General features: G+C 44.2%; 1 protein-coding gene across 2 annotated transcripts; it reads right to left on the bottom strand.

Annotated features, from left to right (window-relative positions):
- Positions 1-25,495: 25,495 nt before the first annotated feature.
- On the bottom strand, positions 25,496-138,052 carry Cpped1 (calcineurin like phosphoesterase domain containing 1). Of its 2 annotated transcripts, none has more exons than XM_027424769.2 (4): positions 137,843-138,049; positions 117,774-117,992; positions 52,264-52,686; positions 25,496-27,555 (listed from the first exon to the last, which is right to left on the bottom strand). In XM_027424769.2, the coding sequence occupies exons 1-4, from the start codon at positions 137,910-137,912 to the stop codon at positions 27,329-27,331; spliced, it is 939 nt and encodes a 312-aa protein (XP_027280570.1). In that variant the 5' UTR covers positions 137,913-138,049; the 3' UTR covers positions 25,496-27,328. The 2 variants fall into 2 exon arrangements, with proteins under 2 accessions (XP_027280570.1, XP_035303555.1); XM_035447664.1 differs by lacking the exon at positions 25,496-27,555 and adding an exon at positions 51,340-51,444 and having other exon boundaries at positions 137,843-138,052.
- Between the last annotated feature and the right edge of the window lie 6,127 nt (positions 138,053-144,179).

The raw sequence follows: 144,179 nt of genomic DNA, 5'->3' as shown, positions 1-144,179 counted from the left end.
GTCAAGTACGGACAGCTGCTCAGTGGCATGCCCCAGAGCAAAAGAGGGAGGCAGTCAAGTGTTGGGATGAGATCTACATCTCTGGTCCTTCCCAGCCTGAACCAAATTAGAAAAGAGGAGGAGGATGAAGTGAAGGGAGGAAAGAAGGGAAAGGAAGGGAGGGGAGGGTGGGGAAAAGAGAAGAAAGGAAGAAGGAAAGGGAGAAGAAAGAAAGGAGGAAGGAATGAGGGGAGGGAGTGAGACAAAGGATGGGAAAGATGGGAGGGAGGGAAGCTCTAAAATCTTTTAAGAGCATCTATTTATTTTCTAACCATCAAGGTCTCTGGGCAGAAAAATACGGAAAACAAAGAAAATTCTCCCTCAAGAGTCTCTGTACCCAGTTCCCACTGCTGGGTTTTATCGCTTGCTCTTCCATCACACTGGGAGTCTAGGAGTTCCCCAATCTCATGGCTGCCTGATGCCTCCCAATGTCTTAGTTTTGTTTCTGTTGTAGAGAGCTAGTAGAAACAAGGGAAGAAACAAGGGCATTTTGGCTCATTTTTCCTTGGTTGGAGGTGGGTGTGGTGAAGGTGGTCCATTATACTAGACAGAAGTCATGGTGGGGCCATGGTGGTGGGAACATGTGATGGAAGCTAGCTTACTGAGTGTTAGACCAGGAAGCAGGGAGCAAGGAAGGAATTAGAGTGGGTTATAATCTTCAAAGGCCCACCCTACTTCTGCCAGGTAGGCCCACTTCCTAAAGGCCCCTTAGATATCAATGCCACTGAGAAACAAGAATGAAAAAACATGAGCTTGTGGAGACATTTTTTATTCAAATCATGAGATTTGGTGAGCCCACTAAAAATATAGAACGTGGGGCTGGGGAGATGGCTTAGACAGCAGAGTGCTTGCCTTGCAAGTGTGAGGACCTAAGCTTGAGGAAGAAGAAGAAGAGGATGAGGAGGAGGAGGAGGAGGAAGAGAAGAGAGAAGAAGAAGAAGAAGAAGAAGAAGAAGAAGAAGAAGAAGAAGAAGAAGAAGAAGAAGAAGAAGAAGAAGAAGAAGAAGAAGAAGAAGAAGAAACAATCAACAGTCAGGCAGGGCATTGTGACTTGCTGGCCAGCCAGCCTGGCTTAGTTGGTAAGTACCAGGCCAATGAGAAATTCTGCCTCAAAAAACAAGGTGGGGGCTGAGAAGATGGCTCAGTGAGTAGAAGTGCTTGCCATGAAAGCATAAGGCCTAAGTTCAAATCTCTAGCAACCCTGTAAAAGCTGGGCATGGTGGTTTGCACCTGTGACCTGGCACTGGGGTGGGTAGAGGGGCACCGACACAGGAGTATCACTATCACTCACTGACCACCACCAAGTCTAGCCCCAAATCCACAAGTTCCAGGGTTAGTGAGAGACTGTTTCTCAAGGGAATAAGATGGAGAATGATAGAAGGCACCTGGCATCCTTCTCTGGACTCTACATGGGGATGTGTACTGGACAGATATGCATATGACCATCCCACACTAAATAAAAAAGCAAGGTCCCCAGGAAACACTTATTTTGATTTCTGGTCTCCAAATACTTGTGCATGCATATGCACACATACTAGCATAGATCTGCACACACATACACACACATGCACCAACATATAAGCACCTGTACAAAGAAAAAAACAAAACCAAAAACAACCTCCCCCAAAACAACAAAACACAGAAATATAGTTTTGTTTGTGCATCCCACATTTATCACTTAATCTAATGCCATAAAAATTTCTCTTCATTTTTGGGCACTTGCTTCAATCACTTATATGAGCATGCATTATTCATATTATCCACATGATTTTTTTCTAAAAACGCTTTTGGCAGCCAGCCTCATAATGCTGATTTATAACTCATGGGTGGGGATCTGCCTGGAGGAGGGCACACCGCAGGAGCTAAAGGAATGTTCAGACTCTCAAAGACACAGCTGGATACCCCACGCCCAGAAACTGAGCAAGAGGGGACTATCCTAGTAATCCACATAATTTTGAATGTTGAGGAAGTGACATTTATTGAAATTAAAATTAAACTTAAAAATTGACCCAGCAATTCTACCGCCAGGATTTGGTTTTCTATGCAATTCCCTGCCCCTGAAGCAAAGTCAGATGACCTGAAGTACTCAGGCGGGCACAGTGTATAAGCATAAGTGGGTGGGCCCATCATCCTTCTGCGCAGTAACAAAACAATGTCACACAATCCTGGGATGCCACAGGAAGCACCTAACAGCTCTCCATTGAGTGACAATGGGAGGGTCCCAACATGTCTTATTAACTAGAGAAAAAAAAATGTGTGCCTGTGTTTTTAAAATAGATTCCTAGACTTGGGTATGCATAAAGTATTTCTGGAAGGCTAACAAGAGACTGAAAATGGTGACGACTTTCAGGGAGGTGGCCTTGGAGAGCTGGGATGCAAAAGGAGATTTGGGGATAGATCCGCATCTCTATCTGTCTATATCTTTTGCTGCAGTTTGAGAGTTTTGTCACGTGGAGGAATCATCTGCTTTAATTAAAACAACAGCAGTGAGTGAAGAGATGCCCCTGGAACCTCAGGTGGAGTGGGGGGCAGAGGTTGGAGCATGTGCGGGTGGAGTCTGCCCCGTGTGGCATCCGTCGGTGATTGTGATGGGCCTTGGCATCTCCACCTGATTAAACTGGGTGAGCAGGAGGTATCAGCATGTCCGTGGGAGGTTCCTGTCACCAGGCCTTGCTGCAAAGCAGGACTTGCATGCTAAGCAGGTGACATGTCCAGTTCCTGTCCTGTCCCTGGTTTCCACATCAGCTCCAGCTCCAGGGGCTTTCACGGAACAGATGTAGGGCAGGCAGAAGGCTCAGCCTGCTGCTCCCCAGCTGCCCAAATGCCCTGCCAAGAGCTTCAGCTTTGCCAATGCTTTCTAGATTCACAGAGCAGCTACTGAGCCCTGAAGCCTACATGTGGCCAGTCTGGTATAGTAACTGCTGTGGAAGCTTACAGGGTTGAGACAGCAGACTGCAAACCTGCTGCTACCACAAGCTGTGTGGCTTTGAGGGGCAAACCAACTCCTCTAAGCCTTGGTTTCCTCACAGGTTGGAGGAAATAGATGGAGTTGATAGTGAGATCTAGGCCGAGGAGACAGCTCAGTGGATACATTGCTTGCCATGTAACCATAGGGATCTGAGTCTGAATCACCAGAACCCATGTGAAAGCCAGACACAACAATGTATGTCTGCGATTTTGGTGTTCTTAAAGTGAGATGGAAGTGGAGACAGGAGAATCCCTGGCAGCTCATGGGTCATCTAGTCTGGTATAGGTACAGCTAACAACAAAAAGACACCGCCTCCAACAAGGTTGAAGGTGAGGAACCACACCTGAAGTTGTCCTCTGACCTCCATAAGCATGCTGTAGCATGTGTGCATCTGTGTTCACACATATAACACACATAATACACACACACACACATACACACACACACAAAAAAAAAATGTAACATCTATTGCTAGGAGCCTGAGGTATTAACCTCACCCATGGCAGGAACTCATCAAGTATCCACTATGTATCTCTCTAACACTCTAGTATATTATTTGCTCTTAAGTAATTTATAGTCTACCAAAAGAGGGGTAATACATAATACTTAATAGTTTTTCTCTGCTTCCAGAGTTTTATCTAACTTAACCCTGTGCAGCAGTTATTGCTGTTCATGTTTTATAGATGAGGAAATGGAAGTCCCAGGAGGCTAAGTGCTGACCACAGGGCTATGGAGGAGGCTCAAAACTGATGAGGAAGATAACCATCTGGGTTCTCCATTGCAAGCTGACAGTTTTAAGATGAAGGAAATTTGACATATGATGCAGGAGCTCCATGTGATAGAATGTGAGCAATATGTCTACCATGTGATTCTCTCAGGACACAGGAAGTAGAACCAGGAGTCTTGCCTGTTATGATAAATCTTTCTGCCAAAAGCCACCCGAGCCCTACCACCATGCGGGCGGTCTTTGCCAGCCGCCTGAGTTCTGCCCGCCTAGTTAGGGCTCCAATTAATGCACAGAGACTTATATTCGGTACAAATGCTGTTGGCCATTGGCTAGGATTCTCATCTATTAGCTCAGTTTTTTATTTTTTTTATGCAAACTGCATGAAGCTTTATTATAGTTGTTTAACGAGCTAACCCCATGTTAGCTCAGGCCTTCCATCCATCTACCATGGCAGATGGCTAGAAAAGACAGCTCGAAGAGTCTGCATAGAAATCTTATAGGGCAGCGTAAGGGGAGTGTCTAGGGGTACACACAGGCTCAGGATTGGTGTGCCTCCAGGCTTGGAGGTATTAGCTCAGTCTTAATTAACATAAATCTATATATTTTTATAAGACTTATCTTATTGGACACCTTCCATTGGCATCCTCCCTTGCCAGTGGATCACATGGCGAATCTGGAGGAAGAGAGGGCCCACTTCCTTCTTGCCCTTGTTTATGTATGAGTCTCCCTGCTATGTCATTTCCTGCCTGGATCATCACTTCTTTACTACATTTCCCAGAATCCTCTTTGACTCCTAGTCCCGTCTAACTTGCTGCCTCATTGGCCAAACAGTACTTTATTCAACAATCAATAAGATGAACATATACAGAAGTACATTCCCTATCACTTGCCTTTTAGCATTTCATCTTGGCTTCCCTCTGTCTTGTTCTTCTCCTTTTTCACAGCATGGGGCAATGGCTGTTCTCAGTCCCAGATAAATGCCATCTCCAGGAGAAGACCAGCCCAGTTAGGGACAGGATGGCCTGAAGGAGAAACTGATTGGTTCCATTTGGGCCATGTATGTAGTGGTGGACCAATAAGCTTTGGACAAGGAGCTAGGTGGTGCAGGTCTGAAGGGACTGGGTGGTCATGTCCTCCCTGGGGACTCAGAAAGAAATAAGAAATTCACGAGAGAGTGCTGAAGTGGTGTCCAGAAAAGAATTTCCTAAGGAAGATGAAGGTTTTTCTTTTCTAACCCTTGTCCTTTCTGCATTAAATTTGTAATCGCCAACATACTTGTGTGTTTTTATAAAGATTAACAAATGTTACCTTGAAAAACCAGAAAAATAAACATCAACCCTGGGCTGTTCCAATGCCTTTTCAGCTGAGAGCACAGTGAGCCAGCCTTAGCCCGGAGGAGGGAGCTGGGGCTAGAATGTGTGAGTGCTCAGGGCTTCCATAAAGAACACATTTTACCCCATGTCTATGTCTAAATGGGGGAGGGCATGAGCATGCTATGGTTCCCATATGGAGGTCAGAGGACAACTTTCAGGGGGTCAGCTCTCTCCTTCTCACCATGTGGGTCCCAGGGATCAAACTCATGTCCCCAGGCTTGGTTTCAGGTGGCTTTTCCCACTCTGAGCCACCTCACTGGCCCCCTAGTGTTTCTTAATATGTCTAAGTGTTGTATTCAAGTGCCTGTGAATGTGGCCTGACAGGGGAATAAAATGTTTGTAGATGAGATTAGATGAAGTGAAATGGGGGGAAACTGAGGCCAATTATATCTACCCAGTGTCCCTGTTAGGCGGGACTCCTCATCCTTAGCCAGGTCTCCTCATTCTCAGCCATCCTGAGCTGGATCGTTCCATATCATGGAGGTCTGTCCTGTGCATAGTCGAATTGCGGCCAATCTCTGGCCTCCACCCCTGGAGTATAATAACATTATCTCTCCCCCAGTTGTGACAAACATCTGGGATTACTATGTGTGAATGGTGGGTGAGGGGAAGTGCAGGGTGATTGGATGCAATTATCTTTTATCTCCCATGTGGGTTCTAAGCCCAATGACTGGTAGCTGGTGAGAAAGCTGGGGGGGGGGGGAGATCTAAGATACACAGGTGCTGGAAAGAAAGTGCAGTGAACACCCAGGTGGAGATGGAGGTGAGAGGTGATGGGTTCTAGGACAAAGACCACCAAGAATCAGGAGTCACTAAGGCTAGCAGAAGCTTCGAGGGAGGCACAAAACAGATTGTGCTCAGAGCCACCAGGAGCCCAGCTTGACCTCATGCTCATAACTATCGACAGTGTGTAACTTATCATGGCAGCTGTAGGACGGCACTGCACTTGTATAGTACCACACACTAACTAAGCTCAGTAGATATTTGCCAAAAGATCCTTTCTGGGTATTGACAGCCCAAATGAAACACTTCACTGGGGTAGGTTCTTGTCACTGGGATGGCAGCCCCACAGACCTTAGGCCCTACTGCTACCTGTCCTGCCTTACCCACAGCCAGTTGGTCTGAAGTGGCACAGGGCCCAAGCAAACCAGAGATTTCCATTCAGAAATCTTTTTATTTTAGGCAACAGAAATTGTGAGATGTAAACCCAAGCTTTGTTAGTAGCTCTGTCTCCAAGTACAGCCACACTGAGGGCAAGGTTTTCAACACATGAAATGAGTAGGTGTGGCTGTGATAAAAATCCTTTTGCCCTGTATTTGTGATTGCCATAGCTGCTGTGGCTAAATACCAGATACAGAGCAACAAGGCAAGAAGGATTTATTTTGCCTTCTCCTTTGAAGGGATAATGTTCACCATGACAAGGGAAGTATGGAGGTTGGAGCTTGTCTCATTGAATCCACACTCAGGAAACAGAGATAACAGGACATGGAGCCAGGCTATAAAAGCTCAACCCCTTCCTGCTGGGATCCACTTGCTTCAGGGAGGCTCCACCTCTCAATGGCCCAACGGCTCAATGGCCTTCCAAAACCAGCTGGGGATGCAGAGTTCAAACCATGGCTACCAGGGTCCATTTCACATTTACACACAACACATCAGTGGCTTACATAACAGTTCCACAAAAATGTCAGGGAAGGTTCCAGACTCCTCCTGTCTGTGGCTCTGCACAACTCTTCCTTTATCCCATCAGAGCCTGCCCTGCTTATCTAGTGGATGGGAACATGAATGAAGCATTGTGGGGGGGAAGTGTTTGCATGACAGGTCCGGTAGCATTCTAGCCCTAAGCCTTTTCTGTTGAAATTGTTATCACAGGGCTGAACTGGACTGTGTGGGAGATGAGCAAGTGTCCAAGCACCTGACTGCTGGCTAGTTGGGGCTGCCTAGCTGGACAAGGCTTTGCAATGAAACAGATTATGGAGGCTCGTGTTAATAAAAGTGTTAGACAGGGTTTCTCACTGCAGGACATCTCTGGGTCTTTAATGAAGTCTTGGTATTGTAAGTGGCTGAGACAGCAGAGTTTCTCACTCTATCAAACCTCATTGTCTTCTGAGAGCTTCTTGTGATAAGGACAGCAGTGCAGAGGGGGTAGGAGAGCGGACGGGAGATAGACTAGCTACGGAAGTGTGGATTCTGTGCAGTAAGCTAAGCTTGGGCTGCGCACTGGGAGAGATGGCCTCACTACACAGCAGCCGTGCTCTGCCCACTCTGGTCTCTCAATGAGCTCATGAAGAGAGTGGTGGGGCTCATGGTAGCGGGTCAGGTCAATGCACCACAGGTAGAGGCATGGGAATAATTTCAAAACAAATTGCATCTGCTGTGGTTCAGAAGCTGGGCCTCCCCTGGCACCACGGTCACCCTCTGGATGGAGGAGGGGTAGTGGCATTGTTGAACAGAGTCCTTGGTCCTCACTTGTGCCATCAGTCTGGTCTTATGTATTGGCAGATTAGATGTGTATTTCAATGTAGAAAAGCTCTTTTCTGACTGTGGGCCCTTCGGAGGTTGGCCTAGTCAACTGATTCTTCAGCAGCTAGGACTGCTGCTGAAGCTGTGACAGGCGGGTGGCCCAGCTGACTCACCAGGACATGGGCTCTGGATACACTCAGAAGTCTGCCTATAGCTGGCATGGCCTTGGTTTCCTCCCTGCATGGGCTGCTTTTCTCATTGCTGTAGCCATGTACTTGACTTTGGACGAAGAAGGGTTTACCCTGGCTCACAGTTTCAGGGGATCACAGTTCACCATGGCAGAGAAGGTGTGGTAGGGAGTGTGGGTTAGCTCATGGCCTGGGAGCTTGAAGCATGGCTTACTTATGTCTTGGTGGGCCAGGAGCAGAGTGCTCAAACTGGAAGCAGTTCTGGGCCTCTAGTGACCTATGTCCACTAGCCAGGCCCACTCCTCAAGGCTCCACAGCCTCCCCAGACAGCACATGTTCAAACATGTCACGTGAGCCTATGGAGCACCTTTCCCATTCAGATCTAGCACTCATCTAACAGGGATAGACCCCACCACAAGCACGTATACAGATGGGGGAATAGCTGAACATTTCCTGTGCTCACAAAGCTACTCACTTCACATGAGTCACCAATCCTCAGGCCAGTGCATCTTAACTAAGGTGAATCCTCTGCCCTGACCCTGAGTGATCACAGACACATTTGGGTGTCACAAATAGTAGAACCACTGGACTCCACATGTACAGTTCAGAGCTTATGACATGGAATGAGCCAACTCAAAGTGTCAACAGAGCTGAGGATGAGGAGCCCAGATATACAGGAATATGTATGGGATATAATTTTCCTCACCTTTCTCCTATGTCACCAGAAAAATTATCTAGTTAAAGAGAACCAAGCACAGCTGAACATCACCCTTCTGTTCCATGGGTCTCTGCAAAATGTGTTTGAGGATTTCCCAACCAATGTCTTCTGTAACTGTATGCAACTCTTCCTCCCCCACTTCCTTGTACCTCTTCTTGCCTCTCCTTTTTCTTTTGACTTGGGAATGCTCGGCAAGTACTCTACCTCTGAAATAACTCCTTAGCCCCTGGCCCTTTGTCTTTTCAAACACTTTTTTCTTTTTATTTAATTCTTCTCACATATATTACATCCTGGCCATAGTTTCTCCTCCCTCTACTCCTTCCAGCCCTCCCTCCACACACACCTGCCCTCTCCTCCAGATTGACTGCCCCTCCATTTCTCTTCAGAAAAGAGCAGGCCTCCCAGAGATATCAACCAAATACTGCAAAACTACTTTTGACTCAGGGGGTTCCTAAGTTGCCCAAGCTAGCCTTGAACTTAAGATCCTCCTGGCTCAGCTTCCTGAGGAACAGGGAGTATAGACCCACCCTACATGGACTATCTCTATACTTCTGAATCAACAAATAGAGCTGCTGATGCTAGCCATAGTCAACTGATTTTCATAGTAATGGTAGAAAAGCTGGGGTCGAGCAACAACAATCATTCTGTGTCCCTGCCTCCAGGAGCCCAGGCCCCTTTTAGTGTCCAGGACCTCATTCTACACTCTAACAGTAAATGCCAATGACAGCAACGACTATCACTTCCCTATTGCATCATGACTGTTGTCCTTATAGATATGACATATGTTAAAGGCTTGCTCCCCATGGTGGTTCTCTTGGAAGATGGCAGGACCTTGGGTGATGAAATCTAGTGGAAGATCTTCCAGACATTAAAAATGTGATCTTTAAAGAAATATCAAGACTACAGTGTCTTCTCTTCTCCCTTTTCTTTACCGTCTCCAGGTGAAGGATTTTGTTCTACCCCAGGCTCCCATGGTGCTCTACCTCACCACAGAACAAAATGCAATGGGGCCATTGGGTCAGGAACTGAAACCTCCAAAGCTATGCGCCAATATAACCCTTTTCTATTTATTAGTTAATCATCTTATGTGTTTATTACATTCACAGGAATGACACATCTTCATAAATACTCTACAAGCCAGGACTCTCCTGGAATGAAAAAAAAGGCAGAGTAAAAGTAACTTGACTAACATCATAGAGGAACTGAGGTGGGACTGAAAGCCAGGGCTGGGCTGGTACCAAGTCTCCACTATTATCCTGGATACTACTTCTAGGAGCAAGAAGAAGCCACCATGAGCTTTAAGTTGAGTAACAGGACCAGCTATGCACAATTCTGTCAAGAGAGAACACACATGCTGATCCCTTTCTATTTGTGGTGCCCTTGAGAGTATCTCCAAATCTTTGAAAGTCTCCATCAACTTTTACTTCTTCTAATTAACTCCATTTTTTTTCCTTAGGCAAAGCATCCAAGATATAGTTTAAGAATCACATTCAATTTAATCTCCATTTGCTTCTTTGCTACCATGTCAGCTATGGTAGTTTGAATAGGTATGGCTCCCATAGAATCATGTGTTTGAATATTTGGCCCATAGGGACTTCTAAGGGGTGTGGCCTTGTGGGAGTTAGGTGTGTCACTGTGGGGGCAGACTTTGAGGTCTCATATGCTCAAGCTATGCTCAGTGTCAACACAGTTTACTTCCTGTTGCCTGAAGATCAAGATGTATAACTCTCAGCTACCTCTGCAGCATGTCTGCCTACATGATACCTTGCTTCCTGCCATGACAATAATGGACTAAATATCTGAAACTGTAAACCAGCTTTAATTAAATGTTTTCCTTTATAAGAGTTTCTGTGGTCATGGTGTCCCTTCACAGCAATACAAACCCTAAATAAGACAAAGTTGATACCACTGACTGAGTTATTGCTGTGATAGACCAGATCATGTTTTTGTTTGGAGGAATATGGACTTTGGGACCATGGATTAGAAGAGTAGTTAAATGTTTGAAGTGGGCTTAATGGGTTGTCCTAGTAGAAACTTGGAAAACAGTGGTGCTAAGAGTTGTTTGATTTGTGGAGGTCTGACTCGAGTTTCAGAAGAGAAGAATGTGGCCTAGAGATCATTCTTGTGATATTTTGGTGAAGATGTGGCTGCTTTTTGCCCTTGTCTGATAAGTTTGCCTAAGGCTAAAGTGGAGAGTTTTGAATTAATTGAATTGGCAGAGGAAATCTCAGCTCAGCCTAGTACAGACTGTGTTGTGTGGTTATTAGTGTTGGCTTTTATGAAGATTTATAATGAGGAGCAAGCTGAACAAGTAAAAATACAAAATGTACAATTTAAGGAGGAAAGGGGTACCAGGAAGTGGGATGGAGCTGCTAACAGGGAGGAGAACCTGACCAAGAGAAAGAAGTGTGTTGTAGTCAACAAAGCTGAACAGAGATGCAGATCTGAAGAGCATTTTGACATCGGACATGGGAAGGGAGGATAGTTAGGAAATGGAAATACTGGATCAAAGCAAGACCAAAAACCATCCAAACTTTGCATCTCCATGACTGATGTCCAGTATTTCCTCACTCTCTTCCCTTCTCTAAGCTTTGGAATGGTAATGCATATCCTGTACATTATATGATGGAAGTATGTGATCTTCTTTTTGATTTTGTTTTTATAGGGGATTACAGTTAAGAGAATTCATGAGTCTCAGAAGAGACTTCAAACTTTAGATTTTTAAACATTGTTGAGACTGTGATAAACTATGGGGACTTTTGAAGTTGGATTAAATGTATTTTACATTATATTATTTTTATAAGCCTATGGGGACCAGGGAGTGGAATGCGGTAGTTTGAATAGGTATGGCACCCATAGACTAATGTGTTTGAATGCTTGCCTATAGTGAGTGGCACTAATTAGGAGGTGTGACATTATTGGAGGAAGTGTGTCACTGTGGGGGTAGACACTGAGGTCTCATATGCTCAAGATATGCCCAGTGTGGGACACAGTTCACTTCCTGTTACCTGTGGATCAAGATACAGAACCCTCAGCTACCTCTCCAGCATCATGTCTGCTTGCATGCTACCATACTTCTCACCATGATGATAATGGAATAAACCTCTGAACTGCAAACCAGACCCAATTAAATGTTGTCCTTTATAAGAGTTGCTGTGGTCATGGTGTCTCTTCACAGCAGTAGAAACCCTAAGTAAGGCATCAGCCTTAGGATAGCCCTCATAGTGGCAAATGCACATGGGTTGGCTTGTGCCATGGGCAAGGCAGGCTTTAAGGGCAAACTTGTTAAGAGGTACTGCTCCAACAGTCCATCCCGTGGGCAACAAACAGCAGTGATGGCCTAGGGAACCAAGCCCCTGGTCACCTGTCTAGAAGATGCTGGGATCACAGACATGCAGAGCCCTGTGAGACTGATCCCTCTCCAACCCTGGAGCAAGTTCTGGGTAGCAGCTCTCCTGAGCAGCTGTGTTTCTGGAGCTGTGGTCCATGTAGCAGGCATCCAGGGGTCTTCTTTTCCTTCCACACCCATCAATGCCCTTCTGTCAAAAAGGTACCATAGTTCTGGGCTACAAGTAACAGAATACCTGACTAAAATTGCCCAAACCAGGACATCTGCCCTGGGGTTTGATGAATGGATTGGATGTAGGGAGCTCCCAGAATGATGTCAACATGGACTTTGGGACAGCATCTTTACAATGTTTTGTTCTGGTTTATTTTCTTTTTAAACATGGCATAAACAACCAGATCACACTCAAAACAGGAAACCAGTGTCCCAAGGACACATTACTCTTTAACCCAGGGAGAGAAGGTGCAGCCTGAAGCCCTTAGATCTCATTTGCCCCAAAGCTGGGTTACACACCTGTGCATGGGCCACATATGATCCAGAGAGCTCTGCATGGCATGAGTATTGCTGTCCCCTGAAGTCCCCCCCCCCCACCTCAGGACCTTTCAAAGGACTTCGTTGTCCCAAGCTGTCTTCATTTGTAGTTATTTACCTGCCTTAGTACCACACTTACCTTAGTAGGATGCGTTAACATCACCTCCTGTCTGTGGGTGCACTGTGCTCAACTAGAGATATCTGTCCAGTGTGACACCACTGTTGTCAGACTGCAATTGTGATGGTTGTGACTAAGATGGCTTCACTTCCGGGGCCTTCGAAGGAGCTTCTGAAAGGCAGGACCCCTTTCCCTCCATCTTTGGTCTTTCCCTATGACTCAGACATGGGAGATGCCAGCTCTTCTTCAGACAGAATCCAGCATGCTTCTACAACTGTGTCCTTGTGGCCGAGATGATACTCCAGAATGGGGGCTGTTCAGTGTGCGAATACTGAGAGCCGTGGTTCTTGGGGAGCAAGCTGTGAAGGCTAGTTGTATCATCTTAAAAGAAACCAGCAGCTTCCAAAACAGATGAACTATAAGCCTTTGGATTCACTGACATAAGACATACCCAGCTGATAAGTGCCAAGTCCACATTCCTCTTCTGCCAGACAATGATCTATTCTTGAAAACCTGGTTTTGTGTTGAGAGCTGAAAGAATCATATATGCTTTTCTTTACAAGGAATCTCCAAGGAATGGAGTTTTCTTTTATTCATTAGTTTTTGAATCTTGAGTCAGTAATGCCAAGGTAGGAGCACTTGAATGTGAGCCAGTACATTTATTGATTTTTATTTTTATTTATGTGTATATTTTTCAGGGGCAGGGTGGGTATCTGTGCACATGAGTGCAGGTGTCTGGAGGCTAGAAGAGGGCATCAGAGCCCCCCAGAACTGGAGGTGTAGACACTTGTACACACTGGGAACCAAGCTGTGGTTCTCTGTGAGATCAGTGTGTGCTCTTGGCTGTGTTGCCATCTCTGTAGCCCAAGGGTCAAGACCCTGACACTGTGATCCTGACTTGGCAACAAGTAGCAAACATTTAGACAAATCCCTTCTGGTGGGAATCTTCTCACCTGGAAAATTCTCAGGCAGGACTAGATAGGAAATACAAATGATTTCCTCTGCAGGGCATGGTGGTGCATGCCTTTCATTTCAGTGCTGAGAAGGCAGAAGCAGGAAACTTCCATCCCATGTAGGCCAGCCAGGTCGACACTGTAAGACCTCGTCTCAAAAAAAGAACATGTTTTCCTCTTGGGAAAAATCTCCCTTGGTACAGCATTTACACAACAGGAAATGAAGTAATTCCTCATGACATTGATGAGTCATGCCATGTCATCTCAGGTGGAAAAGCACACCTGTAAGGCTTAAATCACATTGAGTCTCGCAGTGGGAAAGTTACCTCATTTCAAATTCTTTTTCAATCTTTTTAATTCTATCAAGGACAAACCTCAGTTGGCTTTTGGTATGTGCAACACCTCAGCACTTGGTGGAATAGTTAGAATAAATGAGGTTAGCTGCTAAAACAAGTCCAAAAAATGTCAGTGGCTCAATTCAGTAAGGGTTTGACCTCAGCAAGAACTCTTGTATGGCTTCCTGCAGTCAGGCATCCAAGCTCCATTTGTCTTGTAGCTACAAAACACCCCAGTCACAGGATCTTGTAGCATTGCTGACAGGCAAAGGAAGGGGGATTTCTATTGGAGATTGCTTGAGGAGGAACATAGCAGGTTCCGAAATGGTCTACGTCACTTGCCTCCACATTTTGCGGATTGAATGTGCCATGGGCCATTTGGAGAAAAAAGGGGGGTAGAAGTGAGATCTGTAGTGTCTCCAAGACAGCACAGACATCAGTATTGGGGGTCAGTGTTTAGGTTCAGAACATATAGGAAGCAATGGTATCTTTCCAGGGTTGTCCAGTCTCTAGAGTGACTATGTCTGTATTCCCATGGCATTAGAATAGCTAATGCTGGCCCTCCACTCCTCATCCATGGTTTTACTTTCCATGGCTAACTGCGGCCTGGCATATTAAAGAGAAAATTCCAGAAAGAATTAATAAATTTTAAAGAACCATCCTTTAGTGTTCTAATTATTTTATTACTAGTGATTACTAATCTCACTGTGCCTGATTTATAGGCTAAACTTGATCACAGTTTTATAAGAAGGGAAGGCACCACACATCATCATTCACTGTCACCTGCAGTTTGGGGAGTCTGTGGGGGGTAGGGGGCTGGGTTGCATCTGTTACAAACACAGGAGACTGAAGTAACATGAAATACTCAGTAAATCTCTTTTAAAGCTGGCTGTGGGCTGTGGATGTAGGGCAGAGGGTAGCATACAGGAAGCCCTGGGTATGTTGGTGCACACCTATAATCCCAGTAGTTGGGAGGTAAAGATAGGAGGATCTGGAGTTCAAGGTCATCCTCAGCTACCTAGTAGTTGTGGAATACTTTGGGCTAAATAAGACCCTGCACCTTAAAAATAAAGGTGACCAATGTGGCAAAATAAAATGACAATGACAGACGAATGAGTGACATTTGGGGAAAATGTTTCTAGGCTAATTATGTTGATAAATCTGTCTGAATGAAAGGAATGTTCTATTCTGTGTGAATACATCTGGCCACACGGGACTTCTGTGCTCCTAAAATACAGGCAGTATGAGAAACTGAATTCTAATATAGTTTTACTCTACAACAAAATGCAGATCTTGGAAGATAACTACAATTAATAATAGTTGCCTAGAGTTCGGCCCTGAGGAAGACTCAGAGGTAAGCAATGCTGAGATAGGTTTTCTTTTTTTGTTTTGAGGTTTTACGTGTTTTTATTTTGTGTGTCTGGGTGTTTGCCTTAAAGTGTGTCTGTGTATCATCTGCATGAAGGCCAGAAGTGGTATTGGATCCCTGGGACTGATGCTACAGACAGTTGTGAGATACTATGTAGGTGCTGGGAATTAAACCCTGATCCTCTGGAAGATCCATCAGTACTCTGAACCTCCTAGCTGTATCTTGCTTTCACCCCCACCAGGTAGGTTTTTAATGTCTGGTATGGGTATAAGGTAGAGGAGATGGTGAGAATACATCTAATTGGCCATGACTAAAGTAGATTTTTGTAGAAGGTCTCAGTAGTTCTAACTTTTATGTTCTCTGCCAAGGCTATAGTGGAATATAATGCCCAGTTAACGATCTTCTAATGTGGAAATACTAGCTTCTGGCTTCTGTGCTCCTGGTTAAATCCTGTGCCATCTGTTCATTTCTTAACAAGCACAGGGTACCAATGGTGAGACTAACAGTAGGTTATTTACCCATATCTGCATGCATTTGCCCCAATACTAATGACTGCAGCCTGCTGAGCTGTGACTCACAGAGAAGTCACCTATTGGGAGGCAGGGGATCATTACTGACAGAAAAGGAAGGATCCCCTCTGCTTAATGTGGGACCAAAAGTGGGAGGCGGGAAATAACCTTTCTCCATGTCACTGCAGAGGTGGGGCAAGCTGTCAATGGCACGGGTTATCTTGAAGAGGAATTCACAGGTTCTGCTGGGGATAAAAGAGTCTAAGCATGGCCTGGAGTATCCCACTCTCCTACACATATAGAATCTGAATGTCAGGAGGCTGGCAGAGTTCCTGCAGATGCCCCCTTCTGTCCTAGCATCCCTGGCAGACATGGAGGGACAGGTCACTGTGCTGGCCCTGGCTGGCATTTAAGACAGCTTTATAATTACACTGACTTCAACTGCCAGTGACCTTTTGGTCTTCTCATCTGGGAGCATGAGGCTTTCACATGTGGCTTTTATCTTAGTCCAATACTCTAATCAGCACTTCCTTGTCCCTTTCTCTGTCCTTGCTTAGAGTTAGACTACAGCTCTGGGCCATCGGGACAACTTGTTGTCTCCTTCAACTTCCTTGAAAATCCCTAATGTTCAGACTTCACTGATGGCCACCTAGAGCCTCTGAGGGGCAGTCTTGGCAACTGTGGGCAAAGCTGTGAGCCAAGGGCCCAGGGTTCTCTCTTCCCTTTCCTCATCTGCCTGGATAATTTATACCCTAGGTACCTCCAAGTGCTGTCCTAATCTACTGTCTCCCACAACCATGATCTGCACTTGAAGGGCACAGACCTCAGGTTGTGTGTTCTTGCATGAGGCAGTTGACTAATCATGTCTTCCACTCTGCTGAGTAGCCAGCCTTCAAGATGGCTCTGGATGCTCTCTAGCTCCTGATATTTACATCCTGTGTGGTCTCCCATATCATTTCAGAGTTGGTTTCTGTGACAGAGGTGATGGTGTGTCACCCTAAGGTTAGGTTTGAAAGACTATGACTCCATTATGGAAATTCTCTGTTGGATCATTTATTTGGAGAATACCCAGCCATCACGTCCAAGCCATTCAAGCACCCTGGAGGAAGATCCACATGGCAAGGACACCTGCCAAGAGCCATGTGGGTTACCTTGATAGTAGATTCTTTAAGCCTTCAGATGACCAAAACTTCATGAGAGAGCCTGAGCCAGAACTACTCAGTTGCTGCTCTCAGATCTTTCTCCTTCAGAAGTGTGCAAGATACTTGTAAATGTTGGTGTAATGTTACACGGCGGTGTATAATAATGCATCTTTCACACAGGATGCTCTTAGAGTAAAAACCATGACCACTACTGTTCTCCAAATCATACCTCCAGACATCTAGGGTATGGGATCACTCAACACCCCCCCCCCCATACAATGTATTTATATATACATATACATGTAGACATGTACATAATAAACATATTTCGACTTTGTCAACCAACAAACACTTCCTTGTGTGTGTATTTGTTTTTGTGAATGTTGCTATGTTACACAGGTGCACATGTGTATGTGTGTGTATGCTGGTGTGTGGGCATGTGTATAGAGGCCACATGCCTTAGTACTGCATATATATATCAACACAGGCTCTCTCACTTTCATCTGGTGGACTAAGCTATGCTGACTGGCCAATAAGCCTCAGGGACAACGTCTCTGCCTGGTCATGCAATCAACTTCTTTACATGGGTTTTGAGTCTTAACACTTGTATGGCAGTCATTTTACTGACTGAGCTACCTTTTCAGCTCAACAAATAATTCTTGAGCACCTGTGAAGTTGGAGCAGCAGTGTGTGACAGAGTGCTGTTCTCTAAGAAGGATTTGATGAGCAAGAGGGGAGAGTCCTGTAGGAGGTGGGCCCAGCTGGAGTAAAGGACCAGACAGATGGAGGTGGGTGGAGGCAGGTCATTAATGACACAGGGGCCTCAGTTCATGAGGTCCATGGCTGAACCTCAGGAAGACCCTGACCCCACCAGATTTTTGTGCCAGGTGGTATGCACAGGAACCCTCTGAGGAGGCACGGTGGCAAATATCACCTGACTCTGGCTGTGGGGAAGTCAGGAGAAGCTGCCTTCATTGGGGGTGTCTCCAGCATAGGCCCTCCCACCTTTGTCATGGGCAGTGTGATGGGGTAGGGAGGAAGTGACTGTGGCTTCTGAATACTTGCTACTGCTCCTGTAGCTGGATGAGCTGTCACTGTCAACTTCAGGCTCCACGCCTGCAAATACAGGGCAGAAGAAACAAGTACGCAGGATTCTTGTGCAAATTAAACGGCTATGGATGTAAAGTTCAGAGTCCAATGCCTGTCACTTGGCAAATGCCACTGATGGTGTCATGCTTCTTCACCAGGGAAACAGACTTCTGAGTTCAGGTGCCCTTTTCCTTATTACTTTTAAATGAAACTTCAAGCATGCTGACACGCAGAAAAGCTTTCCAGTGATTAAACAGGACAACGTCTACCTCCACCTCCACTCTACTGAGGATCCAAGTCTATTCAGCCACACCTTCCTTCATCCTTCATCCTGTCACTCATGATGGGGTATGCTTTGGCAATGCACTCTGAGTAATTTCTGCGCCTGTAACCTCTCACCCATATCCCTGTAAATGATTGCAATAAAACTCACTGACTGGCCAAATTGGACGTTGGTGATATCTGTACTTCGACGTGTTGCTAATTTCCCATCTGGAGTGAGTAGGCCTTGCTCCCCTTTCTCTGATAATAGTGTCCCACAACAGAGCTCTGCATGTGAATCTGAGAGTCCTAGTTATTGAGTAGCTCACTGTGGATTTTTCATATCCACATATAGACATCTCTGCAGAACCCATTGCTAGATCAATAAAACAGGAACATTGTGTGGACAGCTCAAAACCCCAGGCATTAACTCACAAGCCACAACTGGCCCCAGTTTTGAAAAACAGAACAGGGTAGATTCTGTTTGACAGAATAAAAGCCACTTAACAAGCAATCTCCCCTGACACAATAAACATGGGATGGGCCCCATTTTTTAAACATTCGGGTAGGAATGGCAGACTCCGTGCTCTGATCAGACATATACACTGTAGGCTCTCACAGATGTCACAGGAAGCCCATCTCTACTGCTTGTTGCCATATCCCGAGATCTGGGAGATGGCCACAGCAGTGTAAGTGTGCTTCTGTGAAGTTCCACATCTATGAAGCTGGGCAGTCCTTGACTTTGGCCATCTTTTCTGGGAGTCTGTGCTGTCTTGATTGGTGGCATTGCTCCCATCCCAAGTTTACAGTCTCCTCAACCAGCCATACCTGCAAATAAATAGTGCCACTCCCTATAAGCTTATGTGGGCCATTTTCATTCAAACCATCACATTCCATTCCCTGCCCCTGATAGGCTTGTAGCCATATGATAATGCAGAAATGCATTTATTCCAACTTCAAAAGGCCCCATAGTCTTTAACAGTTTCAAACTTGTTTAAAAGTTTGAAGTTTGAACTCTCTTCTGAGATTCATGCTATCTCTTAACTGTAACTCTTGTAAAATTAAAATCAAAAAGCACTTCACATCCTTCCAACATACAATGGTAGAGAATATACATTACCATTCCAAAAGGGAGGAAAGGGAGCATATGAGGCCTTCAATAGTGGATGGGATTAAAGCAGAACAGGTTGAGCAAGTCACCCAACAGGACCCGGATTCTTCCTGCCAGCAAATTTGCCTTCTAAAGTTATGTCCCTAACATCCAGGGTAAGTCTATTTAATGATTCAATTCAGTTAAGTATTTTTTTTCCTCTCCAAGGAATTTTAAGTACAAAGTCACAAGCTCCCTGAAAGATCTCCAGCAGAGGGGTTTCTGGGCCAGCCTCTCACCTGCAGGGACCCCACACAGATGAAAAGTAAGTGCCAGGAGTTTATTTATTTCTCCCAACATAGTCAGCCAGACCAGGATGAATACTGATGTCATTTCTAATTAGCAGAGGCCCCTGGCCGCCTGGTCCTAGTGCGGACTGTGGGCAGGGACAGTCTCTGAACTGGCTCTCCTGCAGAGATGCTCTAATTACCAGTTAGGAAAACAAGCTTTTACCAGTTAGGAAAACAAGCTTTTGATTGTTGTCAACATCTCCCCAACAGGGCAGATAATTGTTAACACACTTTCAGTCAGGGAGGGGCTTCCACTGGCAATAGCACCAGGTCCTGGGGAAGTAGAATTAGAGTTCATCTTTGTTTCCTAACTGTCTTGTCCTTGGAGTCCCTGGACACTGCCCATGTTGTGGAATCAAACCCACCCCAAGAAAGAGGTTCAATATCTCATGGCTTACAGATGATAAATTTCACAATGCACTGTTTAAAGGGTGGGGAAATAAGGCATAGCTTAAATCCCCTGCCACAGGAGATTCGAGTTTCAACTTTCCCCTCTTAGTGTGCAGTCCTGATGCTGTCTTCTATGTTATGGCCCCTATATCTGCTGCTCCCTTTGGGGCACCCCTTCCTCATTCTCCTGGTTAATCCTGACATCTTGACATTCTCAGCTCAAACTCAGATACTACCATCTTTCAAAAGTCCCCATAACACCCTCCCTCCATGTTTTTCTGGCTCCTGCTATCAAACAATGCTACCAGCATCTTCCCTGAACCAGATCTGGTGACAGAACAAGCAGAGCATCTGGCAAATAAGGTCACGGAATGGGCAAGATCCAGAGGCAGGCAGAACATTTAGGAGGCTGCAACAGAGGCTCAGTGTGGTTTAGCCTCTGTGGCTATTTGGATGACATTTGTTGATATACCAAGTTATCGCTTTAACACAGACTGTTTCACGTCACCTCCCGCAGGCAGGTACCACCATACCCCCACTTTACAGAAGAGGAAGTCAAGATTTGTAGAGGTTAATTGGCAGGAATGGAGTTGAGAGCCCAGCTCATGAGCCCTGGCTGCTTATTACAGTGTAGAGGGATGGGAGCTGGGAGTGCTGGAGGTGAGACATTCCAGAGATAGGTCCAAGTTTCTGATTTGAGGCACACAGAAGATAAAGCCACTTGTCAAGGGGGGAAAAAAACAAAAGGGGATGTGCTTTGGGGAGGGAGGCAAATGGCAGTTTGGAAAGTGTGAGCTGTCTTAGGACATTGTCACGCTGTGTGTTCGCAAGAGGCTCATCTTGTCCTCAAAGAGACAGTTGATATGTCAGTCACCATCGTAAGCTATGAGGGCTCTCAGTGTGGAGAAGTTTCCCAGGGACAGAAGAGGGACATGGGGCTGCATAGGACACGAAGACATCAATATTTGAGTAGTTCCCTGGAGTTAGAGATGTGCTTGGCACAGGGCCCAACACCTGCTTGACACATATCTTTGGGGATAGTTCACTGTGTGGGAGGACTGTTCACTCAAGTGTCTGCACAGGAAACCAACAGATCTTCAGGAACACAGTGGCTGCTGCTGTTCCCACCTCAAGGGTTCACACTTTTCCCCCAGAAGAACACAGGAGTAATCCCACCAATGGGCATTTCAGCAAACATGGTTCACAAGGGTTAGGGGTTTGATGTTTCAGTTTGCTCTCTCTCTCTCTCTCTCTCTCTCTCTCTCTCTTCTCTCTCTCTCTCTCTCTCTTTCTCTGCCCTGCTCTCACCCCCTCCCCGCCCCGTGTGTGTGTGTGTGTGTGTGTGTGTGTGTGTGTGTGTGTGTGGAGGACAACTTTCTGAAGTTGGTTCTTTCCTTCCATATGGGGTCCAGGAATTGAACTTAGTTGGCTAGGCTAGGCAGCAAGTGCCTTTAACCACTAAATGATTTCGCCAGCATAAATATGCTAGTTTTTTAAAAAGTAAATACATCCTTTTAAAGTATGTTGAGATGGGATATCTATTATTTCTAAGGGCTTGAAGGACAGCCTGGGGGACCAAGGACTTTAGGTGGTATAGGCCGTGCTGTTCCCTTCTCCAGTGCTAAAGCAGTCAGAGGCTCTTGGAGGAGGTGAAGATGTAGAGAACGCCACATATGGTCAGTTCTGTGCATGTGGTGGCCGCTGTCTGGTGACAGAGGGAATTGTGCATAGCATTCCTGCTTCCTCAGGGAGCAGAGTGGGGGATGCACCTGCATGGGCTGTTGCCAAATTGCTGCAACATCTAGCCCACCTCTCCATCCACTCAGTCCCATTCGCCCCCTACCCTCCTTGTCTATTTTCAAAATTCTTCTCCAAGTGACCCTATTCTGCAAATGAACATGTCCTAGAACATCCTAGATCTACCGTGAGTCTTTTTTTTCCACCGTGAGTCTTAAAAATTCAGGTGTCTTATTTTTCAGTTACAAAATTTTCATTTCTATTCCTCAGAAGAGCTTCCCCATTTTGAGCATATACTCTTTACAGTAGGTATTCTAGTGCCTAGAGTAAGAGTTCCAACATCTCAGGCACCTGGGGCTGATTGACTTTCCCTTTGAGTCTTTTGACTTGAGTGTCTCCTCTCCTTTCTTCTCCTCTCTCCCCCTGTCTTCTCTTCCCCTACCTTTTTTCTCCTCCCCTCCCATTCTCTCCCCCCTTCCCTCCCCTCCTCTCCTCTCTCTCTCTACCCCCCCATGTCAAGCACTCTGGAGTTGTGTCTTGGGCATTGTGATGCTATTCTCTGTAGCATCGGGGTTCTGTTATGTTCCTCTGAAGACTGCTGAGCTTTTTGCCTTAGCAGGAGAACAGATTAGACTCCCTGTTGCTTGTTCTGAACAATGGTCAAATCTTGTCCCGATCTTTGCAGCTTTTACAATTTTGCCTGTTTGGCTCACACATGCCATGCATGCATTTGGGGCAAAGCAGAGATTTGTGTGAAGTCTTCGTATATGATCAGGCTTTCCATCCCCAGTCCTCTTCCCTCTGGGATTTTTCACCTACTCTCCAGTGACCTGGGTTCCTTTGTCTGGTTTCTTTGGTCTAAGCAACAGCATATATTTGCAAAAGTATTATTTATTCCTAACTCATGGCTTAACAACAGTGGTTTGTCCTCAGGGCAACATCTTGGTGAGAGAAAAGGGATACAATTCATTCCCATGCCAGTTCTTCTCTAAGTTTGATTTAAAAACATTTTGTTTCAAAATAAAATCAATTGCAGTACTTGAGGATACACAACAGGATATTGTAAGGTACATATCTTGCTGTGGCTGGAAGATGAAGCACTCCCCAGCCAGCAACACTGTTTGGGGAGGTTATATAACCCTGAGGAGGTGGGCCCAGGTGAGGTGACTGCCAGCTTTTGAGGGTTGTCTTGTCCTCTGTCCTCTCTGTTTTCTGTCTGCATGAAGTGAGCAGCCTCTGCCACATGCGCCCACCACTGTGAAGTTCTGCCTCACGGTGGGCACAGACCTGACACTGCAAAACTATGGATCTCATAACACTGTCGTCAGCTAAAAAAAAATGTTGCCTCTTTTTGAAAAGTTGGTGCTCTGTCCCTCTTACAGGTGTGCTTACTAAGGTGGACGACAGGAACTAGCCCATCATTTTAGGGGCCCATTTTCTTCCTGGAGGTTAAGAGTGGCTGTGTGATCTACTCCGATGTTCTTGTGTTTTACCTGAGGTTCCAATTTGTTCATTTTGCTCATTAGCGACTCTGTGCCCTCTGGCCACACCTCCCCCATCCTCTCCACCCTTAGAACCACTGCTTTGTACCATATTCATGTATTTCCCTTTGTGTTTCTGTGTGTGGTGTACATGCATGCATGTGCCTGTGTGTATGTGCAGGCATGTGGAGGTCCAAGGATGATGAAGGGACTTTCCTTCAATTGTTCTGCACTTTTTATGTTGAGGTGGGCTCTCTCAATTGAACTTAGAGCTCACTCAAACAGCTCCCCAGCTGCCCCATCCACTCAATCTCCGCTCTCTGAGCACTGGATTACAGACAGGCTACTATGCTCGCTTGAACTTGAACTGTTTCTGGGGATCCAAGCTCCAGTTCTCATCCTTGCTGCTTGTGTGGCAAACACCTCAAGCGCTAAGCCATCTCTCCAGCCATTTTACTTTTTAAATATTTACATTTCACACATTTGTGACATCATGTAACATCCCATTGGACAATGTACTCCAGTCCATTATACAGGGAACTCATCCTTTGAAAGGCTGAAATACACACACATACATACTACATACATACATACATACATACATACACACTGCACTTAACTGCTGACTCATCTTTCCATCTCTTCATGCACACCTGGATGGTCACAGCCTCTTGATGACATCTGCACTTTCATATTCACAGCAGCATTGTCCCCTAGGTTTTGAGTGCTCTGAATATGTCCATTTCCCAAACCTCAGGTATGCTTTAGGGCTTGCTTGGAGGCAGTTGGTCCATGGAGACTCACCCTATGAATCTCCAGGTGGCACAAGTTGCTCTCCTTCCTGCTCAGGTGCAGTGTGACATTCTGTTTCTCATTTTCACTCAAACACGGGGGCTGCTGTTGGTCTACCAGCTTCTGAGCTTTCGCTGGGTCTCTGCAGAGCTGCTTATCTCTGGAGGCTCGCTGGGCAGTACCTGCATCTAATATAGATTGCCCTTCTCTTTAGTTGCTGCCTCTTCAGTTCATGGCTATCAGGCTGGGGTCAGCCCATTCTCTGGCTCTTCTGCTTTGGTTACTGCTCTATACCCACTCAGGAAACCAGGATCAGAAGAGCTGGGGGCTGAGACACTTTTGTTACTCCTTCCAATGTCTTCACTGTGCTCCAGGACCAAGGATAAAGGTGGGGTGCTGGTTATTCTCTGTCTTCCTGATGACATCTAGCTTGGGTGACAATTTGGAAGAATTGGCACGCCAAAGTGGTTTTTAGCCTGTGCAGCCTAGTTGCTATGGGTGTGTGAGAAGAACACCTCTCACTCGATGTCTACTGTGGGAAGCATCCACAGAACCTGCTCCTGGCTCAGAGCACTACCATGCTTACTCTGACTGCAGAGCTGTGGCAGAGACTGGTTAGAGGGTAAGTATGGAGAGCTGGAGTCTAGGCCAATCAAGTTCCTGCTGCCTCTTCTTCAAAGACTCTGCTCTAGAACCATGTCATGTGTGTGACATCTACAATTGTGAGACAAATGATCCTAGGCATTTGTTTGGGCTTAGAACTAGTCTTTGACCTTATAGTTCTCTATCTGCAGCTGACACTCTCCTAAGACAGATGTTTAAGATATATGGTGTGTTTTGTTTGGTAGACACACAGTTAGTTCACTCCCTCCTCACCTGTAGCCCCCACAACCTGTAAAAAAAATGCAGTTAAGATGGTCATCATCAAGCCAACCTCCTCCACAAACAATTTGAGACCACTTTAAATAACTTTTCCTCTTTAGTGGCCCCTTGACTTTCTAATTAAAGTGACTAATGGGAAGGGAGCAAAAACTAACATTTCTGAATCTGTGGAGATGCAACTATAAGCAAAGAGTGTATTAGTCTGTTTCTATAATGAGATATATGATGTTAGGTGCTTCATAAAGCAAAGAGGTTTATGTCATTGTTCTGGGCCTTCAAGGGCAGGTATGGTGACTCTGTTAAAGGCTTCTTGGTAGATGATATTACAGTGGCCAGAGATCACTCTGTAAGGTAGGAAGCCACAGAGAAACTGGGGCCCAAGAATGACCTAAGAGCCACCCACTAAGACCTTGTCACAACTACATGAGGACCAAACTTCTAAGTGCAGAGTCATCTGAAGACAAGCCACACCCAAATCAAAACCACAGCAGAAGCAAAGAATAATGCCCCATCTGATGCTTGAGGTCGGAACTGCCTGAATCTCTGTCCTTCCATGCCCATGGATGGGCTGCTGCCTTGGAATCAGCCTGGGCCTTCCAGAGCTAAAACATCAGAGACACCCCAAGAACATTCAAAAACACAGCGTGTGCACGTAGGAGTTCTTTATTATTTTTTCTTTTAATGAGATTCTTTTTTTTTTAAAAAAAGGCATATGAGTGAATGGAATAGTGACATGCCGTCTTAGTTGGAGGGATATGCATTTGTTCCCCATAGCAGCAAGCCCCACCTTGATATAGCTGCTCCACTGAAGACTGGAAATGCCATTCCTTTCTTTAGTATATTCTCGGGGTTCTAAATCAGCTTTTAATTTCTGTGTTTTGAGGACAAGGGCTTACTTCATTTCCATTGCTTATCTTGTCCCCATTCTGGGGCTGCTGCATTTTTCATATGGAACTTGGACAAAGGGCATGCCTTCAGCCCACTGTAATTAAACTTTCTTCCACCATGGAGTCAAGCCCACATGTTTTGGGTTCAGGGGTTGCAGTACTCAGTCTGGAACAATTGGACTATCAGTTATGCCCCCCCACCCAATCCCACTCCTCTCCTGACCTCTTTACATTCTGCTCCAAAGAAGAAGGAAAACAAACAGGAACATAGCCCAAGCACTTCAAGATCATTCTGGTTTGAAAAATTTAATTTTCTTGTGCTACCTAACAATGAGCTCTGGTGTGTCACCAATCTGTAACGTAATTAACTTCTTGTATCTTTTGTTCCATATAAATTTACATATCCAATTATCTTTTGATTTAATTTCTCATGGTTTTGCTACATTGACTAAAACTTTTTAACAAGAAAGTTTTTTTCTTTTTTCTTTTTTTTTTTTTAATTTAATGGGCTTTGCTGTTCATTTATAACCTGTGAGTTTTTAAAGTTGGTTCAGGATTCCCCTGAGCCACTGCAGGGCACTATAAACTTCTGCAGCAGGATATAGAGCCCTGGTTACTGAGCATCATTGAGCATCAGGCCAGAAGATTCATGGAGGAAGAGCCCATAGATGTCAGGGCTCCCAGAGGAGGCAGCAGAGCACATTCCATAGCGAAGAGGATTTTAAGTAACACACACTGCTTGTTTGTTTGTCAGGGGCTTTGTATGTCAGTGGCAATTAACACAGTGCAGTTAGCCCAGTGACAGTTCTCAGGAGAAGTCTGCAGCAAGTCCAGTTTCCCCACCAGGTTCACTGTGATCTGATAATGCTGTGGGCTGCCTGCAGCAGAAGGATATAGACAGGGCAGACACATGTCCAGGGCCTTCTGCTGCAGCCTCTGTTCTGGTCATCTGGAACACAGGGTCTATGCATGAAGGTGACATATGTCATCAGAAAGGCAAACACACCTTCACATGGACCACCTGTGATTACAGCATCAGCAGTAACAGAGGTCTTGACGTTCCCACCAGTGGTGGCTATGAAGCTCCCTGTTGTGAGGAATCTGTGGCTATGGGAGGGAGTGATACGATTTGGTCTGCCAGGAGGGGAGGAGGAACCTTTGTTTTCACAGCGTTCTGGGAGTCATGACCACAATTTAACAAAAGCAGATGTAGTTTGTTTGAGGAATTACTAAAGATCACACATGAGCACTGAGCTGGATGGAGGGCAGGAGGTGGGTATTGACTGTCAACATCAGAAACAGTGGGATTCAAGGGCAGAGTGAGAGCCGCACAGCAGGAGAGTTTACCCACACATGTGGAGGGTCTCACACCATAATTAGACATATCCACAGCCTTTTTTTTTTTTGGCTTCTTAAAGGGAAGACAGCCCCTTCTGAATATAATTGAGGATAGGACCCAGCACTTTGATTTATATAAAACGACATCCATTCACAAACCCGCCTGTCTACTCAAATATTGCTATGAAGGGCTGTAAACATTATGGCAAGATAAAAGGTCCTGGGCATGAAAACTGGATGGATTATGTGGGGGAATCACTCCTTCATCAGCTCCTTCAGGTCGTCGTCAATTCCTCTCTTGTTCAGCTCATCTAAGCTGTAGTAACGGTGAATGATTTTCTCAGCAGTGATGACCACCACGCGGAGCCCATGGGTGTCTTTGCCTAGCTGGCACCCGATAGCAGATGAAACCACCATGTCAAGATCCTGGTAGGTTCCCCCAGCATTCCTGTGGTAGTGGCCCGAGAACACAGCTTTGATACCTGCAGGGAAGGGAAAGACATTAGAGGGGCCTAGGACATCCATGTAGGTTACCTGTGGGCACCAGAGTTTGATTCTGTGAATGATATTAACATTAATGCTAACTGTTGGAGAATGCATTAATTGAACTTTTCATAGTAGCTCATTAACAATGAGTTCACAAAGTTCCTTTAAGTGTAGCAGTCATGCAGCTGGGAGTGTAGCTCAGCAGTAGAGTGCGTAAGTCAATTCATGAGCACATGGGAGCACCGAGTACAATTCTCATTGCAGGCATGCACATGAGCACATGCACCTAGGAGTTCTCCAGAATACCTCTGAGCTTGAGTATCACAACCTAAGGTTCTAGAAAGGACAGCAGATTCAGGCTCCGGTCCCAGATTTTATAGTGGATCTCTAAACGGTGATGAAGAAGTCAGGTGTGGATGAGGGTATGTGTGTGTGTTTGTGCTGGGGTGGGGTGGGGGGAGGGTAACCACCACCAGACAGGGAGCATGAGGCCAGAACAAAACCAGAAAGTCCTGATGACTCACACTGAATCGGAAGGAAGGAAGGATGGAAGGAAGGAAGGATGAAAGGAAGGAAGGAAGGAAAGAAGGAAGGAAGGAAGGAAGGAAGGAAACATCTTCCAGCCCCTGAAGACATTTCTTGCTAAGTAAGTTAGTCTAGACAGCTCAGTCAGGGCAGGAGTTCACTCCAGGGGTGATTAATTACAAAAAGGGCCTGACAAGGATTAAAGTAAATAAGTTTTGTAGATCAGAGTTCTTAAGAAAGACTAATGGCCATAAAAATAAGACCCATTAATGGAAAGAGACAAAAAACTGAATAACCGGAAACTGTGAAAGCTCAGAAATGGTGTATTAAGATACACACTGAAAGTGATACTAAAAACCCACAATGAAACAAATGGAGTAAATTCTACTAGGTAACAATCAAAATGAGCAAACAGAAGAAAAGCATCAAGGAAATAAATCAGGAGACACATCAGATACAAACTGAACATGGAACCCAGAGAACTAAGGGATTTTTGGGAGATTAGGAACAGAAACTGGAAAAAGAGAAAGGAGAAATAATACAGAAAAGAATGAGAATGTTAGCTGACACTTTTCTAGAAAGGATGAAGACAAGGTTCCTTAGAGAAAGACTGTCGAGAAGGAAACACCGATTTCCACACTGATATATAGCTCAGTAAAACTGTGGGACATCAAAGAGGAGGGGAATAAAATACCCACAGAATATGGTGACACTATTATAGTAGACAACAATTAGGCCAAAGGACTGGCATCTTCAAAACACTGAGAGCAGGAGCCAGAGGCTCAAATTCTACACCTAAGCTCATCTGACACTTGAAGGTAAAATAAAAGACATGCCTAGAATGTGGGGGAAAATGGGATTTCACATTTCCAAAATCTTTACTTATGAATCATCAAGAGAAATAGTTCAGCAAGGGATGAGATGAAAAACAAAAGAGGAACACAGATGGGTGAATTCTGATAAACCATTTAGGTAATTTCTACTGTTTGTTGATTTTTTTTTAAAATAGAAACTATAGTTTTTACCATTAAAAGAGAAACCAAGCAATGTCACATGCAGTAGGATGTCCACATGAAATAGTCAGAATGCAACGAGCATTCACACACCTCTCCAGATATGAGAACTCTCATGCAGTGCTGCTGTGAAACATTGGTAATTCCTCAAAAATGTCAGACATACAGCTAGCACAAGCCAGAGACTTCAGTCTAGATAAAGACCCAAGAGAAAGGAAAACACACATGTATGCCGATGGCCTAGCATGTAGGAATGAACTAAATGTCTATACAACAATATTCAGCCATAGAAGGAACAAGGCATGGGTTCTGACTACAATGTTAATGAAAACATGAAGCTAGGTGACAGAAGACAGACAACAGGCCATAAAAACACAAGACCCCGTGAATACAAATGTGCAGAGTAAGCAGAGTTAGAGCCCAACAGTAGATTCCTGACAGAGGCTGACAGGAAGGGCTGGTGCTTTGAGAACAGGGATTCTCTGTGAAATGCTAAATAAAAATGGCCAGCTCCTAGATATTGGTGATGGAGCATAACCTCTTGAAAATATTTAAACCACTGAATTTTACTTTGAAAGGGAGGATTTTATAATGTGGATTACAGTTTTCTTTTAAAGCAATTTATGGGATCAAAGCAGTGTACTGTGTGTGTATGGATATGGGACAATGCTGACTGAAGCTGTCTGTAATGCTCATTACAGGTAAAGGTTACATTGTACTAAGATGCCCCCTCTTAACCATGAACAAGACAGCCATAACATAACCCCAGTGAACACCTGAAACTGACTGTACCAACCCCAGGAACTCTGTGCTTTCCTTGTGTATACAGATGGCATGAACACCATGTTTCCCCCATGTATACATATCCCATTAATACCATGTTTCCCCTGTGTATACAGATGACATGAACAACACCATGCTTCCCCATGTATGCATATCCCACCATGTACACACATGCCACGATCACCATGCTTTCCCTGTGTATACTGACCCCATGAACTCTATGCTTTTCCAAGCCCCCCAGAGGTGTTGCCACACAGCAATGGAGTCTGTCTTTCTGCTCTGCCAGTCTTGCACTTTGGGGCTGTTAAGCAAAAGCATGGTTACCTGAAACAAGCTGTGATACTGTGGCAGCCAGTGTGACACCTGAGATGGCTGCTACATGACTAAATGGGTGGGCAGCACATACAGTGTGGAAACTGAATCAAAGGACAACCCAGAGTAGAGTAACACTAGGTGACACTTTAGCATGCTATTCAGAACAGCACAGCATTTACAATTCATAGACTGTTTATTCCTGGAACTTTCCAGTTAATATTTTTAGATGGGAGGTACACGTGGATAGCAAACCTCTAGATAGAGCAGAGTATCGAATTTGTATTTTAAAAGGAGGTACTTTTAATCTTCTGGTATTGTAAGGGGCTTCTTAGCAAGGGGATATCTCTCCTTTTCTCGTAACTGTAGATCAGCTGTTCTCAACCTGTGGGTCATGACCCCTTTGACAAACCTTTATATCCCAAAGTATCTACAATATGATTCATAAAAGTAGCAAAACTACAGTTATGAAGTTGCAACAAAAATAGTTTTATGGTTGAGGTCACCACAACATGAGGAACTGTATTAAAGGGTTGCAGCATTAGGAAGGTCAAGAGCTACAGTGCTGTAGGTCAATGCTCACAGTGACCATGACTTGATCTGTTGGTCAGGAGCAGCACATGAAGGGGATGTGAACGGGATAGCAAGGGCAGTAGGCTGCTGGTACTGTCACACCAGTGTGAACCACACAGAGCTGTAGAGGGGGCCCCTAGGCTAGGCACCTGAGGAATCGTCACTAGACACAGAGAACCAAAAGCCGGGCCTGAGTCTGAAGGCTGTTGTCATCCAAGGCCTAATCAAGAGCTTGTGAAGTTCCAAGAACACAATTCACAGTATTCTTTGTGTATAGTAAATATTAATGAAATATGATCCTATGTCTAACTTACAGTTGTAGACAGTACTATTTTTTTTTTTTTTTGAGAGGAAATGTGTGGTAATTTTGAGAAGGACTCACAATAGCAGCAGTTAGCTAGACTCATTCTTGCTGAGGTTTCAGGCTATGTTCCTCAGCACTCATTGAGATGGGAACAGGGGCCTTGACAGGTCAAGGGGCCTGTGGGACTTTCAGAGCAGAACTTACTGGACCCAGTTATCTGCTCTGCAACATGTATGTCCCCTTTCCGCCCCCTCCAACATCCTTAGGGTTTACCCTTTACTATTAGTGTCCAAAGACAAAGACAATGACCAAATGTGGCTCCTTAGAAGGCAAAGATACCCAAGGAGGACTGGAAATTATAGTCAGTAAGCAAAGAGAGTCCCCTGTGATAACCAGAACTAACACAAAATTTTGGGGTCCAAGTGAGAAATCAAGCAATGGCAATATGATGTTTATAAAGGAAGGGTCTAGAAGAGGGTTACCGTCTGTCTAAACAGCAGACTGAATCATTCCTTCCTGGACTCTAATGGTGCTCCCAGAAGCTCTGGGTCTCCTGGCTGGTGGAGAAAACACAGAAACAGGAAGGAGAGGCTGTCGACAATGGCGGAGCTTCTGAGGACCAGAACTGGATCTGCAGGAAGCCTGGTGAGGTGAGGCAGTGGGAAATTCTGGGTCTCTCTGACTCTAAGCCAAGCCTGGGTATTCTGAATCTGAACATGCCTTCTGTGCCTGGCCTTGTTAAGGATGGGAGGGATAGAAAGGAGAGGTCCTATTTGTTCTTCATCCCGGTGCTTCCTCCAACGGCCCTGGGGTCTCACACCATTTCCATAGTCTAAATGAGAAAAGAGAGGTCCAGATAGCTTTAGAAACCAACAAAGTGCCAGATCTTAGATACTTGCAGACTCAGGTTCAACTTTATTTGGGGCCTGGGCACATTTCTGACCTTATGGCTGACTCCTTACCTAAGGTGAATGCTAACAATAGCGCCCCCATGGGTAGGACAGACATCTGGAGAGAGAAGCCTGGTCTTGCCTCCCAACAGCCTTTCTCCAGTGCAGGCCCAGCTGCTCATTGCTGGCCTGGGGCCCAGCTCTGTGCTGGCATCTGAACTCTGCAATATGCAAGCTGTGTCCAAGTGGTGATCCCATGGCCTTCACACCTATAGGCTGTGAAGCCTCCTCAGAAGTTTTACTGCCTTGGTGGAGCAGTTTCTTAGTATTGATCCATATTCCACAGTGGAAAGGAACACACTGATACATCATGGTTTCCCTAGTGTGGCATTGATGGTCTTGGAGTTTCCAGGAATGAGACAGAATTGTCATTTTGACTGTTCTTTAGGCATCTGTGGTTGACATGTTTCTGTGGTGCCTTAATTGAGAATTATGGATAAACCGATTTTGAGTTATGGACTGCTCTCTTAAAATTACTGCCACAGAAAGGATTCCTAGCGAAAGACAGCCCCTGCATCTGTCAGGACCTTGTGTGTGGCTGTCACTGCACATTTATTTCTCCATGGTATTAAGTCATAAAGAGACAAAAAAGTTACTTTTCAAGATTCTGTGACTCAAATTCACTTGGAATCAATCAGGGGATTGGGACACAATCTCCATATAATTTAATATCCTAATATTGGAAACCTGCCATAAATCACAGAAGTGAGATGCAGCCAGCATGATTCTGGTTTGAAAGGTGGGTGCCCTAAAAGCTGGGGCACTTCCAATTTAGGTCTGAAATGTGCTGAGTTCTGATTGGACAGCTTTCACTTTTATTCTATGTTGAGTATATATGTATGAAAATGCTATGCCACTTTATACTGCTAGTTGTAACAGCGAAATCTTCGTAACTCTCCAAGCACACCTGATTTAGTCTTCCTTAATAGTGAGGAAAACTAAAACTCACAAATGGGGAGGGGCTATGGAAGGAAGGTGTGTGTGTGTGTGTGTGTGTGTGTGTGTGTGTGTGTGTGTGTGTGTGTGTGTGTGTGTGCTGTGATCCTGCAGAAAACAGGTACACACACACACACACACACACACACACACACACACACACCCTCTCAAGGAGTGGGGTTTCCTCAGCAGGCAGCCAAGATGCCAGTGTACAGAGCCATGATTGATGAACCCACTCTGGGGTCTTAAAGTGAGGGCTCCATGGGCTTCCAGTCTGGGAAGTCTATACTCATTCTCATCTTTTGTGTTGGGGCATGTGGGGATGGGTGGTGGCAGCTAATACTAGGCTCCCGGGGAAGGTAGGAAGCAGTTTCTTCAGTCTGAGGCAGTGACATGTGCCAATCGGCTGCTTGAAGCCACATGTTGGTAATGTATAACAGGACACTGGATGACCTTCCCAACGATTGCTCAAGGTTCCCACATGGCCAGGTAGCAGTGGAGGGCACTACTCATAGGAGAGTGGCGGAGTGACAGAGGCTGAGTAGGCTCCATCTGCTGACTTCTGAGTGGGGCACTTGGCACACACACTATCTCTCACACCATTAGTACCCCACAGGGAAGAAATTACCCAGCATGCAAAGGATGGATGACACACAGTAAGTCAGGTGGCTTGCTTGGGGGCACACAGCTCAGACACGGATCTGGTTCAGGCTGGCTTAGGGTATGCTCAAGAGGCCTTTAGCCAAATGTAATCCCCATGAAGCTTCCTGGAGACTGTGGGTTTGGCCAGAACACATCTCCACCTCTAGCTCTCTGACCTTGAGCTGGCATCTGCAGGAAGACACTGATGATGAGTTTATGAGCTACCAGACACTGCTGTAGGCATGCAGCATGCTTTTATTTTATATACCCCACCTGTCCCTAAGAAGGAGGGAAGGACATGGGGTCTTACAGACATGAAAAGGGATGAGTTTATGAGCTACCAGACACTGCTGTAGGCATGCAGCATGCTTTTATTTTATATACCCCACCTGTCCCTAAGAAGGAGGGAAGGACATGGGGTCTTACAGACATGAAAAGGGAAATCTTAAAACATCCAGAATTCGGCTAACTCAGGTTAACCAAATTGTGATTGGCAGGATGTGGCCCAGAGCCAGGCTCTTAACTGGCAACAATGGGGCCTGAAAGTTAAAGAAAGAGGGTCAAGGTGGGCTTCAGGAGCCACAGGACCATGACAAAGGCTCACTGGTCTCCTGGGAGAATTCTGAATGTATTTCCTGCTCTTTAACCCTGCTTGGGTAAACCCTCTTTAACTGCACTTGGGAAAGAAGCTCTTCCCAGGATATTCCAGGAGGGCTGGGAGTGGGAGTGGAATTCTGTATTCGGGATACAGCAGCAGGCTCAACAGGGGTCAGCTATGCTGGAGGACAGGCACTGAAGAGCAGGGCAAGGGCAAGCTGGATCAGGCCTGGGGAAAGGTGGAAATGACATAAGCCAAGTGCCAATCCCACAACCATTTCTTGCCAGAAACATGGAAGAGGCATGTGGACACTCAGCCTTTCACTGGATGAACCTCCTGGACACTCTGGAGCTGGTGTCCATTCATATGGGATTTCCACAGAGCTTCTGAGGATGTCTCCTAAGTCCACTGACCTACACCTTCCAGAATGCATCAGGGACTTCAGCTTTTGTGGACCCCGTGGACCATGCAATTCTTTTTGTAGTGTGAAAGCAGAGAGAGGAAGGATATGAGCTCGGGTGCATGGCTGTAAGCCAATTAAACAAGCAGGGAGGAGGGCAACCAGGGCAACTGTGGCAAGGCAGGAAGAGACACTATTAAAAAAAATACACAGTCTACTGAAGTTCAGCCAAGATCTCAAGATTCTGCAAAACCTGCAAGTTTCTGTGCTTCTCAAGATGAACAGAAACGATACACGTGATATTGAATATAGCTTACGAAAACGTGGGTGCTGTTCATTATCAGGGGTGCCAGCATATGAAGCTCACAGAGAACACCCCTTCAGTGAACGGGAGCACCTGTGCAAGGACGGACATCCGGGAGGCTCAGTATGGAGACTCAGCAAGCTGGAGGTTCTGGGTTTGACCCCAGAACTGAAAAACAGACAAAAAATCCTCTTTCTCCCCATGAATTCATCTCTTGGCTGTTAGAGAAATAAAGCAATATTACACAGAATCAGCCTCAAAATTTTTTATAAAACATAAAGCTGGCTGAGCTTGGTGGCACACACCTCTAATCCCAGCATTGAGAGCGCAGGCAGATCTCTGTGAGTTTGAGGCTAGTCTTCTAAACATAGCCAAGTTCAAGGCTAGTCAGGGCTACCTAGTGAGATCCTGTCTTAGGAACATCGCTAGGATTTTGACTGAATCCATGGATCAGTTTTGGGAAAGTGTCATATTGCCTGCCTGCAGAGCCATGGGCTTGCCTCACCTTCCCACTTCCTAAGCCTTCTTTGCTTTCACGGGGTTTCTGCTCTCCTCTTGGACACTGTGCTACTCTCAGGGGTTTTTGATTTCCTCTTGGTGGTGCTGGAGATTAAGTGGTCCTCACAATTGTTTGCTAAGAGTATGTAAGAGCACAATTGATTTTTTTCCCTATTATTAGTTAGGCTTATGGTCTTGGGACCATACTAAATAGCTTACTAGTAACTGTTTTTGTGGATTTCTGGGGTTTGCCAAATTAAAAACAATAACCACCTGCCAACAGGTTCTGCTTTGATTTTGATGTGGTGATAAATTGTTTACGATCTAATAAAGCCACTGAAGATCAGAACACAAAGCCAGCCACATTAATCAGCCATAGAAGCTGGGCAGTGGTGGCACATGCCTTTAATCCCAGGACTCAGGAGACAGAGGCAGATGGATCTCTGAGTGTCTGTGGCCATCCAGGGCTACACGAGAGTGAATCATTCTAAAAGAGAAACAGAGCTCACACCTTTAATCCCAGCACTAGAGAGGTATATAAGGAAGAAACAAAGGGTCTCATGTGACATTCAGTTTCCAATCACAGGGAAGACAGGATCTCCATTTCAGTGTTGGTAGAGGTAAGAGCTACTGGCTGGCTGCTTAGCTTTTCTGATCTTCAGCTTGAACCCCAATATCTGTCTCTGGGTTTTTATTATTCGTGCTACACTTTGATCTCTATGTCTTTCCTTTTTCTTACCCTTTTTACAAGGGAAAAGGTGTCCAATAAAATTTAAAGTGGTGTGTGTGGGTAAGAACCACAGCATCTGTCCTTGATGGGAATTTAGCCTTTTTATTGTTATTTTTTCAGACTTGACACAATTCAACTTATTCTTCAGAAAAATTTAACTTTATAAAATTCTCATCAAGGTTGTTAAGTGGGCCATATAGATTTCTCCAGTGGCAATCTCACCAGGAAGGGATTTGAAGCATGACACACAGTAGGTCCCTATGAGCCTGGACATCCAGGGGCTGTGGCCTGACTGCCACTCTTGTATCATCGTGCTGTCAGTTGGTGTCTAACTCTTGACAGAGTCCCACCACTCACTATGGTGGACACCATGATACATTGTAGCTCCTGGACAGGCGATGTGTCCATTCTCTGCTGCGGGAGGGTGGGCTGCTCAGAATGCAAAGCAACATCTTTCTCAGGAGGTTCCCTTCCTTTGAAGGGCCTGAAGGAATCGTAGCCACTCAAGTTGCAGCCACTCAAGCACCTTGGAGTCATTCAAATGAACTGTTCAGAACAGAAAAACCCCATGGCTGAGATTTCTAGAGCTGGGGTGAGGTGGGAGGAAATGCAGGGGTAACTGCAAGGTCACAAGGGTGCCTTACAGGGAAAAGAGTACAGAGGAGACCGTGGTGTGCGCAAACTCTCGATAAACTGAATTAATTGTATGATGTATCTCAAAGTATGAAGTATCTCCATTGTATGAAGTGTCTCAAACTGTTATCAGAGAAAGGGAATCAATAGTGACTGGAGTTACAATAATAGTAACCCCAACAGTAACTGGAGGCCTACTTTAGTCCAGGCACTGTAAACAAGCTTTAGAACACATTATTTAATGTTATTTAAAATTCCTTAACATTCTTTTTCTCCTGTTAATAGTGTTAAAATGCATGGCTACATGTGGGTTGGGTGCCTGCCCTGGCCTCAGGATGGGACTCCCAAGGATCCGGCCAAATCAGGTGATTGGGTGAGACCATATATTTCTTGGCTTTGCTGGAGTCCCACTTCCTCATTCCACTGTCCCCAAGAGCCAGCTCTAATCCTTGCTCCAAAATGTCCTCCTATGGACTGCACCTAACAGTTACCGGCTAGACTTCATGAGATGGCACTGCTGTGACTGTGGGGTGTCCATACAGCCTATAGGAAGTAAGTGACAATCCCAAGGGCTCTGTGGCCACCCAGCATCTCCCCAGGTAGGCCCAAGTTAAATGCAACAAAAACCTGCTATCATTTCAGCTTGCTCTCTTCACTACTGTTTTTACCATCCACAAAAGCAAATCAGGCCTCAAGGGAAATGAATAAACTGTGCCTTGCACACACACATACACAAACACATATGCCTGCACACACATTGTCAAACAGAAAGAAGAGCATCTCCATGAGTTGACAATGGAGTGACTGCTAAGAAAAGTGCCTAAGTTAACAAACAGAAGAAAGTGGACACAGCAGATAGGCTGTCTTTTGTGTGATGCATGCAGCTTGCCCTCAAGTAGATCAGCAATATATGTATTTCACATGCACATGCAATAGCTCTCAAAAACAACCAAAATAAACCAGTGAGGAAAATGTTAGGGTAAAATCCCAAGAAAGGGTAAAGGCATTGCATTCACTATCATATTCTAGCAACTTTAATGTAAGCCAAAGAGTATTTCTGGATAGAAAGATAAAAAGAACAATAGAATACCTCTGGAAATGAAAGAAAATATTGTAAAAAGTGTAGACTGTCAAGGCAAAAACAACAACAACAACAAGGAAACAGAAGGAAGACATCTCTTAACCCCGTCTTCCTACTTTAGGGGTTCAGTACATTCCTTTTAGATCGTTTGAATACATTTGGGATGACAGGACCATATACGAATGCATACAGATTTCACAAAGCGGGGTATGCTACATGGCCATGTGGGAACATGCAGCTGCACGTCAGAGCTACCCTCTAAAATACGAAAACTGTATTTTTCCGTATATAAAACCTAAGGAGTTAAGATGCCTTTTTTTTTGGTATTTTAATAAAAACTCTGTCATCATGGAAAGCAGGTGGTTTAAGGAACTTTCAGACCCCATGGAAATGCTCAGACACAGGAACTTGGGAAGCTGGTGCCAACTCTCAGGGAACCCAGGGCCCTTAGGTAGAAGTTACTCTTCGGGGGTTAGGGTGGGGGTGAGTATTGGGAGGAGCTCTTGCTGCAATTCACTGATCATCATTAGCACAGGGCTCTCTTAGTTTTGGGAGGTACACACCACCCATTGTTCTACTTTCGCATGACTGAGGGCACAGCAGAGTTGTGGGGGCACTATGTACTTTAGAGGCTGGAAGTCTGTTTTTACGGCTGGTGTCCTGTGTACCCAAATGTTTATACTGGTCACATCAGGCAACCTCTGTGATGTAAAATACTTGGCTTTTCTGGGACTCACAGCCTCCTCTTAGTGGCTTCCTCATTCCTCAACCCCACTCCTTCTCTTCCTTTATCATTCTCCTCCTCACTCTCTGGCTCTCCTCTAGATAGGAAGAAATGACTCAACTGTTGCAATGACCTTCACCCAAGGCCACCACATTTTGTATAATCTACAGGTGTTCCTTTTTTTTCTTTCAACGGTTTCCCACCTTTTTTTTCTTGGTCTAAGAATTAGCTATGGAAATTATACTTATCTTGCCTCATCTAAATATTAATGAAGCTATATTTTAATGGCAACCAGCAGAGGATGGCACATGCTTCTTGGTGACAGAGAAGCAGCTAAGAGAAAGTGAGACCAGTGTATGTACAACTTACCCAGGACATAGTAGGCTCTTCTGTAAAAGTTTCCAGAAAAGAGTAGACAAAAGATGCTCAGGTTAGCACCATCACAGTAACCCCTAGGGTGGGTGCTAGGGGCCAGTGCTCCTGTTTGTACCAAGGCATTTCCCATGCCAGGCCTCAACACACACTTTATGATGCAGAACACTCTGCTCTACTCTGTAGCTGGGAACAGTGGTGCTGGGAAATAATCACTCTTAGAGCCCAGAGGTGCCTGGCAGCTTCCAGGAACCCACTGCCCAGGAGGTGTGATTAGCACCCATCACCACTCCTTGGCCTGGACATCATGGTTTACTACAGTCCTGCAGCCTTGCTGCCCTGCCCCGGAATCCTCTTCTTTACAGCACAAGATACTCAACTTTTAAGTTGACTTCCTTTTGGGTGAGCTGGGCATTCAAAATCCATGGAGAATTACAAGAGGTTTCTTTTTTATTCAAGTCAGTATTTAGTTGCCAGACAAGCAGTGCCAGGAAGGCTTGTTCTATGCTTCCTTCTGTGGGGTTAAGCTGAGTGATGGGGCACATGCTTCAACATCTCCAGGCCTTGCTTTTCTCATTTGGAAGGCGGGCTCAGCATGAACCACCCAGGGTCACTGAGGAAATCAAGTGAGAAGTGAAGGACACGTGGCTGCGGGTCAGGGGGATGTGTTGCATGGCAGGAAGCTGCGAGTCACATATTTAATCCTTACTTGATAATTATATTTTTCATCTTCTTCCAACTATCTGATCAGGAGATCTTTTTTCCTTCATTTGCATAAATTACATCTTTCTGGCTATTCATAACATCCTCTGTATTTTTTTAAAAGAAGAGAGCAGGCTTGGGAAAGAGATGGAGGGTGGGGCAGGCATGAAGGCTTCAATACACCGACAATTTTCTACACTTCCATTACGCTTCCCATGCCCCGTCTTAAACACAGCTGTCAGGACAAGAGGCTCATTAAAAAGATTGTTTTGACTGATGGAATGTTCGTGTATCAAATTGGAAACCCATCCAAAAATATTAGAGGGAGGTAGACAGAGGTGGCTGTGAGCCATGAAGGGAACAGTACTGCAGAATGTGAAAAGTACATGTGCCAGGAGCAAGTGCCTCTGCCTGGAGCCAGGAAAGACGAACCATCAAATATGAGCACCTTGGCTAAGTTCACCTTTGTTTTAAAACCTGTGGAAAGACAAACTCCTACCAGGGGTCACTTAAAGAACACATTGGTGGCCTATGCACTGAAATGCCCATCACATAATGGCTTGAAAGAGGGATGAGGGTCACCCTAATGCCCCCTTCCTGGTTCATTAATTCCTCTTCACTCCCAGAGTGCTCTTTATGAACTGCTATAGACCACAGAATTATGAAGTGAGAATGTAGCTGACAAATCATGGAGCTAACCCACTGGGATCATTTTCCAATGGAGGGGGCCCACACACAGGGCAGTGGGAGCATTTGCTTTATGAATAGACACTGTCCTTACTGTAAATTCCCTGTGAAGCCTTGACACTTTCTATGGTGGGATTCATCCCCCAAACTCCAGCAGTGTATTAATCATTTACTGGCACAACTTCCCCTATGCATTGGTATATTGGATGACTCCACCCAGCAATGTGTGATTCTGACAAGAAAGTAATCACGATCATTAGCCCTATTATCTCAACCGAATCTTTGTATAAACTTAGAAGTCTGCCCCTCTGCAGTTATCTTCCTTGGCAGGCAGTTGGACAGTGTTAGTGTCCAGGCAAAGAGAACTCATCTGAGACATTCACAGATGCCTAAGGACAAGAATTATGGCATGTGTAAAGTTGTTGAGAGAGATAGAGAACAAGAGTGTCCAGGATTCTCTCTGCCAGCAGATAGGAAAGCGGTGTCCCAAGCTAATCTCACATTAACCTTCAAGCATGCCTATTCTTCACTTTCCAGTCTACTAACAATAGATCCGTGTCCTAAAGTTGTCATTGTGTACTGGGCCCTCTCTTTCTGGTCTCAGTTTTGCTACTATGTTGTCGTGACTATGGCTCTGCCTTTATCGCTTAGCCTAGGAATGTGCTCCTGACCAATGAAAAGCTAACTCTGTAAATCTTGTCCTTTGCTTCAAACCTCTGGGGCAAGAGAGTTTGTTTTGGAAAGAAGAGAAGTAAGAAAGGCTGCAGGGAGAAGCTGGCAGAAAGTAGCAGAAATGTAAAAGGATAAGAATGCAGGAAAAAATAAGTGTGTAGCAAAATGAAGAAGAAAAAGAAACATGGAGAAGTTAGAAGCAGGGCAGGATTATCGGAGTAGAAACAGGACAATAAAGAGCACATGAATAGAATGAGGGTGGTGTGAGAAGCTTCCTGTGCTACAGCCCTCAGACTTAGAGCCTATGCTTATTGTGGTGTCTCATTTTGGACCCTGAGTGAAAACCTTGAGGCTGGACCTTTAGGTTTTCGATAGTGAACGCCTGCCTGCTGTCCTCTTTGACTCTACATGTGTTACGATGATAGTCAGCTGTTAGTGGCCAGAGTGTCTTAACCAAAGTGTGTGTCTATGTTTAGCTGTCGATGCCCTAAGAGAGGTGGATGGGTCATCCAGGTTATGTGCATGCGACCGCTTGAAAGTTTCATTAAGGTTCAGGTTCTTTTTATCTTTTGGTACCCTGGGATTGTAGCTTCTGTCTTCAATAACATAAAAGATGTATGAGGCTTCTGGATATTGCATCTAAGTTCTAATCGGGAAGATGAAATGACCAACAAACAAAGTCTTCATGAAAGCTTTACTTGCTAAATTCCAGACCTGGGTCATGAGGCCACAGTTGGGTTTATGGAAAGTGTTTTAGCCTGAGTAGCAGCCTCAACAAACCAGGCACAAAATGGGGCTCTGTGAATTAAGGACAAGACTGAACAGGGCCACCTCCCCAGATACAAATATCCCACCATATCAATTCTAGGAAAGCATTCAGGGCACCCCACGTCAGGATCCTTATCTGGCTCCTGTTCTGTGACATCACACAGTGTCTCCTTGTGTTGCAGTCACCGGTATCTCAGTGCTGGCCCCCACGCAGTAGGGCTATCCTGCAGTTCTGGCCTTTGCCTGCCCTGTGCCCTCTTTCTGATGCTTCTTTCCTTTCCAAATGCTTGACAAACTTAAAAACATATTTTTAATTAAAAAATTTTTTGTATATGGGTGTTTTGTCCGCATGTGTACCTGTGTATTATGTGGATGTCCAGTGCCCACAGAGGCCAGAAGAAGATTTTGGATCCCCTGGGACTGGAGTTACAAATGGTTGTGAGCCACTAGGTAGGTGCTGGGGATATTTTGCAAGAGCAGAGAGTGCTCTTGAGGACCCTGAGGACCCTGCTCAGTCTCTGTATGTGGGGATGAATCTTCTCCTCTAGACCAGGCAATGTGGAGTTTCCTGTTTCATAGAAAACTAAGGAACTCAGGACTCTGTACTTGTTAGAACAGCAACTCTCATTTTGGGGCTACAAGTTGTAAACATCATTTAGGATTGTCTTTGTCTTAGGTTGTCTGCTTGTAAATGAGCAGATTCTGCCTGATACCTATGAGCTCCAGAAGTTTCCTGGTTGGGTTGAAGTTTTATGACTCAGGATCTGCCAATGACTATGAGGTTACTAGAACTGCATCCCCAGGTGCCTTATTTCAGCAGAACCCAGACTTTAGTCCAATGCAGTTCCATGTTGTTCCTTACTGGAGTAGGAAAGACATAGACACAATGGCTGTCATCTCTAGCCACATTCAAGAAGTGAGGAACAGACAGTACATGTACACTCTTATACATGAAATCTGGGGGAGGAGATGAAAGCAAAACAAACCAAAAAACAAAAAACAAAAACAAAAACAGGGACTATTATGGGGACCTGGAAGCATAAGAGGGGGGCAAGAAGACAGCTGTCTTCTGCTCACTCTGAGATGATGTTGTTACACTATCAGGGACAGCTGTCCTCTGTTCACTCTGAGATGGTACATTGCAGGAACATCTTACCAAAGACAATCTGATGGTTAGTGTTCTCAACCTGACGTATGCCTGAGTCACCTCGGAGAACCCTATGGACTGCTGTGGGGGATTAACTTGATTGTAAGACCTGCTCACTGTGGGTGGTGCAAGTCCCTGACTGAGACACTAGACTGTATGAATGTAGAATTGGAGCCAAGTAATATTCGCTCATCTCTCTGCTTCCTGACCATGGACTGGATGTGGCCAGCTGTCTCAAGTGCCTGTTGCCTTGGGTCCCACACCATGATGAACCTTCCCCTTAACCCAGACAGTCAGTTGAGTCCATGGCCATCATGGCAGGGAACACAGCAACAGGCAGGCAGTCATAGTGCTAGAGCAATAGCTAAGAGCTTAACAAGCAGGAGGCACAGAGAACTAACTGGGAAAGGAGTGGGCTTCTGAAATTCAAAGCCTGCCTCTGGTGACACACCTCCTGTAACAAAGACACAGTTCTCAATCTTCCCTAAACAGTTCCACCAACTGGGGTGCAAGCATTCAAATATATGAGCTTATGGAGGCCAATATTCTCATTCAAAACACCACACAGACTAGGACTGTGTTGAGCCAAAGGGATATTGCCGACTGTTTTCTTACTTCCAAGGCCATCATCAATATGCAAACACTTCAACATTTTATATACATTTATTTATTTGCCATGTGTTCAGACACGATGGCATATGTGTGGAGGTCAGAGGGCAACTTGGAGGATTCAATGTGTTCCTTCCATCACATGGGTTCCCAGGATTGAACACGCCATCAGGCTTGGTGATGAATGCCACTACCCACTGAGCCATCTCATCGATCCACAAATACATAAGTAAAACAAATGAAAAGCAGCAACATTCAAGCAATTCTAGGTGATTCTGCAGAGTGAGGTCCCAGACCTGGACTGTGCTACTGGGAAGTGGAGATGAATCCAGAAATGGAGGAGAATTTGAACTGGAGAGGAAGTTAGGGTGTTCTTTTCAAACAGGGCAAATGTCTCCACAAAGGAGACATGTATGGTTTCATACTCATTGTGAGGTATCAAGAGAATGAGCACATAAGGGTGGGCCCTATCTAGTGGGTTTGTGGGTTTATAAGAGACCTGGGACAGGATGCTGGTCTCATCATGTGACATCCTACACTGCTTTAGGACTACAGGAAATCCTCACTAGTAAAAATGACTAGAATTGGTCTTGAACTTTCTAGCTTTCAGAACTATGAGCCAAAAGAACCTTTATTGCTTATAAATGACAGCCTGTGGTGTTCGGTTACAGCACAGAAAATGGACTAGGACACTAGGATAGCCAGATTTTGCAGGATCGCTGAGCATTTCAGAAGCATACTAACAGCTATTTAAAAACACGATCTGCAAGAGCAGAATCTGCAAGAATATCCTTCCTTCACAAACCCAGTCTGCTTCTTTCTGCGCTTAGAAGCTCCATTCTGAAATGTTGCAATGAGATTTTCACCAACACTTTTAACTTGCTCTCTAAGAATGATCTGAAAGCTGGGGGTATGGCTCAGTTAGTCAAGTGCTTGCTATACAAGAATGAGAAACTGAGTTCAACCGTCAGAACACACATTTAAAAAGAAATCCAGATGTGGTGGTACGCCTTTGTAATTCCAGAACTGGGGGGTGGAGACAGGCAGATCCCTAGGGCTTTCTGGTCAGCAGACATCCAGGCCAAGGGGGATAGTGCCTGAGTAACAACCCTCAGAGTTGATCTCTGGTCTACACACACACACACACACACACACACACACACACACACACACACACACACACACTCACACTCACATACACACACACACACACTCACATACATCTGGAACTCTGGAGAAGGAACCTCTACCTGTTTTGTTCATTCCTCTGGGCTGGGTGTTATTGAGGAACCTGCACTGTTTGCTGAATGAATACAGGCTGACTTAACTTTTGGAATCAGTAGAACACATTCACACGCCAGATTCTCAATTTATAAATATTTACCATCAGGACTTGATTTTAACTTTAATTAGCCCAACTGTTAAGGATACCTCCAAAGTGAGAAATGAAATCCACCACTTCACACCAGATGTAGCTTCAGCAGTTGGTCTTTTTATCTTTCATGGTGAGAGAGATGCAGGCATCCAATGTCTATAAAGTATGATGTTTTACAGTGAATGGATCAAAACATAAAGCTGACCAGAAAAATGAATGGATGACTACATGCTAGAAGACAAATTAAAGAGAGTGAAATTCACCAAGTCCATCTGGCCCCAGAAGCTTGGGGTCCTATGGATGCTTCAGATGGGGACACTTGTCTGGTCTTTTACAAAGTTGGCTGAAAAGAAAAGCCAAGATAAGTTTCTTAAAAATGCACTTCAGGCCAGGCATTGGTGGCACATGCCTTTAATCCCAACACTCGGGAGGCAGAGGCAGGCGGATCTCTGTGAGTTCGAGGCCAGCCTGGTCTCCAGAGCGAGTGCCAGGGTAGGCTCCAAAGCTACACAGAGAAACCCTGTCTCTAAAAATCAAAAAAAAAAAATGCACTTCAGACAGAGTGGGGTGATCCTTGGGGTGATCTCTTTATTTGGAAATTCTGACTATAGAATTATGTGCCCAAAGGTTGTTTTCCAGAACAATGGTGAAGTGTGTGCTTTAACAAATAATTAATTGCTAAATTAACTATTTAACTACTAAATTAATTAACTATTTGTTAGCTTCCAAAGGCATTTGTCATCTAGTTTTGTTGCTCTCCCCCTTCTAAACTAGTGATCCTTTTTTTTTTTAATAAAATTAAAAATACCACACGTTCCTTGTTTATTCTAAAGAATATCAGGCTCAAAGCAGTCTAATTTCCCTCACACCCCAGGAGCCAAAAGGCTTTGGTCTAACCTCCATCCCTAGCAGACTTCACCAGTGCTCGGAGCACACCTGGCTCTGTCTGGAGAGTTTCAGGTGATCCCTTAAAGAAGGAAGCCAGTGTGCTTGGCTTAGGAAACACCCTTCTGGTCAACGGGAAGCTAAGGAATCACCTCAGTTCAAGGTTGCACATGGCCAACAGCTCTTTACAGAGCACTCACTATGTACAGGCACGCTGCCCAGTACTTCTAGGACATGCCACCTTTTATCTGATGCATCACCTCTGAGGTCAGGATGAGAACCTGTTTCACAAAGACAATGTAAGGCAGAAAGAGATGTCTCCTGGCTAAGCGGCCACCAGAGGATGAGGCTGAAGGTCTGTCCTAACCCATGGCCTAGGGCTTACCTGCCCTGTCACACTCCTGTCCCATCTGCCCCCACATAAGTCACCCTGGACCATTTTTGTAACTTCCCTTATTGACATCCTAGCTATACTATTTCTTCCTTAGTATCTGTGTTTAAGTTATTAAATTGCTTATGTTTTTCTAGAACGTGTTAAAATAAACACCAACCATCAGACATTTAAGTGTCACTGTGGGCCTTCCCATCCCATTGATACTCTAAACTACATCACAGGCCCAAGGAATAATATTTGGCTTATCCAGGCATACAATCTACTGAGAACCAGAGGAGGCTCTCTGTGGGCAGACCCCACAGTGAGCCAGCCACATTACCACAGCAGGTTTCAGGAAGCACACTGGGATTAGACATGCACACTGTCTACCCAAGGACTTAGGCAGCAAAAGTGCCGGCTGCAAGGGAACATGTCTTGCAGACAGCGGCAGGCCCCCACCTATTGTTTCAAAATAGTTGGAAGATGATTATAACCGGTTGTATACATGTCATGTTTTGCCAATTACATATTACAGAAACATTGCTGAATAGCCCTACAGAGATCTCAGGTCAGTAAAACCTGAAATATTTACAGATTAATGTTTTTCAAGAAAAAAAATCTATGAATATCTACTCTAGGCTAGGGCTTCTTTTCTATTTATGACACCATTTCACTTGAGAAATTTTTATACAACCCTGAAATATAAAATAGGTATGCAAATAAAATCACTGACAACAAATCACAAAGTTATTTTATCATGATCTTTTGATATATGCATAATTTTGTCATTTATTAAAGATGAGAGCAAATCTACATTTGCTTGCTTATCTTTACCTGAAGAGTTAAATCTTGGGGAGGGGAGCTGAAGAAATGGCTCAGCAGTTAAGAACACTGACTGCTCTTCCCAGTGGACCTGGGTTCAATTCCTAGCACCTACAGAATGGCTCAAAACCATCTATAATCCTAGTTCCAGCAGATCTGACAGCATTCTGGCCTCCGTGGGTACCAGGCATACACATGATACATAGACACACATGCAGGCAAAACACCTGTACACATAAAATAAAAACTAAAATTTTAGAAAGAAAATTAAATATTGGCTGAATATTTGATACTACAGGGCATTTTGCAGAGTGGATATTTTGATTTTGTAACTACAATGCTGAGAATGTCAACTCACAGAAATATGTGGAATGAAAAGGCAGAAGCACACTTTTATGGACATTTTTAGAAATTGTTGTAAATTCTGTTCTAATAGAAATCAAAACCATTAACATATTTTAAAGGAAACTCAAACAACAGCTTTTAAAACATGCTTACATAACGCCACCCAAAGATACACTAATTTGCTTCTTACATGCTAAGGAATGGACGTAGGAAATAATCATCTTTGCTTTCTGCAATTAAGCTATTAAGTTTCTACAAGAGCAGAACACTTTGTGTGTACATTTAAAAACGCCCTGCAATTTGTAACATATAATAATCTCGAATCTGAGCAAAGACACTTCAGGTAGCAGCATTTGCGGGTTTTGCATGATGTGATGGTATGTATGTAGTGCTAAATGCACACATCAAGTGTTCAGTTATTCTTTTTTGTCTTTGATTTTTTTTGAGACAGGGCTTCTCTGCATAGCCCTGGATGTCCTGGAACTCACTCTGTAGATTAAAGACACGCTCCACTACTGCCTGGCTAAGTGTTCAGAACCAAGGCTGCAATGATACTGTGTACTCCAATGCAACACAACACCAATGCTGCAAGAAGCACTTTGAGTTGTAATGGGCTTGATTTTTGTGTTAAATTTTGATCAGTGTGAGTTCAGAAATGTTTTCCTTTTTGCCCAACCCTGAATTTAGTTGCATGACCCTATCAGTATATGGGCATGACCCAGTTTAAGCAGCAGTGCTCTTGGCAGTGTGTTTCCCACCCAGAACTCAGCTGACCATTACAGATGCTGTGGGCACTACCAGTGGTGCAGCTGCTAGGGAGACATGAATCAAGCTAGGCTCTGTCCCTGTTAACCAATATCCTGTCTTTTATCAAGGGGCGACTACTGTGTGACAGGCCCAGGGCTGGATTTCCACCTGTGAACACAGCAGGGACCTTACTTCCTGGTGGTATCAGGATATCCACAGCTTCAGTACAATGGTGAGACAGAGGAGGCCTGACATTCTCTCATCTTCCTATAGTTCGGCCCTGGAAATCTGGCCTCTTCGTCCTTTAAAAATTCGAAATCCTAAAACTAAAACCAAAGGCTAAGAGCTCACCTTTTCTTTCTGTTTCTTTGTTAAAAAGCACACAAATGCTAGAGATGAAACTAGCCTGTGAAATTACCCCATTAACTTTTGCAGGAAAGATCAACTTGCTGGAATTTGTCATAATTGCCAAATGTGCTCCAGGCTCTTTATTACACAGTCCTTAAGCTCTGTGCTGAGAACCAAGGGAAAGAAAAGCTATGGAGACATTTAAAGGGAAGCATGGGCTGCTAAAGAGCCAGACTTCTGTTTTTGTTTGTTTGTTTGAAGATTGAATTTTTAAACTGCATCCACATTAACTGGGTCACATATTAACCTTCTGTGAAGAGAAGCCTGGGGAACGAGACGATGTCCAGCTTCCGCCCAGATTTCATTATCTAAGATCTGTCTTTGCAACTCCAACGAGGTAGCAGGTGAATTAAGGGGAAAAGCAATTTCTATATCCCCTGGATGAGATGAAATTGATTATCCCCAGGCAGAGCAAAAGAAGACTGGAAATAATCAGTGCTGCTTCTCATTTGTGCATCTGTCCTGCCCTGATATCTGTTTATTTCTAGCAGTTATTGACAATGTTTTTGTACCACACAAAGAAGACCCCCCCCCCTTATTGATTTCAAAAGTAGAAATAGGAAGCATCCGTTTCTAGGGAAACCTGAGGTTGGAAGCTCTTGGTTTTGGGATCACAGAGCACATTCCTACACAAATGGTGGTCTATTGTATGGTGACAGCCCTTCCTCCTCATTTACCTCATCCCATTTACAAAAATTAATGCAACAATGGGAGATGATTGTTGATGCTCATTATTAAATCATTTATTCATCCCACACAATGATTCAGAATTATTCATTAAACTTGCTGGAAGGAAGCAGGGTTTTATCTCCACAGTGGCTTGGGGAGGGATGTGTTCTTTAAAAGGATATTTTATAACAACACAATTATCGTAATTAAAAGCTACCCTGATCATCTGATGAGCTTCTGACATATTTTTGAGCACTGGCATTTTAGCACCAGGAGAAAAATGAGACTGAAATAGTATTAGGAAATAATATTGCTGTGGGGGACAAAAGCTAGAGGCAACATTAAATACTACCTGCCACCATCACCCCAGCTTTATCAAGGTCTTTAAGTTAATGAATTTTACCAAATATCACTGAACTTTTGGCTTTTCAAAATGAGCTCAAGTTCTATTGCTGTGGCTTTAGCCACTGCCTACAATCAGAATCGGTCAGTGGCATCCCCCTCCCCCCCATCACCCCTGCAACAATCTATTACCCAAGCTTCCCAACCCAGCAGCCATGGAACTTTTGTCCACACAGGAAACTACAACTTCAGATGTTGCCTGTGTTTGTTCTCTGTCTGACAGAGCCTGGCTTAGCACGTTATGGAATCCCACAGGTGAGCCGGAAGGGCTCCCATCTCTCTAGGCTTCCCTGGTGAAGTAGGCTCCCTTAGGCAAAGATCCTAAGGCCAACAAGAGGTACCTCCTTATCCCAGAAGGTGCCATGGGCAAAGCAGGGTTCCGGGAGAACAGACTGCTGAGTGATCCTTGAAGACAGGTGAGTGAATGAAGGCAGAGAGACAAAGGCATGGCCCTGTGCTATGGAGGGCACACGATGTGGGCAGACAATTGGAGATGGTGTGTGTCCTGGACACCCACTGTGCTTTGTGAGTTGGCCACTGAGGGTTGGATATGAGTTGAAGACTTTACTTTCTGCACTCTCTTCATACCTCTGACACCTCACTGTGAGATGACACCTGAGCCAGACCTCCTGAAGGCAGAGATACATGGACACCATCTCTACCTCCAAGGAGCCAACAGTCTAGTGAGAGACTCAGACATGTCAATACTTGCAAACCCACTTTACAAGCTTTGGGATCAAGGAAACACCAACAAAGAACTTGTGGGAAAGGAGCTTTATACCTAAAAGGTGAACACTGAGTGTGTTTTGCCATGTGACATGGAGGCAGCCAGGGCAAAAGGCAAGGACTTCTGGGAAGGGCAAGCTGAGGAGTTGGATCTGTACTGGAGTAGGAGAGGGTACTGAGGGCTTGGCTATGTAGCTGCTTCAATATGAAGGAGACAGAAAAAGGGGCCCACAAATGAACACAGTCTTGCCGAAGTCTTGGATTCAGAGCTCTCAGGATGCCAGGGTCTGATACCCACCAAGAATAGAAAAAGAAGGTGAACTCTTGCTCTGCCTCATGCTTACAAAGCAACTTTAAAATTGTAATTGGGCTTCCCATTTAGCTCTGCCTATGGGAAGGGCTGCATGGCCAGGGCTTGTCTTGCTCAAAGGTATCAACCAGCCTCATGGCTGTAGATATCAACCTTTGCAAGATGGGGCCATGAGATTCACCACAAAGGCATACAACATCCCTGGGTGGATGTGCTGACAGGAAACCTGGTTCTAGAGCCCATTAGAGCTGCTGTACCCCACATGCAAGGCCCTGGGAGCTCTTGGTGGCCGGTTACCACATTTTCCCCAAGGGTGCCCTATTAACTCTGTGGGTCCTCAGCATCAGGGCATTCTCACACATGGCATGTGTGCCAGACCCACATGGCACTTGAGAATGTTGACAAAATGAAGAACAGAGAGCAGGATGGGGGCAGCGTTTGCATCATTAGTCAGTCATTTGCTGTGAAAGGACTGGTTTTGGTGGCACTGGTTTGATTCACTGTTGCAAAACAGTCTCCATGGTGGAGCGGATGCCATCCCGACACCATGCTTCCTTGGCATCAAAAACAGTTTCCACACTAACTCAAGCATGCCATAAAATTTCAAAGGCCTTTACTAGAAGTTTCCCAACCTCATCTCCATGGAACAGTTGGAAAATGTCTCTCATTATGCAAGCTTTTTGTAAAATGTCTCAGAAGCACAGAAGGGCCTATTGGACTTTCACAAGTAAATGAAAACACACTGAACATTGGAGGATGAATAAAAGAGTAGTGGTCTTTATTGTTTTTGTTTTTGTTTCATCTAATAAGTTTTGGCTCGTGGGTGAGATACCTCCTTCCTTGCTTCTTTCCCGTAACAACTAAATGAAAGAATTCACGTATTACAAATGTTTTATACAAATAAGCTGTGGAACAGTCTAAGAGGGGGAACTGGGGACAGGACACATGCAGCTGTCACAGCTGGAGTCCTGACAACCACTGATTACTTAGGTGAGCCACTTAGGACACTCTATTTCTTTAGAGGCTCCTGGGAGGGGAATCTAAGGAGTGGGGGGTGGTGGCATGGGCTAGCACGAGGGAGTTATGACATCAGCAGCTAAGATTTACCTTTAAAAACAGGGCATCTTCATTTTGTGATTGCATACTTGTAGATCATACAAATAAGTTGCAAATCTACATCAGAGAGATCCTGTGCTAACTCAGGAATGAACCATAATGTACTTTAGTCCAGTGAACCCATGAAAGTCCCGGGGCCGATGTTCTCGAGGACAGTTGGTAGAATGCCTGCTTCTTAAGGCTTGTCTGTCTTTGAGCCAGCTCATGCTTCCAACAGAAATGAAGGAAGCTACCTCCAGCTCTTCACACCTCCCAGGGTACATGTGACCACATTCCAGGCTCTTCTGCTAGGACCCCTGACCTCCAAGTCGCCCATCCTCAAATGTGGGCATTTACCTCAGGTTGGTGCTCGGCAGGTCAGGGGCCATCCTAATATTTCCTAGGATTACTATTCACTACCATCCTATGATACCTGTGGGAACTGGGGCAGGAAGATTTGTCTACAGCCATGCCACTAGTGAGTGATGAGCTGGGATGCGAACCACTCCTATCCAAAGCTCTGTTCCCAATTCACTTTGCCAGGTGACAGAAGGCAGTGGACGCACCAAGACCCCAGACATTACCTGCTCTAGTGAACTTGTCTGCCAGCTCCTTCCGCACAGCCTTGGTGAGGTTGAAGTAGTCATCTTCTTCGTCTATGCTCTGCAGGAACAGCGGGATGTGCTGGAAGACAATGGCATGCTGGCACCTCTGCTGCCCTGCGATGCTCAGTTGTTGGTCCAGCCAGCGGTCCTGGGCCTGCTTCAGTGCAGGGCACTTGGAGGCATCGTAGAAGAACTGGGAATTGAGTACCAGGAACAGGACGCCTCCCACCCAGAAGCTGAAGTAGTCATCTCCCCACGTCTGGCAGAAGTCCTTCACGGTCTCAGCTGTGGGGACGTTGCCTAAGTCATGGTTGCCACTGACGAACACCAGTGGAATGTCTTTGTGAACCGCCTTTAGTACTTGCTGCAGGTCCTTGGTCTGTTCTTTCTGCCAGGGAGTTCCTAGAAAATGAAGGGTGATCATGTGAGAGGGCTGTAAGCCTTTTACCCATTTATTCACATGAAATAGACTGCCATAGAACTGCTAAAAAGTAGGCTTCTGCTGAAAGCAAGAGGATGAAGCAGGTACCTGTCTACTCCTTATAGTGGGACACTTCTGCTGCCTGAGAAGTTCAGTGTCTCTGTGGTCGCCTGTGAGACCACATAGCACAGAAGCAACTTCGGGGCTGCCTCAGGGTGCATCTGGCCATCCCTGTGCTGTGTCTATGTGGACCAGTTTTGAAAAAGGGCTTCACACAGGTATCTATCTGGCCTCGCAGAATCATCAGAACCTTGAGGGGAGAAATCCTTGGTTCCAGTGATCAGTGTGCCAACTGTCCCAGCACGGAAGAGGCGTTTTGTATTCCTTCAGCAGCTCAACAAGGCATACAGAGGCCCAGCATCTAAACGCGCTCAGCACATCCTCCCTCCCACTCTGGCCTGCAGGACTCAAAATGGACTCAGAATGGAAATGATTATTTGGATAGAGAGTTGGAAAATGTGTGGGCAAGCACCCTCCTTCTTCAGATTGCTGGCTTCCGCACTTCCTGTAATAATGTATTAAAGCTTTAATAAATGGATTTTGAAATGACCAATTCAATTCCACATCTGTTCCTCAGAGTCTCTCTATGTGAATTTATTCAACACATATTTACTAAGTGTTCACTCTGTGTGAAGCACCAGTTTAGTGACAGGGATAAGCATGAGCCCTTCCCTCTAAATTGGGGCACTGAGTCGTGGGTTAGGTAAATCTGTGCACTCCACCTGCCTGTGATGTCATGAGGCGTTTAATGAGAAAAGGAAAGCAGAGTGAGGACATAACATCAGACAGCTGCTACAGAGAGTGTAGACAGTGGTCCTCGACCCTCCTAACGCTGTGATCCTTCAATACAGTTCCTCATGCTGCTGTAACCCCCAACCATAAAATTATGTTCGCTGCTACTTCATAACCGCAATTCTACTACTATTGTGAATTGTAATGTAAATACCTGTGTTCTCCCACGATCTTAGCAACCCCATGTGAAAGGGTCATTAGACCCCCAGAGAGGTAGCAACCCACAGGCATAAGAAGAATGATGGAAAAGAGCAGGCCCACTTCCTAAATATGATGAGACCCAGAGCAGATGGCTTTGGGAGTCCCTGCCAAATGACAGGTGAACACTGGAGTTGATGCTGTGCCCACGACACCGTGCTGGGCATTGCACATGAGTCCAAATATCTGCACAGCCCAAAAAAAATCTCACACTTAGAAAAGCCCCAGGAAGCACCTGAGCAAAGGCTAAAATGCAGAGATGAAGGGATTCAGTCACAAAGCAGCAGGTATGAAGTGGAGACAGGGAGAGCTCACGGCAGAAGCTGAGGAAACAGAGTTGCAGAAATGACAGCTGCGGAGGCTGCAGTTTTCAAGGGCATGCCTCCTTGCTGCTCTAGAGGGCCCAGGTGAGCTCCCCAACCTGGATGCTGTGAGGCACAGCGTCTACGCCTACTCTTTGCTCCTGGCCTGATGATGTTTATTAGATCTGAGGGGCTCACTTAAGAGGCCACAGTGATGGTAGGTATCGATGTGCTTCTCTTTGTGTCTCTGCTTTCGTGCCAGTCACTGTTAGCTGCATTGTTAGTGTGTAAGGACAGAATTGCAGGGTCACTGGAATGCTTTCTTCATGTATGACCCCAATGAAATAAGTAAGAGAAAAAGTGCAACTCTGCTGATAAGATGTTGTCTTATTCACTGTTCTGCTGCTGCGAAGAGACACCATGACCACAGCAACTCTTATAGAAAACATTTAACTGGGGCTGGCTTACAGTTTGGAGGTCTAGCCCATTATCATCATGGCAGATGTGGTGCTGGAGGCTGAGAGTTCTGCTTCCCGATCTGCAGGCAGCAGGCAGAGAGAGACTCTGGGGCTGGCTGAAGTATTTGAATCTCCAAAGTGTATCCCCAGTGACACACTTCCTGCAACAAGGCCACACCTCCTAATGGTGGAACCCCCTAGGGACCAAGCATTCAAATCTAGGAGCCTATGGGAGCCATTCTTATTCAAACAACCACAGGCGCTTAGCATGCATTGGGTTGAAAACACAGGGCACAAAGAGTAGAGTCACACATAAAAATGCCGTGTTTTATAGATAAAATGCCCCTAAGGATCCATGGAGTCTAATTCTGATTAATTATGAGAAACAGGTTCGAGGGGTTGGGAAACTCTGTGTCTTCTCCTTTCCTCCTCTCTTCTTTCAGAAAGGGGGATGGTAAGGGGGAGAGGGAGGGGGATTAAAAGTGAAGAAGGGAAAAGCTGGAGCAGGGAAGTATGGGATAGGTGAAGGCAAGAGAGGACGGAGCTGAGAAGAGGGGGAGTGGAAGAGGGGAAGAGAATGGGGTAGGGAGGAAGGAAGAGGGAAAGGGGGAGACAGGAGAGAGGAGGGAGGGGAGGAGGGAGAGAGAGAGACCGGGGAAGGTAGAGGGGAAAAGAGAGGGGGGAGGGAGAAAAAGGGAGAGGATAAGAGGGAGGGGAGGAAGGAGGAGGGAGAGGGAAGGATCAGAGAGAGACAGAGAGGAGTGTTTTTTGCTAGAAGACCCTAGGGCTTATTATAGAAGCTTCAGAGGTCACTGAGGAGGCAGCTGTATCCAGCACTTCATCTTTAGTGGAACTTGCCTGGGGGAGGCTGGAGGACCCCACACAGCAGAGTTGAGGCTTCAGTCTATGTGCACGGCTAACTGGCCTCAGAAGGAGAAACAGCAGGTACTGCCAGGCACAGGAGGCGCTGGGATTTCGCTTATCATGAATGGTCTGGTTTAACTAGTTTTGAATCCATGTTGGCAAGTACTGTGGACTTGCAAGTGACTTCTTCCACTGAACCCAGATAATGTGCACCAGTGTTTTGGATCCCCTCCAAGACTCTGTTGGTTCTTTTTTCTTTCTTTCTTTTTTTTTTTTTTAATGTGACTAACTTGCTAGCTCAGACCTTGAACATGGCCGACTACCTCACAGGTGTTCCACTGATCAAGGCTCCTTACGAACACTTGTGGAACACTGCCAGCCTGGCTACACCTCCTCCTGTTACTCTGACAGAGAATGCTACAATGCTCAGGGATGGCCACCAAAAATCCCCACAAGTCTGGCACTGTTTCAAGACTGACCCAAGGCAGACAAGGCAGCTCAACCAGAGGGCCATCGGGGTTTGAAGCAGGCTGACCAGCAGCCTGTCTTGGTCATGAACAAAGGTCCTAGGACTCAAGTGAGGGTGCTCAGCCAGCCTGAGCCATGGCCTTAAACTTTATGACCCTGTGATGTACAGAATACCTCCATTCACTTTTAAATTTATTTGTATTTTTTCTAGAAAACATTAAGGCATTTTCATTTTCTTTATTGAAATTTTTTTTCATAAAATACATTCTTTTGGGCTGGAAAGATGGCTCAGAGGTTAAGAACACTGGCTGGTCTTCCAGAGGCCCTGAGTTCAATTCCCAGAAACCACATAGTGGCTCACAACCATCTATAATGAGATTTGATTCCCCTTTCTGGACTGTAGGGATCCATGCAGGCAGAACACTGTATACATAATAAATAAATAAATCTTTAGAATATATTCCCTTATCTCCCCTCCCTTATCTCCTCACAGAAACTTCCCACCTTCCCACCATCTACTCCATGCTTTCTTTCTCTGGGTATGTAAAAATTTAAAAAGGCAAATAAAAACAAACAAACAAACAAAAACCAGAATAAAAAAGGCACAAGAAACACAGCGCATGCATGTGCACGCACACACACACACACACATACACACACACACACACAGAGTGGGGAATTAATTCTGTAAGTTCTGTTACTCTAGAGAACTCGAATAAAACCACTGAATTTGTTTTATGTTGGCCATCTACTGCTGGGCATGGGCCTGCCTTTAAGTGTGGCTTATATGCCCAATGAAACTCCACTAGAGAAAACTAATTTTTCTTCTGCAAGTGGTTATCAACTGGGGATAGTTCTTGGTTAGGGATGGGGGCTTGTGTCTACCCTTCCCTCTCTCAGGACTAGGACGAGATCTGGCTTGAACCATGCAGGCCCTGTGCATGCTGCTGGTCTTTGTCAGTTCACACGCACATCTGTCCTGTCGGGTCTGAAAGCCAGTTTCCTTATCCATCTCCTCTGGCTCTTAACATCTTTCTGTCTCCTCTTCCACATAGTTCCCTGAACCCCGAGGAGAAGGGACTGATGAAGATAGCCCACTTAGGATCCAGTGTTCCAAAGTCTCTCACTCTCAGCACATTGTCCAGTTGTGGGTTTCTATATCAGTTCCCATCTGCAGCAGGAGGGAGCTTCTAAGACGGTGGCTGAGAGAGACTCTGGTCTATGGCTATGGAAGAATGTAACCAGGAGTCATTTTTTACAATGTTCCTTCAGTAGAACAATAGTATTTGGTTTTCTTCTAGGCTCATGGCCTATCTTTTCTCAGCTTCTTAGCCACTTGAAGAGTGTTAGTCATGGGCTCAATCTTGTGGAATGGGCCTTAAATCCTGCAATGCTGGTGCCACTATTACATCAGTATTTCATACAGGCAAGTCATCAATGATTATTGGAGAGTTTGGAGCTGGGTTGATGCTTTCTTTTCTCCTGTGTTAGTGTGCAGAGTACCTTCCATGAACACTAGCCAGTAGGGGTGAAGGCACTATTTAAGCACTCACTTGACTTCTCTGTGTTCAGTGAGATGTGTAATTGTCTTCAGGAAGAGAGCATTATCAGTTTGTGAACAGCAAACAGTAGCCTTGGCAACAGCTGTGGTGGTTTGAATAGGAATGGCCTCCAATGGCTCATTGGTTTGAATGCTTGGTCTGTATGGTCATGGCATCCTATCACAGCAACAGAAACCCTAACTGAGGCAGAAGTTGATACCAAGGACTGGGGTATTGCAGTGAAAGGCCTGACTATGCATTTGTTTGGAGGAATATGGGACACATTGAGACTGTGGGTTGGAAAAGCAGGTGAGTACTCTAAGTGGGGCTTGATGGGCCATCCTCATAGGAAGGGGCATGGAAGACAGTGCTTCGGAGGGAGGTTTAAACTGTGGGAGCCCTGCTCAAGAGGGGTCAGAGTCTAAGAATTTTAGAATGTGCCCTAGAGATGGCTCTTGTGATATATTGGTGAAGAATGTTGCTGCTTTCTGCTCTTGTCCAAAAATTCTGCCTGAAGCTAAATTTAACATCTTTGGCAGAGGAGATCAAAGCAGCCTAGTATTGACTGTGCTGTGTGCTTTGTAGTGGCTAGTTCTATGCAGACCTCTAATGAAAAGGAGAAAACTGAGCAAGGAAAAATATATAATGTACAGTTTGTGGAGAAAAGAGGGTAAGGACGTATAAACAGGAGTGGTGACCTCAGAGCAAATTTCTACCCAGTTAAGCTTCCAACTTGTGAAAAGGAATTGAAGAAAAGCTTAGGGCTGGGCATGGTGAGGCACTTCTTTAATCCCAGAACTCAGAAGGCAAATACAAGCAAAACAAACAAACAAACAAACAACAACAAAACCAGCTTGCCAGGGCAGGAACATGGCCCCCTTATTCAAATACATTTTCTCTAGCTTTGTGTTTTTGGTGGTTTCCTTCACAGCCTAAGCTTAACTATCCTAGAACTCATTCTGTAGACCAGGCTGGCCTCAAACCCAGAGATCTACCTGCCTCTGCCTCCTGAGTGCTGGGATTAAAGGCATGCACAACCTTTGGCCACATAATTCTGGCTCTAGAGTCAAGAATACAAGAAAGAGGTTATGGAATCTCCCTTCATGACAAAGGAAAACTGTTGAGGTCAGACCATGTATCAGGGGTGTCCCTGCATGGAGGCCCAAAGAGGCCATTGCATGAAGCTGTGAAGCTGAAACCTGGATTGCCTTGAAAACTCCAAGATGTTAAAGATGCCAGAGTCATAATGTACATGATTAGGAAAGCTACTAATAGGGAGTGAACCAGCCCAAGAGAGAGAAGTGTGTTATAGTCAACAAAGCTGAATGGAGTTGGAGATCTGAAGAGCGCTTTTGACATGAAGACGTGAAGATGCAAAGTTTGCCGAGTCTGCAGAGCTGGCTTTTGGTCTTGCTTTGGTCCAGTACATCCTCATTATGCCCCCTTTCCTTCCTTTTGGAATGGTAGCGTATATCTTGTGCCATCATCATATGTTGAAAGTATGTGATCTTATAATTTTGATTTAATAGGTGATAACAGTTAAGAGACTTTGGACTTTTAAACAGGGTCAAGACTGTTATAGACTATGGGGACTTTTGAAGTTGGACTAAACACATTTTGCATTATGATATGACTATAAGCCTATGGGATCCAGGGAGTAGAATGTGGTGATTTGAATGAAAGTGGCCCCCATAGTAGCATTATTGGAGGTGCGGTCTTGTTGGAGGAAGCATATCACTGGGAGTGGGCTTTAAAGTTTCAGAAACTCAAGCCAGGCGCAGTATCACTCCCTTTTCCTGCTGCCTGATGATCCAGATGCAGAACTCTTGGCTATTTCTCCAGCGCCACATCTGCCTGCATTCTGACGTGCTTCCGGCCACAATGGTAATGAACTAAACATCTGAAACTGTAAGCCAGCCCCAAATAAATCTTTTCCTCATTAAGAGTTGCCATGGTCATGGTGTCTTTGTACAGCAATCCTAACAAAGACAATAGCCTAAGTTGCTGTGGGGTTTCCATGGGTTCCCCTTTGGCCAACAACTCAATTAGATACAACCCATTCCTGGAATTGGATATTTTATTTGATGGCAAAAGATGTCTAGTAGGGGTATTGTCTTCTTTGTTATTTGGTGACTTCATTTAAATTTCTTTCATATATCCATACAGTTTAAGAAGCTTCTACTGTAGTAAGTTTCCATATGACCCCTCAAATAAATGGTCCACGGTGTTAGCTGTCCCATATTCTCTCACTTGCATCCCTCTCTACTTAATCTTCCTCTTCCAGTCTCCCCAACCCCCCATGTCTCTCTACCTATATATTCTGTTTCTCCTTCCTTAGGAGATCCTCCTTACTCCTAGTTATTTACTGTATGTACAGCCCAATGATTATTCAGATAATAACATTCCCCTGAAGGCTAATGGGAGAATTAAAACCTTAATTTCTTTTTAGATTGGGTTACTCCATCCAGTATAATTTTTTTTTCTAGCTCCAGCCATTTACCTGCAAATTTCATGATTTTTTTAAACAGCTGAATAATATCCCATTGTGTAAATGTACCACATTTTCATTAGTCATTCATTAGGTGATGGACATCCAATTTCTGGCTATTATGAATAGAAAAGCAATGAATATGGATGAGCAAGTGTCTCTGTAGTAGGATGTAGAGTCCTATGGGTATATGATCAAGAGTGATATAGCAGGATCTTGAGGTAGATGGATTCCCATCTTTCTGGTTAACCACCACACTGATTTCCATAGTGGCTGTACAAGTTTGCCCTCCCACCAGCAATGGAGGAGTGTTCCCCTTACTCCACATCCTCACCAGCATGAGCTGCCACTTTTTTTTTTTTTTTTTGATCTTGGCTATTCTTACTGATGTAAGATAAAATCTCAAAGCAGTTTTGATTTGTATTTCCCGATGACTAAGGATGTTGAACATTGCTTTAGTTATTTCTCAGCCATTTGATTTTCCTTTTTTGTACTCCATTTTTTAATAGCATTGTCTTCTTGATGCCTAGATTTTTTAGTTTTTATATATTTTAGATATCAACCTTCTATTGGATACATAATTAGTAAAGATCTTTTCCCACTTTGTAGGCTGCTGGTTTGTCCAAGTGACAGTGTCCTTTGTCAGACAGCTGCTTTTCAGTTCCATGAAGTATTTATTAGTTGTTGGTCTGAGTGTCTATTCTATCAATGTCCTTTTAAGAAAGTCTTCTCCTGTGCCAATGAGTTCCAGACTGTTCTCCACTTTCTCTTCTATCAGATTCAGGGCATCTAGCCTTATATTGAAGCCCTTGATCCTTTTGGAGTTGAGTTTTGTGCAAGGTGATAGGTATGAATCTGTAAGCATTCTTGAAATGTACCCATCTAATGTGACCAATACCATTTGTAGAAGATGTCTTTTTTCCAGTGTGTATTTCTGGCTCCTTTGTCAAAAATCAGGTGTCCATACATGTGTGAATTTATGTCTGGGTCTTCAATTCAACTCCAGTGATCAATGTGTCTGTTTTTATGCCAATACCAGTTTATATTACTATAGCACAGTAGTACAACTTAAAATCATGGGTAGTGATACCTCCAACAGTTTTTTTTAATTATTCAGGATTGTTTTAGCTATTCTAGTCTTTTTGTGTGTGTGTTTCTATATGATCCTGGAAATTGTCCTTCCAAATTCTGTAAAGAATGTGTTGGAATTTTGATGGTGATTGTGTTGAATTTGCAGATTGCTTTAGGTAGGATGGCCATTTTAACTATATTTAACACTAGCAATCCATGAGTATGGGAAATCTTTCCATTTTCTTCAAGTCTTTCATTTGTTTGGTTAGAGTTATCCCAAGATATATATGTATTTTGAGGCTATTGTGAAAGGTATTGTTTCCCTTATTTCTTTCTCAGTCTGTCATTTGTATACAGAGAAGCTACTTATTTTTTTTTTGTGTGTGTTAATTTGTATCCTGCTACTTTGCTGAAAATATTTATCAGCTGTAGAAGTTTCCTGTTGGAGTTTTTAGGGTCATAAAATGTATAAATTATAAAATCATATTATCTGCAAATAGATACTTTAACTCCTTTCTTCCTCATTTGTATTCCCTTTATTCGGTTGTCTTATTGCTCTAGCTAAGACTTCAAGTACCATATTGAATAGATATGGAGGGAGAGGACATTCTTGATGTTCAGGTGCATTCATCATGGCCATCAACAAAGTTACTCCAGCAGACACAGGGGATGCTGGAGTGTGAGTTAACAGCCACACAGGACAGTTAAGGAGCATTCCAATAGAAGGTATAATCAAAGCTCTGGACAGACAGCTACAGCAAAGAGCTGTTATAGGGAGTCTGCTCCCAAAACGCATAAGGATGCAGCTTCGAGGAAACAATACGTGTCTCCTAATCTCTAATAACGAGGCCCATCTTCCCTAAACATCTTCCGTTACAGACAGACCTTGCCAAGCTTTTCCGTACTGTGCACACCTCTTCTATGGTGTTTCAGACATTGGAGGAAGACTCAGTGAGATAAGTCCTTCTGAGCCTTGGGCTGCCTGAATGTTAGGTGAGGAGATGATTTTGAAAGCTTGGCACAGCCATAAGGATTCACACCTAGGTAACTATGTCTAGGGTCTGGCACAAACATGGCTTGCAAAACATTAGCTATGCTCCCTCCACCTCACCAACCCAAATATAATTAATTCTTCCTTTTTCAAGGGTGATCCACTCACTGTATGCACATAAGAAGCAATACACCACTTCTGAAGGCATAGAAGCATTCCCTAAGGACATATACAATGTTTAGTTGAGTTTAAAAATAAAGGAGTAAATTATAGATTATGAAAGTTAACTTGAATGAAAATATTTCTTCTATGTTTCACAAGTGCTTACCATGTGTTCTAGAATCTCTCTTGGGTCAGGACCAGTCTCAGCAGGGCCATCTAGACTGGCCCCATTGCAGCAACAATGCAAGACAGCAAAGCTGGAGCCAGATGCTAACAGAACAAATGGAAACCTGGCTATGGCTATGGGTGTCCTATGCTGCAAGCAGGGTCTACACTTCATAGAAAAGATAAGGAGAGAAGCAGGGAAGAAGGGGAAAGACTGAAAAGGATAAAAAAATTTACTCAGAAGAGAGTTAGGGGTGGTCTTCAAGGCAGACAGATGTGATATGTAGGCTGTGGATAGGAACTCCAATGCCTGTTGCCAGATTTTAGAGTAGGGCTGAGTGAGACAGATAAGCAATGTGCAAAGCTGAAAGACATACAAAACAGTAAAACCAAAACTTCGTCATTAGATAAGATAAAATGCATTACAGTAATTATTATAGAATATTAAAAAATGTATTTTTACAAAATAATACCAAATGAAAATACCATGCAACTATTCACTGATTGATACCATGTGATGTAACAAGAAATCTACAATTTATTTTTGTCACTATTCATTAAGAGATATTAAGGTTATTCTTACTTTAGCTGTGTTCAAAATAGCCTTAAAATATTACATAATAAGATCCAGCAATTCCACACTTAGGTATATACCCAAAGGATGTACATTCATACAATAAGGACATCTGTTCAACTATGTTCATAGGAGCATTATTTGTAATAGCCAGAACCTGGAAGCAACCTAGATACCCCTCAATTGAAGACTAGATACAGAAAATATGGTACATTTACATAATGGAGTACTACTCAGTGGGAAAAAATGGAATCTTGAAATTTGCAGGCAAATGGATGGAACTAGAAGAAACCATCCTGAGTGAGGTAACCCAGTCACAGAAAGACAAACATGGTATGCACTCACTCATATATGGATATTAGACATAGAGCAAAGGATAACCAGTCTACAATCTATACCTCCAGAGAAGCAAGGAAACAAGGAGGACCATCAGAGAGACATACACTGTCCCCAGTGAAAAGGAAAAGAAAAATTGGGAGCATGGGGGGAAGGAAGAGGGAGGTAGGAGAAAGAGGAGGGGAGATGAGGAGGGGAGAGGAGAACATGAGGGATCAGGAAGATTGAGTGGGGAGAGGAATAGAGGAGAAGAATAAAAGAGACGCATCAATAGAGGGAGCCACTATAGATTTAAAGAGAAGTCTGGCACTAGCGAATTGCACAGAGATCCACAAGGATGACCCTAACTAAGAACCTAAGCAATAGTGGAGAGGCTGCCTTAAATGCCCTTCCCCTATAATGAGATTGATGACTACCCTAAATGCCATCTTAGAGCCTTCATCCAGTAGCTGATGGAAGCAGAAGCAGATACCCACAACTAAGCACTGGGCCCAACTCCTGGAATCCAGTTTCAGAGAGGGAGGAGTGACCAACAAAGGGGTCAAGACGGGAAAAACTGCAGAAACAGCTGACCTAAGAAGTGGGAACTCATGGACCCCAGTCTGACAGCTGGGGAACCAACACAGGACCAAACCAGGCCCCATGAAGAGCCTTCGTCCAGTAGCTGATTGAAGCAGAAGCAGGTACCCACAGCTAGGCACTGAGCCATACTCCTGGAATCCAGTTGTAGAGAGGGAGGAGGGATGAGCAAAGCAGTCAAGACCTTGCTGGAGAAACCCACAGAACCAGCTGACCTGACCTAGTGAGAATACACGGACCCCACTCATAAAGCTAGGGAAGCAGCATTGGACCCAAACCCTCTGAATGTGGGTGCTAAGCAAGAGGCCTGGGCAGGCTATGGGACCTCTAACAGTAGAACCAGTATTTATCCCTAGTGCACAAATGGACTTTGGGAGCCCATTCCCTATGGAGGAATACTATTTCAGCCCAGATACACAGAGGAGAGCCTAGGCCCTTCCCCAAATGATGTGGCAGACTTTGATGATTCTCCCATGGGAGGCCTCACTGTCCTTGGATAGTGGGTCGGGGGTGGTTGGGGGGAGCTGGAAGGGGGCATGGGAGGATGGGATGGAGAGGGAACGGGGGGATTGATATGTAAAATGATTGTTTCTCAATTAAAAGGAAAAATGTTACATAATACAAGTTCTTAGCAAGGTAGGAAAAGAAACACATCCTTAGCCTACTAGGGACTTCTGTAAGAGACACATGGATGGTGCACTCAATAGTCAGAATGGCCACTTTCTCCTAACAAAGGGAGAGGACAGGGAGAACTGCTCTTAGTGCTCCATGGAACCTAAGTGGAAACCTAGCCATGCAGTTCAGCAGGAAGAGGGAGCAGCATACAGACAGTGAGATATAACCATGGGACCTACAAGACCCTGAACAGAACCAGGAGTTACTGTGATACAAGATCAATATATAAAAATGGACTGGAGTTCTTTTTTAGATTTATTTTATTTTATTTGTATGAGTATTTTGCCTATGTGTATGTTCACCACTTGCAAACCTAGTGCCATGGAGGCCAGAAGAGGGCATTGGATCCCCTGGAACTGCAGCAATTGATTGTTCTCAGCTGCCACATGGATGCTGTGAACTGAACCCAGACTTCTATGTGCAACAAGTGCTCTTTTGTATCTTGTTTTTTTTTTGTGTGTGTGTGTGTCTGTTTTTGAGACAGAATCTTTCTATGTAGTCCTGGCTACCACACAACTTGCTATGTAGACCAGGCTAACCTTGAACTCACAGAGCTCCTCCTGCCTACCTCTGCTTACCAAGTGCTGGGGTTAAAGGCACCATCACTATTAACCACAATGCCATGCTCCTAGTAGTCTCTCCAGTCCTGCCTGCCTTTCTATTTCTCAGAAATGAAACAGAATACAACTAGAAGGGGCTGAGAAACATTCAGGTAGTAAAATTAGTCATGTACTAATTTTAGGTAGTAAGGAAGAACTCAAAAAGAATTCTCAGGCATTTGACCAGCTGGGGAGGTTGGTTAGATGTTTAACTGAGGAAAAAACACAGAGAAACTAGTTAAAAGTAGGCTAGATGTTTCTCTTTATTTACTTAGCTATCTATTCTGTAAGGTGGGTAAAACACATTTTTTATGAAATGTTTTCATATATTTTGATAATGTTTTCCCCTTCCCTCAGCTCCTCCCAGATCCTCCCCACCTCCCCAACTACTTTCTCTGGAACACAAACAAACCAAGAAACACCCCTCCACACACAAAAACAACAAAAAAATAGAAATAAAAATATATAAGCAAACCACCAGTAAGAAAAAAGCAAAGGGCAAAATGAGACAAAAAGTCTGCAAAAACACCACTCAGTTCATTTCATGTTGGCCAGTTACTCCTAGACACAGCCCCACCATTGGGTAAGGTTGATACACCTAGTGAGACTCCACTAGAAAAAGCTATTTTCTCTTTGCCAAAGGGTATCAGTTGCTTCTTGGTAGCTTCTTGGTTAGGGATGAGAGCTTGTGTCCATTTCCCCCTTTCAGCAAGGGGACCCTGCCTGCTTGAACCTGTGCAGACCTTGTGCATGCTGCCACAGTCTCTGTTAGTTCATATGTCACCTGCCTTGTGTCTGAAAGACACTCTTTCCTTGGAGTCATCTGTCCCCTCTTGTGCTTACGATCTTTCTGCCTCCTCTTCTGCTTATATCCCTGAGACTAAGGGGGAGGGCTTTGATCAAGACATCTCACTTAGGACAATGAAATCAGGCAAATGGATGGAACTAGAAGAAAGCATCCTGAGTGAGGTAACACAGACACAGAAAGACAAACATGGTATTTACTCACTCATAAGTGGATATTAGACATAGAGCAAAGGATAACCAGCTGAAAATCCACAACCCCAGAGATGCTAGGAAACAAGGAGGACCATAAGAGGGACATACATGGTTCCCCGGGAGAAGGAAAGATCTCCTGAGCAAGTTGGGAGCATGGGAGGAGGGAGCAAGTAAGAGAAAGAGGAGGGGAAAAGGGGAGGAGGGAGGAGAACATGAGGGATCAGGAAGATCAAGTTGGGGGAAGAATAGAGAAGAGCAAGAAAAGAGATACCACAATAAAGGGAGCCATTATAGGTTTTAAGAGAAATCTGGCACTAGGGAAAGGCCCAGGGATCCACAAGGATGACCCCATCTAAGAATCTAAGCATTAGTGGAGAGGCTACCTTAAATGCCCTTTCCCTATAATAAGATTGATGACTACCTTAAATGCCACCCTAGAGCCTTCATCCAGTAGCTGATGGAAGCAGAAGCAGAAACAGAAGCAGAGATTCGCAGATAAGCACTGAGCTGAAAAACTCCTGGGATCCAGTTGTAGAGAGGGAGGAGAGATGAACAAACGGGTCAAGACCATACTGGGGAAACCCACAGAAACAGCTGACCTGAGCAAGGGGGAGCTCAATGACCCCAGTCTGATAGCTGGGGAACCAGCACAGGATAGAACCGGTCCTCCTGAACGTGAGTGTCAGTTGGGAGGCCTGGGCAGTCTATGGGGCCTCTGGCAGTGGAACCAGTATTTATCCCTAGTGCATGAATAGGCTTTGGGAGCCCATTCCCTTTGGAGGGATACTCTCTCAGCCTAGATATATGGGGAAAGGCCTAGGCCCTGCCCCAAATGATGTGACAGACTTTGATGATCCCCAATGGGAGGCCTCACCCTCCCTGGGAGTGGATGGGGGTGGGATGGGGAGTTGGTTGGGAGGCATGGGAGAATAGAAGGGAGAGGGAACTGGGATTGGTATGTAAAATAAGATTGTTTTTATTTAAATAAAAATTCATTTTAAAAAAGACATCTCATTTAGGACTGTGATCCATAGTCTCTTCATCTCTGCACATTGTCCAGTTGTGTGTCTGTGTTAGTTCCCATCTGCTGAGAGAAAAAGCTTCTTGATAGAGGGCTGAGCAAGGCACCAAATGCAGCCTAGTGTGGTCACTAGGGTCCTTGGTGGAAAGTGTTTCTGAGGATTAATGGCTGACACAAAGGGTTGGAGATGAGTTTGAAAAGAAGGCTCTGAGGGTTGGTGGGTGTGGTAGTTTGAATGTAATTGGCCCCCATAATCTCATAGGGAGTGGTACTTTTAGGAGGTGTGGCTTTGTTGGAGTGGGTATCATCTTGTGGAGGAAGTGTGTCACTGTGGGGGTGGGCTTTGAGGTCTACTTCGCTTAAGCTACCCTCAGCATGACACTCAGACTCCTTCCTGTGGCCTACAGACCCAGATGTGGAACTCTCAGCTGCTTCTCCAGCACCATGTCTGCCTGCTTGCTGCAATGCTCCACCAGGGTGATAATGGACTAAGCCCCTGAAACTATAAGCCAGCCCAATTCAGTGCTTTTCTTTATAAGAGTTGCTGTGATTATGGTGTCTCTTCACAGCAATAGAAACCCTAACTAAGACCTTGGGAAATGATAATTCTTTTGAAATATTGGCGCAGAGAACAAAAGAAAAATGGACAAACGGTGTCATGAAAATTTTAACTTTTCAGATCTCAAAAGATTATCAACAGAGGGGGAAAAGGCAACCATGGAATGGCAGAATGTATTTTAATGGGATAAAATATTTGCTAATCATATGTTTGATAAGGGAAATATACAATATAGATAGAATATATATAGAACTGAAAGTTCAACTTTCTTTGAAAGAGAACAAAGGACCAAAGAGACATTTCTCCAAAGGAGATATAAAACAGCCAAGAAGCACATGAAAGGATGCCTAACCAGTCACTGGAGATATGTAACCTGAACCCACAAAGAAATACAACTTCACTCCTATGAGGAAAACAACAGAGACAGAAACTGGGGATCACGTGAACTGTCCAGGGAATGTAAAATGGTAGCAATGACCGGTGGTCAATGATGGTTCCTCATGCTAAAAACAGATGACTGGCAAGTGGAAGGCAGTCATAGGCCTGCCCAGTGCCCCATGCCACAGGCAGATGGGTGCCACTGGGACAAACAGGTTTGTGGTAGAGAAATGGGAGAGAAGGAGAAGCCTAGTGGTTCATGTGCTGTGGAGATAAGTGGGACTGGAGACGAAAAGGTGGTGAGGAACAGGCTGATATGGGTAGCCTACACTGTCACCTGGGGCCATGTGTGTCCCAGCCTGTACTGCCACTGAGGGCCCCATGTCTGGGACTGTAGCTCTACCACAGATGGGGGTCTATGTTGATGTCCATAACCCATGTTACTACCGAGGGCCATATGGATGCACTAGGGAGAGCTGGCCCTGACCCTCACCTGAAGTGGGTGGTCCCAGTGAAGGTCCATATTGACCAACACAGCTACCACCCAGGCGTATATCCAGGGCTTTGAGTTGGCCTACCCCAACATCTACCTAATCTATAACTTGTTGGAGCATGTGAAGGGTCTGGTCCTGTGGAAATAGCCTCGGGATTTCTATGACTCGGGGAAAATAGCAGGATATCTGAGAGGATTTTTGGTGAGGGTCCAGTAATGATGGTGTAGCAGAATCCAGAAGCTGGAGCCTTGAGCCAGACAAACAACTCACTGCAATGAACATTGGAAAGTAAAGCTGTTTGGACAAAAGGGTACACTGCATGATACACCACAGCTCCCAAGGCTGCTACTGACAAAGGAATATGTGACGGAGTGGCAGGAAAGATGGAGAAGTGAAATGTTCTCTTTTTTCTTCCTTTCTTTTAATTTTCTTTTTGGTGGGGAGGCTACAAGGATGGAGTGCGGGCATGGAAGGACCGGGAATGAGTGGGATTATGGTGCATGATGTGAAACTCCCAAGGAATCCTTAAAAAGAATTATGTTAATAAATCAGGATGACTACATGATCCAACAATAATTCCCTTTATGATTATGTACTCAAAAGAAATGAAAACAGGGTCTTAAGATTTATTTACACACTTGTAATCATAGCACCATTGTTCAAAATAGCTAAAACATGTAACACAGACATCCAATGACATGCAGAAGCATGTGTGTGTGTGTGTGTGTGTGTGTGTGTGTGTGTGTGTGTGTGTAAAATAGAATACTCACCCTTGAAAAGGAAGGGCATTCTGGTATGCTATGACATGGTTGAAGGTCTAGGACATGATGCTGTGTGAAATGAGTCAGTCAGAAAAGGCAGATGTTGCATGGCTGTTCTTAAGAGTTGACTTAGTTGTGGTTTCTATTGCTGCGACAAAACACTACGACCAAAAGGCAAGTTGGGGAGGAAAGGGTTTATTAGGCTCACACTTCAGCATTGCTGTTCATCACTGGATGAAGTCAGGACAGGAACTCAAACAGGGCAGGATCCCAGAAACAGGAGCTGATGCAGAGGCTATGGAGGGGAGCTGCTTACTGGCTCGCATCCCCTGCCTTGCTCAGCTCACCTTCTTATAGAACCTAGGACCAGCATCCCAGGGATGGTACCACTATCATGGGTTGGGCCCTCATGCATTGATCACTAATTGATAAAATGCCTTACAGCTGTATCTCATGGAGGCATTTCCTGTTGACTCTAGCTTGTGTCAAGTTGATCCACAAAACCAGGCAGTACAAGAATACAGAGGGGTCAGATTCAGGGACAGAAGCTAGGATGGTGGCTGCTGCAGCCATAGGCAGGAAAGAATGAGAAATATAGGAAAAAGTTTCAGTTTTCCCAGATAAAAGGACTTAAGAAATGGGGTTATGGGTGCACAACGATGTGCATGTACTTGGTACCAATGAGCAGAGCACACTACACCTCTGAGCTGGATGCTGACAGTGGTGGGTGCAGAAGCTTGGGGTTCAGAGATGGGGGTGCTAGATGCAGTCACAGTTAACATCAGACTGCAGTGCTGACAGCTTCACATCACTGCCCTTTGGGCTAGCTTTTCAGGAAAAAGCAGGCGAGGTCCCTGGACTCAGAGAGCTTGAGCTACATTTTGAGGGACAATAGATCCTCTGAACTTTGGCCCTAGCACTCCATTATGGAAACAAGGAGAGGAATGAGATCTCACGCATAAGCATTCAACATGTGGTACATGGTCAGCCTCCTTCCTCTCTCCACTGAGAAGGCAGGTCCTGTGTCACCTGACATCTCCTTGGCATTTCCCTCATGCTCAGGGAGCTTGATTTCAATGCTGCCACACTGAGCCAAGTGGGGAAAGTATAGCACAGGAATGGATAATACACCAGAGACAGAAACTTCTAGCACAACCCCTAAGAGGTGGGACTGGGGCCGGCAATGCCCCTTCTTCAGTGTAGGCTGGACACAGAACAGTCAGGTGGGGCATCAATTACACAGTAAAAATCACAGCGTGACTTTAAAACTTTCCTCACAGGGCCATTAGGAAATATCAACTCAAACTTTCAATAAGGGACCATAATGACACTGGCCTGAAGAAGCACACACAAGAGCCCACAGCACACCTGTTCCCTGTGGCATTAGCTGGGACCTCAGCTGTGATTGGTGGTGTGTCCCAACTGGGAATGGTAGTGTGTCCCAACTGGGAATGGTGGTAGGTCCTTAAGCAGTGATAAAAACAGAGAAAGCCTGCATCAAGCAAAAAACAACATACTCAAGCTCCAGTCTGACAGTTTGGGGGAACTTGACCTTGGGCAGGGCCACGACAAACAGAAAATGGCTGGTGCTGTTAGAAATGATACAATTTTGTTGCAAATAATTCACAGAGAGTATCAAGAGATAAAACATCTAGAAAAAGATAAGACAAAGCTGTTAGTGCTAACTATCTATGGGGTGGGAGAGAGGGCAGACACCCTCCAGTTTCCTGTACACCCGGAATGTTGCATAAGCACAAATTAACTTTAAAATAAGAAAATAAGAAAAATATCTAAAAACTAACAAATGTGCTGAAATTAGCTCTTGTTAGGTAAACAAGTATAAATATAATTTTAACAGGAACAGACAAATTAAATGCCAAGGCCGACATGCAATTCTAGCTCTTTATTCTTAGAGAAACAGAAATGGGAGAGGCGGAAGTGACAGAAAGGTGCTTCAGAAACTTCAAGAAACAATACAACACCACCAGTAATATCAATTAAAAATGTGTAACAAGACTGCGCTCAGAACAAATTGTGTTCTTTCTAAACAATTGTATTTCCATAAATAGCACTCAGTTCTAGGACAGATGACTTCCGACGTCAACATCTAGGGGCTGATGATGTGGCTTAGTGGTACAATAGGGCTCAGATGCCCTCTGCCAGGGGCTCTGTTCAGCACCCAGGCATCTGAAGGGAAAACGGCACCAAGGAGGGGACTGCTCACTGTGGTTTCAAATATCTAGTTTAGTTCTCTTGTCCCATATGAGATGGCTGTTACTCCACTTTTATGATTATTAATTCAATTATAACCACTATGTTCCCTAAGGAGCCTAAAAGTTCACACGGCCTTTTCTAACCCTCTGTGGTGTGTTATGACTGACTTTCCTCTGTGAACAACATTTCCAAGTTTCATCTGCTGAGTGAAACTTTGTTTATAACTCAACACAATGACAGGTTACACCTCAGTTAGGCTATATGCCCCATCTGCTACATTTGTCCCCAGTTAAGAGTCTGCAGGGCATGCCACATGAAAAGGATCAACACAGGAATGGTCAGAATAGCTCTTCACAGACTACTGCCATGGTCATTCAGAAACAATGATAAGGCTCTGTATGGAAAAACCTGGAGATGAACTCTGGGCTTCCTGGGGATTCTAAGGTAACACTAATTATGGTTTACTGAGAACCAGGTGGCTTGTTTCATTTCCAAGAACACAGTATCCATATTGCAGCCATTTCCCCCATTCTTCAGATAAGGGCTGATTTTCTGAAGGGAAAAAAATCACTGTGCTTTACTTACAGTGTACTCAGCAAGAGGTACAGGCTGATACTACACAAATGCTTATACCTACCAAGTATAAAACATAAAATCATAACACACTGTCTTCCCTCTGAGTGTAAAGAGTAAAGAAGCAGCTGAGAATGACTGAAGACTATAACCCGCTTACAGAAAAGACAGAGCAAGAAACGAGCGGCCAGTCCCTGAACCTCTCTTCTCTTAGGACAGCCCAACTCTAAGCAGTAGCCTGCAGACAGGACAAAAATTCCACTAGCAAACTGCTATTTAAGTTATCAGGGGCTGGGAATACAATATAGTGAGCAAAGCAAGCACCAGGATTCAAGCCTGATCCCCAGAACCCATGTAAGGAAGCCCAGCATACTGGCTTGTGCTTGTAATCCCAGCACTAGGGAGACAGGAAGATCCCTGGGACTCCCTGGCTGGCCAGCTTATCATACTTGGAGAGCTCTGGGCCAACGAGTAGACTGTCTTAAGAAAACATGTGCCTTCTGAGAACAACACCCGGGTTTGCCCTCTGGCCTCTATATGCATGCACAGACATGTACAACCATCCACATATGCACCTACACACATGCACATGTATACACACATACACACACACACACACACACACACACACACACACACACACACACACACACACACACACACGAAAGCCATCCATTTCCCAGACCTTCAAAATATCTACTCTTCTCTATGGAGGTTGTTTATATAATACACTGCAAACAGGTTCAGGCGAGTTATGAATCCATTTACTGTTTCACTAACAAGAACAAGCAAACTAATGTTCTCTGTAGCAAACAGACAAGACAAGATGTCACTTAGTCAAAGAAAATAAGACCTTTAAAAATCCCTACTCCCTGTAGGCACAAGTACTCAAGAGAACTGATCATGATATACTCAACTATTGCTGGAAAAGATTTTAATTAAATAACGGGACACCCTCAGCAAGCTGAGGAACATGATTCAGGGGGCAGCAGGGTGAGTCTCCTCATACAGTACAAGCTACAGTGAGAACAGAGGAGCTGAGGAAGCCTTCAAGTAAGCAGACTCAAAGCAGTAACTTGCAAACTCAGTGATCTTGCCAGCTGGGCCAAATTCAGGACAGGAAGAGCAGTGGTTTGTCACAGGGCAGAATTTCCATGTGGTATCGCAGCTGTTGCCCTTTGTCTAGTCCTGTCCCACACACCCAGTGTCTTTGGTGCCCCAGCTTTCAGGAACTTCTTTTTGGGTGTGATTTTAGACGCCTGGGTAGTGGTGTGCAGGAAGAACTTACCCCAGTATCACCTTTCTTTGCACAATGAAGGTGCTCAGGAGATATGTGTGGATTTGGTCTGCTTTGCAATGCACTGTGTACAGAAATTAAGAGGCAAACAGTGGAATACAGACAAAACACCCCATCTGTTGTCTTTCTTCAGCAATATTTCAGTGCTGGGATGTCAACTGGGCAGCCTGAGTGTCCTTCCCACTGCTCAGGCCTTCCAATGAAAACAGCAGAGTCCAGCCCAACCAGCCCAACCCAACTCTGATATGTGTACATACAGGCATGGATCCTGTGCACACACGGCTTCACCCTATTTTGGAGAGGTTCTTTCCCCAAAAGCAACAGCCAAGCCTTAGACTGACAAAGTCAATTTACCTCCTGGCTTACTGCAATCTGGGAGGTCACCAAGGGTAGGACATCCTCATTACTGACTGAACTGGGTCCCCCCAATTCTTAAATTGAAGCCCAACTCCCAGAACTTTAGGATGCAATGCATTTGAGCTGGGTCTTGAGGGAGGCAATTAAATTAAACAAACCCATTGTAGTGGGCCCCAACTCACAAAACCCTCATTCTTCTAAGGAGTTTAGGACACAGGGACACAGGGAGAAGACACCATCTGCAAGCCAAGAAGTGAGGACATGCAGGAACCGAGCCTGCTGAGAACAAGTGGTCTGAAGACCCTGTTAACAAAGCATTATGGGTTACTAACACATTTCCTGTGGGGCAGGACAGCAGGGTGTGGACTCAACAGCTGAGCTTTCCTGGCCTAAGCCTGAGACTTTAGAAGGAACATGTGGAAAATCTAGCCAGCAAAACAGCATGGGCTATATAATTGAACAGGCTTCAATTCCCCTCAATAGTTTCTGCTCATGCCTCATCCACCACAATCAGCCCTTCTGCAAAAGCAACTCCACCCACATAGCTGCCAAGAGAGGTCTATGAGTGTGCTCTGAACACTTGCTCCTTCCTCTAGTTCCTGTATCCAGCCACCAACAGACCCAAGACAGTTGTCTTCTCCTAAGCATCTCTCAATCTACACACTGAGCATTGTCTCCCTACAATGAGACAATACATACAGCATCTTGCATCCTGACCTCAGCACACCATGAGCATCACTTCCCCACAGTAGTATCCTGCATCCTGACCTAAGCATGGACTGAGCATCACCTCCCTACATCAGCATCCTGCATCCTGACCCGAGCATGCATTGAGTATCACCTCCCTACAACAGCCTCCTGCATCCTCACCTGAGCATGCATTGAGTATCACCTCCCTACAACAGCATCCTGCATCCTGACCTGAGCATGGACTGAGTATCACCTCCCTACATCAGCATCCTGCTTCCTGACCTGAGCATGCATTGAGTATCACCTCCCTACAACAGCATCCTGCATCCTGACCTGAGCATGGACTGAGTATCACCTCCCTACATCAGCATCCTGCATCCTGACCTGAGCATGCATTGAGTATCACCTCCCTACAACAGCCTCCTGCATCCTCACCTGAGCATGCATTGAGTATCACCTCCCTACAACAGCATCCTGCATCCTGACCTGAGCACACACTGAATATTGCCTCCACACAGCAGCAGTTCTCTGCACTGGTTTATCTGAACTTGACTCCTTCCTCATGTACCACAGAATCCTCAGGACCATATAGTTCCCTGATCCCAGACCACTGCTTGAAGACAGCAATAACATCTATCTGGCCCCTTCCTCCCATGAGTGTCCTATTAGAGTCTTATGCTATCTAAATTTCTTTATCTATAAAATAGAGAATTTGTGTATTTTCAAATAATAGAGGAAAAACAAATCATGATTTGTTATATTTAAAGCTAGGTGCCTTGAGGATCCTGAGAGCAATAGGATGGTCTCTCCCCCCATGCTACACTCAGAACACAGAGTATACATCCAAGGTTTCTGCCAGAGCTGGGGGTGGTGGATGCTTCTACTCCACTTCCAGCACTGTTCACATACCACCTGTCAAGCGAATACACAGGATAAAGGACCTGCCCAGGCATTCTGTCATACACAACTGACTTCTGGGCATACCAAGCATGCAACACAAGCCTGATATAGTGGAATTTCAGATGCTACTGAGAGGTACCTGGCTAATCATCCATATAGTGTTCCAATGACGGAAAGGCAACAACACAGCATTCAAGCTCTGTGAAGCTTTCCAAAGCTGTACTGTTTGCTTTCCTGGAAAAAAAATACTTGACAACTCCAATAATGTTGCAAGATTTTGTGTCATTTCTCCTTGTCACAACTGCTCTGGCCCAGAAGCCCAACCACTATGCATTTTCAGAGATGGCAATGACATAAGGATAAGGAAGGCAGACATGTTAGGTAGAGTAATAATATTGAGTTAAAATAATTAGGTTGTTATTTATATCTAGAAATAGTTTGTTATCTTAACCAAAGGAAAATATATTAAACTGCTAGATTTAGAGTAATCTGACCTTGTTATATTGTGAGATAAGGAGACAAAAGAATCTTCAGGTTAATAGTATTCTTGAGACACTCCTGCCTCTCTAAGCTCTAGAAGGCCTGATATGAGTCAGCTGTGATTTGGTTTTGGCCAAGTGATGCAAAGGATCCTTCTAGGATCCTTCTAGGGTGCTCAGAAACACAAGGCCAAACGCCAGTCATACAATCCCATCTGTAATTGTGGTGGGTCCTGCAGCCTGAACAGGATGTTCTGTGGAAGATGCTGCATTCTTGGAGAGAACCACAGCTTTGCTGGTAGTTCTGCAGCACAGGAGGGACAGACAGGCTGACTGCAAAAGGAACCGAAGCAGAGAGCAAGCGAGAGGTCACAGGAGAGTTGGCCATCTCTAGGGCATCTAGGCATTGAGCATGCCCATGTCTTGTCTGTCTGCTGGCAAAGGCCCACAGCTCTGAACAGAGAAGGAGCCATGACTTCTTGTCATCCCTGCTTGGCCTCCCAGCACCTCTGCAAGGGAGGAAACACCAGAAGGTGGTCTGGGGGCCAAGGGCACAGGGCTTTAACTACAGGTACTTTTTAGAGAAACCTATCCTGACTGCTAATTCCAGGTACCCAGGTATTTATTCAACTGTGTCTGCTAGCCCAGATATACTCAAGCCAACATGGTAGAGACAGCTCCAGAGTGAACCCCAGGGACCAATTTTGGAGCATGACAAGGTTATACATTGACACACTACAATGCTAAACACATTCAAATTTGTGAGACTTGAACTAGGTCAGCTTATCCATAATCCAAACTTGGGGAGAAGTGTGTCAGAAAAACAATATCACAGACTCTGCTTTTGAATCATGATGCTTTTGAATCATATCTGGCAAAGATGCAAAGTTGGAATTATCTTGGTATTTTGTTGATGATGTAGAGCACAACGAATGATCTCTGGAATGGCAGTGAAAGGCTGAGAGTATTAGATCCTTGTTTCTACAAAGCCATTAAGCAAAAGCGACTCAGAGGAAATACCAGGGTAATTATGGCCCCTGAAACAAGGAATGTGGAGAGTCACTGTACACTCCTAGCAGAGGTTTCCAGCTGAAGATGGTGATCTTGAAAACAACCTTCCCTCTATTCCTCCTACATGTCCCATTACAAAGACAGTCCACTCAAAGACAGAGATAAAATAGCAGAGAATTTAGCCATAGACTCTGCACTACAGAAAGCATTTGGACAGGTGGCAATGGTCTTAGCTGACTGAGTCTGTATAACCGGACAACTAGAAAAAGCACAAAACCTCTGGCATAGTACAACCACTCTCTATTTCTTGTTTATTCAAGAATATTCTTCCTTTGAAACATCCCAACAATCGGTTGGGTAGGTTGACTATACAGGTCTAGTAAGTGACACAGACATAAGTGTCCAAAACAGACTTACTCATAAGGGTCCTGGAGTAGAATCAATCCATGTCCAGTGGCTCTGGACACCCATTCAGGGGACTGATACCACGGGCAGTGGTAAAGGACTACCTGTTGCCATGCACTGTGACAGGAAGGGCTCTCAGCATGTGCTGCATGACTCCGCCTCTACCAATTTCAAGAACAGGAAAAACCAACTAACAGGAACAGGAAGATTTAGCAACAGAGAAGGACACAAGAAAGTGGTTTCTTGTGTACGTCCCTTCTCGGGATTTACATGGCGCCAAAGTGAGTCTTCACTTCAGACAAACTAGTTAATCACTTCACATTAAATCTGAACTTTAAAAAACAAGTTTTTAAAAAATAGCCAATAAGAATATGTAAACACACACACACACACACACACACACACACACACACACACACACACACGTCGAATTAGTGTCATCACAAAGGCTTGGGAGGTTATAGCACAGGTGTTCCTGTGACGGGTTCAGAGGAGAGATGAAGCCAAAGGATAGATGGCTGCAAACCCTGGAAGCTTTACCTCAGAGCTTCTGTATGGAGGAAACAAAGGGATCCTAAAGGGAAAGGCTTGACGTTGACCTTAGGCAGGCAACCTTTCTTCTTCACAGGTTTTCTTCAGCCCTTAGAATGGAAGCAAATGGGTCCAGCTTCCCATCTAGCTGGCACCACTCCGAGAGCCTTAAGTAGCCTGGAGTGGTGGTACGTGCCTGTAATCTTGGCACTCAAGAGTCTAAGGCAAAAGGGCTGACAGCCGCAAGCTACTGCCCTGTGAGCTACTAGTGAGTTCAAGGCTACTAGTGAGTTCAAGGTGACCTAAAGACACTGGTGTTAGGGAATAAGAGCTGTTGTCACCCAGGTAAAGCTCATAGGCATTTAGCCTCTGTTACATTAGTCAACATTCACATTCCTTTTACATGCTTTAAGCACTGGGCTCTCAAACTGGAGCAAGCAAGAGAAGACTGACAGACATTGAAAGACAAAACAGACCCAACAAGATGGTGAGTAGAGGACGATTACACTATGAGGGAAAATATTGCATGCTCAAGAAAGTAGACAAAGCACCATATCCGTTAAACTACAGAATGCTACTTTTAAAAGGAATAAAGTCCAAGGGAGAACTTGGAAATTAGCATTATGGTAGCAGAGGAACTGGGGAGATATGCCAGTGGCTAAGAATGCAAGCTGCTCTTGCATAGGACCAGAGTTCAAACCCCAGGACACCAGGCAGGCAGGTTACAACCTATAACTCCAATTCCAGGGTATCTGATGCCCTCTTCTGGCCTAGGTGGGCACACAGCCACAGAAGTAGATATACACATACATATACATAAATAAAAATAAAGTCGTATTTTAAAATGTTTACAGAAAGAAAAATGACAGAAGGTTTAAGGCTAAGGAATAATCTTAAGAAGCAGAACGAACAAGAAAAGGGAGGCTAGGAAAGGGGGGAGACCTTCAGACCAGACAGGATCATCAGAAACACAGAGGAAACTAAGGAATCAACTTTAGAAGACTTTCTAGAACAGACGCCAAGAGTCTACAGGTCACAGACAGTTCTTTGAGCACTGTGGTTGCAATGCGAAGGCACTACGCATTCCCAATTTCAATTAAAGGGTCAAGAGCAGAAATGGAATTGAATGACTTAAAATCCACACCAAGGGGCAAAGATGAGGAAGCAAAGCCTTCAAAATTAAGAGGAAGCCACATGGTACTCCTGTGCTTCAGTTTCAGAACCCAGAGAGTAGAGGCAGGAGGATGTCTGTGAGTTGGTAAGAAGTAATCAGCACTGAATGTCATTTCACTCAAATGAGGACTTAATGACCTGGGGATGGAGGGGTGGAAGAAGGGCAGGGTGCATCTTTATCGCTCATCAAATTCTTTAGTAACACTGAGCAGAGGGAGAAACAGCAATGCAAGCACGCCATTTAGATTATGGAACAAACTGGGAAGCTCACTTCGGTGAGTGAAAAGTGTTGCACAGGGAGGGGCTAGTGTTTTTCATAATTGTGACAATGTTTAACTCATTGGTCTCCAGGCACAGGGCAGACAGGGAAGCAAAAGAGGAAATGTAAATCACAGTCCTGCTTTTGTCTACTACAAAACAGTAACTATGTCCCCAACAGAAACCACTATGTGGTTGTGTTTGTGTCAAGGCACAGGCCTCACAAATGCCAGGCACATGCTCTAAAACTGAGACATACACCCAGGTCAAAGGGTAATTCCTATAATTACAAGACAACCTTTTCTGTCCTCAAAGGCATTTACATCAGCCCGGCTACCCGAAGAGTCTGAGAGTCCTCCTGACACTGCTCACCAAAGCAGACAAGGCCAAACACTGGGAACAACATCAGACATGCACCTGCTGAAAACCAAGACTAAAAGAGAGTGGGGAGCACAGAGTGATGGCTGGGGCAGGCACTAGTGGGCTCCTGTCATACTGGGTGGGTGTGAGGCAGCTCTCCATGCTTACTGGCATTCATCATAGACATCTGAGGCCATGAAATTTCTAGAGAAACTCTGGGTTGAAATCAGGAAAAGAGAGTGAGCACTGCCAAGAGAAGCTGGGAGGACTGCCTGAGCAATCATCAGGAGAAACTTGGTGCTCCACGTAGTGCCCAGAGACGGAGAGAACTTGTGAGAAACTCCCTTTATTAGCCTGAAAATTCATTCCACTTCCATGACAACCAAGAAACAACGATTAGATTTGCCTTTCCTTGGGAAAACGGAGGGGACTACCAGCCAAAAAGCAATGTGCACTGAGATCTGGGCATCCCTTCCTCGCAGATAAATTACACCCAACCACACGATATGCACAATTAGCCCATCTCATTCCCAGGATGGCTCAGAAGACTAAGTTCATCTTTGTAAAGCATCAAGGGCAATCCTGTGTCCACTGCAAGCCTGTGTAAGTGCAAGTTGCTCTAAAATAAAACACAGGACAAAAGTTTTCACTAATGTGCTGTGAGAAGCTGCACTCTGTCCAGAAATGGCTTGTGTGTTGATTAAATGCTTCCACAAGAGATTAAAAGGGGGCCTGTTCCCCTCAGTACACCAGTGAGGAAGCAAAGTTATATTTAAATCAAACTGCCCCCAGTGGGGGGGGTGAGAAAGCCATGCATGGATACCATTATGGGCCATTAGTTCACCCTGGAGAAGTGAATCAGACTCTTCCCATCAAGGGAACAAGATGCCCTGTGTCGTCTGATGGAGATTGTTGCCAGCACTTCTGTGTTCTGACTTGGTATACGTGAGCCAGACCTGGAGAGTCCCTATATGTAGACAGCTGGATTTTCAGAGGAATCCTAAACCCATACACCAAAATACAGATGCTTGTCAGCTTATGAGAAGGACAGGAAAATATTTTAAGCTGAAAATATATTTACCCCACTTCACCCTTCAGAACATTGTTGCTTAACAACACAACCCACTGTCTCTGTGTATCCTCTTGACCACAGGACTGAGTGGGAGCTCTGTGGCTGATCAGCAGCTCTAGAGAGAGTGGAATGTTGTGGCACCACTCAAGAAAGGGGCCCAAATTCAAAACTCAAAAGTATGGTTTTGACAGCATGTAAAATGCTTTTAACATCATCACACAGTCAGCCATTGTAAGTGTGAGGCCTCATTTGATGGTCAACTTAATGGGATCAACAACCAACCAGGGAATATACTTCTGGGAGGGTCTCTGAGGGAGTCTCCAGAAAGGACCAACTAAAAGGGAGAAGCCCCTCCTTCTGATGGGTGACCCAGAAACAGAGAAGGCCAAGGAGAGAGCAGCCCTACCAGCCTTCACACCCTTTGCCTACCCTGTTGTTTTGTTCCTGCTGCTGTCATCCTCTGCTGATAAGTGATTCTAGCTTCTTCAGCCTTGCAAAAGGGATTAAAGACCAGTGGTTCTCCACGAGTCTCCAGGCCTCCAGCACTGAACAGGGACTTCAAAGACACCCAGCTTTGTGAAGTATGCAGCTACTGGTTTCTCAGCCTTTCCAGCATGCAGATAGGCCTTGTTGGACTAGCAAACTCCATCAGGTAAGCCAATATGGTGAATCCCCTACTATAATACACACACATGCAACACACACATACACACACACACACACACACACACACACACACACACACACACACACACACTTGATCAGTTCTGTTCCTCCAGAGAACCCTGCCTAACACAATAAATCAGGGTCATGTATACTTCCTGGCTTTAACAATAGAAGAGAAGACAAGATATTTGGGTATTTTAGCTCTCATTTGTCCAGGAACTTTCATTTGCTTCAAGAATCAGTTAAATTCTAACCCACAGAGGAAAGTGCAAAAAGAGATAGAAGTGAAGAGGAAAGAAAAACAAAGAGGAAGAGACTCAGCCTGAACATTCTTTGCATTGACTTCACAAGGACTTACCAGGGTCCACCTGTGTTCAGAACCCTGCTGAGACAGAGGCCAGAGCACACACATTCCTGCTTGTATGTAACTTACACTTTAGTGATGAAAGATGGAGTGTCAGTGCAGTGACTAAGTAAAACATCAGTTAATTAGATATGCTAGTGTGATGGAGAAAGACAAAGCTAAGGAAGAGTTGTAAGAGCTAGCAGGGGTGAGCAGAATCACTGTATTCAAATGGGGACAAACACCCTGAAGAAGTGGATCTTGAATGGTGACTTGTGGGGAGCAGGAGACCAGGTATAGGAAAAAGGGTAAGAGGGAAGGAAGATGGAACCACAAGTGTGACAACAGTGTGTGGAGGGGACATTAAGCGCTGAGGACACATTGCTTCTGTGGGATCTACTAGTTCCAAAGGTCAGTGGCAGGACAGGTAGCCAACAAAGCCTTGTGGCCACCATTTAGGGACTTGATCTGGATCCTAAGAGTTGTGTACTACCTCTAGAGGGTGTAGGCAACCATGGACTTGCTCACGACTGAGCTTTCTGATAACCTTTGGCTACAATGCTTACTTATTGTTGTTGTTTTATTCCCCACCCCACCCATTTTTTCAGGGAGAGAAGGTCCCAATTTGCAGCCCAGGTTGGCATCAATCACATGATCCCCCAGTCCCTGCTCCCTGAGCGCTGAGAATACAGGTACATACCACACCTGGCTTGGCTGAAACACAGTGACTGTCTGAGCTGCTAAGCCTTGCCTGACTGTAGTTTAGAACCCTGTGGGGTTGCAGTGCTCAACTGCACCAGAAGAAAGAGGAAGCTGGAACTGGGCAATGAGGGGCTTTGAGGTCACCATGGTGGTGGCCTGACCCCATGCCCCAAGGTTCCCAGAGGAAGAGGGAAACCTGCAGCCACAGCTGGCCCTTTTGGGTCGCTGAGCAGCTTCGGAGCAGCTTCCATATGATCGTGCCGTCACGGCGCTCTTGAGGGTTGGACTCAGCACTCCCGAGATGATAAAGACAGATCCAGATAAAGAAAAACCCCTAAAGGTTTACACTGCATTAAAAAATATATGTAGGCTTGTGAGAGGAAAGGTAACAGGAGGAAATAGAGTAGCTGGGTTCAGTGGCACACACCTTTAATCCCAGCACTCCAGAAGCAGAGGCAGGTGGATTTACACAGAGAAACCCTGTCTCGGGAAAAAAAGAAACAAAAGAAAGTAAAAATAAAATAATAAAAAAGCCACATAAAGATGGAAAATACGCAGAAAATCTGGATACTATATGCTATATTGTTGTCTTTAAATTGTTTGATTGCCAAGGAAAGACTTACTGCTGCTAAAATACATTTGATTATAAATGCTGCTAAATTAATCCAACTTATACATTTTAAAAATGCTTTGACTTCAAAATTTAAGTCTAAGGACAGGCTACTTGGAAAAAAGTTTTTTCTTGTGTTTCCACAGAAAATGAAAAGCTGTGGATTCCTTGCAGACTAATATGGTTTGATCAAGCAAGACCCCCTGAAGCTAAGACGATACGGCCTTACAGACTACAAAAACAAGGACTTGGTCAGGTTTCTATGTTTTATCATGATCCCCATGGTATGGACATCACCCTCAATCAGCAGGAAGCAGTTTAGAATGAACGACACCCATATTCCCAAATATTGTTTATAAATGTTTGTTTTCATTTAAATGGGGTTGGTTATAAATGATAATGAGCATAGTCAATCTCTTTTTAAAGGAAAAAATGGGAATAGGATATAGGAATGAATACTTTGCATTGGTACAGATTTTCATTTATTGACACAACTTTAAGGTCAATTTTGTAATATGTATATGTCTCCTCTCGTTTAGGTATTGTGTTTATACAGATCTTTTAAAATGATATACATAATTAAATACAGGTTATATAATCACCTATGATAGTCAGAACTTATAATTAGGTTAGTTAGGTTTTCTAGATATAGAGATGTATTTGAGATGGTTAGGTATTCTTCAAATCTTTCAAAGACCGACAGAATATACGGCATTTAAATGGTTTAGGGTTTTATCATGACAGTGAGACACAACTGCTCCTGGCACACCAATTACGTCAGAAAGGAGGATGGGCATCGAAGAAACTCGTTATGAAGTTTGCTTTCAACATGGCAAGATTAGCCATTTGGGCAAGAAACAGCTCTTGCCTGGACTGTTTGGTGCTGTATAAACTGGACATGCAGGACTCACAAGAAAGTGACTGCTAAACTTACAAAACAAGACAGTACCGAAGGGTTCCTGTTAAAATGGAGAAGTGTGCCAGACACACTGTGGCCTATAGGCTGAAGATGGATTCCCCAACGTTAGAGAGGAACTTTGGGTGACTGTCCAGGTAGCAAGATGTCTCTGTCAATTCTAGAGTTTATATATTATCCTTCTGTGGTCTTTGATAGAGTTGAAGACAGATAGTTATGGTTATAGTTTTCTTCAGTTATTATAAAAGATAAGTTATCCTTTTTATTTAGACAGAAAAGAGGAGATGATGGGGGAAGTGCTTCTGTGTATGTGTTTGTCTTACTGGATGATAAATAAAGTACTGTTTGGCCAATGATGCAGCAAGTTAGACGGACTAGGAGTCAAAGAGGATTCTGGGAAATGTAGTAGAAAAGTGGTGATCCAGGCAGGAAGTGACATAGCAGGGAAACTCATATTTATGGAAGGACAAACAGGAAGTGGGCCTCTTTTCCCCTCCACTCTTCCTCCAGTTTCTCGATGTGATCTACTGGCAAGGGAGGACACCAATGGAAGGTGTCCGATACAATAAATCTTAAAAAATATATAGATTTATGATAATTAAGACTGAGCTAGCAGATGAGAAATCCTAGTCATTGGCCAAGCAGCATTTGTACATAATATAAGTCTCTGTGCACTATTTGGGGCCCTAATTTGGTGGGCAGAACTGGGCAGCTGGCAGAGGCCGCCCATGTAGTAGGTCTCGGGCGGCTTTTGGTGGAAAGATTTATCATATCAGTGGCCAGATGAGGAAGAGTGGGAGGAGTCAGCTGGAAGAAAGGCTTCCATGGTCTTCAATCACCTCTGTATAGACCCCTCTACACCACTGCAAGACTAGAGGGATTGACCATCTTTAAAATACATAAACAGCAGTGCCCTGTGCAACCAGGCAGTCACTAAAGCAGTTATGACAGCTGCCTCCCCACTGACACACTGCTAACTTGGCCCTTTTCCTAAACTATACTTAGTTTTTGTGTGAATGTGTATGTGTGTGCACACATATGTGCTACATCTGTGTGGGGCGGCCAGAGGAAAACTTGTAGGAATCAGTCCTTTCACCATGTGGATCCTAGCTATTAACTCAAGTTGTTAGGCTTGGCAGCAAGCACCTTTACCCACCTAGTCATTTCTATGGTCCACCTGTCACTTGCTCCCTTTTTAATGGATTGTCTTCAAGTGTAGCCCAGGCTGGGCGTAAGCTCTGAATCCTCCCACCTCCTAATTAGTGACATTATGGTGTGCACCACCATTTCTGCTGCTGGCACAGTACCCAGTGAAGGCAGAGGACCTGCTGGCTTATATCTAGATCTGAACTCTTCTTTCTTAGAAAACATAGCTACTTAAGGGTGCTGCTTAGAGACACTTTAGAAGAGGGAACTTGGACAAGTTGCCTTCATCAGATTGCCCTGAAGGCATGACTGTGGGACATTTTCTGGATTCCTAATTGATGAAGGAAGGTCCAGGCTACTGTGGGTGGTGCCCTGAATAGGTGGTCCTGGGATATACAAGAAAGGCAGTGGATGGGAGCCTGGATGCAAGCCACTATGGAGTGCCCCTCCATGGTCTCTGCTTTGGTTCTTGCTTTGAGTTTCTCCTTTGGCTTTCCTTGAAGATAGACTGTTACTTGGAAATGGAAGATGAAACAAACCTTTTCCTCCCCAAGATATTCTTGGTCATGGTGCTTATATAGCAACAGAGATGCAAACAGAACAGATAAATACCACCACTCCCCAAGATTATCCATGTGTCCATCATGAAAGAAATAGGCCAGTAAAGGAAGAGAACTCTCAGTGAAAAGGCATTTTGCAGCCATTCACAGAGGTGCTTCAAGTAATAAGAAGGCTAGTCTGTGTTACCTACTGCAGCACACAAGATTGAAAAGGGAACATGAATTCACCTGTGAAAAATATATAAAAATGATTAGGAAGGAAATACGTCAATGTGTTAATCTCATTGCCTCTGGGTGGTGTAGGATTAGGAGTGATTTTCCCATTCTTCTTCCCAAATTTCTTCCAATTGCTTATCTATTACTTTTATAACCACATGCACCAAAACCCTCTGCACATTATTAAAAAAACATGTTGCGGGGATGAAATGTCTCTGAATATTAGTTCCCAAATGCGTAACTGTAAGCTGTGGACATGAATATGGATGATCACTGTTTCATTTATTCTGAAACAAGGATGCTGGGATTTTTCAGCAATAATAAAAGGGCAAAGCCTCTTGGCAAAGTGCTTTCCCTCCTGAAACTGGAAAAGGTTATGCAAATTACTTAGAGCCTTAAGAGTAGGGACCAACCACTGGGTAAACGCCTATTAAGTAGCCCACCAAATGAGGCCCTGTGTTAAAAATGATAACCCTGCTCATAAAATGAATGCCACTTCGTTAGGCTCCAAACACAAAAATCACCCCAAATTATAGCTGCAAATTATTTTCAGTTGCAATACCATTAGCAAACCATTTTGCCAAAGTATGTTTAACACTGAAGCTCAACTGATGGATGGATGATCACCCAGTAGAAAAAGACCCACACTTGGATTCCATGTGTGGTCCTAGGACTCTAAGAGGACTGAGGAAGGCATGGGCACACTGTGAAAGCTGAGCAGGTTTTGGAGGGGGCTGCTTTGGGTGTGTGGGGTCACCATGCTGCCCATCCAAAGGTGCATAAGCACAGCCAGGTCCTTTACTCTTCCAGAAACTGTTTCCAAACACAAAATTAGAACTACAGTATTTATCTTTTTCAGAACTGAAACAAAAATGAGGAAGTGTGCCTGCTGGGAGAATGCCTACATTGGAGCCCGGGGCTACAGCAGAAACTGAGTGCATGACAGAACAAATGAGTGACCAAGGCTGTTGGGTTCACCTTGCCAAGTCAGGTGCTAGGAAAGCTACCAGTATGGTTTGTAGTCCTTGCTCTGGCTGAAAGTGGCCAGAAGACAAAGAGCAACAAGCAGAAAACAGCTGGGGGCAGGCAAGGGGGGGCAATTCTGGAGAACAAAGTGCTTTCTTATCAAAGGGCCAAGGGTCAGCGGTGCAGCTTCCCTTCTTTCTCCTGAAGAATGAGAGCTAGTCTGCCGTGGTTATTCTATAACCAGGAGGAGAGTAAGAAATTGGCCTATACTGACAACAGTGTTCACCTTTTAAACACCGAACCATTGTAAGACTCTGACTCCCTTTACCCCATGTGAGAAAGATAAGCCCTGTTTTAGTTGCCACCCTGCCCTTTACCTGTAAGCAAAAGAATTCCGAATGAATACAAATCATCACTGTGACCATGTCTGGTCCTTGCTCTCATGAGGGCCAGATGACTCCTACAAGTGACTCCATGTTTTGGATATGACTGTCATGGAGCAGGAAGCACCTCTTTCATATACATCAGGGCAGCATCCAGCTCCTCTGAGAGTGAGCAATGGTATAGTTAGAATGTCAATTTCACTTTGGGTCCTTGTTGACAAATGAAGAATCTGAATGGAGTCATCAGCTGCTGCTTGCTCTGGCCACAGCTCGTTCCTGCTTGACAAAGGCTGAGCACTCCTCTGCTCCACCTTTTCTTTCACTCTGGACCATTCCTAATGAAAACATCACCTCTTGAACCAAAACACTTCTCTCAATTGGCTAGTGCAACAGTGACACAACTCCTGTAATATATATATATATATATGTATATGTATATGTATATATATATATGTATTTATTAGAATGATTTATAGGCTGTAGAATGATTTACAGGCTGTAGTTCAGCTACTCCAACAATAGCTACCTATGAATGGAAAATCCAAAGGCCCAGTAGTAGTTGCTCAGTCCACAAGGTTGGATGTCTCATGGGGGTCTTCAGTATACACTGGAGTCTCTAAGAAGTAGGCTCTAATGCCAGTGAAGGAATTGACGTGCTAGCAAGGCAAGAGCAAGCAAGCAAACAGAAAAGGTTTCCTTCTTCTATGGCCTTACATAAGCTGCCAGCAGAAGGTGTGACCTAGATTACAGGTGTTTCTTCCCATTTCTAAAGATCCAAATTAGAAGTGGATCTTCCCACTACAAATTAAGCAAAAATCCTCTCACAGGTATGCCCCTCCATTTTTGACTTTTAGTTAATTCCAGATGTAGTCAAGTTGACAACCACAAATAGACATCACAGCTGTCATGGCTAAGCCATTCAGTCACTTGACAGTTGTCACACCTTCCCTTGGGTCTGCTGCTTTGAGAGGAGAGCTACTAATCAAACAGTTCCTTCTCCAACAACTGGCCAGATCATCACCATGGCAGACTGGCTGCTTTGAACATTCCAAGGTCAGGTCATTTTGAGTTCACTATAGAACCACTGTCAACTGGATTTGGAATCACCAAAGAAGCACCCCTCCGGGCATGTCTGTGTGTTTCCAGAGAGGCTAAATCGGGGAGAGTCCCTCACATGGGCAGTGACATCCCATGTGTTGGGGTTCTTGTCAGAACAAAAGGGGAAAAAGGAAAAAGCAAACTGAACACTAATATTCAGATCTCTCTGCTTGCAGACTGCTGATACAATGTGACCAGTGGACACTGCCAAGACAATGTGACCAGTGGACACTGCCAAGACAATGTGACCAGTGGACTGCTGTAGCCATCCCTGCAGGTAATGAACATCCCCGCAGGTATTGATCTATACTGTCAAACTGGGAGCCAAACATAGCCTCCCCTTCTGAAGTTGCTGGGTGTTTGTCACAGCAGTGAGAAAGTGACTAACATGGAAGGCTGGTGTAGAAGGCGGTCGTCACCGTGAGACCTGTGCACATGGCTCCCAGGCAGTCAGATATGGTAGGGTAAATGTTTTCAGCTGTGAGCCACAGAACCCCCATAATGTTGGAAGCAGAGCTTACTGGGTCATTTTGGTGGGACCTGGGAGATCACACTATTGACAGAAATTTGGATGGTAAAGACTGTCCTCATTAAGTTTCACAGGGGACCAGGACTTCATAGGGAACAGAACTAGAGGCCATTCATATCATATTCTGGCAAAGAAGCTGGCTGTCCTGAAAACTGGAGGGAGGCTAAAGTCAAAAGTAATGGACTAAGTTGTCTGGTGGAACAAATTTAAAGACAGCATAACATTCAGGCTGTCATTCTCACATTATTGCTTTGGAGCCTATCCTGGCACTCGCTCTGGAGACCAGCTGGCCTCGAACTCACAGAGATCCGCCTGCCTCTGCCTCCCGAGTGCTGGGATTAAAGGCGTGTGCCACCAATGCCCAGCTGTTGCATGCATTTATGATGCAAAAAATACACTCGAGAGAGCAGGCCCTGTACCCCACCAGGGCAGCACAACAGATCCAACTCTGTAAGCGAAGGTGTAGGTGAGCCAGCCCTGAATAGTGAGCATGGGACAGCTGTCGCCATTTTCCATCTGGCAGACCAACACTACAGCTGCCCAGGCCCAGACCCAGAGTTATGACTTGGCCCACACCAACATCCACCTCATCTCTGATCTGTGGAGCACATAAAGGGAACAGTCCTGCAGGCCCAACACTACAGGATCTCCACAACACAGGGTACCAGCGGGACATCAAGGATGAGTCCTAGTGAGGACCCAGCATCAAACATGTAGTGGAGACAAGGGGCCTGGAATCAGACCAATGACTCTTTGCAATGAACACCTGAAAGTAGAAATGTATGGACCACGGGGTATACAGCGTGACTAGCTTCCTTGACGAGATTTTTTAATTCCTTCCCTTTTAAAAATTTTTCTCATTTTATTTTCTTCATTTTTTTTCTCTTGAATTTTGTTTTATTGGGGAGGGGGCTTTAGGGGTGGAGGGTAGATATGACGGGATGGAGAATGAATGGTATCAAGATACATGATGTGAAAGAGACACAGATTAAATAAATTTTATTAATAAAATGTGTGGTTTGAAGGGGCAAAAATCATGATGCAAACACAGTGGAAAGCAGCTGCGATCTCTAAATAGACTGACATCTTTAAAGTAAATCACTCTTCACTGAAAAAGAGGAAAGGGACACTGAGGTTAAGAGCTCACCCACTGAGGGCTTGACTTACAAAGTGAAAATTCACTTGAAAGGAGAGACCCAGAATTGAGAATGCTACTGAAGGGGCTCCTTGCTTACAAAGTGCTTCCCATGCTCAGCCACCAAAGTACACACAGGCCACTAAAGCTGAGGTGTGTGTGTGTGTGTGTTTGTGTGTGTGTGTGTGTGTGTGTGTAAGAGTTATGGGATCATAGAGATTTGCATCAAGGTTCCAGAAAGCACAGCAGCCAGGTATTGTGTACACAAAGCAACCCCAGGATATGGGAGAGACCGGGACTGTGGGATTCCTGCTGAGGAAACCCACAAGCATGGAGAGGCACTGGCTCAAGACAGAGGCTACACATGCTACTGTTTGCTGCAGAACTGGACGGGTGGGCTGCCCAAAGCTGTTGGAGCCCAAATGGTTCTATCCCAAGCCCGAGGCAGCAGCTACAGAGCTGCAGTGTTTGGTCTGCCTGCCTGGGCTTTGGTCTTCCTTTGGTCTGCCCTTTCTCCATGATCCTCTCCTTCCTGCCTTTTGGAATGGTAATGTTCCTCTGTGACCTTGCATATTGGAAGCCTGTGGCTTTTTAAGTTTTTATTGAACTGAGGCTCATAGTTAAGGCTCACCTTGAGTCTCAGGAGACACTTAAGACTTTTGAACAGCATTGGGATGGTTAAGATTTTGGGAACTCTCATAGAGAAACTAGATGCCTTTGGAATTGTGATATAACCATGAGCCATCGAGGACAGGTGACAGTGTTATGGATAAAAGTGATGTGCCTGAGATCAAGCTGACAAGGGCAGACATGATGATTAATAGTCCTGTGAACCCCAGATCTGAAAACATGTACCTGATGGTGCTGTTGGAAAGGTTAACTAGAGAGGGATCAACATGGAATTCGGGCAATGCCACTCCTTGGCATTTGATCCCAGACTCACTAAAAAGGACACAAGGAGAAACTGGGCTGAGTGGCTCATTCACTACTCCCTGACTGTGGATACAGAGAGCCTCATTCACTACTTTACTTCCTGACTAGATACAGAGAGCCTCACTCACTACTCTACTTCCTGCCTGGATACAGAGAGCCTCATTCACTACTCTACTTCCTGACTGTGGATACAGAGTGCCTCACTCACTTCTCCCCACTTCCTGACTGTGGATACCCATGCCTCATACCCATGTCCCCACACATTCTCCTCTACAATAGACTGTACCTCTCAAACTGTGAGAGGAAATAAACCCTTCCTTCCTTTAGGTTTCTCATTGGGTGTTTTGTTTCAGCAGTGAGAAAGTTAACTAAGATACATGGTTTCTGCCACAGCCATTCCTGATGGCCTGAACTAGGTCCCAGAGACTTCAGGGCAGCTATGATCACACTTCCAGCCATCTATGGAGGCTCTGGACATGATGACGGCAGTCTTCAGTGAGGTCCAGGAGAGGAGGAGCTGTTCCTCTACTGAGGACTTAGCAGAAGCTTATGATACCTGGAAGAGTCTGGACGTCCTAAGGAAGGCTGTGATTGGTGTATCTATAAATGCTTGGTATGTATGTAAGGGGCATGATGGTGGAATCAGAAGTCATCCACAGACAAGTCTATGTGACTGGTAAAACTAGGAGCTGCCCAAAAGTGTACCAGCCTCTCTTCTGGCAATAAGGAAATTGGTTTTCACCCATTTGGGTTATTTCTTGTATCCTACTTACTCTCCCACTCTTGAGTGCTGTAACATTAGGCTCCAGTGAAAGTTCTTCCCAAATGGTCATTTATTGTGCACTTGCCATCTTTATCATGGGTAGAGTGGACAAAGCCACTAACACTTAGAACAGATGAAAGCCTGGGCTTCAGCCTCAAGCACAGCAGCTAAAAGGCAGCAGAGAGTGACTTCCAACTCCTAGGCTGCCAGGGCTGTAAGCCCTTGAGTTACTCAGCAACCAGAAGGCAGCTGAAAATTTCCAGGAAGCAAGTGGGAGCAGGAACTGCAGACAGCCAAGACTGCAGAATGTGAGAAGCTGTGAAGAGCTGAATTACAGTTGACAGCACCAGCCACTAGAAAAGCTCCACAGAGCCACCAGGGGTTAAGAGCAACCAGCTCCCAGGTGCTGGGCTGCATCCAGGCATGCATGGCCCAGAGCACTAAGTCTCCCATCCCAGGATCTAGACGTATGGATTTCTGGCTTTGGAAGCTTGGAGCTATAAGCCTGGAAACTAAAGCTTTGAAAGCCTGGGGTTTAAAGTACCTAGTGCTACGGGTCTCTCAGTTTGCAAGTCCAGTCTGTCCTGTAAGCCTCTTGAACATAAGACACAGGGGCTGTCAGCATTAAGGGAGCTGTTCCTAGTCTCTGTATTTTTCCCCTGAGCAGAGCAAAAGGACCCTCATCTAAGCAGTGTGTGACCAGGTCTCAGGGTGTGGGTGGCCAGGGTTCTCTAGACTCTACTTCCCACTGCTGGTTCCCTCACATCCTGCCCTCAAAAAACAGAGTCTTTTAAGTCAATTTGGCAAGGAGATTCTCATGTTACAAATGGACTTTGGTGGCTGTGTGAAAACTACTTGTGGGTATGGTGGATGTATGTGTGGGACACTGAAGGGGGAGGGGAAGGAGAGAGGGAGGAGATGGAGAGACAGAGAGAGGGAAGAGAGAGTACGAGAGCACAATAGAGATAGAGATACCAATGGCACTCTTCTAAGGCCTCCTTGTAGTTTGTATTAGTTACTGTTCTGTTGCTGTGATAAAACACTATGACAAAAGCCAACTCATGGAACAAAGAGTTTATTTTGGTTTATGCTTCCAGAGAGATAAGGGCCTATTATGTCAGGGAAGCATGGCAACAAGTAGCAGGCATAGCTGGACCAGGATGCCAAGAGCTCCCTTCCTCAGCTACAAGCACAAAGCAGAGAGCATGAACTGGAAGGGGCATGAGGCTTTTAACCTTAAAGTCCATCTCTCCAGAAGCTACTTCTTTCAAAGTAAGTAAGTAAGCTACTACTTCCCCAAACAGCTCCACCAACTTGGAACCAAACATCCAAATACATAAGCCTATGGGGATATCTCTCATTCAAACCAGTACACGAGTCAACTGTGTGCCAGTGTCCTGTCTCCCTTCTACGTCAATAGAAACTCAGCTTTGCTCAAGGTAGATCTGTGTCATAATGGCTGACCCAAGCCAATAAACACACTTCTTGTCCCTGTTGTCCATAAACCCTGGAAAGTACAGGGGCCACATCTGAACTGTGGGACCTTGGCACAACCTGGTGATAGATGTGGGGTTGGCAGAAACCTTCTAATTAGTGTGTTTGCCTTCCTGGTCAAAGGAGACCCAATGCAGCAAGCAGGACAAGGAAACCAAGGATAACCAAGGGGGCTGGTTATCAAGAGAGTCAGACCCAGGGTCCTCAAGGACCCTGATGGGTGGCTGCACCACATCTGGCTGCAGACACCTCCTGCTTAAGCTACCAGGGCACTCATGGGTGGCCTGCTGCAGTTAGCATCACAGTCACACAGGAGCATAGCATTTTGACATGGTACTGCAGGCAGAGTGACTGCAGACAATGACAGGCTGCCTACAACACAGAACAAGACAGGATTCGGAATGTCTTCCACAAAGACAAATGATAGCTGTTTATGGAGATAGTATGTGTAGTCTGACTGAAACAGGCAATGTATATATATGAAAAGATCAGGTGGTACTCCACTAACATGAACTATTTTTCAATGCCAGTTAATGACAAGACAATATACTTCTGATATAGCAGCAGTTCTGGCTGATCCGGGAGAAAAGGCTACAGTCCATGCTGTTATCACTTACCCAATAGCTTCAGGAACCACTGATGCATTGAGACTATTTCCATTTCCAATCCAGGAAGATGGCCTGGCATGACAATCTAATGAGGCCCAATTATGACAGGATATGACAATCACTCCAGGCCAACTGGCTGGAGTGGGCAAAGATGGCAGGGAGGGTAAATCATCAGACAGAATGGTTCTGCCTCATAAATGACACCAGAGATGCTTGGAATGGTTTTAAACCAAACGTTTAAAAAATCAAAATAAAAAAAATGAATCCCTCTTTAGATGCTCTTTTTTTTTTTTTTTTTTTTTTTTTTTTTTTTTTTGTGGAACAAGTGGATGGAGACAGACTTGTTTATGGAGCCCTGAGGAATCATTCTAAGTGGAGAGAGTGTCTGAGGCATTAGCAGTAGTCGGGAGAAGCTGCTGTGAGTGTGATTTAGGACTCTAAGCTTGACTCTGAGCAGTTCTGAAAATGGCTGTCATTGTTTGCTTCCCCTCATTAGGAGAGAAATTAGTTGGGCACTACTGATCTGTTTATGTGAGTACCAGAGAAAATCAACACCAGATATCAGGGTGGCTGTGTGCTTCTGCAAGCAGAAGATATCAAATAAGCAGAGAGATATAGCTAGAGTTGGGAGAGCAGGTTCAAGTTAGCTACGCCACAAGGCATACTGCCTGGTGTAGAGTGCCAGTCACACAGTTTGCACTTCCCTCTTCTCTGTGGCTAAAGACAGTATGATTTAACCCATTACAAAAAAAGAATGCTCTCACAAATCCACAAACTAATAAATTATTATACACTGTGTTGGGATGCAAACTGTTCCAGCCAATGTATACACAAATACGGAGGTTCCTCCAAAAGAAAAGGAAAACTATCCCATGAGCCAGCTATAGCACCCCTGGGTCTCCAAGTCAGCACACCACAGAGACACTTGCATACCTGTGTTTACTGAAACACTGTTCATAATACCTAAGTTATGGAATCAGCCTAGATGCCCACCAATAGATAAAGAAATGTGGTACATATACACAATGGAGTTTTGAGCCATAAAGGGTAAAATTAAAACATTTGAAAGAAAATTGAATATATATATTCTCTCTCTCATGCATGCATGCATGCACATACAAGCAGACACACATAATAAAACCAAGAAGGGAGCTACTTTGGAAGGCAAAGGAAACCAGGAGAAGGGGAGGGAAGAGGGGGAAATGCATGGAAGATGAGCAAAGAACATGACACGAGTGTGACAACGTCATAATGAAACCCATCATTTTGTACAATGAGTTAATGCTGATGAAGAAAAAAAGAAAAGAAAAATGACCATAATACTTTCAAGGAAAATTTAAAAACTGTGGGACACGCCTTCAAGCATTATAATGTAACTGTGCATCCATATTCTGAGGAGGAAAACAGCTATAAGAACAGCTTGATGAGTCAGAAACCACATAGAAAGGCAGGGATGTGGAGCCTAGAATGTAACCTTGGGGATTCAGATTTGCAAGGAAAAATTGGGATAGCAGGAAATGCCTAACTAAAGACATCACAAAAATACATGTTCCAAAATGATAAAAATTATGACTACCAGTTAAAATATGTGTGAAAATATTTATGTCACTAATTACAAAATATAAAATACACCCACTTGAAGATTTACTGGTAGCCATTTAGCACTCTCCTCCACCTCCCTGCTGGGCACTTCCACTGTTCCTCTCCTAAAGTCACAGCCACTGGTAGGTATGGTGGTGTGCCCTGTCCTTCCTAAGACCCCTGGAAGGAAAATGCTGAGACAAAGAAACCCAGAGGGCTACTTCTCAGTATTACTGGAAAGTCAGAGGGGGAAGAATGTTATTTGGGGGTCCTAAGACCAGCCCAAATGAGACGAGTTAGGGGTTAGGACTCATGGGGCTCAGTACACAGTCATTCTCATGGTTTTGACTGATAGGGAACAAACCAGTAGAGGTACAAAGTACACAGAAAACCAGGTTCTGGCTTCCTGAGGTCCCTTCTCTATTCTAAACTTCTCCAGCATTGACCGTGATGATACGTGCCACTATTCCTACCAGGGAAGTCCATGGAAACCCAGAGCCAAGGACTTTCGTTGGAGCTGGTCACAAAGACAACCTTACTTTTCCAGAAGGAAAGCTGAGCTCCCTAACTCACTGTGCATGGTGAGCTTCTGTGACCAGTGCTGAGGGAACTCTGGGAATCTAGGCTGCAAGAATTCTGCTGAGGGCCCGCTGGAGAACAGGCTGAGGCACAGGTAATGGTGCTGGGGCAGCCTGGAATACCAGAAAGAAACAAGATTGCTTCTCTTCTGAATAGGCTGGAAGCCAATTCCAGATGCATAAAAGGCCTATGGGGGAGTGCAAACGACACTTTGAAGACATGAGGCAACCCCACTACTGTATAAACCAACTCAAAATATTAAGGACCCCAGAACGAAGAGTGACTTCTCAGGCCTGCAGATGTGGCAGTGGTACAGTGCTTGCCTAGCATGCACAAGGCCCTGGGGTCCACTGTCATTAAAACAAACAAACAAACAAACATGCTCTCTGGAGTGGATTGAGAGGGCAGGGGTGGGGTGGGGTAGGGTGGGGTGGGGTGGGGGAGAGATGGGAGAAGAGGAGGGAAGGGAAACTGCAGTTGGGATGTAAAACAAATGAATAAATTTAATTAATAATTAAAAAAGAATATAACTTCCAACAGGGAAAGAAAAGTTACAGCTAAGAAGAAAATAATCAATATAAATGGATCAAAAATTACTCTGTCTAAGAAGGACAAGGGCATGCCTCTTAGTGGAACAGACCAGCTGGGGTGAATGGAAAACTCAGAGAAGGAAACCCCATCACCCAGAAGACATGTAAAGCCAGCAGTGGTGGCACATGCCTGTAATCCCAACACTTGGGACATGGAGACAGGAGGACAGCCAGGGCAGTCTAACGAAGCTGTCTCAAAAAGAAGAAACCACACTGTAATTATGTTCCATTCTCTCTTGGTGCTGGGGATCAAACCCAAGGCCTTGAACACACATCAGGCAAGTACTCTACCAACCTGCATCCTCAGTCTGAATTTTTAAAAATATTTATTTTAATTGAGTTTTTTGAAAATTGCATACATGCATACAATGTATTTTGATCATATTCACCCTCTCTCCTCTCTGTGTTTCTCCCAACGTCCATCCCTGACTCCTTCCCAACTTCATATCCTGTTTTAAAAAAATAACCCATTGATACCAAATTGTGTTGCCTATACTTTCATAGGCATGGGGCCATCCAAGGGAGTATGGTCCACCACCGAGTGCCAGACCTTTAAATTAAACTGACTCTCCCTTCCATACAGTCAACAACTGTCAACAAACAGCTTCAAAGTTAGGCATGGGGAGCCCATTAGACCCTCTGTCCTCCCTCCATGCTGGAACTTTGATTGGCTTGATTTGCCTAGGCAACTGCAGCTGCTGTATTCACGAATACAGTGGTCCGGTTATATTTGGAAGACATTGTTTGCTGTGGTCCTTCCTGATTTCTGGCTATTACAATCTTACCAACCCCTCTTCTGCAATGGCCCCTGAGCTTCATGTGTGTGTGATTAAAAAAAAAAAAAAAAGTCCCATTTGTGGCTGAGCGCTCCGCAGATACAAATTCTCTCTTCATTTGTACCAGTTGTGAGTTTCTGCATTAACCACCATGCACTGAACAAAGAAATTTATGATAGGATTTCAGAAAGCAATTGGTTACCCCATAATTAACATTCATGCCACTACTGCACCCATGGGCATATCTTGGCATACAAGTCATTACTGGAGTTCACAGCTGGGGAAGAACTTGCTGTTTTTATTCCTCATCACCTGCACAGAACTTGTAGGTTCTATGAGAAATAGCCAGGAAGGTGGGTGCTTCCTGATCAGTACCACCTTGATTTCCCCAAGTCCTATGGCCAGTGGGTCCACCCAAGAATTTATGTTACATGTACGTCAACCATAAGTTAGTGAAGCTAAAACCAAAATACAGCACAGTGCCACCTCCCACTCCAGAGACTGGCAGCAACAGGAAGGCCAGCTATTCCAAATGTGGTGAGAAAACGGCCAGTGTGCACCCTTACCAGCTCGTGCCATTTTACAGAGAAAATAGAGTGATCTTCAGGGATGCTGAACATTGGGGTGCATTGACTCAGCACACCCATGCCTAATGATTATTCTAAAGGCTGAGCTCTAATGAGAGTCTACAGGAGCACTGCACAGAGCATGCCCAGCAGCAGCAGTGTGGATAAGGGAATTCCAGATGGCCCTGTGCTGGAGTCCTCTACCACAGTGACAAGACAAGAACCAGAGCAACACCGAAACAAGCCGTGGAAGGACACTTGGGATACCGATTCATTTTTGTGAGGTTTAAAAATACATGAGCAAACCTATGTATTTCAGTGGAATTCCTACACATACAATAAAAATATAATTTAAAAAAATCCCTTAATATCAGGAGGAAAGTCCTGGGAGAGGGCTGACAGGCACAACATCTAGATCCTTCTCTTCAGTCCTTGCTAATAGAACCTACACTCTGTCGGCAGCACAAGTGATCTCTGATAGTACAGTTGTGGTTTCTATGTTCTTGGATAAGACTATTTAGAGAGCCTTTGTGCCATTGGCACTTGTTCTTCGTAGGATGCAGATGTGATGGGTGCAGTTTCTGCAACGGTTTTGTAGTCATGAAGACATAGGCCATACCCCAAAGATAAAGGAGCAAAAGCTTTGCAGCATGGCTTCCAGGAATAGCTGCCTCTAAACTCCTTACTACCTGAGGGAAAATAAACTGTTCTCTTACATATGCCAATGTTACTTGGATTTTCTGTCACATGTCCTTAATCCTTAACTGAAACTGGCACACAGGAGGATTCAACAGAATTGATGTTTTATTTCTTAAGCTGGCTGGTAGATACATGTGTATTCATTAATCTCTGAACTATTTTTGGTGTTCTTTATGCTTTTCCGGTTTTCTAATATGCTGAAATGTTTAAAAAAATTTAAAGAATGTAGACAATTCCTCCATAGTAAAATCTGAAGGACCTGTTAATTAAGGCAACTCAGTAACAATAAAATAATAATAGTGGAGATAAAGTGTCCTAGATTATTAAAGGCAAAATACAGGTGGCAGAGTTTAAATGCAGGCTCCTCATTGCCCACACCCCCAAAAGACTAAGCCCTAAAGCATAGCTTTGCTCTGCCTGAATACACAGTTCTCTCTCGGCACATCAACTTCTATGTACAAGATCAGACACAAAGGGAGTACAGGAGAACTTCAGCCACTGTCTAAGCAAGAGTGTGTACTTCAAGACAGTATATTACAAGAACATCAGACTAGCTAGATTGTGGTGAGCAGCATTCTTTGGCTGTTTGAAAGTCTTTTCAATACTGATTGACAGAACCCTGCACCTGACCCTGGCCAGGGTTTAATGAGTGGCTGAGGTTAATAAACAAAATTCCCAAAACAAACTCTGTTGGATCTTGACAGCTCCTACTTCATCCTTGCTAACTGCCTTCTGTTCACAAAGCTACCGTCCAACTGGGGAATAAATCAACCTGTGTCAGTTCTGAGCACATTGGATTTATTAAACTCCAGGAATCAGCTACTTGAGGCTATCCCACCAGGTAAACAATTGAAGAGCAAGGAAGAAACCATGCAGAATGCATGGAAAATCATAGCCAATCTCTGCCCGTGTGGCAGATCCAACCCCAGGCTCTCCTGTCTTCCAGATTTACAACCCAAAGACTGAGAGCAGAGTGATGTCTCCTTAAGCAAACTGTGTCACAATCTGAGCTTATGATTAATTTCCTTTTTTGTAACCTATTGCAATGCTGTGTTAGTTACTTCTACCTTAACATTATGTTATTCTCCTGAATTCGACCCCAGTGATAGAAATGCATTCCTCAGTAGCATTGTTCCAGTGTGACCTCTCACAGAACTTCAATGTAAACTTTATCTGGAAATACATATAAATGCTTTTGAGAAGGTTATGGCCAATATAACAGCATCAGTTCACTCATTTTATAGGCAAACAGATAACACACACTCAGCAAATTTAGAAGACATGCTTGGGATATTGTGGTAAAAAGTCCAGGTTGGATGGCATACTGTCAGCCCCTTGTAGCTACGGGTTTAGTAAGCACAGATGCAGCCAAATACAAAAAGATTTTGCTTTTTTTTTTTTTTTCATGTTTAACCAGTATCATACCTAATGTCTTCCAACTTCTTTCTACCTGTCTGCACTTGATGCAGAGCAGCAGGTTTCACACAACATTCAGAGAGAACTAGACATGCAAGTCACCTGGATTGTTACAGTTCATGGCTAGGCATGGGTCACCTGAAAGCAATGTGACACTGTGTATACAAGCGGAATCAACATCCCAGGATCTTCACAACTGTGAGGACACACGAGGTGCTCAGGCAAGTGTAGGGTTTATCTTAAACTCCTCTGGTACAACTCAAAGACCTCAACTCAGGCACCCCATTATCTTTCTTGGCTCACAGCTAGCATTTTTGGTTCAATGTTCTAAAAAGCATATATCACAACAAACTATAAGAAGAGTTACTGAAGAGCTCTGCCATTTCCATCAAGAGCAGTCACCTGCCTCCATGTCCCTTTCAGCCATAAACCATAGTGGTTCCTAGCAGGCTAGAGAGTCACTGGATTTGGAGCAGGAAGGGATTCCAAAGTTCAACCTCGAGAGGAAGGGCACACCATAATGCCGTCTGCTTACACAGTTGCCTACTTTGTAATTGTACAGACCTTACTACACTGGGAAACAAAAGCCCACACAGCTGGATGACCTGCTGCCTTTCCTTTCAGTGTCAGGGATTTTATAGACAGAGCCTCAGACTTACACATGGATCCATCCCACTCACACATTTCCTGTCTGCACTGAGGAAACTGCTGAGGAAAGACAACTGAGCTACATGAGGGCTCTCCACCTGGCCACACCCTCCCTTTCAGGCTGGGCCTCTCTGGCATGGGTATCATGAACGACAGTTTGTATACTTGACAGGCTTTCTTCCTGGAAGATAATCTGTACATCAGTACCTATCACACACTCTCAGGTGACGCCAGTCCCCATCACACACTGTCAAATGATGTCCCAATCACACACCGTCAGATGACGTCAGAAGCAAACACTGTAATTGTTTACAGAAGTTGGCAGTTCATCAGAGCATATGGCTGAAGGCTTTCCCAGATGGATTTGCCGATAGCTGGGACAGCTCAAAATACAGAGCAGAGGACTCACAACACAAGTCATTTAGGTGACTTACATCCAGTGTTTCACAGGGCAGCTTCCTTGGCACTGTTTCTTCATGCAAACTTTGGGATATCTGGAATATGAGTTATAGGGACAAAGAGATATTAAAGATCCTTTTTATCCCTCATACCTATTTCCTACAGCATATGATCAAGCAGGGTGTCAAATGAGGATAGAGGGAAACAATGACATCACCCCATTACTACTGCTACTCATGTATATGCCAGGTCCTGTAACATGCAATCCCACAGAGTCTTCTGACAACCCAGAGATGTGGACCCTGGTTTGCAGATAAAGTCCCAGAAACTATGCATGGCAGTCGGTCCTAAATGACACTCAGCTTTAGGCCCATTTGTGCCCAAAAAGTCTCTATGCTTTGAATACCAAATATTCTCAACTACTGTGGTCAGTACTCAGAAACCATTAAGAATGTAATACTTGAATCTTGCCACAGCTCTCCTCTGACAAATACTGACAGGGAGTCTCCCAGACCCTCTCCTGGTGCTCCTATCTAGCAGCCTCACAGGTGCCATGGCATCTCACCTGGGAAGTGAATTTTCATTGAGGTACATCTGGTTTCCTTCCCACTTCCCTTTCTCCTGCCTGGGAAGCAGAGCCTGGCTGCAGGCTCCTTCTGTGAAGGATTAGGGGTAATCCTCAAAAGTTATAAGAAGAGGCCCTCTCTTCTGCCATGACTTAATTCTCTTCAGAGACCCTGCCATGCTGTTTGTCTTTGGTGTAGGCCTGATCTCTCTTCGAAGCTCTCATTGTACTGTCGCCCTGGCTGCCAGTCCATGTCATTAACAACCCTTCAAATAAACTTCTTAGTCCCCACCTGTCCACCCTAAACCTAACAGAGACAAAGGGAAGAAGCCTCCAGGCTGGAGAGGAAGAAAATCCACAGCTGTGGCCAGCGCTCACTGCCTGCTAAATATTGTGCTATGTGTCTCCCAGTCATCATTTCGGCTAATCCTTCCACCCATCCATGGATAAAGAAAACTGCTTTCCACTTTCCTTCAGTCAGTACTATGAGGCATTCATGTTGCAGTTTTGATCCACAGCATGCCTCTCATGGAGGCACCGTTGTTAACTTTGTTTTGTTTCTGAGCTCTTCGATCCTAATGTGCTGGGCTTGGCAGTCTGTCCTCAATAGGACCAATTAAACAGAGAGGTAGCTCTGAAAGCAGAGAAAGGAGATTCCTTCAATATGGCCACACTGGGAAGAGAAGCAAATGGTCCATTATCCCACTCCCAACCCCAAGTCCATCTTCAGGGTCCTACTGTGAGATTTAGGTTCATACAAGGCAAGAAATATGCATAGCTAACCAGTGTGGCCAAGGTGTGGTCCTGTCCATCACTACTGGGTTCCAGTTTTCCCTATAGAGTGGTCTGACAAGTTGTCAGTGGGAACAAGCTCCGTTTCTCGCTAGTACCAGAACTTCTCCCCAAGAACTTCCCAGAGAACCCCATTTTTTGTGTTTGTTTGTTTGTTTATTTTTCAAGACAGGGTTTCTCTGTGTAGTTTTGGAACCTGTCCTAGAACTCACTATGTAGACCAGGCTAGCCTCACATTCACAGAGACCTGCCTGCCTCTGCCTCCCGAGTGCTGGGATTCGCCACCACCACCCAGCTCACAGAGAATCACAATTTTTTTTAGGGCCCCTGTTTTAATAGTCTGGAGGTCAAAGGGAGGGACATCAAGTGTCAGTTTAGAATATCTTCATTCCTGGCAGGATGATGACAATTTATGGAGGTGATTGCCAACCCAGCAGGTGAGGACAATAGTGTGGCCAGTGCTCTGGGCCCCACCTTTATAAATGTGATAGAAAAGGCAAACAGTGGAGCTTTCAGTGGGACTTGTCTGGTAAATGAGGAACATCCCTCATTCCCCTGCAGCCCGGCAATCCAGAAGGTCTTGGTACAGGCTAGGCAGGGAGGAAACACAGCTTATTTGTGAAGCAAAAAGCCCACTGGGCTGTGGCTCAGTGGTAGAAGACTTGCCATGTACTGGTAGAGAGCCCATATATCTGGGCTCTGTAAAATGATACTAGGTGAGGACAAAAAACGATGTACCTCTGTGGTACAGGGTGTGGCAGCATGTCTACCACCAGACAGGAGACTAAGAGGTGTGTGAGCTTGCTGGGACAGGCAACTGACCATAGCAGCAAGTGTGGGAGCAGGAGCTGGCCCCACAAGACAGTTTCGGATGTGAACAGAGACATGGCTGGTCGTTCCTATTGGTTAGGCTCTATGGTATTGTCTCTGGCCAATTCACACAGAGAAATGATTTATCAAAGTGATACCAGGTATGAGTGTAAAGCTGAGAGCCAAGTTAAAGTCATGAGGGCAGAGGTAGTCCTCCCATCCCTTCAGCCATATGAAAACTGTTCCAAGGAAGAAATATGCCTGGGCACAGGGCCCTAGCTTGTCCCATTGACACTGCTGGGGTGCATGCCAAATGCTGATCCTGGCCCCAGTGATCCTGGAATAGCCCCAGTGATCACCTCCATGATCAGGGTGAAGCCTGCCTCTCCTTCACCACCCTTATACAGGATTTGAATACAGTTCAGGTGGATCTGGCTGGCTAAGACAGTCACAGGTCTGAGCAATGTCTTGGTTGAGGGATGCCCAAGAGCTATCAGGACACCTCGCTGCCAACCCAGCATGTGGCTTCTGCTTCCCTCCAGACTACATCTAGAAAGAGACTCTTCAGATGTAGAAATCATGGAAAAATGTCCACTATAAATGTCTCTAACAACAACAAAGATTGACTGCTAAATTTGTCTTTCAGAGGTGAAAATGATGCTGCATGTCTCAAAATGAACAAAGAGTTTAGGATGGCAATGCTGTAGCGGGAGACGGTCACATCTGTCCTCACTGGAGCCTGGGACTGTTACAAACGATGTGGTCAGGGTTTTTTTTTGTTTGTTTGTTTGTTTTTTGTTTTTTTATGTTAGGGTTGTGGCAAGGTACACAAGGCACAGACAATGACCCAACTGCTTTTCATCACAAGTGCCGCCAATCCAGGCACCATGTGACAAGTGTTTAGAGAGCCCTAGACCGGGGACTCTGGGGACTGATTTTAATTTACCGATAAGTGAAGATTTTAAATGTGCCAACTTTGAGTACTGTTGTCCCAGTCTGTTAAACAAAGAGCAGCAACTCCCCACCCGGTATCTTCCTATTACCTAACCTCGGCAATGCCCATGTGGCCAAGGGCTGCCAGGGTGGCCCAGATCGCAGCAACACATCCTTTCTATTTTTACCACAAGGCTCTGCACTGGTGTAGATGGAAGGAGAGATCATTTTGCAGTTGGTGGTCTAGATCCAAAAGGACATCTCAGACAGGCTGTCATCAATTTCAGGAAGAAATGCAAGTCTTTCCTACTTTACCTGTTTCCATGAAGGCTCTGACCAGTGGAGGTCAGTAAATGAAAAACTCATCTGTAACTCACCAGGTGGGCACAGTGACAGAAAGTCCAAGCCGTGGTTACTTAGCTGAGGTGTAGCCAAAAAGCCACAAACTAACTATCAAGTGGTGTTGTGCGGGGTGAGTCAACGGCTTCCACACCTTTGCAGAAAGACAAAGGCCCCACTTTCTAACAGTGCAGCTCCCTCATTATCGCTCCACCGCCATGTGTATCACTCAGGTCTCATCCTGGCTCTGAAGAGTATCCGACAGGAATAGCTTAGAGGAGAGGAGGTCGGTGTGCTCCACAGTCCACCATGGTGGGGAAAGGGTGGAGGTTGGAGTGGACTGGTCATAAGCAGTGGGAGCTTGTAGCAATGGCTTCTTCCACAGATACACATGGAGGAGACCCTAGGAGGATCAGAGCCAGAAGCAGACACCACTTTCATGGCTGGCACCCAGCAAGCCACCTCTGCACATTAAACCACAGTCCCAACAGCCCACAAATTCACACAACACTGTGAGCTAGAGACCCATGTTCTAACACAGGAACCTGTGAGAGGCACCTCCCATCCCAGTCACAATACCAGGGACATCCATAACGAGTCCTTCCCAAATTCTGGTGGCCACTTAAGTTTTGGGACAAGGAATCAATCAGAGAAAATTGCATTCTCTGAAATGACTAAATGACGATTTAGGAAACATTTGAGAACTGAGTAACTGCCCTAACTCAAAGTAGCAAGCTTACTTCTAGATCCTGGGTGTTTGGGCTTCATTTTCAGACATGAAACAAGATGTCAAGTCCCATAGGAAGCAGATGCTCAACTCTTTGAGCTTTGGTCTAGAGCCACCTGTAGGCAGCAGCTTCGGGAACTAGGACCTTTCTTCTACCGAGTGCCCTGGGGTCTTATTTTATCCTTCTCACTCCAATAATAACCTGTCTGGGCTGGGAATGTAACTCAGCTGGTAGAATGCTCCAAGTATGCAATGCATAAAACTGGGCATGGTAGCACATGCCTGTAATTACAGCACTCAAGAGGGAGAGAGAGGAGGAAGTTCAAGGTCATCCTCAGGTACCTAGTAAGTCTGGAGCCAATGAGATTTATAAGACCCTGTTTCAAAAAACAAAGAACAAAAACAAAACAAAAGCTCCCTCCCACCTTTTCCTTCTTTGGTAAGGGACGTGTAACACAAAGGAGATGAGGAATTTGATTTCTTGGGGCATTAGAGATATTATTTAGGAATGGGTTAAAAAGTATCAAATTGTTTCCTTAACATTATCATTTTGTTCAACATCTACCAGGATTTACCTCACAAGACAATAAAAATGTAGTTTTAATATAGTATTAAATGTGGCACATTCAAAAAGCAAGTATTTATTCAGCAAAAGTAACAACATAGATGAGTCAAGGAAACACTATGCTAAGTGAAAGAAGCTGTGCCTTCCTATTGTGTGATTTCAGTTATCTTAAACATTCAGAACAGGCAAATCTACAGATGGGAGTGGCCTGGCAGATGTGTGGGGTTGGAGATAGGGTAGATGAACACAGGCTGTCCTTTGGGGCTATCAGAATATTGTATTGCAGATTATGGTGATGATCGTATGCTAAAGCAATGGATTTTAATAAACGGATAAAATGGAATAAAATAGGGGAGATGGCTCAGTGGTTAAGAGCATTCGTTGCTCCTGTAGAGGACCTGAGTTGGTTCCCAGCACCCACATGGTGAGTCATAACCATCTGTAACTCCAGTTCTAGAGGATCTACTGCCCTCTTCTGGTCTCTGTTGGTAGCAGGCATATGTAGTACAAAAACATATATGGTGGCAAAACACTCACATGTGATATAAAATAAATCTAAAACAAAAATCCCCATAAAAATAAAACAGCAGTAACTGTAGGTACTAGAGGGCACTAAATTCCAAGCAGTGTTCTGGAACCTCTTACAGATTATCTCACTGGATTCTTGTGAGAAGCATGAAGTTGGTACAGTCCCCTCTTTCGACAGCTAAGGAGGAAATAAGTAACTTACCTTGCAGGTAAGCAGTCAGCCAGGACTTGAATATTAGCCATGTGACTTCACAGCTATGCTCTTTTAACTGATCTATAGATGTGCAGAGGGGGGCTCACCTGGTTACCACAAGACCTAATATACGAGCCCAGCAGCAGGGGCAGGGATTCTGTTCACAGACAAACAGTAATATCTACTATACCTGGTTTTTCATCATGAATCCCCATGCTTAGTGCCACTGTTCCTGCCCAGCCTATACATCTCCTATGCGCAGACATGCTGCCTGCTTCTTGCTAAAACAGTGCTAGCCACACGAGGGTATCTGCTGTTACCAACTGGAAAAGCAAATGAGTAAATATGATAATGACTTCAAGAGCCAGCCATAAGGGACTAGCTGTGACTACAGGGGCCAGAGGCACTTCTCAGGAAAGGGCCTCTGTCACAGGAACTGCATCCCCAGAGGAGTGCCGACATGGCTACACAATCTAACACAGCTGGGACTCGAGGGAGTGATTTACCCCTTTGATTGGACACATTTGCTTTCATTTAGTCTCAGAAAATTTATGAAGCCATAACCCTTCCCATTTCTAATGCTTTCATTATCTTCTACTAATTACTTGAGGTATGTCAATTCACTGATCTCCAACTTTGCAGGCATAAACATGACTCATGTGGTGACTCGACCCACGCTGCTAACAGATCAAGCTTAATCAGGTTCTACCAGTTTTCAAATTATACATGTTATTAGATAAGATTCATTTAATTTTGCATCTAAAAGCTACAGCACCCAGGCACCCCTAGCTGTTCACTGTTCATCTATACCATTAGCCAGTGGAAGAGACACAATTAATAAGATGTAACTGGCTGACACACCGAGGGGCTTTAGTGTGCTATCAAATGTGCTCTCGTGTGCTTCTGAAAACAGAAAGTAGAAGACTGAGAAAGGCTAATTGTCCACAAAGAAATTCCAGTTACCACTGATTGACACAGAGTCCCTTCTCCCCTCCCACCAACCTGGACTAGCCCTGGGCCACAGAGCCAAGCAAGTTCATAGCTTCTCAGAGTCACATGCCTCTTTTGACTCTTGAGATGGAACCTCACTAAGTTGCTCGGGCTAGGCTGACACTCACTCAGTAGCCTAAGAAAACCCTGGATTTGCAATCCTCTTGCCTCAGTCTCCTGGGTGGTTGAGTTTACAGAGATCTGCACCACAAAATTTCTTCACAAATATATTGACAGATTACAACAGTAGTAATTCTCTATAGTAAGACAGTAAATGAATAATGAAGTTTTTTAGAAATCAAACAATAAACAGTAAACAGAACCTGCAGTGGCTTTCTGGTGAACTAAGGAAGCATAAGGTGAACACAGAATCCAAAACATATAGGAGAGCCTATAAATCTTGGGAGTCTGAGAAATACACCCCTCAGCAGCTTTGCAGTTAAACTTCCATTTTCTAGCTTCTCATTATTTTGCTCATTTCCCATTCGGATCACTTGACCAATTACCTGATAATTGAACTCCTTCAGGATCATGTTCCCTTTTAGTACCTCATTTAGCTGCAGAAAATAGGCCAATGAAAGAGGTGGAATGTTCTAATTCCAGAAAATGAGAGTAGAAACAGCCCAGGAAAAATGTAAATACTCCAGTTAGCTAAGTGGAAGCTAGCAGGCATTAGCTTTGTCTATTTCATGTTGCTGTGCCAGGGCTTCTTCAGGTTTTGGATGTTTCCATCCATTGCCTCAAAAAATAAAAATCCCAAGGAAGGGTGTGAGGGCAGAGATGGTCTGGCACTTCTGAGCAGCCTGCCACCTGCTCTTGCCTAAAGGCTTCCAGGCATGGTCTGCTGTGAGTCAAGGGTCCCCAGGAGGGAGCAGACATCAGGAACCAGATTACAAGCATATCTGCTCCTAGGATCTTGGGAGCTTCCATCACTCTGAGTCACAGAGCTAGGTATGTGTCAGGGTTCTCCAGAGACAAACAGAAGTTACACGGAATATTATGAGTGCAGGTTCATTATGGGGACTGGCTCATGTTTACTGAGGCCAAGAAATTATACCCAGTTGCCTTTGAGGCTGGTGGTGTGAACTGCCAGCCTGAGGCCTAGGAGCAGTTCACATGCAAGGAGTGAAGTCTCAGCTCAAAGAAGAGGAAAACTGGTCCTTCTTTGTTTTACAGTGGCCTCTGCATTGAATGCCACCTGTCTACACTGGTGGGGTCAGGCCAATCCTCAATCCAGACTCAAATGCCTATCACTTTTAGAACCTTGTAGACAGAAGCAGAAATGCTGATTTAACAACCACTTGGGCATCCCTAAGCCCAGCGAAGTTGACACATTAAAATTAAGTCTCAGAAGCCCTTAAGATTTGCTGAAAACTAAGGACCCCACCTAATTCCTTAAGGAATATTCTCTGAACTCCACCCAGGTTTTGAGTTTTCAAAATCCTACTTATGGATGAACTATTCAGGTTAAGAAACTGGCCCCATTTGCTCAACTATGTTCATAGCAGCATTATTCGTAATAGCCAGAACCTGGAAACAACCTAGATGCCCTTCAACCAAGAATGGATAAGAAAAATGTGCTACATTTACACAATGGAAAAAACTCAGTGGTAAAAAACAATGACATCCTGAAATTTTCAGGCAAATGGACAGAACTAAAGAATGCCATCCTGAGTGAGGTAACCCAGACCCAGAAAGACAAATACAATATATACTCACTCATAAGTGGATAAGCAAAGGACAACCAGACTACAGACCACAACCCCAGAGAACTTGGATAACAAAGAGGACCCAAAGAGAGACATACATTGATCTGCCTAGGAAGGGGGAAAAGACAAGATCTCCTGAGTAAATTGGGAGCTTGGGGGGGGGGGGCAGGGTGAAAGGAGAGAGGGGAGTGGGAAAATGTATAGCTCAATTAAAAGAATTTAAAAAGGAAAAATAAATCCTTACCAATGATGCTGATGAAAAGAAAGAAGAAAAGAGAGAAAGAAAGAAAGAAAGAAAGAAAGAAAGAAAGAAAGAAAGAAAGAAAGAGAAAAAAGGAAGGAAGGAAGGAAGGCAGGCAGGCAGGCAGGCAGGCAGGCAGGCAGGCAGGAAGGAAGGAAGGAAGGAAGGAAGGAAGGAAGGAAGGAAGGAAGAGGCCCTATTTTGGACCTGTGTTAGAGTATGTAGAGAAAACCTTGACTTATTACATAAGTCCCTGTTTGCCTTTGGCCTGACTTTTGTCTCTTACTTATCATTTCCAAGTGGGCTTCCTTTCTTTTAGGCCTTCTCAATGTATCACGAACTTGGGAAGTTTCTTTCAACTGGTGGGTTTTTGTCCATTTTTGTTTTGTTTTTATCTCAATGCTGCAGCCAGAGATAAAGAACCTGGAAGACTTGCATATGTGTGTCCCTAATCAAAAGGCAGCTTAGTCCCTACTATCACCTCCAGTCATTTCGTTTAATCAAATAATCAAATGTCCATCTCTTTCTAGCTGCAATTAAGAAAGCTTTAACTAAAAGTAAAGTTTCTCCACTGAGTTTGTACTTTGGCCAAGTATAGTGTTCACATCGTCACTATAAACAGACAGCTCTGAGAGAGCAAGAGGAGCGTGCTCCTATGTGGGGGGATACAGGCTCTTAATCTGGACCACAGGTACTGCAGGCGTGCTGATATAGCACCCCTTCCCTTGCGGCAGCAGCAAGGACTCTGACTTTAGTGTCGGAAACTACACAGATGACACTGTCAATAACCACGCTGTCGGATGTCAGATGACTCACCAGCAAAGAAGCATGCGTACCACCCAATCGTATCATGCCATAGCACTTTGATGATTGTATTTCAATATTAATTGGTTTCACCAGAAATTCTGTGTTTAAAAACATTACTGTGTGATGCGGTCCAGGGGCTGTGCCTATCTACCAAAAGAGTCCCAGGCACAAGCAGGATTAAGATGTCCTGTCAGGGAACAGAGAGCTGACACCATTCCAGCAGTCATCTGCACATGTAGCAGATGATGGCAGGGGTAGGAGTATAATCACACACCTAATCAGAAACAGTCATGCAACTGAGGCCCCATGTTCTGTTAATTAGTAATATTAGGTAAATTAGTGCAAACCTCTTTTAATCAGCCGTAGCAGAAGGGAAGCATTGTCCCTGATTGCTCCGATGCTTCCATGGGGCTCATAATGGAAGTGAAGGAGTGAGAGAACTAAGGGGCTGAGCTGATTGCTCTCTGGTTGCTTCTTGGCATGAAACTGAGTGGAGACAGCCCCGCTCATTCCCCATCCCCAAGCCTGGTGATGTTTTGACGGAGGCATCACACCCTTGCATGCAAATAAATCCCTTTCTGTCTCTGTATATGAAGCTGTACTGTAAATTGTCTTTAAATCTTGGCATTTCTTGGAGTAGACACTTAAAAATGCAAGGCTAATTACAGAGAGGAGGGAATGAGTGTGTGAAGTAACTGAGTGAGCAGGTCCACTTCATGATGGACACAAGGGCTTCCAGGCAATGGAAACTTTCTGAGATGTGCTGTGCAGCACAGCAGCTTAACCACCTGTGTCACAGGGACCGAGGCTATGGGTTACCTAAAAGGGATCGCATGGAAGAAAGTGCTGGTCAGTCCTGTCCCCATGGAAGCACAAAGTGGAGAGGCTGGGGAAGGAAGGCACACTGAAGGCAAAGGAGCATAGCTGGGGATCTTGGGTAGCACTATTTAGAGGACCTCCCACCCTCAATTATCTCAGGGAGATTATCTCCACAGGTATGACCAGGAGGGAAGACTGACAACTGGGAAACTCCCATCCGAGAACCTGAAGTATGACACAGTCTGCATATATCAACACAGAAGGATTGTTCAGACACTTGGAAAGGGAAGACATGAACCACAGAACAATGTGCCAGTGTGACTGTGTTCACACTTCAGAAAAGGCTGTTGCACATATACATACATGGAACAACAGTAACTCCATGTCAAGAACTTGGGGAAGGGAGTCATGGCTGATTCTACACAAAGATTTCAGTCTTTGAAAAGACAGCTTGCACAATTTAGAAAATGAATAAAAGACCCAGATCTATTCTAGCTTAAATCCCCTGAGAATAAATTGTGTGTGTGCATGGGTAGGGAGGGTAGGAGGGTGGGGGGGGGAGAATACTATGTCTCTCTCTATAATTATCCTTTACTTCCAGGTAACACACAGGTTCACTCATTTCATTCACTGGCAGCAGAAACATCTAGAGCACAGTCTGGTACAGAATAGACACTGAGTATGGATTTGTCAAATTAAATTTCATCTGTTGTAGAAATTTATAGTAGGGTACCTACCATGTGCAGCCACTTGCTAAGATCCCTGAAAGCAAACACAAGCACATCTGACATAAAGTCCCTCCCTATGTCCAGCAGTCAATAACTGACACACCCTTCACATGCACACTTCCCTCTGGGACTAAGCTTTGGGGAAGGTGAACTTCATGATGTTGTGGAGCTAAGATAAGGCCCCTTGCTGGCCAGAGCCTTAATCCTGGCTTTGGCTTTAAAATTATGCCTCTGAGGCTTTGCTTATCAGAGTCTGTCTTGTACCAGAATTTTGTTCATTTTGTTTGTCTGCCTGGCCTGAGAAAAATGAACATCAACCTCCTAGACTGTGTAACCAACAGAAAGACAAATGGCTCTATTCCTTGCCTGAAGCCCAGCACACCAATACATTCCACCTTTGCTCAATGCCTTCCTTTCCCAACTTACTCATTCTTCATAGAAGCAGAAGCTGCCAAGTGGGGGGAAATGTCTGGATGTTTATTGGGTGGTGACAACTTTTAGCTGGACTTTAGCCCATCCCTTTGCACCCAATTTAAGATGAAGGCTACCAAGCCAGAAGAACATTTGCTTTTCTGGTCTGTTTAGGCCTTCTACCAGAAGGAAAAACATGATCTCATTTATCAGCATCTCTAATTCACATTCCCATGTTAACACCCATTCTTCAATACCTGGCCCCTTAGTGGCCCTCTCTAGCCATTTCTGCTAAGTCCAGCCAGCCCTTTTCTACCTTGAAGACTTTTCCACCTAAGTGGTTTATTCTCACTTGTGCATACCCTCTCCTACAACTTGTTCCAGTCATCTCTGGAGTCAGTTCCAGTTTCACACTGAGGCCCTTTGGTCCCAACAGAAATGATCCCAAAAAATACAACCCTTAAGGACCATTTAAACCTTGAAATTAATATGTGTTTGCCATGGGAAAGATATATAGAAATTAATTTGGGGACTCACACAATAAAAAGGAAGCCTTTGTTTCTACTGATGAAGTGTTTTTGTAAGTTGTAAGCACTTATTCTGCAAATCCATAAATTCTTATGCATAACCTTCTGGACTAGATCTTGTTTAAAACTGGATTTTGGCAAACTTTAGAAGGGAAGAGAGGACAGAATATATACTAACAAAGCAAGAGCCTGAGAAAAACTCACTACAGCCCAGGAATTTTCTACTAACAAATGTGCAAGTATCCCATTAAAGACTAGGAACTGCCAATGTAGGGGAGTTTTGCTACCAGTCAAATAAATTCAAATCTAAGGAAAACAGCCTTAATTTTTAGAGCCTCTTGAGTGTTGGAATGATAGATAAAGTTTTGTGCATGTGTGTCATCCAAACAAACAAACAAACAAAAAAAAAACAGTCCTGACTGTCTAGGTACAAATCCAGTTAAAGAAAATGGGTGTGCCTGTTTTCCAAGGCACTTTGCTAACATGCTGCTGTGGGCATTTTTTCATAGGAGACAGCATCCTGCTCTAGTTACTCGGAGTATTTAAGATGTAAAAATTTACACACTTAAAGCATGTCCTCTGCAATGGAGCAGACACATAAAGGAGTGATGGTTGTCTTGCTTAAATGCCATCATTGATAACACTTGAAGGGAATTCTCCTGGTTCCTGGCAGGCACACAGTATTATACAAAATGCATGAAAAGCAGAACACACTGGGCCTATGCACCCTAGTCTGGTAAGCCTATGCATGTCAAGCCTTACTATCTGTAAGATGCATCTGGTGATTTCATAAAGACATGCCAGATCTGCTTGGGGCAGTGATGCTCCATTTCCAGAAGGCCCTGGTCATTTTCAAAACCACATTCTTTAACAGTAACACTTACAGTGGGACGTGCAGGAGGTCTAGAAAGGTAGAGAGTCCACCACATGTAGACTACCAGGCCTTGGGAGAAGGTACTTCCTTGCTCAGGGCCAGTTACCCTGCTAGCAAAAAAATAGAAACTGTGTAACTATTCCATCTTTTTTGTGTTGCTGTTATGTCTCCTGAGCTGGCTGCACAGAACCTCAGTGCTGACACTAGCCATTAGAGACCCTGAATTTCCCTCATCACAAGTCATTGTGGTGGCCTGAATAAAGCCCGCTCTGAGATGTACACATGGTAACTCCCAGTACTTTGTTAGGTACCTTATCTTCCATGGCAAAGGAGACTCTGCAGATGGAGAGATTACTCTAGGTCATCGGGCAGGCCCAGTGTAATCACACAGATCTGTACCAGAGGGAGGGAGGGAGAGAGGAAGGGAGGGGTGGAGGGAGGAAGGCCAGTTTGATGGGGAAGGAGAATCCCAGAGGCTGGAGCAGAGGCCAGAGAAAAGCCACAGGACTGCAGGCTTTGAAGATGCACAACAAGCCAAGAAATGCATGCAGCTTCTGAGGAGCATAGCCCAGAAGACTCATATTGTACTTTGTACCTCCAGATCTGTCTGAGTGAGTGTGCACTGTTTCAGCAGAAGATGAACGATGTGAGCACAGCCTTGCTCGCAGGCTTGCCCTTTGTAGAACAGAGGCTCCTGGGGCTAACACTTACTAGAAACTCAAGCATGTCACAGTTGCTCAGGCAGAGGTAACATACAAGAACTCTTCCAGGACATTTTATATAAGGGAAGAATGGATCTGTGTTGTCCATTTCATGGAGTTACAGCAGTCCAAATACACAGGGATAAACATATGTGCCAGTAACACTCAAGAGGCTCACTGGAATCTCATTCCGAAATTATTCCATTGCATTCCGATTGGTCATCCACATGGAACTGCTGGAGTCTAACAAGGCTCCTGGGGACACTTTCAGTGGGTCGATGACTCAATGTCAGCAGAGCCTACAAAAGTCACCCTGGGCTTGAGAGCTAAAGGACTAGAAATCAATAGTCTCAGTAACATGTACAAGATCTTAATTTGCCACTTTTAATGTGGCTAATCTCACAGAGAAGCTATATTAGAAAATAAAAAAACACAAAGGCACCTGTAAAATGAAGACATACTTGTCCAAAACCAAGGTGGAGGCTTGGCACAATGACTCCTCCCACCACCTATGCATCTATCTCCTGTCAACTCTCAGCTCTGCAAAAGGCCTTGGTCTCTCATTTCCACTATTATAACCACAGAGATCAGTGCTGTAATTGGCACTTACTCTGCACTCAGCGAATATCTATGGATGAATGAATGTTACAATGGATAGTTATAATGAAAAAGGATATTATTATTTTCACTAAAAATTTCATTATTTGGAAAGTTCTTCTGCTTCATTTTGAGTTAATATCCACTTGACCCAAGATACTATTTACGTTAGAATTAAAAGCATGCTTTCTGATTTTATTTGCTTATTAATATATGCATTTGGTCATTAACAATGTGCTAAGCAGTCAAAGCAAATAATTACTTTTCTAGTCAGCCATGGTGTGTGTGCTAAATGAGCGAAGCAACTTACTGCATATTAAAAAATTGTAACTAGCTTTAAAACATTCTGTTTAATCTCAGACAAAATATTCAAAACAGTTAAAGTCCTCTATCTGGCTCAGCTAAAATCCCTCAAACAGCCCAAATCTTCAGAGGAGATTATGAGTTCTGATCCAGTCACCTTGGATAATATGTGTATGTTCAGAAATTTGCAGGCTCATATTTTAAGATCTTCTGACCAACAGTCAGGGCTAATCATAAAAATGTATCTTTTCATTTATTTGTGTTCAGTATATTCTACTTAAGAAGCAATGTAATTGCAAGAAAGGCTTTTATTTTACATTTGATTTTGAAATGTGACTGAATATATTAACATAATTCAGAACAAGTTGGTAAACATCCACGAGAACATGTTATATAATTCTAAAGAGCCTCATGATATCCTGAAGCTACTGAACAGAAAAATGCTAATGTTGTATCTATGTTCAAGGGTCAATAGAAGCAGACCTTTGCCCACATGTGGTCCCGAGCAACAGTACCAAGCTGATGGCTCATGGGGCCCTATTACTCCCAGGACACTAGCTAACTGCAACATAGACCATTTAGAAACAGCAATAATGTTCTGGGTCAGTGAACCCATCACCTTAGTTTGCCTTAGTGTGTCAGAATCTAAGCCTATAGCTACTTCCACATTGTAGTATCTTAATGGCAGTGTCCTTTGGATAAGTTATCAAAAAGGGTTAAGTTTATGAGTGGCTAGTATTCAACTTCACTACAAAACAAAGGACTATTTTCACAAATGTATTTCTGTGTAGAGCTGCCCAGGTAGTCACCTCTGTTGTACAGGTAGGGTGCTGCTGTCTCCATGCCATGTGTCTGGATCCAGGGACTCCAAAGTTGTTACCGGGTCTGGGTCTCTCCTCGCTCAGCTCTGTTTCCTTTCTACTATGTAGCCCCAGGCCCAGGTTCTTGCTGTTTTCTGTGGGTTCTTGACTCAAAAACAGAGAGACCAAGGTATCCCACCTACTCCATCACAAGTGGGCAGGGAGCTGGTGGCCCAGGCTCCTGGGTTCTAACTGAGGTGACTGGCTTCTGTTCCCTTTTCCTATAATGTTTTTACAGGCCCAATCCAGAAGTTTCTACAGCTGCTATCCATGGGTTCTGCCTGGAGGAGTCATCAATGTCGACATGGCCACATGCATGACTTTGTGTAAGACACAAGTGAACAGAGACAAGGACACTCCTGAGAATTTTCCCTGCTTGTTGTTCTCCGTGAATGTTAAGGAAAACAGTCCCAACTGCCCCCTTTCTATTGCATCTTCACTCTGGCCTTAGCTTTGGACACACTGGTGGCTGGACAGTAGGAGCGGGGGTTCTGATCACCAAAGTGTGTCTAGCTTTTTGCAAAGCGCATCAGCTTGTGGAGCGGTTAGAGTGAATTAACGTTAGATGAATGCAGATCTCTCAGGCACGCTCATGATTCCTATCCTGGTCTTCAAGTCACTTCTCTTCCAGTGCAGAGACAGGGGCAGGGAAGGGGAAGAGGCCATGGAAGCTAACTCTGCCTCTCTGATGGGAAGGGCCACTTTCACTTCTTATATTTGATCACTGGGCTGAGGCCCTGTCTGAGACAGAAGGATATTGAGTGAGGGTGTCCCAGAAAAGGAAGAGAGTTGCAGAAACATCCAAGCACTTCTTCCTCCTGACCCATCCTCACTTGCTTCTTCCCTCTTTCCTCCTGCCCTCCCCTTCTCGTCCTGTGAGCAAAGCAGTCGAAAGGATCAGAACTCATGGAAAAACAGAAGGCCACATGAGCAGGGATGCTCAAGGACCAGCATCGGACTTTTCTTCAGGGAAACCACTCCACTCTTCAGATCACAAGGCTAACCTCACAATTTAGCTTTGAGCCCGTGTGAGTCAGGTAAACATGGCCTGTGACTCTGACTGGACCATCCAAAATAGATCACTTTGTTTCTGTTGGGAGTTCTGTAAACCTATAACTCCCTAGGTTTATAGCCACTATTAGAGAGCCTGGCTGCAAATGAAGTCGACTGAGAGGACAGCATAGCGAAGAGATGGAGAAATCAAATTCAGATGACAACTTCTAAGCCCTTAGATCCAGCTACATGAAAGCAAACAACACACATGGGAAAAATAAAAGTGTGCAAAGAGAGTAGGGTTAGACAGATGGCTCTGTGGTTAAGAGTACTTGCTGCTCTTGCAAAGGATCTAGGTTCAATTCCTAGCACCCACATGGTAGCTCACAAAAGTCTGGCACTCCAGTTTGAGAGGCTCTGATGCCTCTTCTGGTTTGGGGAAGGTACCTCACACATGATGCACATACATACATGAAGGCAAAACACCCATACACATAAAATAAGAATTTAAAAAGAGAGACAACTCAAGAAGGGACCATATTACTGTTACAGATTAGAGTTACAAATTACAGAAGTGGTGTTTAGACATTGTAATGTCTGTCCTTAGAAATGTAGCAAGGTGACATAGGGGGTGTGTTTTCCTACCAAGCTTGGATCAACAGAATTGTCACTGGGCCTAATTACTGTGATTAATCCCACCAAGTTCTAAATATAAAGTGAGCATGCATTTCCTGATATACAGTGATACCACAACCACCTTGAAGAGTAAGAACAATAGCAAGCAGAGATATCTTCAGAGGAAATATCTACTTTTCCTGCCTATATCTGGTCAGGATTATCTAAAGAAGAAAAGGTCCCCCATGACAACCCAAGGCTTACCTGGCATGGCATGGATGAGGTCGCCACAAAGAACAAAGAATTTGGGTTTGGGGCTCAGCTTGTTGATGGCCTCAACAGCTTTCTCAGTGAGACGGATCTCCTGCTCCCACTCATCACCGCCATTGTCACAATCCCCAGTGGACCAGGCCTTCATCAGCCCAAATTGGGGGTCTGCGCCTTGGATAAAGTAGAATGGGCCTTTCCATTCCTTTTCCTTTTCTAAGGAAAAAAAAGTGGGAGAGGGGTAATAGAAAATCTTTCAGTGAAGGCATCCAGGCTACCAAGCAAGTGGAAACAACATTTTTCTTAAATTAAGTAGGTCATTTTGATAAGGTGATGTCCAAACATACCATTTTCCTGTCACTGTCTAGAGAATTTTGACTTACACCAATTATGCTGGAGACCTGGTGATTCCCAAGGGCCACAGGAAGCCACGTGGGTTGCTATGGCCATGTACCCAAGCTGTTTGTTTAAAAGCTAGACATCCAATATGAACCAGAGACCACAATGGAACACAGTGCAGAGATATTAATGTTCAGTAATAGTGTTCTAATTGGAATTGAAAATACCCTAAACCGATGCTGCCAGAGTGTTATATTTAAATTACTAGGTAAAGTGCTTACGAATCTTTTCTTCCAGGCTTAATGGCACCATTTGTGCTGTTTTGGGGAAATGCAACAGAATTTTAATTATAAAACTTGGCGTTCAAAGCTCTGGCTATCTGGTGGGAGATGTGGTGCCAGGAATAATGTCTTGAAATCTTGAAATGAGTACATCAATGTGAAAGGCAAAAAAAGGAAAGAAAAATATCAATGCTAAAAATTCAAAGGCAGTGTGAATTGGGTATCAGCATACTGTGAGAGTGGACATGGGAATTTTATTTTTTCCAGTTTAAATAAGGTAGAACTGACAAAACAAACAAACAAACAAACAAACAAAAAAACCACACGTGCACACACACACAAGCACACACACAGTTGTTATACATACAAATGGTGAAATAATTACCACAATCAAACAAATTAACTTATCTATCACCTCAACCTTTATGTGGGGGTGGTGAGAAAAATTAGTATGTATTGTTGACAAATTTCAAGAATATAACTTATTATAAAGTCACCAAACCTTCAGAACAAAGGATACCTGCATGCTAACCCATTTAGTCCTTGATCTGTATCAATGGCTGTTAAATACAACCACAACCAACTTGAGCTCACTGAAAGCAAGGAGTGGCTGGGACTCTGGTGCGAACCTCACTGTACAGGGCAGAGAGCAAGCTCTACTGAAGGATTCAACTCATGCATTCAGCCCTTACTGTGTGTGATAGAAAGACCAAGGTGGTCCCCAAAGGTATTGCCTGATAACATTCACATCCTTTGTAACCTTGAGTATGGACTGCACCTGCTTCCAATAAACAGAATGTAGTTAACAATATGTCCCTTGAGATACAGGCTGGAAGAAGACTATGATCTTCATCTCTCCTTCTCTTGCTCCATAGTCAAAAGCTGTCACATCAAGCTGGTACAGTGGTGCATGCCTTTAATCCCAGTGCTCAGAAGGCAGAGACACATTCCAGGTCAGCCAGGGGCTACACAGAGAGATTTTGTCTCAGAAGAAAACAAAACAAAAGCTGTCATATAGTAACCTGCCCGATGGAGTGGCCAACATGGCAAGGAACAGAAGGAAGAGCCTGGCCAACATCCCAGAAAGAAGTGAACCTTGCCAATGCCCATGTGTGTGAACCAGGAAGAGAGAAGTCCATTACTGAGCTTTCAGCCTTAACTAGAGCCTTAGGAGAGAGTCTGCGGCAGGAGAACCCAGCAATGATGTACCCAGACCCCTGTGCTTCACACGGCCAAGTTTCAGGGTAATTTGTTGGTGGCAATAGGTAACCACAAATCAGACTGGAGACAAGAGTCAAGGGGAGAGACTCTTCCTGAGGAGCCGAATACACATTTAAAAAAAAAAAAAAAAAAAAAAAAAAAGGAGCCGGGCGTTCTTGGCACACGCCTTTAATCCCAGCACTCGGGAGGCAGAGGCAGGCAGATCTCTGTGAGTTCGAGGCCAGCCTGGTCTCCAGAGCGAGTGCCAGGATAGGCTCCAAAGCTACAGAGAAACCCTGTCTCAAAAAAAACCAAAAAAAAAAAAAAAAAAAAGAAGAAGAAAGAAAGAAAAAGAAACAACAAAAACCCAACTAGATGCTGCTTTGTATTTTAAAGTTAACTGTTAGTAACATTTTCCTATTATTTCAATAGCAACCTTTATATGCCGTTGATGGCTTTTAGCTATGTTCTGATTTCTGAGGCCCTCTGCAGAGCTATTTAAAACATATAAATTAATCAGAAGTAGACCCGGGAGGTGTGTGGCACCCAAGGTCACAGAGTAAATCAATCTGCTGACACAGTTTGGAAAGTTTCCTGCAGCAAACACTTTAACAAGTGGTTTCCCATGACAAACAGCCAAGAGCCTCAAAAAGTCAATGGTCCCTGGAGCTATTAAGATAAATCTTTCATTACATATTTACTTAGTAAAAATTTAGAGTGTCAATTTTATGATGATGAAGCACAAAATAAATATATTCAACTTGTTGGTTCAAAAATACAGCTTTCACTTCATAGGGAAGAAAAGAGCTTTATTCTGGAGTCACATATGAGACCATGTGACCATGCCCCAGGAACACAGATTCAGGTGACTCTAAATTCCATTTTCAACATGGAAACAGTTTCATGGAGCTTTTATTTTTTTGTTCTACTTTCCTTTCTTAAAGATTTCATTCATTCATTCATTATGTCTATAGTGTTTTGCCTGCAAGTGTTCCTGCAGGCCAGAAGAGGGCACCAAATCTTATTATAGATGGTTGTGAGCCACCATGTGGTTGCTGGGAATTGAACTCAGGACCTCTGCAAAAGCTCAGGATCTCTGCAAGAACCATCAGTGCTCTTAACCTTTGAGCCATCTCTCCATCTCTCATGAAGCTTTTAAATAAAAGAACAAAGGAAATCATAAATCAAGACATTCTTCAAATATGTTGGTGGAAACATCAGGTGGGCAGTCACAGAATAGCTCAGTCATAGGGTTCAGACACTATGTGATGGCATTCTAAGCCTTTTTACTGCTAGAAGCCATTGCTTTGTATGCACATTCCAAATGACTTAACTAATGGCCACAAAGATACTAGGTCATATATACAGGAAAGCAGTAAATGACTCCTAAGTGGGCTAAAAATGGCTCAAGGTAATTTGGCTTTGGACTTGCAATATTGCAAACTGTCCATGTCACCAACTAGTCAGCTAATCAGCCTTTGTAGTCAGAACTTTCCAGACTGTCTCATTCACAGATAAAGCAAATGACAGTTCTGCACATTCAATACTCACCTACTGTATCTACCTAATAAGGTAGCTGTGGCTCAGGATACTGTACTTGTAAAGCATCTTTTAGGGTTTTGCTCAGGGGTTAATGGTCTTTAGTATCAGTGTAACGTGAATCAAGGCTGAACCATCAACAGCATGGTGATATGGAGATGGAGTTTCTATCCCTCCTGGTTGCACAGCCATTTAGTCCCAAGTAAATACACATAGGTTTATATTAATTATAAACTGTTTGGCCGATGGCTCAGGCTTCCTATTGGCTAGCTCTCTCTTAATTATTAACCCATTTATACTAATCTGTGTATCTTCATGTGGTTTCAGCTTACAGGAGAATACCCGGCACCCTATCTTTCCAGTAGCTACAGGGCATCTATCTCCATGGAAGCTCTCTCTCTCTGCCTTTCTCTTCCCAGCATTCTCCTTGTCTGGTAGCCCCACCTATACTTCCTGCCTGGTTACTGGCTGGTCAGCATTTTATTAAACCAATAAGATAAACATATATTTGCAGCATACAGGCAGGACATCTCCCATCAGTGATACATGCCTGTACTTCATCTCTCAGAGGGCAGCCTTTTACAGGATGAAACGGAATTCCAAAGTCCAGGCTTACCCCAGGATACCTACAGGATGACCTGTATGTCATCCTTTCTAGGACAAAGCTACTCTCTGCTGCCCACCCCAGGGAAGTCCAGCTTCTCAAGACCCTCTGGCAGTTCAAGTCATGGCAATTAGTTAATCTGACAGCCATTTCTGAATTAGCTGATTTACAATCAGAGCTTTTGTCATTATGGAAAAACACATGCACAGAGACCCCATGTACCCCTAACTTTTCCCAAGAGACCGTCCTCCTAGAGAATAAATGCCTGACAAATCTAATTAAGGAGAATTGTCTGGAGCTGGAGGCTGACGGGAGGAGAAAGGGGAAGATGCTGGCAACAGTGAATGTTGTGCAAGGTAGAGAAAGGCCTTCTGGGCTCACTGTGATGCACTGGGGGCCAGCACCATCAGCAGGGAGTGGGCCTGAGTCAGTTGAATCCCCCATTGACCTGTGTACCCACTGACAACTGAGCATAGCTGGTCTGCAAACAGCCAAGGAACCCTGCTGGTAGAAGGCTGCAGCTTCCTAGGGAGAGACAGACTCTGAGGCTTCAGTCCCCACACTGAAACACCACTCCAAGGAGGGTGTTTGTTTTTAACTGTAGTGTATATGGGGTTGTATCTTTTCCTGCTCCTTTTGTTATTGTTGTTGTTCCTGACTCTGTTTAGCTTAGATATTTCATCCTAAACATTTCTCAGTATTGCCCATGACTATCTAATCACCACATTTGAAATTGTTTTTCAAAATTAACCCAAGATTATTTGAATGGTAAGAGCTTAAGTGAAGAATTCTTCAGTGACTAGTGAGTTCTAATGCTTTATTATATTTTACTTATTTATTTTTGGGAGAAGGCACATGTGAGTTTGCATGAGGCGGTCAGAGGACAACCTTTAGAAATAGGCTCTCTCCTTCCACAGTGTGGGTCTCAGGCACCAAACACAGGTCATTAGACTTGTGGCAAGCAACTCTACTAATTCAGGTGTCTCGCCGGTGCCACTTCACTGTGAGGCACAATGAAAACAGCCATAAACAAGGACATGTGTACTACATATAAGCACAGCAGCACAGAGGTTTTCTTGTGGGAGAACCGAGGCAGGAGTTCTAACTGATGGCTATGATGAAAGCATGGTCAAACTGTGAGACTAAGATGTGTGAAATGAGCAAAAGAAGACAATGTGCTGATTAAGAAAGTCTCTGATCTGACCAAGAAGGCACCTGTGGTGGTTTGAAAGAAAATGGTCCCCAAAGGGAGTGGTATTATTAGCAGGTATGGCCTTGTTGTAGTAGATGTGGCCTTCTTGTAGGATTTGTGTCAAGGGGATGGGGGAGGGGCTTTAGGGACTTCCATGCTCAAGCTACACCCAATGTCATAGTTCACTTCTTACTGCCTGTGGATCAAGATATAGAACACTCAGCTACTTCTCCAGCACCATGTCTGCCTGCATGCTGCCATGTCCCACCATGATGATAATGGACTGAACTTCTGAACTATAAGCTGCCACCCCAAATAATTATTTTCCTTTTTGAGAGTTGCCATGGTCATGGTGTCTCTAAACAGCAATTGAAACCCTAACTGAGAAGCAGTTGGTTACTTTTCACTCTTTACTCTTTGGGAGGCCCACCACCCAGATCCCAAATAAATACATGGAGACTCTGGCTAGAGAGATGCACAAACCTGGTTGCCCATCTCCATATAGACATTTTGTCTCCAAAAAGTTTTCTTCAAATATAGTGATTCAGTAAATGAGATGAATGTATAAAATAAAGCTGGCAAGGCTCAGCACTTTCTCCCAGTAGTCCAAGATGCTCACAGTTCCTGCTAACACCATGGGGCTGACACAGGGTATGGCTGCTGCCCAGACACCAGATTTCTGAGGCTGTCAATTGGTGATCTTCTCCAGACATGCCAAACTCAAGGTCTGGCTAGCAGATATGTTCTATTAGACCCAAGCACTGTTTACAAAATTTGAAATCTATTGCCAACATTATATATATATATATATATATATATATATATATATATATGATGTATATATAGAATATACATGCATGCCTGGATTTCTGAATTCTCTTGGAAAATCTGGCTACACTGTGCTCATATGTTACATGTCAAGGATTGGCTGCAACTGTGTGATCCTTCTACATACCCCTGAACTTGCTCTAGCCCACACACAGCCAATTCACTAGCTGGCTCCCATCTATGGAAATCCTTCTATTTTGCTCAAGGTGAGGAAGAGGAGACCCAGAAGACATACACGGAGTAAAAGCAGGTTCAAGTGTCCTGACCACCCCGGTTTGGGATCAGGTGGTCATACAGCTGGGATTACACAGAAGTCACAAGTCAATGCCTCAAGGTTGCCACTAATTTATAAATAATACTTTTAACTTAAAAATATTTTCTAAAGAAAAAGTTTTGCCTTATCAACCCAATTCATCTGTTGCTCACAGAGTTACAAGTCTGGCTCAGTCTGATTTCTGCTGCCTGATAAAGAGACTATCATGGCAACCATCTTGAAAAATTAAGGGATTAATAGTGGATCTCAGGTGATAATAAACTACTCACAGAAAAAGCCTGAGATTTTCCAGCTGTTTAATCAAGCGCATGTCAACTTGCAAGGAGACAAATCTTAAAAGCCTGCAAGAATTCACACACTGTTTCCCTCTTAGGCCTTCCTATGAGGGTGTTTACATGCTAAATCCCGTGAAGACAGACCTTCAAACTGCAATTCTCTCTACCATCTGCACTTCCAGTATCACAAAATAAATGTCTTCTTGGATCTGTTTCTGCCAATGTATTTCCTCGTGCTCACTTTTATTACCATTTTGGGTATATCTGTCAATTGTTAGTGGAAGCTGACTTTTAATGTATTCTTAAAATTAGAAACATCATAGATTCTTTTGCCATTGCCTGTTAGTCACTGACTATAATAAATGTAGCTCCCAAAGCAAATAAGTCACTGTTCTCATCTCATGACTAAGAAAAGGCTAAGGAGTATCACAGTGTCATTAATGCCTGATGCTACTTAAAAAGAACCCCAAATAAGTAGAGGTAAAAATACAGTGATAAACAGATCTCTCAATTTTTACAAAGGAGAAAACAAAATCACACTTTCTTAGTGAGAGTTTCTATTGCTGTGAAGAGAAACCATGATCACTGCAACTCTTATAAAGGAAAACATTTAATTGGAACTGGCTTACAGTTCAGAGGTTTAGTCCATTATCACCATGGCAGGAAGCATAGCAGCATGCAGGAGAAGTAGCTGAGTGTTCTACATGCTGATCCCCAGGCAGAAGGAAATGAGAGTGACATTGAGCATGGCTTGAACTTCTGAGACCTCAAAACCTGCTCCAGGTGACACACTTCCTCCAACAAGGCCACGCCTACTCCAACAAGGCGACAGCTTTTGGTAGTGCTACTCCCTAGGAACTTATGGAGCCATTTTCTTTCAAACCACCATACTTTCTAAACTGAGTTTGGTTAAACGCAGAACAAAGCAGTCAGATCAAAAGGTCTCAGGCAGGACTATTTTACATCATTACAGGGTACAATGATTTAAGAATTCAAGGTGTTGGCTTCTGTTAATTTATAAAACTCAAAATAACACATGAGTAGACAGCTAAAGAGTTAACTTTAAAATGAGCCGAGCATAGTAGGTAGATTTATTCTTCTGAAAATGCCCAAATACAATTCATGCATTTTACTAACAATTCACGTATATTATTCACCCTGTGCCCTCACAAGGTACCCTGAGTTCTGCCACCATCACTTGCAGTTTCTTAGTCTACAGATCTTGAGATCATGTCTTTGAGTTCACACAGCCAGCCAGGCTGTGACATTCCTTTTTTTACATTCCCTTTCCTGTCCTGTACCATGGGTCACCTCTCCACTGCTCCAACTGAAACAGGGTTTCAAGAACAACTCTACAGATCCTTTACTCAGTCCACCCAGGTAGCAGCTGCCACTGTGCTGTTTCAAAACCTTCCCCCATCACCCCCACCGCAGTGAAGAGTTACTGCTCTGACTTGTAGCAGGCTCATGTCTGCTTCTCTCTCCAGAACACATGTGTCATTCATGCCTGTCTTGAGGCTGGTATGTAGCAAACACATGATGACAGTAAGGATGAGTGGAGATGCCACCGGGCATGGGCTCATTCTGACACTGGGGAACTGGGATGAGGTGGAAGATTTTCCAGCTGTATCTACCATAGGTCTGGTCAGTGACTCTATACTCAATAGATCGGATGACTATAGACATTTTAACATCCATACTGTTGGATGATATTTGGATGTCACAGTAAGAAATGGGTGGTTGTATTAGTTACTGTTGTTGGTGTTGTGATTAAACCCCTGACAAAAATGACTTAAGGAAGGAAGGGTTTATTTGGGATCACTATTGAGGGTACAATTCATCATGACAGGGGGTCACAGTGGCAGGGGCTTGAGGCAGCTGGTCACCTTATATTTACAGATAGTAACGATTGTTTTTGTTCAGCTTAATTTCTCATTGTTATTCAGTCAGTTATTCTAGACCATGGAATGGGTCTTCCCACAGACAGGATGTATCTTCCTTCTCAATCTGGTTACTACCTCTAGGCATGTCTCTTTGGTGACTCTAGGTCCTGTCAAGTTGCTAATCAACCTCAGCTATCATAGTGGAACTACTAGAACACAGGAGGTAAGAGCTAGGCATACTGCTGACATCCACTACACAGACCAAACCCACCCTATGGCAGCCAATAATGGCATGATGCTGAGGCTGAGAAAGCCTGCTCAGGACACACCATAGAACCCCTCCAAGATGAACGGCTATCTGCCTCCTCTTAGACTCATACTTCCCATTCCTCTAAGGGCTTCTCTCCACATTGTCAATCCTCCCTTGGCCAGCCCAGCTACTACCTCCACAGAGTCTGCCATCACCCCAGAAAGCAGAGTCCACTCTGGCTCCCTTCTTTCATTCAAACACACAGGAGCTGGGCATGATGGTGCACACCTGTAACCCCAGCGTACAGGATGATGAAGCAGGAGGGCCATGAGTCCACACAGTAAGACTGTCTCAAGAGGAAAGGAGCACATTATATTCTGGACATGCCTCTGTGGTGTGGGCCATGTGCAATTCTAGCATTCAACAGTGAACAATGCAGGCAGGTCCTGTCTTTGGAGGCCTTCCAGAACAGTGGAGAAGATGGACAGAATGAGGTTGTTATTTGAAACATGCTTGTTAGGATCTTAGATGTGATTAGGAGAGTCACAAGACAGAGTGACTAGCAGGGTACTGGGAGGGACACACTCCGGGGCAAGGTAAGGCAAAGGACCACAAGGCTAGAGCAGGAAGCTGGGATGAGATGGCACATAACCTACCCCCTGTAGCCCAGAATCTGAGTTTTAAGAGTTCATGTCCCGATCCATTTCTATTTTACTAGCAATTCAAGCTCCTTACCCTCTTCTGGGATTCAGTCTCCTCATCTGCAGAGAATGAAGAAAGGCAACTCCTTATGGAGAATTAGTTAACACATCCAAAGCATATGAACTAGGCTCAGAGTAAATGGTCCAAAGTGGGCTACCTACAGTTACCATGGTTACCATTCAGAGTCACCATGATTTCTGTCTTAGTAGAGACAGGCTCCAGGAGTTTGACCCATGTCTTTGTCTCCGTGAAAACAGCTGATGACATTTTAGAATAACCATCTACAGTCTTTGTCCCGACACCTTTACCTTTCCCATACAATGGATACTGTGTTGGTTACAAAACAGCAAAGACAAGAAAGCCTTACAGCTGCCTGGAGGCTGTTAGGCTAAAGAGCAAATGCCAGTGAAATAAAATTTTTGCAGCTCCTCCCGGCAGCAATCTGCATGGTGAATTGCAATCTAAATGTCTTTAGCAAAACCCTTTTTCTTCTCAGGGGACTAATCTTATTTTAGTGGGGAAAAAAGTTGCTAAACAATATTCACTACTCTGGGACTCTTTCCAGTCTAACAATAGTATCATCATAAAATGGCCAGGCTGGATGTGGCAGATAACAGTATCCTGCCATAATGCTATTCAGGGTCTAGGGGCTGGTGGCAGCTATAAGGGTACAGGGTTCCTCTTCAGGATGGTGGGAATCTACAGTTGACTGCAGTGAAAGCTACACAACTCTTTGTGTGATAGAAGGCACAAACCATACACTTGAAAGGGGTAGGCAAAAAGTAATTTTAAAGTGTCCTTCAGAGACTGACTCGTCTCCCCAAAGGATTAGCTGCAACAGTTTCTTCAGAACTGCCATATTGATTGTCCCAGGTACCAGGGTAAATTTACCCTATTTTTAGTTCAAATGAATTAAAAACAAAAAATGTTTTTGAAACACAAATACTTCTGAGTCAAAGCTTGGCAGCACACTTACCACCCAAGACTGAAGACCTGCCAAACCCTTTGAAGACAAGACAATGGGTAGGCCAGGATTTCTCCACCAGGTGGCTCTTAGCATCACTGACTTTGGCCAATACTGTTTTAGACAAGTTACATAATAGTAAGACATCTCCAGAACCTTCTTGTGACATTTTGGGGTGAATGTTTTGGGTAGATGTTGGCTATACCTTTGCCCCAGGTCCCTACCAAGACACAGGCAGCTGCTGACTCACTGGAGCTTGGGGCAGACATGGAAGTGGTACCTCCTCTGGGCAGATGCAGCCTTGCAGTACCAGGCTGGCAAACTGAACCTTGAATGCAGAAAGAGGGTAAGCGTTACTCCAGCTGAGGGCACCTATCAGATGGGAAAACGTCTCCCACAGATGCTTCTGGGAAGTGCACACTGCACTGCTATCCAGTGTGGGCCTGAGGAATACCAGTGGTTTGTCTAATACCTTGATTTCAGTTTTGTTATGTCAGGCAGAAAACACATACAGGATCCAGCCATTTATCCATTATCACAAGACTGCTGAATGTCCAAATCTGGACAGGAACCATCCACAGTCTGGAGGTAGGAAAGAATATCAGAGTCCTAAGAAGAAAGTGTATTCTGAACTGTCCTAAGTATTATCAAGGACAAGAAAAGATTAAAGTAAGTGTTGGGGACCTAATTTATAAGAGATGAGCAACACAGGCTTCTTCAACTTCAACATGAAGAAGACATAAGGAAGAAAGAGAGACAGAGAAAAACTAGTCTGGGTGTGACAGGCCCCAAGCTTGTTTGAGGCAATCATCTTGGGGCTAGTGGTATAGCCCCTGGGAAAGTACTTGCCTAAAATATGGGAAGCCCTGAATTTCACACCAGTACTGCAAACAACATCAACAAAAGAAAACAAGTAAACAAAACCCAACATTTTCCAAAGTGGTTACTGAGGAGACTGCAATGGCAAGAGAGTGTAGGTACAAGGTTTCTGGAACTGTTCAAGTGTGAGCTGGAGGTGGCTAGGGTCCTTGTGGAGGCAACTGGGTAGGAGAATGGTAGAAAAAGTCAGTGTGCCCTCAAGGATGAATACAGAAGACCAGGGATAATTTGCATAAGGAAAAGACAGACAATGCAAAGACTGCTAAGATCTCTCAGCTTCAGGTGAACAGGTAAACTGGAAACACCCAGAAAAGAGTAGCCTGGACAGATGGGAACCTTGCTCTGCTCCAGTGTCACTTGGCAACAAAGCAAAGGTCTCTGGATCCTCCCGTTCACTAGGGTAAGAACCTATATCATGAAATACCTTGGTACACCTTGTATAGGAAGTCAGCACAAACCAAAGTCAATACGTATTTGATCACAGTTGTGCCTAAAGGCAGATCAACCAAACTCTGCCCCCATGCTGTAAATGAGGACAAATGACATTAGCATGGTTTTCTCTTTCAGAAGGCCACTCAGAGTGTGGTCACTTATTCACCTGTACATCAAACTTGGTTGGAGGGCAGAAGTCCAGGTGTTCCTAGGCTGTTGGGAATGGGTCTGCCATTGCCCCAGCCTTGCATCAATGCCCTTTCCTCACTGGGGCACTCAGCAAAGATCAAATGTGGGTAGTGCACAGACATAAAACTTGTCTGTTAGCCTGCTCTAGTAAGATGTCCACAGGATGCCTGGAAGGTCTGGAATACTTCTTCAGAAGACAGTATCACTCAGAGGCCAGCCAGTGGTTCAGCCCTCAGTGCCACCCCACCCTCCTGCACTCTCTACACTTCTGCACCTGGCCCCAGAGGGCCAGCCTGACCCCAGTCTGTGGATGCTGATGATCTTTTAAGTTGCCTGATTTAATGAAATGTGTGGAGCATAGGAACATGGAGAATTATTTCCAACTCTAATACCTCCATCGAAGATGAAAGTTTTGGGGAGAGATTCAATAAAAGTTAGCTGGCAAAAATAGAACACTACTGATTTGGGTGTTGCAGGGACAAGCGTAAAATCTGGGTGTTGTGGGGACAGGAAAAATCTAAACCTAAGAATTTCCCACATTGAGTGCTTCCCAAGTAATTTTTAATTGACTACATGTCTATGGGTGGAGAAAGTTAAGGCCTATAAGACCTAGAGAGCCAACCTGAAGTTTGACAGTCGCTGTCCATGGTCCTGATCCTGCTTAGTCAATGAGGGGTGACTATGCAATGTGAAGGGATCAGAATGCCTGGACGCTGGGATAGTATATAAGTTTGTATCCATTGCTAAAGAAAGATCTGTTGTTTCCTTTCACCTGACTCCTGAGGTCTGTGTCGTTGACTTCGTTGACTTCGAGCCTTCTCTTCCCCTCCCCCAAGGTAGCCATTAGAACCAGCAGCATATGAGGAGTGCAGTGCAAACTGGAAAAGATTCTTTCATTGGTACTTAATGCAAAAAAGCAAAGCAAAACAAAAACTAGTCACACACAGGCCTATCTATACATAAAAGCTGTCTTAGGATTTCTTTAGCTGTGAAAAGACACCATGACCACAGGAATTTGTATAAAGGAAAACATTTGAGGTGGTGGTTTACAGTTCAGAGGTTCAATCCATTATTATCATGGTAGGACATGGCAGTGCGCAGGTACAATGGTGTTGGAAAAGTAGCCTAGTGTCCTACATCTTGGTTTGCAGGCAACAGGAAGTCAACTGAGACACTGGATGGTGTTGTGAACATAGGAAACCTCAATGCCTGCTCCCACAGTGACACAATTCCTCCAAAAAGGCCACATCTACTCCAACAAAGCGACACCTCCTAAGAGTGCCATTCCCTATGAGCTTATAGGGGCCAATTGCATTCAAACTACACACAGGCCAAAGCAAGAGCTTTGCCTGGCCTAAAAATATGGGTAGATAAATGCATTAATGGTGTACATGAAAATGAAATGTTAAAAGCCACAGCATGTTCTTTCTATTTTAAACTGTTTAATCTACAAAGATTACACTGTGGGTAGAAAAGAAAGTAACAATGGGAGCTTGCTAATAATTAGACCCTTCCTCTATATCACATAGACAAATCACCTCAAAACTGTCCAAGGGGCTGGAAGTGGAGCTCAGTGGTTGAGTTCTTGCCTAATTTGCTTGAGGAGTTCCTGAAAACTAATTTCTTTAACTTACATAATTATTATGGAGGGCACCCGTGTGTCACAGCACATCTATGGAGGTGAAAGGACAATTTTGGAGAATCAGTTCTTGCCTTGCACCTTATTTCTGAGGCAGGTTCTCTTTGTGTTTTCTGTGCTGCAGCTGCATACTCCAGTATACCTGGCCTGCAAGCTGTATGGTCTGCAATTCTCTTGTCTCTGTCTCAGTGTAGGGTGCTGGGGTTACAGACATGAATTATCATATCCCTCTTTCTCTGTAGGTTCCAGGTATCAAACTCCAGTCATCCATTAGTCTTTCATGGCAAATGCTTTTACCTAGTAAACCACCTCACTGGCCCTCTAAGAACTTAAAAAAAGGTGCCCAAAACATAAAAACTGTTACCATAAAATACATTAAATATTGAATTAAATCTTCATGATCTGCAATTTAGGCAAAGAAAATTTTCATGGGTGTGACATAGTAAAAGAAAGGGCCAATCAACTGGATTTCATCATAACTGAAAACCTCATTTGAAGAAAATTCACAGTTTGGAAAAAGATACCTGTGCATCACATCATACATTCAGTAAGGAAGGGGTCCAGTCCAGAAACAAGAACTCTTTTGGCTCAATCATAAAAACGCAACACAATTTTAAAATGGCAAATGATCTAAGTAAATGTTTCTTCTGAAATCTGCCAGTGGCTATTGAGCACACAAAGGTATTCAACTACTGTGGAATATTCCTGTACAGTGTGTAAATTATGCTCTGATTGGGTTAATAAAGAAGCTGACTGACTATAATGCCAGGCAGGATAAGGTTAGGCAGAAAAGCCAAACTGACAATGATGGGGTAGAGTCAAGAGAGATGCCAGCTAGCCACTAAACAAGCAGGGAGGGTAGAAAATGAGCCTTGTGGCAAAACATAGATAGAAATATGGGTTAATTTAAATGTAAGAATTAGTTAATAGTAAGTCTGAGCTATTGGTCAAGCATTAACAATATAAGCCCTCTGAGTAATTATTTGGAAGTGGCTATGGGATGGTCAGAACAAAAAAACTTCTGTTGACATTCAATACTATAAGTGTGGTGGTCAATCAGCTTCATTTAATTTAATGAATTACCATGGGAACACACCTCTGGTTGTTTCTATGAGGGTGTTCCCAGAAAGCTTTGACTGATGGGGGAAGTTCAGCCTTGAATGTGGGTGACACCCTTCAATAGATTGGATGGAGTCCTGGAATGAAGAAAGAGTGAGTGGAGCACAAGCATCCATCCTGAATCTCTCTCTCTCTGCTTCCTGAACATGGATACAATATAAGCAGCTGCCTCACACTCCTGCTGCCACAGCTGAGATCTCTTTCGCCACCACACCCCTGCCGTGAAGAACCATACCTCCATTTATGAGCCAAAAATAAACCTTCTTCCTTGAGTTGCTTTTGCTATTTCATCCTAGTGATGAGAAAGGTAACTAATACAATCATCCATTAGGAAAATGCAAACCAGCAACCACAATGAGAACCCACCCCATGCTACAATCAAACAGATAGCAAGTGTTGCAAGAAAGCAGAGAAACCAAACCCCACAGACACTTCTGGTAAGAAGGTAAAATGGTATAGGGACTTTGACAAACAGGTTGGCAGACTCTCAAAACATTAAGTATAGGTAGTACATGACCCACAAATTTCAAATCTATGCATCTGCTGAAAATAAACAAAAATATATGAAGACTTGTATGCTGCTGTTCACGGTAGCTACTCATTAAAAATGCCTTAATGAATATCCATCAATATGAAAAATCCAAATGCTTATCAATAATCAGACACTCAAATTTAGTTATTCACACAATGAATTGTGATGAAGTAAAAAGGGACAAGACACTACTTGCTACAATGTGGATGAGCTTCTAAAACATTCTAAAGTGAAGCCCACAAGGAAAGGCCACATATGACTCCAATCACAGGGAATGTCCAAATATGACACATCCGTACAGGAATTTGGTAGCTATCTGTGAAGGTGGGAGTGAGAACACCTACAGACTGAAGGCGGACACAATGCCGCTTTAGACTTCCGCATGCCTGCATTACTCTGGAAATCCATTGAAAACAAGCTGCAAGCTCAATATGAATGAAAGCTATGGTAAAAAGTTCCTAATAAAGTTTTAAAATTAAAAACGAAGCCAGGTGTGATGACACACAGCAGTAATCCCAGAACTTGGGAGACTGAGGCAGGAGGCTCATTAGTTCCAGACCAGACCAGCTTGGGCTAGAGCCTATTTCAAATAAACTAATTCAGTTAGAAATTTGTTTTTTGAAAAGTGTGGTGTGTGTGTGTGTGTGTGTGTGTGTGTGTGTGTGTGTGTGTGTGTGTGTGTGTGTGTGTTTTGAGACAGTTTTTCTGTAGGTTTTGGAGACTGTCATGGAACTTTCCTTGAAGACCAGGCTGGCCTCGAACTCACAGAGATATGGCTGCCTCTGCCTCCCGAATGCTGGGTTTAAAGGCATGCGCCACCAATGCCCTGAAGAGTGTGACCTTTTTAAACACATAAATGTACGCTGATCACTGGATCTCTTAGATGGTTGTTACAATGAGGAAGTGTGAAAGGACTGACATCCTACTTAGTCATAGGAACTTTCTTTAAGCAATTAAATTTAGTTCAGTTATTTGATCAAAGCAAAACAAAACAAAGATGTCTTGTGAGCAGGCAGCTCTTAGAGCTAGCAGGTTCTGAGAACTCCAGCATCAGGCCAGGTAGCATTTAAGTGAGTAACGGAAAACAGAAGTGAAGATTCGGAAGCAATTTAACTGGCTATAGTGTAGTCAGTCCAACAGTCACTGAGCTACAGCTCACCTAGTTAATAGCTTATAGCTCAGTTATCACCACAGGGCCTTCCACAACCAGCCCGAGTTCAGCTACTGTGATTACACTCTGTATTGATTTAGGCTGTTGGGCCAAATCCGTTCCCTCCCACAGCTTTTATTGAACAGAACCCTCTTCAAATAAGAAAGAACTAATTTGTCCTAAATGAAAAGGCACAACTGGAGCTCTCACTTCATCTTCTGCCCTGTTACAACTGTTTAAACTTGATTATTTCCACTGAGAATCCACTTATTCTCTGCACTGAGACGATTTACAGGAAGGACCAAGAAATGTTCCAAATTAACAAAAACAATCACTTCCTACAAGGCAGCTGCAGAGGTGTAAAATGTCCAGGAAAACAATTTTTTATTTATTATTTTTAAAATACAGACCTTTAAAATTATGCATACCTATGGGTTTACCTGTGTGAGTGTATTCTACATGTATCTGGGTGTCTGTAGAATCCAGAAAAGGGTGACAGATCCCTTTGGTCATAAGCCACCTGAGTTGGGTGTTGGGAATTGAGGTCAGGTCCTCTAGCAGAGCAGGAAGTGTTCTTAAATGCTGAGCTATCTCCCCAGGCCCCCAAACAATCTTTTAAAGGAAGCTATCCAAAGAGGTAAAAATATCTGATGGGGGGGGAGGTGTTCAGAAAAAAATAAATTTAGTACCTCAGAACAAATTACAATTTGATTACATTTTATTATTTATTTTGTGTGGGTGTGGGTGTACACATACCTAGGCACACACCAGGAGTTGGTCTTCTACCATGTGGGCTCTCAGAATCAAACTTAGGTCTTCAGGCCTGGTGGCAAACACCTTTACCCTCTGAGCCATCTTGTTGGCCCTTAAACACAATTTTAAAAAGCACCTTTGTCCTGGTTTCTCCCTTTTAAAATTCCTTCAGAACAGATGCAGTAAACCTCTAAGAAGACTGTTACATGCAGAAAAAGTTCTAATTAGGAACTATGTCACTAATTAGGATATGTGTCAAAGAACTATAATTATCAATTCTCCTAATTGAAATGAGTGCCTGAACAGGACGTAGGAACATGAACTTGCTCAGGTGAGACATTTACATTTTATTTCCTATAAACTCCATCAGAGAGCAGAGCAGACTATGTTAACAGGATGGTTGAAACTAAGACTCTCTTACCAAAAACCTAGAGAAAAGGGAGTACTGTCACTCAGGTGAATCACTTATTCATTTAGGGGATGGGTGGCTAATTCTGGACTGTGGGCATGGTGTAAAGTAGGGACAGTTGCTTGAGTTAACTGAACTCCTTGGATGGTTGTGTGACATCTGTCTCTACAGACTTAGGGCTTGACTTCCCACAGTGGCTGAACGGCCCCTCAGCAGCTCAGCTTACATTCACATATATTTCTGTGGCGTCTGACACTACTGCCTTCCTGCTGAACAAGGCCTTCCTGCCTGGCTTGGTGCCACGAGACTGGCTGCTGGTTTTTCCAGGATTTCTGGCTGTTTCTGCTCTTGGATCTTTGATGTATGCTACATTTGTCTGAATAGTAAACACACAGTACATACAACATACAGGCACCACCCACTGGGGTACACTGTTCCCCTTCAAAATAATGCCTCCAAATCTTTTAGCAAAGAACCCCATCCATACCTCCCTAAACTTGCAGTATTCAGAGTTCCAGACGACATCTCAAATCCACTCTCTGATGCCAATCAATGCCCCCCACCTCCTCCCCCACCCCCACCTCCAGCCCAGCCATAAAGCATGGCCAAGTACTTAAAATCCTGACTCCTCCCACTTCAGTGGCCACAGAGTACCAGGGATGGCTATTGTGTTCCACAGATCTATGCCTAGGTTTGGAGCCTGAGGAGTGGGAATTTGTCACCTTCTTCTTCTATTCCCCACAACTTACTAGAGAGTGTAAATGAAACATGCTAAGTGTTTCTCAGACTGAAAAGAACTATAGCAGGAGACTCTGCTGTCTCCTGAAGGGAACATGGATGGAACATCCCTTTGGAAGGTAATTTGATGACACCTGGTAAATCTGGGAGTGATTACATTTAGAACATACATCCTTGCTCCTGAAGCAATTCTACAGAAGGCTTATTGCAACACTGTTAACAAGGATGAATCGCAAATAACCAAAAGGTTACTGTACCAGGCAGGACCAAGAAAGAAATAGTTAACATACTAAAATTAAGAAAAATGTCAGGAGTCATCTTTAAAAGAATTGTTTGGGATGGGTTGAATGTAAAGAAACTAGGAAGGATAGTTTAGCCACCAAAAGACAGAGCAACTGTCGCTCAGAGGCCACAATCTAGAAAAAGAGTCTGAAAAAATAGATTGCTGAGAGTAGCAGTGCATGCAGGGGAGGAGTACAGTCTGCAAAGGAAACCTTGTAAGGGCATCAAGTGCAGTAATAAATGTGCTGGTGTTTTGATTTGCCTCCACCCTGATCTTCTGTGGGAGCTTCCCATTGGCTGAGTCTCTTCCTTGCCCAGTTCTCCAGCCTTTCTAAAGTCTAGGGCAAAGAATTCACTGCTGCTTGTCCATAGTAGTCACTCTCCTAAAGCACGGTGGGAAAGGGAAATTTGGAGATGGAAAGAAAGAAGAAATACACCAAGTTGGAGAAGGCTCAGCACATCCATTAACAAAATGTACAAGCCATATACTCAATCAATGGAATACTGCCCATAAGGAAATAAGAACAACTTATAGTACTATTGGTGTATCTCAAAAACGTATAGGGAAACAAACAACCAAAAACCAAGACACATTAAAAATTGTAGAAAATGGTAACATAGCAGATTGCACTTTCCCCAGTCAATCACAAGTGGAGTTTTGGCTGTGCAGTCATGCAGAACCTTGAATTGTAAAGAGGGAAAAGAACCAAAGACCTAGGAGAGAATAGGAAATTGATCTACTTTGGCTAGGCAGCCAGAGGTAAGACTGGAGAAATGAACTTGAAAATAGGATGTGAAGGCTGAGAAGGAGCCAGACTTCACAGTCCCACCAGGGGCCGTGAGAGCAGAGAAGAGAGGGTGCCAAGGCCCTCCGGGGTTTGGAACCAGCCTGCTCCTTTTTCAGAGCATTTCAGGCAAATTGGAGGCAGGAGAACGAGGCAAGACAGGACTGCAAGAGTCAAGAGGAGTGAACTTTCCTGGGGTTTTAAGCTAAGTGCCTGAGATCAACCCCAAAGACACAAAACAAAACAGAGGGGACCAGGAACCAATCGCGTTAGCATCTAGTATGTGTTCCACCCTAGGTTACAGAAAGAATGTGTTAATGTTCCCTTTGAGGCTAATACCAACGTCCAAGAACGTTACCAGGACACAGACTGTCTTCCCTCCCCACTGTTATAGTAAACAGCCGGAGTTGTGGGGTATAAAATACAATCTTACACGTCACAACCTCTGACAGGCAACCAGCCCTTGTCAGGTGCCTCTGATAAGCTCGCCTCCCATAACCTCAGGGTCCACTTCTATGGGTGAGGAAGCTGAAGAAGTCGAAAAATAGGTTCCACGGCAGAGCCAAGACAGTTACTCATTTCTCTGCCGTCTCCACCCGACTACCGTTTCTTTCCTTTTTTTTTTTTTTTTTTCTTTCACTTTTTGCTTGCAAGGTCAAGGCAAGGCCAGTGAAGAACTCAGCACCGGCAGGAAGGCGCAACTCCTACGCCGGTGTGCAACCGGCGAAGGGGTCCGGCTGGAAGTGTGCTCCGTAACCGGAGAGTTCCCTGCGCGGAGGGTTCCGCAGTGCTACAGGCCCCCTTCCCGGGCGAAGAGCCAAGCAGTACCTGAGGAAAACGCGTCCAGGGTCCTGCCCCGGGCTCTGTGGAAAACATCCCCCGCCTCCGCAAATGACATGGCTAGAGACTTTCTGGCCTTGCCTGGGCACGTTCTGTGGAGGGCGGGAGAGACTCCACACCGCCCCGCAGCCCCGCCGGAACAGTTTCTGGAACCTGCCCTCGGCGCCCAGAGGAACGGGCGGGGCGGGGCCGGGCCGCTCTGGTGCCGCTAGTGCTGCCTGGGCTGGACACGCAGCATGCTGCCCCTCTGGGATCGACCAGTGCGCCTGGTCAGGGTCCCATTGCACAGGAGGAGACTGGGTGATGAGGTTGAGACCTGGAGTTGCCATATTTAACAAGTATTGGGCGGCTTCGTATTCTGGGATTTCAGATTGAAAGCAAGAATAGCAAAAAAAAAAAAAAAAAAAAAAAAAAAAAATTTATATCCCATGCAATAGTTGGGAGATACTTATGCTGTTACTTTTTATATATTGTTTATTTGAAATTCCATTTCTATGTGATGCCCTAACTTTGAAGTTGCAACCCTTCCAAAATGTCCACCATAATCTCAGGGGCCTTTAAGGCATCTTGGCTGTCTGAACATTGCCACTGTTACTATGTCACTGTTTCCTCTTGCTGTACGGTGGGCACTGGCCTAAGCACTTTTGTTTAGCTCAATACCACATTGGTTTCATTTGGCAAATGGAGAAACTGACACTCATAGAGTGACGCAATTCTTGTAAATTAAGAGCGGTGGGTGAACAAGGCAAACTGGAATCGGTCCAGCTCAAAAGCTGTTTCACAGAACTACAACCCTCACTTGTGCTACCAATTGGGACTTCAGGGTTGAAATGTTGAATTCAGATCTCCAAGGAGAGGATGATTTTATCAGGCATACAGAAGTATTCCTAGGGTTTTCCAAGTTTGCAAAATTCTCAACAAGTGGCCACATCTGGAATGTTTTTGTGGTTAGCAGAGCCAGGATGACTGTCCCATGGCCTCAAATAGAGTCAGATATAGGTCATTGTGATTCAGGACAGAAATGAGCTCGTCTTCCTCCTTGGGTTCATCCTAATACTACCACTTACAGTAGGTAAGATCTTCAAAATTAGTTTCTCTGAGCTTGGTTTTCCATACCTATCAAATGAGAACAATACCTAGGGTTATAGTGGTGATTCTCAACTTTCCTAATGATTTGACCCCTTAATACAGTCCCTTATTGTTGTGGTGACCGCAAATCATAAAGTTATCTTGTTGCTACATAATAATTGTAATTTTGCTACTGTTATGGATCGTAATGGAAATATCTGACTCGCAGATACTCTTAGATGACCCCTGTGAAAGAATCATTTGACCACCAAAGAGCTGCAACCCATAGGTTGAGAACCACTGGGTTATGGGGTTAATGAGAAACTTAGATGATGTTGTGATTTGAGTATAAGATGTTTCTCAGAGGCTCTGTCAATTCTGCTGGTTGAGAATAAGACCACTACCAAAAATTAAAGCCAAATTTGAAATGCTCTTTAGTTAAAGTCTGACCAGGATGGGTTCTGGCCAGGTACATCTCTGGATTCCCAGGAAATAGCCATGAGTCATGTGTTTGCAGGGACTGAAAGAGGCAAAACCCATAATTCACTATACTTTTCCAATCAGGAGCAAGCATACATCCTGGTATATTTCCTGCTCAGGTACCTCCTGCCCACATGTGACCAAGCACATCTATGGCAGATGGGTCAAACAAACATAGGACAAACAGGAACTTATTCTTTTTTTCTCCATTTTAAAATTTAAATTAGAAACAAGATCATTTTACATGTCAATCACAGTTCTTCTGTTTCCCTCTCCTGACCCCCTCCCCACTAACACCCTACCTATCCCATACCACTTCTGATCCCCAGGAAGAGTGAGGCCTACCATGGGCTGGGGGTCTTTAGAGTCTTTAGAGGGCCTAGGCCCTCTCCCGTGTGTCTAGGCTGAGGGAGTAACCCTCTATGTGAAATGAACTCCCTAAGTCCATTCCTATGCTAGGGATACATACTGATCTACTACAAGAGGCCCCATAGATTTTCAAGGTCTCCTCACTGACAACCACATTCATGGGGTCTGGATCAGTTTCATGCTGGATTCCCAGTGACCATTCTGGGGACCAAGAGCTCCCCCTTGTTCAGGTGAGCTGTTTCTGTGGATTTCACCAGTCTGGTCTTGACCCCTTTGCTCATCACTCCTCCTTCTCTGCAACTGGATTCCAGTTCTGTTCAGTGTTTAGCTGTGGGTATCTGCTTCTACTTCCATCAGCTGCTGCATGAAGGATCTAGGATGGCATGTAAGTTAGTCGTCAATCTCATTATCAGGGGAGGGCGTTTAAGGTAGCCTCTAGACTATTGCGTAGATGGTTAGTTGGTGTCATCCTTGTAGATCTCTGGGCATTTCCCTAGTGCCTGATTTCTCTTTAAACCTATACTGGCTCCCTCTCTGATGGTATCTCTTATTTTGCTTTCCTCTATTCTTCCTCCTACACAACCTTCCTGCTCCTTTAGGTCCTCTTCACCCCTGCTCTTCTCCCCTTCTCATTTTCCTAGCTGACTCTCCCCTCCCACATGCTCCAAATTTGCTCAGGAGATCTTGTCCCTTTCCCCTTCAACGGGGGACCATATATATCTCTCTTAGAGTCCTCCTTGATGTCTAGCTTCTCTGGTGGTGTGGATTGTAGGCTGGCAATCCTTTGCTCTGTGTCTAAAATCCATATATGAGTGAGTGCATACCATGTTTGTCTTTTTGTGACTGGGTTACCTCATTCAGAATGGTTTCTTCTAGTTCCATCCATTTTCCTGCAAATTTCAAGTAGTAAAGTACTTCATTGTGTAAATATACCACATTTTCTGTATCCATTCTTCAGTTGAGGGGCATCTAGGTTGCTTCCAGTTTCCGGATGTTACAAATAATGCTGCCATGAACATTGCTGAACAGATTTCCTTGTATGAATGTGCTTCTTTTGGGTATATGACTAAGAGTGGAATTGCTGGATCTTGTGGTAGACTGATTCCCATTTTCCTGAGGAGTTGCCATACTGATTTCCAAAGTGGCTGTACAAATTTTCACTCCCACCAGCAGTAGAAGAGTGTTACCCTTTCTCCACATCCTCTCTAGCATAAGTTATCATTGCTGTTTTGATTTTAGCCATTCTGACTGGAGTAAGAGTTGTTTTGATTTGCATTTCCCTGATGGCTAAGGATGTTGAGCACTTTCTTATGTGTCTTTCAGCCATTTTAGATTCCTCTATTGAGAATTGTCTATTTAGTTCTGTAACTCACTTTTTAATTGGATTGTTTGGTGTTTTGATTGTTTGATTCTTGAGTTCTTTGTATATTTTGGAGATCAGCCCTCTGTCAGATGTGGGGTTGGTGAATATCTTTTCCCAGTCTGTGGGCTGGCATTTTGTCTTGCTGACTGTGTCCTTTGCCTTACAGAAGCTTCTCAGTTTCAGGAGGTCCCATTTATTAATTGTCATTTCAGTGTCTGTGTTACAAGTGTAATGTTCAAGAAGCTTCTTTAGCTCCTTTGTCAAAAATCAGGTGTTCTTAGGTATGTGGGTTAACATCAGGGTTTTCAATTCGATTTCATTGGTCTACCTGTCTATTTTTGTTTCAATACCAAGCTGTTTGAGGACTATAGCTCTATAATAGAGCTTAAAGTCAGGGATTGTGATGCTTCCAGAAGTTCCTTTATTGTATAGGGCTGTTTTGGCTATTCTGGGTCTTTTGTTTCTCCATACAAAGTTGAGTATTGTTCTTTCAAGGTTTATGAAGAATTCTGCCAGTATTTTGATTGGGATTGCATTGAATTGGTAGATTGCTTTTGGAAAGATTGCCATTTTAACTATGTTGATCCTACCTATCCAAGAGCATGGGAGATCTTTCCATTTTCTGGTATCTTCTTTAATTTCCTTCTTTAAAGCATCAAAGTTCTTGTTATACAGGTCTTTCACTTGTTTGGTTAGTGTTACCCCAAGATAATTTATGTTGTTTGTGGCTATTGTAAAGGGTGATGTTTCTCTGATTTCTTTCCCAGCCCTCTTATCATCTATATATAGTAGGGCTACTGATTTTTTGAGTTAATCTTGTATCCTGCCACTTTGCTGAAGGTGTTTATCAGCTGTAAGAGCTCCCTGGTAGAGTTTTTCAGGTCACTTATGTACTATCATATCATCTGCAAAAATGAAAGTTTGATTTCTTCCTTTCCAATTTGTATTTTCTTGATCTCCTTTTGTTGTCTTATTGTTCTAGCTAAAATTTCAAGTACAATATTGAAGAGGTATGGAGAGAGTGGACAGCCTTGTCTTGTTCCTGATTTTAGAGGAATTGCGTTGAGTTTCTCTCCATTTAGTTTCATGTTGGCTGTTGGCTTACTGTATATTGTTTTTTATTATGTTCAGGTATGTTCCTGTTATCTGTGATCTCTCCAGGACCTTTATCATGAAGGGGTGTTGGATTTTGTCAAAGGTTTTTTCAGCATCTAGTGAGATGATCATGTGATTTTTCTTTCTCAGTTTGTTTATATGGTGGATTACATTGATGGATTTTCATATGTTGAACCAACCCTGCATCCCAGGGATGAAGCCTACTTGATCATGGTGGATTATTTTTCTGATATGTTCTTGGATTCGGTTTGCCAGTATTTTATTGAGTATTTTTGCACCAATGTTCATGAAGGAGATTGGTCTATAGTTCTCTTTCTTAGTTGTGTCTTTGTGTGGCTTGGGTACAAAGGTAATTGTAGCCTCCTAAAAAGATTTTGGCAATGAACCTTCTGTTTCTATTGTGTGAAACAATTTGAGGAGTATTGGTATTAGCTCTTCTTTGAATTTCTGGTAGAATTCTGCACTGAAGCCATCTGGGCCTTGGCGTTTTTTGGTTGGGAGACTTTTGAGGACTGATTTTATTTTCTTAGGGCTTATAGCTCTGTCTAAATTGCTTATCCGTTCTTGGTTCAATTTTGGTAAGTGACATCTGTCCAGAAAATTGTTCATTTCCTTTAAATTTTCCAATTTTGTGGAGTACATATTTTCAAAGTGTGACTTGATGATTCTCTGTATTTCTTCAGTGTCTGTTGTTATGTCCCCCTTTTCATTTCTGAAATTTGCATGTTCTCTCTCTGCCTTTTGGTTAGTTTGGATAAAGATTTGTCTATCTTGTTGATTTTCTGGAAGAACCAACTCTTTGTTACATTGATTCTTTGAATTGTTTTCTTTGTTTTGATTTTATTGATTTCTGCCCTCAGTTTGATTATTTCCTGGTGTCTACTCCTCAGGGGTGAATTTGCTTCCATTTGTTCTAGAGCTTTCAGTTGTGATGTCAACTCTCTGTGTGACTATTCTCTAGTTTCTTCATGGGAGCACTTAGAGCTATGAACTTTTCTCTTAGTACTGCTTTCAAAGTGTCCCATAAGTTTGGTTATGTTGTGTCTTAATTTTCATTTCTATTTCAGTTTTCTGGTCTTGAACTGTCTGAATTTTTTCCTTCATCTCTTTGATTGTATTTTCTTGGCTTTCTTTAAAAGATTTGTTGAATTCTTGCATCTTTTAGTTTGTCTTTTCTTCCATTTCTCTGAAGGATTTTCTCATTTCCTCTCTTAGGGTCTCTATCATCTGCATGAAGTTGTTTTTAAGGTTGCTCTCTTCTGCTTCATCTGTGTTGGGATGTTCAGGTCTTGCTGGTGTAGAGTCACTAGACAATGGTGACATCATATTGTTTTTTCTGCTGCTGGATGTGTTCTTATATTGTCTTCCCATCTCTTCTTTCAGTGGGTGCAGGTGGTGTCTCTTCCTTTCCTGGTGTGTACGGATCCAAGGTTCTCTTCTGGTGGGTGCAAGAGGGTCTGATACTATGATGGGTCTGAAGGTGGGTGCAGGCAGGTTTGAGGTACTTGCTCTCCAGGTGGGTGGGAGCAGGACTAGCACAGAGATGTCAGCAGACTCAGGGTTGCTTGGTCCTCAAGAGTGGAGTTGACTTGCCTCTAGACTCCAGTACATGAGTTCCCAGAGTGATCAGGTAGAAGTTGGGCCCAAGGCAGGGGCCAAAGCAGCTCACCTCTGCCCTGAGTGGGGCCTGAGTAGTCCAGAGATGTCAGCAGACTCAGGGTTGCTTGGTCCTCAGGGGCCGAGTCCCAGGAACTTATTCTTAACTGCAAACAGAACTCTTAACCTTAAAGGTAAATTTTCCTATTTTGGTCTTCCATTTACTTGCAAGAAGTATTATTCTTGTTCCTGTTTTGGTCTTACAACCCATTCTGGACAGTTTACCCCACCCAGTGACAGTATTTTTGGGGATTCTAAAGGTGGTGCCAAGTT

The sequence above is a fragment of the Cricetulus griseus genome, chromosome 7, assembly GCF_003668045.3.
Source record: "Cricetulus griseus strain 17A/GY chromosome 7, alternate assembly CriGri-PICRH-1.0, whole genome shotgun sequence".
In the NCBI taxonomy this organism is placed as follows: Eukaryota; Metazoa; Chordata; class Mammalia; order Rodentia; family Cricetidae; genus Cricetulus; species Cricetulus griseus.
This window is presented reverse-complemented; position numbering and strand designations above follow the sequence as displayed.

Bases quoted from the DNA above. Each gene is read 5' to 3' on its own strand.
- Cpped1 (XM_027424769.2), bottom strand. From the start codon at position 137,912: ATGTCATTTGCGGAGGCGGGGGATGTTTTCCACAGAGCCCGGGGCAGG. The intron at 52,687-117,773 runs GTAAGCCTTGGG...TTCATTTTCTAG, and splicing joins CCTCATCCATGCCATGCCAG to GAACTCCCTGGCAGAAAGAA. The intron at 27,556-52,263 runs GTAATGTCTGGG...CCTTCCCTGCAG, and splicing joins AGACAAGTTCACTAGAGCAG to GTATCAAAGCTGTGTTCTCG.